General features: G+C 40.0%; 2 protein-coding genes across 5 annotated transcripts in view; both read right to left on the minus strand.

The window, feature by feature from the left end:
• Nucleotides 1-5,773: 5,773 nt before the first annotated feature.
• ahctf1 (AT-hook containing transcription factor 1) lies at nt 5,774-106,718 on the minus strand. 4 transcript variants are annotated; one of them, XM_043695441.2, is made up of 36 exons: nt 106,522-106,718; nt 90,122-90,250; nt 87,085-87,338; nt 83,601-83,781; nt 82,274-82,481; nt 81,933-82,049; nt 80,625-80,709; nt 77,340-77,490; nt 76,969-77,101; nt 75,980-76,161; nt 72,266-72,327; nt 70,197-70,325; nt 66,777-66,867; nt 61,847-61,936; nt 57,014-57,154; nt 56,628-56,732; nt 56,421-56,520; nt 56,039-56,162; nt 55,896-55,952; nt 55,578-55,724; nt 51,297-51,487; nt 50,005-50,149; nt 49,674-49,802; nt 48,273-48,417; nt 46,547-46,697; nt 43,699-43,806; nt 34,562-34,757; nt 34,034-34,231; nt 31,863-32,364; nt 31,616-31,742; nt 27,412-27,521; nt 19,245-19,420; nt 16,386-17,949; nt 7,854-7,975; nt 7,275-7,423; nt 5,774-7,095 (listed from the first exon to the last, which is right to left on the minus strand). In XM_043695441.2, the coding sequence occupies exons 2-36, from the start codon at nt 90,240-90,242 to the stop codon at nt 6,882-6,884; spliced, it is 6,705 nt and encodes a 2,234-aa protein (XP_043551376.2). In that variant the 5' UTR covers nt 90,243-90,250; nt 106,522-106,718; the 3' UTR covers nt 5,774-6,881. The 4 variants fall into 4 exon arrangements, with proteins under 4 accessions (XP_043551376.2, XP_043551374.2, XP_087847302.1 ...); XM_043695439.2 differs by having other exon boundaries at nt 27,412-27,524; nt 106,522-106,717; XM_087991176.1 differs by lacking the exon at nt 106,522-106,718 and adding an exon at nt 103,342-103,436 and having other exon boundaries at nt 27,412-27,524.
• Nucleotides 106,719-129,842: 23,124 nt separating this feature from the next.
• LOC122552653 (3-oxo-5-alpha-steroid 4-dehydrogenase 2-like) overlaps nt 129,843-144,179 on the minus strand; it is a 195,821-nt gene continuing 181,484 nt past the window's right edge. The window contains exons 3-5 of the mRNA XM_087990961.1: nt 142,257-142,358; nt 138,271-138,421; nt 129,843-131,909 (exon numbers count right to left, since the gene is read on the minus strand). Coding sequence (XP_087847087.1) covers nt 131,843-131,909; nt 138,271-138,421; nt 142,257-142,358 — 320 coding nt within the window. The 3' untranslated portion in view covers nt 129,843-131,842. The remainder of the gene's footprint in view (nt 131,910-138,270; nt 138,422-142,256; nt 142,359-144,179) is intronic.

A 144,179-nucleotide genomic window follows, 5' to 3' on the forward strand; every position in this document is an offset into this window, starting at 1 on the left:
TCAGACAACTGAAGTGTTACAGAAAGTATACCCTGGAATTTTTCCTGCCCTGGAATTTTTCCTGGCTGTGTGGTAACAAGATCACAAAGCCACAGGCTGAAGCAAGTGCAGAAATCAAGGAGTAAAGATAAGCAAGTTTAAATTCAATGATCAGAAACTGATTAAGTGGTTGGGATAAACAAGATTAGGCAGAAGACAAAGTGGATATTTTTAGTTCAAAGAAGCTAGCTGAATTACAACAATGATAAAAACTAAAGCAGTTGGATCAAAAAGCATACACAGTACAAGAATCTGAATGTATCTCAGAATGTTGCTATCTTAAAAATGAAGTCTTGATGAGGAAATGGAGACCCATCATGTATTCAGGCAGATGATAAATGAGCAGAAGTCCATTGTCATATTACTGTGGGTTATAGAAAAGAAATGTTGCAGGTAGCACATGAATTACCAGTGGGTGGTCAGGAATAAGGGAATAAGGAAAACTCAAGCCAAAATACAGAAACATTTTTGTTGGCCTGGACTGCAGAGATATGGTTGAATTTTGCCAGACATGTCATACATGTTAGGTAATAAGAAAATCTCAGGCGGTGATCAAACCAGCACCCTTAACACCAATTCCTGCATTTGACGAATCTTTTACAAGACTCTTATTTGATTGTGTAAGACCTCTGTCTAAAACAAAAAGTGGGAATCAGTATTTATTGACTATAACGGATTTGTCCACTAGATTTCTGGTGGCCATTCCATTACACAATATCATGGCTAAAAAGTTTGTAGAAGAGTTATTCAATTTTTTAAAACTAGATATGGACTACCTACAAAAACAATTACATCAAGGGTCAAATTTTACAATTTGATTCCTGATGAAGGGCTCATGCCTGATTCTCCTGCTCCTTGGGTGCTGCCTGACCTGCTGTGCTTTTCCAGCACCACACTCTAGGCTCTGATCTTCAGCTCCTGCACTCCTCACTTTCTTCAAATTTTACAAAGTTATTCAAGGAAGTTATGGATCGATTAGGAATAGAACAATTCAAATCCACCAATTACACATCCAGAATCACAAGGAGCATTAGAATGTTGGTATCAAATGTTAAAGACTATTTTGAGAGCTTATTGTCAAGACTATCCAGAGGATTGTCATAAAAAAATTTGATTTGTAATTTTTGCAATTAGGGATGAACCAGCAAATCAACTAATTTCAGTCCATTTGAATTAATATTTAGGCATGAGTTGAGGGGACCACGAAAATTAAGGAGAAATTATTCGTGAGCCAGCATCAGTGAACTGTGTCAAATTTTAGGGAAAGATACATAGAACGGATGAGTTGGCTACACAGCATGTAATGAAACAGGAAGCGGATAAGAATCAAAAACTCACAATTTTGCTAGTGGAAATAAAATGTTAATATTACTACCAATAGTAAGTGAATCTTTAAAGGCAAGGTTCAGTGTGCCTTATCAAATCAAAAGGAAATTAATTGAGGTGAATTATTTGATAAGAATCTTTGAGGAGAAAGTGAGGTCTGCAGATGCTGGAGATCAGAGATGGAAATGTGTTGCTGGAAAAGCGCAGCAGGTCAGGCAGCATCTAGGGAACAGGAGAATCGACGTTTCGGGCATTAGCCCTGAAGAAGGGCTAATGCCCGAAACGTCGATTTTCCATATTTGATAAAAACACCATATAGAAATAAATCTCAGAGTGTATCATGTGAATATGCTCAAAACGTATTTTGATAGGGAAGGAAAGCAAAACAATGTGTTACTGGTTACAATAAAAGTTGAAGAACCAAGTTCAGATGATTCTGAATAGTCATTCCTCAAATTAAATTGAATAATAAGGAAGTTCTCAAAAATTAAGTTACTGCCACTCATGGCACTCATCCACAGATTCAATCAATAAGCACATCGACCTGGACCCAATATACCGACCACTGCAGCGGACAGCTGGAACTGACAACCGGAAGCGGCAGATTCAAACCACTACAAATGCCGGAGGAAAGATCACAGAAGCGCTTCACAGGAGGCTCCCAAGCACTGAGGATGTCACCGAGACAGGAGACGAAACGTCTGCAACACAAATTCCCAGCTCGGCGAACAGAACCACAACAACGAGCACCCGAGCTACAAATCTTCTCACAAACTTTGAATGACTCATATCCTATTCCACATTTGGTAGACTGTATTGAAAAGGTAGGCCAAGCAACTTATATTTCTAAGTTCTGTTTAGGAGGATACTGGCAGGTACCTTTATCTGAAGAGTAAAGGACTTTTCAGCTTTTGTGAGACTGAATGAACCATACCAGTTTAACATCATGCTGCTTGGGACAGTATTAAGAATGTGCAGCCACATTTCAAAGACAAACCAATATGTCACGTACATAGACGATCTAATGATTTTTAATCAAACGTTGAATGAACATTTGGAGCATTTATCAGAATTGGTCGATCAACTTTGGGAGGCAGGCTTGGTGACAAACCTCGCTAAGAGGCAACTTTTTCACTCAGAGGGTGTTGCATGTGTGGAATGGGCTGCCAGAGGAAGTGGTGGAGGCTGGTACAATTGCAACATTTAAATGGCATCTGGATGGCTATATGAATAGGAAGGGTTGGAAGGGATATGGGCTGGGTGCTGGCAGGTAGGACAAGGTATGGTTGGGATATCTGGTTGGCATGGACAAGTTGGAGCGAAGGGTCTGTTGCCGTGCTTTGGATCTCTGACTCTATAAGAGTGTGCTCACAATAGGTAGAGGTTTTATATCGCCACCCCCATTGCCGTGGCCACCACCAACGGGGTGAAGTCTAGGAATTTTAGGATTGGTAGGGGTAAATGGCAAGGCTGCCCCCTCTCACCACTGTTTACGTTGGTGATAGAGCCACTGGCAGAGGCCATTGGTCAGAACGTCCACATAACCGCTCTGGAAGTGGGATCAAGGACACACAAGATTACACTGTATGCGGATGATGTCCTTCTGTTTTTAATCGAACCTGGTGACTTCCATACCCCATTTGATACAATGTATCAATTCATTTGGGACTATTTCAGGATATAAGATCAACTTTGCAAAATCGGAGGCTATGCCTTTGGGGAACCTTAAAGATGTGCCAGAAGTTGAAGGTGGCCCTAGGTTCCCTTTTAAGTGATCATGGGCAGGGTTCCGATACTTAGGCATTTTTATTACCCCCAAGTTTGATCTGTTATTTCAGACTAACTTTGCTCACTTGCGCGACAATATTAGGCGAAATTTCCAGAGATGGGAGGCTCTTCCAATTTCATGGGTGGGCCGAATACCTCTCATTAAGATGAACATTCTTCCTAGTTTGCTTTATCCCATGCGTTTGCTCCCTATAATGTTTCCCAGGTCAACGTTGCGGAGGCTTATGGGATGGTTTGGTTCCTTTGTCTGGCATAGTGGGCAGCCTCTCATCAAACTAACTAAATTGCAATTGCCTCAAGGAGGGAGAGGAGTTGATTTCCCAGACATCAGGAGGTATCAATTGAGTTCCCTGCTGTCCTTTGTCTGCGATTGGGTAAGTAACGATTCAAACTCAATATGGCTGGATACTGAGGCCGCCCAAGCAAAGTGCCCTTTTATTAATCTGTTGTTCATGGATGAGGACAGTTATGGACCACTGCCAGAACCCCATTGTCATTAGTACAGTCAAGGCATGGAGAGTGATGAGTCAGAGTGAAGGTTGACATCCAAGACTTTGCCACTTACACCTATAATTGGCATGCCAGTGTTCCGACCAGGGATGACAGACTCAGGATTCAAACTATGGGCAGGGAGAGGAGTCTCTCGTTTGGGAGACTTGTTTGAGGGGAGATTATGATGTCTTTTGAGCAACTGAGCCGCAAATACAGGTTGCCCAGGAGAGATCTTTTCCGTTTCTTTCAGGTTAGGGATTTCATCCAGAAGACTACGCTTCTCACTTAGCCCGATACAGAGAGGCTGTTGCTACGTTTCACAAGCACCCTTTTGGTTAGTGCCCTCTTGCACTTGCTAGATGGAAGGGCCTGGCAGGATATTAGTTGTATTGTAATTTGTGGGTTTTTTTTTACTGATATTAGTTATAACTTATTGATTGTATTTTTCAATAATTTTAAAAAAATTTTGCTAATAAATATATTTACAAAAAAGTTATTAGAAAATTTTCCATACCATCGATGAAGAGGGAAGCATTACAATTCCTGGGACTGAGTGGTTTTGATCGAAATTTCGTGCCAAGTTTTAGCAGTGTAGTTGCTGCATTGACTGACCTGAAGTGTAGGAAATTTTATTGGATAGAAAAGAGTCTCAGAGGAATTTGAGAACCGAAAAGCTGCATTGACCACTGCTCCTGTATTAGCAACACCTAACTACACAAAGACATGCAAGATGGCTTTCAATGTGAGTGATGCGTGTTGGTGAAGTACTCCTGCAAGCTGATAAGAGAATAGATCAATTTTCTGGAAAAATAAATCAACAGAAATATTCCACAATTGAGAAAGAGACCTTAAATCTGGTGTTGGTGTGCAACATTTATGTTGCCAGCAATGTATCTGAGACAATTGCACATACTGATAACCCCTATAGCTTTTGGGGAAAGAAAAAAATCAAGCAAAAAATTCCAGATGGTTTAGATTGCAGTCATTCAATTTGAAAATTATACAAATGGCAAGTTGAGAGAACATTGTAGACGCAGCGTCACAACTCTGTGAAGACAGAGGCTTTCAGCGACAGAAAAAACAGATTGATATGGACTGATAGAAGAATAAAGGATTTTTGAAAATAAAGCCATCTTTGTATGTTGATTCATTTTTTTTGGCGGGGGGGGGGGGGGGGGGGAAGAAGAAAGCTGAGACAAAACTGTGGCTTTAAGAAATTTAGTTTATTCTGCTTTTTTTTAAAAATGAAGAGGCTGTGTCAGCGGTGATGAGCAGCCTGTTCCAAGCCAATAAACAGATTGTGAGGCCTTGGAATTAAAAAAAAATGAAAAATAGAAACAGCATGAAGAAGTGGGTTCAAGGTTAACTTTGAGTAGCTGTTGGGGTTTGGAAGCTGCTGTACATCTTTCCCTGTTATAGCAAAATGCTTGAATTCTCAGAGTTTGCTCTTTATGTTCTTTCCTCCTGAACTGCAAAATTGCATGTGAGAATCAATTTTACTGAATTTGCCTTTGCCAAGGATGTGTCTATGGGATACTATTATACTGGAATAGTTGCTGCTTGTAGTTAAATAATCTATTCTAGTTGCATAACTGCTTATTATAAGCAACAGATATTTGAAGTTATTGATGTGAAATTACAATTTGGAAAATTTGAGAGGGGTGATGACTCAGTGGCATTATCACCAGAGTACTGATCCAGAGACCCGAGTAACGTCTGGGAACACATGTTAGAAACTCACCACGACAGATGGTGGAATGTGGAAGTCTGGAATTAAGATTCTAATGTTGATTATGAAACCGTTGTCAACTGTTTAGAGAGAAAAGAAAAAAATCTGGTTCACTAATGTCCTTTAGGGAAAGAAACTGCCATGCTAACCTGGTCTTGCCTACATATAACTCTAGATTCACAGCAAAGCAGTTGACACTTAACTGTCCTCAGGGCAATTAGAGTTGGGCAATAAATGTTGACCTGGCTAGTAATGCTCATATCCAATGAATGAATAAATAAACAAAAAGGGAACGAATAAGGGGGAAAAATTGAAACGGAAAAGATCAGTTAAGACAAATGCAAACTATTAAATAGGAGATCTATCTAATGACAATAAATAAAGAATAGAACAACTCCATTGTAAAGAAATTTCGGCAATCTTTTTATTTTTTTTAAAATCTGCCTGACTTACCAGTATTTGCTGAGCTCTCTCAGTTTTGTTGTATGATTTATAGCAGCACGCCAAGCATATCTTGATGAAAACCAAAAACATGATACAAGCATTGTGACAAAAGTAAATAACGCGATGCAGCATCACGTGACATAAAATTAGTATGTTACAAGGTTCAGTGTGATACCTGGGCTAGACTTCAAATGCATGTTTGGCTATCTTGTAAAGGAGCGTAAACAAAAATAGGAAAGAGGAAAAAATAATATCTTCAATAAAAAACATTTCCTACATTTTAAAAATAATTGCAGATAAAATTGTCAGCTTCTTCTCCCTTTCCAAATCATAGACATGCATTGTTGCCAATATTCATCCACTGGAAACTTTGTGCCTGCATTAAATGTGAGCAAAGATTTGAAATGACAACATCCATGGAATGAGAAAATGGCTTATTACACCAAAGCTATTTCCTGATGAAGAGTTACTGACTTCATGCCATTAGTAGAGATGTGGGATAAATGAACTATACATCAATTATAACTTATTCTCTTTTCATGAAAGCTGAGACATAAGATAGCTCAAGGTAGCCAAGCACCACTTTGAACTGAGCCTCAGATTACTGACAATCTTATCATGTCTCTAAAATGATTGTTAAAAACAAATTTTTTTAGAGATGCACAACTGCATATATGGTACCATTTACCCAATTGGCAAAATGTTCCATCACAAAAATGCAAAAACATATCAAACTGCCAAGTATACATTTTATTTATAACTTCCCTAAAATGTCAAAAATATTTACATTTAATCATTTTATATACGTTAATAAAATGTAAGATTCATTACAAAATTAAGATGAGAAACATTCGCCTAAAAACAAAAATAGCAGTTACATACTCCATACGGAGCTACAGTTCCCCTTACAGACCATTTGTTCATGAAATGTTAAAATAATTTATATAAATTATTTTCCGAAAATTGGATGAACTTCAGAAATTCGCTCAGTTCTGTATACTGTATAACTCTTATATATAAACTGCATCCAAGTATTAAATCGATAAAACAGTAAAACTTTTCACTATTTGTGTCGGTTTACTTTTCTGCGTGTGACAGGCTTTCGGAACACAGGGATCAGTTTTTTCCTCTTACAACGAAGTGTCATTTTGTGTTCTACAGGTTCAGCATCATCATTCCCTCCTCTTTTGCTGGACCGTGTCTCCAAAGGACTTGCTAAAGGAGAAAGAAATTCAAGTTCCACTTGTGGAGCCACCCCTGAAGCCTTCTTAGCTTTCCTGCCAAACAGAAACAATCATGGTGTTAAAACACACAAATTTCACATTAAGTCATTCATGTTTTCAACACATCAACAAAAATCAAGGTCAATCTTCTTCCTCAGTAATGCAGAATTGTAAATTAAAAGCATCATTTTATGCTACTTTGCAATGTTTATTTTTGAAGAATTAGATGTTACCTTGGAGTCCCTCTTACTCGGAGTCTTGTAGTTCTGCTTCTTGTATTCATCTTCTCTTCCTCCTCTTCCTCGTGTTTTTTACTTTTCTCCTCTTGCTGTGTTTTAGCCACCCTTACTTTGGGGACATTATCGTCCAAAACAGCCAACTCCTGACATTCACACAAATGAAAATTCACAACAAAATTATTACATTGCTTACCAAAATGCACAATTATTATTACACAGCCAATTACCTTCGGTATTATTAATACTAAACATGGTTAGGACATCAACCAAGACAGTTCATAAATAAAAGACAAATGTGGTTATTTAATATCTAAAGCTTAATTGTTGTACAGAGGTCAGAGCATAAACCAGGAATGAGGGAGAAAGTAAAAGCCATTCAACCCACAGTCATTTATTGACTGTGCAACCTCCCTCCAACCCCTAAAATGCTCATCTACAATTTAGGTTCAATTTAAATTTTACCCACTAGCCCCAAGAATTAAACTGAAATATTCTTATTTTTACATATCCTGTATAATAATAGTTTTCAGATAAACAATCTTTGTACTAGATCCTAAAAGATGATTTGTTTACCTGCTCTTTTACCATCTGAGAGACTGCTTTGCTGGTCCTCCTTCTGGATCTTGTTAGAGGAGTAGAAAAAGCAAATTCTGGTGGCGGCTGCACAGAAGACTCCTGTAACACTGTTTTCTGAACTATTAACAATAAAATTGGAAACAAAAACTGTTAATGAATGGTCAATTAAAAAATGACAAGTTCATTATATTCAGGAAGTGAAATTCCAAACATATTTAAACACAGTTTGTTAAAAGATTCAAAGTAATCAACAGATGCAAAAACTTCAATGTGCCATAGAAAAATCACGCACCCATTAGTAGTAAATTGAAGACGTCAGCAACCTACTCAAACACTGATTAAAGTTTTGTTTTTGCGACAGGTCTTGGATAAGTTTGGCTTGCTATTTTAAATACAAACCTGGAGGCAGGAGAAGGCCCCTTCAGCCTGCTCCATCAATCTAGATCATGACAGATCATTCACCTTAACACCATTTTCCCAATTTTCTGTCTCCATATTCCTTGACGTTATTAGTATCTAGCAATCTATTGTTCTCTGTCTCAAATATACTCACTGACAGACCTTTCACAACTCACTTGGTTAGTGAATTCCAAAGGTTCACTATCTTCTTCGTGAAGATATCCATTTAACCCCAAAAATGTTTTGCCCTTATTTTGAGATTGTGTTCGATACCCACCCAATAATCACAGTTAACATTCTTTCTGTTTTCACCCTGTCAAATCCTGTGTTACGTTCTTATTTGCATAATTGTGAAGTGAATCTAGATTCCGTTTTTCCCCAAGGCTCTAATATCATCTGTTGATGAATGTTGAAAATAAAATACACATTTTGCTGAAGCGTTTTGTGTACCCATCAGGACAATTCACAAGAAATGCCAAAATGTAAAGGGAAAATACTCTTACGATAAGAGAAGAAAGTATCGATTGGTTGCAAAGTGAATTGACTGGTAGAGGCATATCCCCCAAGCTGCTCACAAGGTACTGACGGATACCCAACTATACAATGCTTGCAAATCTGTTAACAGTGTCCAACATTATTAAATACTGTCCAATCATGGAACTATGCCTAATGAGAAGACTGACGCTGTCAACTAATTTAGGATTATCAATAAAGCTCAGTGTGGCACACTTGTGGACTAGAAACTATATTATACATACACATTGTGCCTGCTTCAAATCAATGAACAGGTGATAACCATTCTTTGGTTTATTTCTCAGAGCAATGCCTTGATTAGTGTTAACCTGTCCGTTCAAAATTTAAACACCAAAATAACTCCACTATGGAAGGATTGCCTTACGAGCATGTTAGGATTCAATTCACGGGAGTTTAGAAGAACGAGATGTTATCTCAGAAGTATATCTTAAGGGGCGTGACAGGGTAATCGCTGAAAGGATGTCCTGTAATGATTGCGTTTGGGACCAAGTGCAAAGTCTCAAGAGTTAAATGGCACTAATTTGAGACTACATTGAGGAGGAATTTCTTCTCAGAGGTTTGAGTGTCTTCAGAACTCACAGAGAGCTGGGGAGCAGAGTCCTTCTGTCTATTTAAGGTTGAGATCAATCATGATCGATAGAAAAATCAAGTTTTACAGGGAAAATGCAGGAAAGTAGACATGAAGAATGTTGAATCAGGCATGGTCTTATGAATAACAGAGCAGGCTTCAGATGCTGAATGGCCTACTCTTATTTCATATGGTCTTACACTGACCTTCTGATAATCTATTTCAAGATGGTGTGTAATTTGGAAGAGAACCAGAATAATCAAGTCTTTGGTCATCTGCCCCAGTATCACTGTGTTACAGTGTTTTAAGTTTTGCTTTATGACACTCCTGTGAAGTAAAGCAGGGCCTTATTATTATAAAAATGGTACATAAATACATGCTGTTGCTGTGTTCACTTGTGCCTACTGTGCTCATCTTTCTAGATGGTAGAAAGCTTCTGCCAAAGAACCCATAGCTAGTTGCAGCATGCGCCTTGTGGCCAATGTGTCTATAGTACATTCACACTGCTGCATATGAATGTTTAAGGTGATAGATGAGGAGCTGAATCAATAGCTTGAAGTGTCAATACGTTAGTAACAAATATTGAAACACATGATACATGAAGTAACAGATAAAGAGAGTAGGAATAATCACAAAATATGGTCGAGGTATTTAATGAATGTTTTGCTTCTGACATTAACAAAAAGGAAGATAGTGACAATGGCCTAGTTGAAAGCAAATGACCATATAGTGATAGATAAAGAAGAGATGCTGAAAAGGTTGACAGCACTCCAGATACAGAAGTCACTAGGCCCAGATGGGAGGCATCCCAGATAGCTGAGAGAGGCAAGGGAGAAAATTGCAGAACAGTCAACAGAAATTTCCAGGCCTCTGAACACAGGATTAGTCCCCAGGGACTAGAGGATTGCAAATATGACACTGTTGTTTAATAAAGGGGCAAAGGATAACCCAGGGATGACAGACCTGTTAGACTGACATCAATAGTGAGAATATTGATGCAGACCATAATATGGGATAAGATAAATATATACTTTGAGAAAAATAAGCTAAGACCAACATGCCTCTCAGATTTAACTGAGATCTTTGACAAGGTGACACAGGCAGTGGCTGAGGACAGTGCTGTGGCCGTTGACAGATGTGGACTTTCAGAAAGAATCTGATAACAGTGCCATATGGCAGGTTGGTAAGCAAATTAGAAATTTAAAAATCACACAACACCAGGTTATAGTCCAACAGGTTTAATTGGAAACACACTAGCTTTCGGAGCGACGCTCCTTCATCAGGTGATAGTGGAGGGCTCGATCGTAACATAGAATATATAGCAAAAATTTGTATAGCAGGCAAGCAGGAAAGATCCCGAATATATTCTGTGTTACGATCGAGCCCTCCACAATCACCTGATGAAGGAGCGTCGCTCCGAAAGCTAGTGTGCTTCCAATTAAACCTGTTGGACTATAACCTGGTGTTGTGTGATTTTTAACTTTGTACACCCCAGTCCAACACCGGCATCTCCGAATCAAATTAGAAATATTTTGGAATGATGGATTCTAGGTAGAATGGATTAGAAATCGGTTAATAGATAGGAAACAGTGGAATATAATTAGAATCTGATGGGGAGCAGGTGGATGATAGATTGGCATTTCTCAGACTGAGACAAGTTGAAAGTGGTGTTCCTCAGGGATCAGCACTTGGTCCTTGGCTTTTTCTAGTTTACTTAAAAAATTTGCAGAAGGGTGTTTAGGACGAAATCTCCAAATTTGCAGCTGATATTAAGCTAGGGAGAATAGTGAATTATGAGAGCGATGCGGAGCAATTCCAGAGGGACATTGTCAAGTTGGCCAAATGTGCAGATGAATTTCATTGTAGAGAAAGGTAAGGTAAAAGCAGCAAAGAAAATATAGGCTCAAATGGTACAAATTTGAAGACAGCACAAGAGCAGCTAACGTCAGGGTTCAAGTGCACAATTCTCTAAAGGCAAGTTGAAATAGTTAAGGAAACTTATAGTATCCTTGGAACTTTAAAAGGAGGCAGAGAGCATAAAGGCAAGGAAGTGATATTACACATTTACAAATTGTTGGTCAAGCCACATTTGGAGTACTGCGTTCAGTTCTGGGCAACTTAACGAAGGATGTTAAAGCCCAGGAGAGAGCACAAGGAGATTTACTAGAATGATACCAGGAAAGAGGGAATTTAGATAGAAGGAAAAATTAGAGCAATTAGATGGATTCTCCTTGGAGCAGAGAAGATTAGAAGAGGTGGCCATATTGAGGTGTTCAAAATTATGGACAATTTTGACAGAGGAAAGAAGGATATTCTGCTTCCACTAGATGGTATGGCAGTAACTAGGGGTCAAAATTTCAAGACTGTCAGAGAGCTAGGTGTGAGGTGAAGAGGAGCTTCTTTACTTAGTGCTGCTAGGATTTGGAATACACTACTTGAGAATGTGAAGAAGGCAGATTCCATGGTTCTCAAAAGAGAGCTCAATATATATTTGAAATTAATGAAATGAGTGTGTGTTACGGAGAAAGGGCTGGAGAATGGGACTAGCGAGGTAGCTCTTTTGGGAGGTAGTACAGAATGGCCTCCTTATGTACTGTAAAATTCTAATGATTCTTAAATCTGTTGTTTAACACTGATCATGCATCAGTTGCTGGATACTCTATTTCAGAAAGAATGTACAGCTCTGAAATAATATAATCAACACTGTACAAGTATTCACTAAAATACTAGACAAATGGCTGCCATCGTTACAAAGAAAATATTGAAGTATTAACTTCCAACTGAATCATAGAAGACAAAGAAGGAACTGAATTTTCAAAAGCGAGGGCTTAAGTAGTGAAAGTTTGATGTCACTGATTTGAAAGTTAGTAGGAGAGCACAACATTTTGGAATATAATTAGATTCTGATGGGGAGCAGGTGGATCAAAATGGTCATTTGTACACTTGTCCTCATTACTGACATTAAGGTTACCTGCCAGTTCTTTAGGACAATGTCAGTTTCAAAGAGAAAGTAAATACAGTCAATACCTCTGCTATTGTTTCACAATGAATCCCCTTTGATCTGCTGTCAATTGTTAAGTCTGATTAAATTAAAAATTAGTTTTTTCAATTCTTAAATGTACAGCCATTATTTCCTCCATATAGTCCACTCATGGTACACCATTAACTTTTATCAACATAGGCAAAATACTTGTAAAACAACCCTGTGTTCCTTAATGTCCATGAAAGAGTGCTTTGCTTATTCACTATTAAATACTTTCTTTAAACTTCAATTTGCAACCTGTCCTGTAACAAACAATGAACACCTACCAGCATAGTCTTCACTGACTTTCACAGGCCACTGGACCCAGCATTTTAAATTAAAAATTTCAAACCTACAACACCCCTAACCTCCTATTCCACCCCAAACTTCATAAGATAACTGCTCTCCTCTATTTCTGGCTTTGTGTATTCCCAGTTTTAATTACTCCAACATTAGAAGCCATGCCATCAGTTTGAAGGCTCTAAATTCTCTCTCTAAATCTCTGTAATTCAGATTTAAGTGCGACCCTGAAACCTGCTGTCTTGACCAAACTATCCTGAAATTCCACCTTGTCTTGGTTTATTTGTTAATACTATGAATAACCTTCAGGATGTTAAGGGTGTTTAAGAACCCATGTCATTGTAAAGAGCAGTCGACACAGATCTTGTTTGCATGAGTACCTAATTAAAATCGGAGTACCAATTTGAAAATCTCAGTCAGTATCAACAGGATTGTTGGTGACACCAATGATACATAGTGAATCATAGTGTCACAGATGTACAGCACGGAAACAGACCCTTTGATCCAACTCGTCCATGCAGACCAGATATCCTAAATAAATCTAGTTCTATTTGCCATCATTTGGTCCATATCCCTCTGAACCCTTACTATTCATATACCCATCCAGATGCCTTTTCAATGTTGTCACTGTACCAGCCTCTACCACTTCCTCTGGTAACTCATTCTGTACAAACACCACTGTCTGTATGAAAAAGTTGCCCCTCCGGTTCCTTTTTATAACTTTCCCCTTCTCACTTTAAAAATGTACGCCCTTCCCCATCTAAGGGGAAAGGCCTCGTCTAAATTACACAATCATGCTCCTCATGATTTTATGAGCCTTTTTAAGGTCACCTTTCACCTCCGACACTCCAGGGAAAATAGTCTATTCAGCCTCTCCCTATAGCTCAAATCTCCAGCCCTGGCAACATCCTTGTAAATCTTTTCTGAACCCTTTCAAGTTTCACAACATCTTTCCTATAGGAGGGAAATCAGAACTGCATGCAACTCTCCAAAAGTAATCTAACCAATGTCCCATTCTGTACTGCTGTAACATGACCTGCCAACTCCCATACTCAATGCACTGACCACTAAAGGCAAGCATACCATATGCCTTCTTCACTATCTTATCTACCTGCAACTCCACTTTCAAGGAACAATGAACCCGCACTCTAAGGTCTCTTTGTTCAGCAACATTTCCCAGGACCTTACTATTAAGTGCATTGGTCATGCCCTGATTTGCCTTTCCAATATGCAGCACCTCGCATATATCTTAATTAAACTCTATCTGCCACTCCTCGGCCTATCTGATTAAGATCCTGTTGTACTCTGAGGTAATCTTCTTCGCTGTTCACATCTCCAAATCATTTATATAAATGATGAAAATCAGTGGACCCAGCAGCGATCCTTGTGGTCACAGGTCTTCATTCTGAAAAGCAACCCTCCGCTACCTGTCTTCACACCAGTTGTGTATCCAAATGGCTAGTTCTCCCTGTATTCTATGTGACCTCATCTTGCTAATCAGTCTACTATGAGGAACTTATTGATTGACTTATTGAAGTGATATCCTAAAGATGATACCAAGGCACACTTTTGGGACTAAATGATTTTATTCCATTTTGAACATGTGCTACACTTGACACAATGGTTCATGATGAGAGTGATGGCTATTACAAGCCTTACCTTACGTATGCACACAAAGAATACTCCTATAAACACACAGACAAGGGGAATACAAAACCCAGAAATCCAATGCTACAAACAAGAGTCAGCTAGGCACTTTGAAATATAAATGTCATTGTAATTAAGATACTCCACTATGATTTCACACCATTTGCTTCAATTGGTATAGAAATTCTTAAAACTAACAATTGTACAATATGAACACAGAGGCAAACACTGTAATTACATGTGACATTCATAGTGGTCATTGGAAAGGATCAATGGCTGGAATTAACTAAATCAAAGTATAATTCAACTGACTCAAAAAATGTATCCAGGAAATTAGTGATGAATGACAAGAATAATTCCAGTTCTTTGGAACTTAAAGTTATACAAGAAAAACTGAAGTGATTAAAACCAAATTCTGCTGAGGGAAAAAAAATAGCCTGATGCAGATATTCAAAAGTAATGCAAGATTCAGATGATAAATGATCAAGCCATTTATGTGGGCCACGGACCTAGTACCAGAAGAATCAACCTTTGTCTTCAGCAATCGGCCTGTAGGAGATGCAGCTGTCCATGACAGTATTGGTAGGAGTGTTCACCACATGGTCCTGCCTTCAGCAGAGGAAAACATTCATTATATTGTGGCATGACCACTGTACTGAATCGATAAATTTTGATAAGAACTAGACAGGGAATTCCAGGAGACAAATGCTGCAGAATTTTGTTCAACCACAATCTAACTTCACAAACTGGCATATATCCTACTCTAACATTACCACCTAGTTAGGGATGAACCCTGGCTCAAAGAAGACAGTGTGTTAGGGGCAGCAGGCACATCTAAAAATAGGCAAATCTACTTGAATGCCAAGCAGAGTAAGCAGCATAAAATGTAAAAAGTACTCCAGATTATTTTCTGTTGCATCAAAAAGTTACAAAAGTGAAATTCTGCATCAAGTTGACAGTGTACACTTTATTTTTGTTAATGCTCAATCATTTCATGGACTGACAACTTTACTGGACAGTACAGCTTTTAGTGCTTATCCCTAACTGCCCTGAAGCTGGTGGTGTTGAGCTGCCGCCCTGAACTGCTGCAGTCCTTGGGGGAAATGAACACAGTGATCACAGGGAGTTCCAGAGTTTTGAGGCAGTAAAGCTTGCAGGTGGTGGTGTCCCTTTCACTGCTGCCCTAATCTTTCCAAAGTGCAGAGATATATGCGAAAGCAGTTTTACTGTGCTATGTTCACAGAGATAGTCTCAGGTCTGATACTAGTGATCCACTCTTAGATGACGGTATCATTGGATTCTACAGTACTGTGACCAAAAACACCTGTGCTAAAATTCCACAAATTTTGTTCTCAGCAGCAGGAGTGTGAAGTAGAAATCAGTAATGGGAAGTAGGGATGAATAGGTAGCAGATCTCATTAGTTTTAACCAGGTTAACAGGTGCTCACTCATGTGGAAGAACAAATGGAAGTGCAGTGAATAATAAGAAAGTTTTATTTTCCAGTTTTGCTTATCATCTGTGCTCTTGCACAAAGTACAGCCACTTGTGTATTTTATTCAAGTAAGCATGGTCACAGATAAGAAAACTATTACCAAGTTTATAGTAAATGCCTTCAAAAGGGTTAAAAATTGGTATAAAAAGAGAAAACATAATTATTGCAAATTCACTTTTCAAAAAACTCAGCAGTGATGCATTTAGCAGTTACTCAAACACGACATATTGAAATAGTAAGAATTATTGTTTTACTTCCAGCAGTTCTTTCCACCGTCCTCATCCAGCTGGGTTTAGCTATTTGTTTTTGAAATGGAGAATGCTTTATAGCAGAAATAAAAGGCATAACAAATGTTACACTTTAACGTTTCAGGCAAACAATAAAACATTCTAGATTTGTGAAAGTAGTGTAAAGTAGAATTATAGCTTTCATTTCAATTTTGGGCTATACTGTCTACTTAGTCAACTAAAACAAAATAGCCTGATCCAAATAGCTTAGCGCACACATTAAGAAAACGTTTAAAAGACATGTGAACAAACATGGTTAAAAGCCTTAGCCAAAATTACCTTTAGACTTTTTTGATGATCTTGTAAGAGGAGGAGAGAAAGTGTAAGAATCTTCTTCTGCTAAAATTATTGTCCGTGAATCCGAGCTTTTACCAGGTCTCCTTCTAGTTGGTTTGTGGGTAAAAGTTACTGTAAGCTGCTCCTCTTGCCTATCATCCCCAATATCATCTTTAACAACAAACTTTGTTTCTTTGCTTGTAACAGTCTCCCTCCTCTTTGTCTGTGAATTAGCAGGCAGGGTTATCTCAACATTTGAAGTCAGTTCAGCAATGTTTTCTAGTGCCATAAAATGGGCATCTTTGGCCCTACTTCTTGTAAGTCTGCTGGGTGTTGGTGGCACAGGCACTTGTTCATTAATCTCCAATGTTGAAAGTGGGTCATTTTGTACGGCATGAACTTCAGAAAGTTTCCTACTTTTCTTTCTCATTGAAGGACGAGTAGTAGGAGCATCAGTTTGCTGACTTAGCGGTGTTTTTAAAGGGTCATGCAAGATGGGTTCTGCATCGGCTTTAACAGCAACACTACTTCTTGTGGATCTCAAAACTGGCACAGTTTCAGTGAGATGTGAGCGCGGTGTTTTGGTGACAAGCAGACTACTTTCTATGACATTTTTTTTATGACTGTTAGTTTCCCTGGATGATCTTGAGGTAGGATGGACAGTGTCAGACTTTTGATCAGTTGGCACATCCTTTGGATCAGCAAAGTTACTTTTCAGGATCTCAACTACACCAGTGGTAGTTTTCCTTGTACTCCTCCTTGGTGTTGCAGTTATTTCAACTTTGGGTTTAACTTCCTGTATTTCCACGAACACAAGCTCCTCACTATCTGCAACACTGCCTTCGGTCATCTTATTACCTTTTCCTTTCAAGGAATTTTTAGGTGTTGCCATTTGCTTAGTCTGGATAACTTTGCCAGTCTCATCTGCTTGTGTTTTCTTTATTGTCTTGCTTTTACACGACTCACTCCTCTCAGTTATTACTGGCGCATCTACCTGAACAGGCAAAATCAGTTCAGACAATTCTACCTTTGACTGATCCACTTTAAGAACTTCTATGGAATTCTCTGGTTTGGCCACTTTAATTGGTTCAGTCACATAGGGCAATGCTTCAGCCAAGTTACGTTGATCTTCCAATGGTTCTTGAAGAACCAAAGAGTTGTGTTTTATATATGACTGTTCTTCACTTTCAAATACATTAACTTCTGGAGCATCTTTATTGCGTTCACCAAGTTTAGTTTCTGTGGATTCAAATGCAATTGCCTTTTCATTCTCAACTGAAGGAGGCTGTTGATTTTCCTTAGTGGATGTCAACAGTTCAACAGGGTCATCCCCATTATTATTTTCCAACATTAAGGTTAAGTTTTCTGGATTATCATAGTGGTCTTCAAGCTCAACAATGTCATGCTCAGCATGACTCTCAGTTTTTACAGTTCTATAGGACTGCTCTGCAAGCTCGGAGTTATGCCCTTCGATAATTACAGCTGATTCATGCTGTACTGGCTCTGTAGAATTTTCAGTCCAAGGTTCCTTACTTGAGGGCAGCACTTCAAATTCACCATCAACATCCTGCAATCAGAAGACAGGAGGTTTGAATCAGAAAACATTTCACATATCCTCTATTTAAGCACATATATTCAAACACCTGTCATGTATATCAGAACAAATACAAAAAAAATTCACAACACAGTTTGTTTAACATTCATATAAATGAATTACAATTTAAAATAAGAGAACGGCCAAAGGTAAGCATTTAATTTAACTATCATTTGCTTCCTTCTCAGTGAAAAAATATTTTCTTTAAAAAGGTATGTGTCACATCCTAAAAAGGAGGTACCACATGAGAGTTTTGTTTTCCTCAATTTTACATGTATTGATTCCCAAAGTCCCATCACAAAAAGTTTCATTTTAATATTACATTAACATTATTTTGAATCCAGTGGAGAAATATTGAGAAAGTAGGAAAATAGATCAGACAAGTGCCTGTAAACCTCAAGCGATGCAGTAAAATGTAAAATATGACATATATCACTTGGTTTGAGCAGTCAGTAAACCGTTGTTTCAAGCATACTTTTGAGGTGAAGTCACTGGGAGTTTGTTGCTATTCATCTGGATGAAAGCACAATCAGAAGGTTGCAGTGATTCACACCAAATGCCCATCAATATCATTTAATGATAAGATGACATTTAAATGGAATGAGGCTTTGCTAGTGTTGCAAGTATCCAGAAAACAGTAAAATTAATCACTGGCCAACATCAAGAGAAATTCAAGGGTAGAACTAATATCTGTCCACTAACTAATAAGTACAGACAAATGCCTACAGCTAGGAAGGGAATCATGCACAGTTATTGATATTGTAGCATCTCCAGCTTCTAATTTGAATGCGACTTGGCATAAAAAAAACTCAAATTCAAACTGAAGCAATGCCAAAACAAGAGAGATTAGTCGATTTGGAGGAGACAACGCAAGTGGCTCCTGGGTAAAGTGCACAATATAAAATAAATAACTGAAACACCTTCTAATTTGAATCAATTCAGAGTCTAGGTTATGTCAGATATTGCAATCACATTTTCCACTGAAATCACACAATTATGTCAACACTCAAAACATTTGACATACTGAAACAATAAAGGATTAGAGACGCAAAACTGTGACAATTCACGCCTTAATATGAAGGGTAAGATACATTTACAGTCACCAACAATTCCTACTGTTTCTTTATTTGGAGACAACTTTCTCCTTCATAAGGCAAACTAACGAATGACAACAATAATAATAAAAACAATAATAATAATAATAATAACAACAAATGCCATAATGTTAAAACAAAATACAGAAAAATAGTCTGACTATAAATATTCACCTGAAAATGCTGAGTGCTTACAGGAAGCAAAATTGCAAGTGGTTCATTCAGTGTACACACACCATTATCTTGCATTATTTCAACATCATTTTCCTCATTTATTGGCAATGCTGACTCATTTTCGTCTGGTTTTGACTGTGTATTGGGAATGCCTTCATCAACTACAACCACCACAGCTGGAAAAGAAACAAAATACATTCCCACATTTAAATACAAAGTAAACAAAACTAAATATCCAATAATTACCATAGCTTTTAAAACGGCTGAGACATTAATAACTGTTAAGATGACCTGTACATTTGAATATCATAAGATGCACTAGTTTGAACAGTCCTCTTTTCATTGTATTGTACATAAATCTCTGCACCCCACTCCATAAAGAACCTTCATCACTGCTGTGACAATTCCTCTAGCTCTTAAAACAGCAATATAGAAAACATTTATTTTCTCCATCTTTAAATTTCTAAATTAAGAATGCTATACTAAATATAGATATTTTTGTGTTACCTTTATTGCTTGCAAGATACAATAGCTAAATTGAGAAAATGCAGACTCCAAATGGACTGTAACCACAGTGCTTGGTGATTAAATTCCAGATATTCAATTTATTCATAGTGGGGAAGCGTTTCAAATGAAATTAGGAACTGTATGGAAAATCATGTTAAAATATTCTACATTTAGTTGACCTCAAAAGGAACAGGAGGAGTTAAGTCACTGCAATTCTGTTCTGTAATTCAATTAGACCACAGCTGATCGGTGTCTTAATTCCATAGATCCTTACTGGTTTTGAAATGCTCAATACCCTTGCCTAATAAAAACCTATCAATTTCAGCTTTGACATTTCAAGTGGTTGGTGTCAACAATGTTTGGGAATAGAGAGCCCCCGATTTCCACTGCCTTTGTGTTAAGATCTGGCATCGCTGTTGAACAGCTTTATTCTAATTTTAAGGCTCTGACCTCTTCAGGCAAACGAGATTCTTTATTATTTCAACTATATGGATCATCTTAAACCTCTCAATTGGATCATATCCATATATCAATTATATTGAAGGGAATCTTACCAGAGATGCTTTAATATTTTAACCATTTTAGCCCAGTATAACAATGGCAAATCTATACTGTAGAGCCCTGTAATCCCCAACCACAGATTAACATATCCCACCTGTGATGCAGTGTCCAGAATGGAAGGAGATAGATATTCTTGGAGTCCAGCCATACTCCTGAACAGCAGTAACATAACCTCTACCTATTTGTTGCAATGTATGTTAATATTGTAACTTCACATGCTCATCATAGTATGTAAATATCGTAGGAATGAAAGCCTCAAAATATATGCAGGCACCAGAGATCAAGAACAGGTTTGATTTTTGATCAGTTGCAGCTAACAAACAGAAATTTATCACATTTAAGGACCTCCAAATAAAGACACTGAATAAGTCACACAGTAGGAGTTTTTGTTTGAATAACTTGGGAGTGCATACTTTCCTCTTTCAAGGTCACATTCTACTTATCCAAATTCAGTTTCATAATGTGAATTAACTGACTATAATTCTGCCACACACACCAGTGTAAAGCATTGACAAGTTTCTCCATAGCCTTCCAAATTCATCACTTTCAAATATATATCCAGCTCTCTTTGGACACCTCCTATGGAATCCGTCTGCTCCATCTCCAAATCTTTTACACAGAATCAGAAAAAGCAAGGATCGCAACACCAATCCCTGATATACACCACTTTCAACTTGTCTCTGGTCTGTAAAACACCCGCCCACTAAATCTTTTAGCCAACTTTTAATTGTTACTGCCTAGGACCCATCAATCCCAAATATTTCTAATTTGTTAACCAATCTGCCATGGTGGTAACATATCAAATTCTTTATGAAAATCCAAACATACAACATCCACAGCACCACCCTCAACCACTACCTGTGTACCTTGTCGAAGAACTTAAAGTTGAGAGACCTTGATAAAGCGACGTTGTCAAGAATAAATTTATTCTAGACCAAGTGTATGTTTATTTTATCCTGTATCATGGTCTCCAACAGCTCTCCCCACTATTGATGTCAAGCTAACAGGTCTGTAGTTTCCTGGGTTATCCTTTGCCAACTCATTAATAAACAGTGTCACATGTGCAATCCTCCAATTCCCCCATGAAAGCATTTGAAATTTGTCAACACCTCCGCAATTTGCTCCCATAACTCTCTCAGCAATCTAGGATGCATCCCATTTAGGCCTGGTGACTTTTTTTTTAACCTGGACTGCTGCGAGCCTTTTTAATACCTCTTCTTTATCTATCACACGCTCAACAACCATATTTTCAAATGGGCCATTGTCACCATTTCCTAATTTGGTCAAGTTAGAAGTAAAGTACTCATTTAGTATCTCGGCCATATTCTTCGCTTCAGTAAGCGGCTTACCCTGCTCATTCCCTATGGACCACACTCTATTCTTCACTAATTTATTGTTTACTCTATTAATATATTTCAAGAACATTTTACCATTTGTTGTTGGACATCCTGCTATCCTTTTCTCATGCTTAACCTTCCTTACTTCAACCTTAACCTCTCTCCTGCATTTGCGATACTATTCCTGATTCATATCGCAATTCCTATCACAATATGAATTACACACCTTTTTCTTCCTTACCTTCCCATCCATATCCTTAGTTATCTAGGGTACTTTGGATAGTGATAAAACATCAGAAGTTTCTTGATGTTTGTCCACCCACTACCCCTTAGGGTAAGGCATCGATATGCATTTATTATAACTGAACAACCAAGCAGGTTGCAATAGCACTGAACTACAGGGTGGGCAGAAATGAGAAACATTGGGCAGAAATGAGAGTGCGAAGTTAAAACAGACCTCTAAATAAGTTGTGTGCAAGCTTTCCTGATACTCTTTGATTCCTCCTGCAGTATGTCTACCTGTTGTCTGATACCCATTACTCCAGGTCAGGTAGAAATCCCTGAACTCTCGAAGTGCCAAATAAAATGCTTGGACAACATTTAGCACATCTATGGTATACTGAAAGCACAGCAGTTTTTATGGCTTGTCAATGTGACCTTGGTTTCCAGCTATGAATGAACTTTCATCAGACTATCATAGGAATGATAAGCTTCTACTTGCAGTCACTGACATAGCATGACGAAACCTTTTATTTCACAATCACACTTGTTCAAATTTACTTTTAGAACTGACATTTACTTGTACAAGAAATCTATATCTAAAATACAATGCAGACTCTTCAACTCTCTATGGTGGTGAGCTGGGAGGTAGGAATGGTTTTGAGTAAAGCACAAATGAGGCATAACATGAACACCAGGCCTTTCCACTCTAGCAGAATTAAGTGGGAAGGTCCATTGTAAAACCTCCTGTAAGAGTAAACAGTTTTATTCTATCACCGCTGGGATGAACCCTGTGACAGGAAGGCTCATTGCCATGCAACATGCATGGCTGCTAAACTGTGTGGCCAGTGTATTACCTCCATCAGTTGGTGGGGAAGCATTTAAAAGGAAAGTAGTGCCTTGTCAAGGGGAGTCCTTGCTGCCAACGCCCACACCACCCCCCCACCCACTCTATGAACATCTCTCCCTTGTTCATGACTTAGGGCCACTGGGTTATCCTGGGACTCTGGTGTCTGTCCATTGACAGATGCCACAGCTTGAGCTGAAAATGTGTTGCTGGAAAAGCGCAGCAGGTCAGGCAGCATCCAGGGAACAGGAGAATCGACGTTTCGGGCATAAGCCCTTCTTCAGGAATCGGGCTTATGCCCGAAACGTCGATTCTCCTGTTCCCTGGATGCTGCCTGACCTGCTGCGCTTTTCCAGCAACAAATTTTCAGCTCTGATCTCCAGCATCTGCAGACCTCACTTTCTCCTCAAAGATGCCACAGCTTCCCCAGTGATGATGATGAGCATGAGCTGCTAGCCTCCGACTGACTGCCAGCTCTCACTAGGTGAGACTTCAATCCTGGATCCTTGATACTAACAGAAAGTCCACCACTGACCCCTCCATTGCCTAAATGGCTTGTGGTTCAGTGGGCCTTCCCAAAAAGGGGTAAAGTAGGTTTCATACCAGCTCTCCAGCTGCCAGGTAAGACCCCAAAGTCTCAACAGGATTCCACCCATGATTAGCAAAATGGCTAGTGAATGCCCTATTAGTAACCCACCTAGATTAGACATTGGGGCAGCACGGTGGCTCAGTGGTTAGCACTGCTACCTCATAGCATCAGGGACCCGGGTTCGATTTCAGCCTCGGGCGACTGTCTGTATGGAGTCTGCACATTCTCCCCATGTGCATGTGAGATTCCTCAGAACTTGGTTTCCTCCCACAATCCAAAGATGTGCAGGTTCGGTGAATTGGCCATGCTAAATTGCCCAATGTTCAGGGATGTGTAGGTTAGATGCATTGGTCAGGGGTAAATATGGGATAGGGAAATGGTCTGAATCAGTTACTCTGAGTCGGCGTGGACCTGTTGGGCCAAAGGGCCTGTTTCCACACTATAAGGATTCTATGATTCATACTTGCAATTTTCAAGAGCTTGTTTTACAAAAGTAATGAACTGATTAAGTAGCATGATTAGGATGATCGCCTTTTGCCAGGATCTAGAGTTTAAATTGTATATATTTTTATACCAGTTGGGAAAAAGTGGTAAAATTGTTTTTACACCATCAACAAGCACTTGTACATTGCTGCTTTGTTAAGAGAATGGTATTCTTGTTTGATTTGAACAGTTACATTGCTTCTCTAGGCCAAACACAAAAATGTGAAATATATTTTGCAGAACTAGGTTTTTCACCACACAGTGGGAGTCTGGTTTAAAATTGTAATTGCAGAGAACTGACTCACTGGAGAACTGTAGTTCTGTGAAAAATATTTCACAACTTTGCTGTCTAGAGGAGCATTGTGGCTATTCAAGTCAAACAAGAATACCATTCTCTTAACAAAAGGGTTGGTGTACACATATTTATTGATGGGATAGAAACAAATTACCATGACCTCTCTCACCCAAACTAATAGAACTCTCTACATTAAATGAATCTAGTTTATAGCCAATCTAAACTGCACAAGCTCACAGTACAGAACTGCATGTAATTAAATGCAGAAGTGCAAGTGTCTTCAGTAAATTTAAAGGTGGCTGGTGCAGGAAATCACAAGAATCACATACTAACACACAACAAATCAATCTTGCAAATTTGTTGCAACAAAAGAAACGAACCCAAGATTCTAAGCTTACCCATCAGCCATCCTTTATTTATTCCAGGGATGAAGAGACTGCTGAAGAAAACAATCAATCATTCTTCACTTGGGGGAGTCGTGAACATTTGCCTTTCAATAACGAAGGCAACCTTTTACTTAAAGGTCAAAGAGATTTAAATGTGAAGTTTTTAAATTATGAAGGGTTTTGGGTGTGTTAATGGCAAAGACCATTTTTGTTAAATGAGGAATCAATGTTTAGATTATTAACCTCAGACTATTAGCAAGAGAGAACAGTCAGAATTTAGAACTTAGAACATAGAAAAGTACAGCACAGAACAGGCCCTTTGGCCCACGGATATTATGCCGAGGTTTAATCCTAATGTAAAATATAATAACTTAACTTACGCATCTCTCAACTCACTGCTATCCATGTGCATGTCCAGCAGCCGCTTAAATGTCCCTAATGACTCTGCTTCCACCACCAACGCTGGCAATGCACTCCATGCATTCACAACTCTCTGCATAAAGAACCTTACTCTGAAGTCCCCTCCATACTTTTCTCCTAATATCTTAAAACTATGACCCCTCGTGGCCATCAATCCTGCCCTGGGGGAAGGTCTCTTGCTATTGGCCCTATCTATTCCTCTTATTATCTTAGTTAAAACTCACAACACCAGGTTATAGTCCAATAGGTTTAATTGGAAGCACACTAGCTTTCGGAGCGACGCTCCTTCATCAGGTGATTCCTCGATTAGGTCTGTTCTCTTGCTCCTTCTCTCCAGAGAGAAAAGTCCAAGCTTATTCAACCTTTCTTTATAAGGCAAGCCATCCAGTCCAGGCAGCATCCTGGGAAACCTTCATTGCGCCCTCTCCAAAGCCTCTGTATCTTTCCTATAGTAGGGTGACCAGAATTGGAAACAATATTCCAAGTGTGGTCTCAACAGGGACTTGTAGAGCTGTAGCATAACCTCGCAACTCTTAAACTCGATCCCCCTGTTAATGAAAGCCAAAACACTTTCTTAACAATCCTATCCACTTGGGTGGCAACTTTCAGGGATCTATGTACTTGCACACCAGATCCCTCTGTTCCTCCACACTGCCAAGAATCCTATCTTTATTCCTATATTCAGCATTCATGTTCGACCTTCCAAAATGCATCACTTCCTATTTATCCAGGTTGAACTCCATCTGCCATTTCTTAGCCCAGCTCTGCATTCTGTCTATGTCACGCTGCAGCCTGCAATAACCCTTGATACTATCAACAACACCTCCAACCTTTGTGTCATCTGCAAATTTACGAACTCACCCCTCAATCTCCTCATCCAAGTCATTTATAAAAACTACCAAGATCAGATGCCCAAGAACAGAGCCCTGCAGGACCCCACTCAACACTGACCTCCAGGCAAAATACTTTCCATCTACAACCACTCTCTGCCTTCTGTCCGCCAACCAATTCTGAATCCAGATAGCCAAGTCTCCCTGTATCCCATACTTCCTGACTTTATGAGCGAGCCTACCATGGTGAACCTTATCACCGTGGGCGGCACGGTGACACAGTGGTTAGCACTGCTGCCTCACAGCGTCAGAGACCCTGGTTCAATTCCTGCCTCAGGCGACTGACTGTGTGGAGTTTGCACATTCTCCCAGTGTCTGCGTGGGTTTCCTCCAGGTGCTCTGGTTTCCTCCCACAGTCACAAAGATGTGCAGGTCAGGTGAATTGGCCATGCTAAATTGCCCGTAGTGTTAGGTGAAGGGGTAAATGTAGGAGTATGGGTGGGTTGCGCTTCGGCGGGTCGGTGTTGGGCCGAAGGGCCTGTTTCCATACTGTAAGTAATCTAATCTAAAAAACATGCCTTGCTGAAGTCCATATCCACCACATCCACTGCTTGACCTTCATTGACCTGTCTTGTCACCTCCTCAAAGAACTCAATAAGATTTGAGAGGCCTGCCTCTCACAAAGCCTTGCTGACTGCCTTTAATCACGCTATGCTTTGCCAAATAGTCATAAATCCTATTCCTCAGAATATTTTCCAAAACTTTGCTGACCACAGATGTAAGACTGACAAACATTATCTGAGTCTCTGGATTATCAGTCCACCAATAATGTCACAAGGCCATTGCTTCCCCTTTATTTTTATTTAGAAGGTTACTGGGCTATTTGATGTTAACAAGTGGCCAAGGCTGATAGCATTACATTTCTTCCCAGAGAACCGTAAATAAATAGTTGAAGGGAGACAGATGGAGTTAGTTTTGAATTGCTGGAACAGGCATTTTGGATCACCTGGTCTGTTCCTGTCCTCTTAAAAAAAAAACAGATTCTGCTTTAAATTCCCTCACAATATCTGAACAAAGTAGTGGCATATATGTTTTATTTCATGCCTCTAAACAATTATTTGCCACCCCTCCACACAGGTCCTCAAAGACCAAAAAGTTATTTTTTGCCTTCTTGTGTGTACTATGAATACAACATAATAAAAGAAACAATAAAATAGATGGCTATAGAAAACCTAACATATTTGTCAACTACATAATTAGTGAATTTCAGAATTAAAATGTAGCTAAACAGCTTTGAGGAAGTGAAGCAGATGTGATGATTACGAGCCTCTCTTTTGTAAGATAAACCATGATCTTACCACAAAAGATATGTGTAGAATTTACACATATGTAACTGCACAATACTAGTTCGACACACAAGTTCAAAGACAGCAAAATCTGGCCATTCTGTTTATTAAGTGAACAGTCATCTTTGCAACAGTCATTTTTGTTCAGATGGTTGTTAAACTGACTTGGATTTCAGAGTAAATGACACTACACTCCAGTTGTTTTCAATTGTTTCTTGGTACACAAACCTGCAGGTGCTGCATTGAGAAAAATTCAAAAGAAAGGCTCACCTGCTATAGTAAGCTAGATTTTTTTTCTTAAACTAGAGATTGTAATTTTACATAGAAAAATAAAATAAATTACATACATTCAGTCTCTGTATGAACTGACTGGACCTCACTCTGGGACAACCCTTCTTTTTCCTGTGGTATAGGAGTCAGTTGCTGTTCCGCCCTCATTTCTGGAAGTGTGCCTTCACTACTGGTAAAACAACATAAAAGCAAACACAGAATCAGATCATTTGGCCCAATCTGTCAAAGCCATTATTTTATGCTCTACATAAGCCTCCTTGCACCTTATTTCATCCACCAAGAGCAGACCCTTCAATACTTCCCCGTGTACTTATCTGGCTTTCCTTAAATTAATTTTATCATTTCCTTCAAATACTGCAATAGTCTGTGTTCTAACCACTCTGGGTAAAGATGTTTTTCCATAATTCCCATTGGGATGCATTGGTGACAATGGTTTATTCATGGACCCTAGCTCTGGGCTCATCCAAAAACAAAGGCATCTTAGTTAGATCTTTCCTATTTAACCTGTTCAGAATTTTTAAAAAGCTATCAAAGTCACTCCTTCACGTTTGAACAGTGCCATTAACATAGTTAATGCTGGAAACTACAGGTATAATAGATTATATTATATTTCTGGATTATAGCCCAGAGACATAACTAGAATGTTAACATTTTAAGAGAAATCTGGGAATGGAATTTTCTTTCTGCCTCTACTGATGATTCAACATAGAACTCTTTCCAGCATGACAAGAACATCCTTTAATATTTCAATGAGGAGGTTCACTTCCCAGATTAACTGTCTGTTAAGATCTTACAGGACAAGACAGTTAGCTAATATCAAACAAGTGGATTTTATATTGTTCTTTTCCAAGATGGCAAATTAGGAGTATCGCATTTTTAAAAATTAGAGATTCTTACACGCATGAGTTTTATTTTATTCACCCAAGCTGAATTCATATTTCACGTCTCTCAGAATCTCATTACTGAATATTGTGGGTGGGTGGGAGGGGAAAACGAAGAAAAAGAGACAAACACTGTCAAGCATTACAAACTCACTTGAGCTAGAAGCAATTCAGGGAGGCACTGCGTCATGAGGTCATGTCATTAACCATTTAGGCATCTCTATTTCAGAATTGGAACAAAGATATGTACAAATCGTGGAGAAGCAAACTAAATAGTTCTGAAGGTAAGTTTGCTTGGGGAACTGGAAGGTTTGTTTTCAGACATTTCTTCACCATACTAGGTAACATAATCAGTAAACCTCCGGTGAAACGCTGGTGGTATGTTCCGCTTTCTATTTGTGTTTAGGTGGGTGATATCGTTTCCGGTTCTTTTTCTCAGGACAGTAGATAAGGTCCAAATCAAATATGTTTATTGATAGACTTCCAGTTGGAATGTCATGCTTCAAGGAATTGTCGTGCTTGTTTCTGTTTGACTTGTCCTAGGATAGATGTGTTGTCTCAGTCAAAGTGGTGTCCTTTCTCATCCGTATGTGAGGATACTAGTGAGAGGGGGGTCTTCTCTTTTTGTGGCTAGTTGGTGTTCATGTATTCTGGTGGCTAGTTTTCTACCTGTCTGTCCAATGTAGTGTTTGCTACATTGCTTGCAAGGTATTTTGTAGATGACATTTGTTTGGTTGTTGTTTGTATAGGATCTTTCAAGTTCATTAGCCGCTGTTTAAGTGTGTTGATAGGTTTGTGGGCTACCATGATGCCAACGGGATCACCAATATCAGGATTCCTAGCAGAAGCAGTAATGCAGAGACTCGAACAAACAGTTCTCCCATCCATTCAACCTAAACTTAGAGTCCGCAACATGGATGACAACTTTGTCACCACCAAATTAAACAAATTAAAGGAAACCTACAACACCATCAACCATATCCTCACTGGCATAAAATTCACAAAAAAAAAAGAGAACAACAAACTGCCATTCTTAAATGTCACAGTAGAGCAAACAATCAATGAGGAACTTCAAGCCTGTGTCTCTTGGAAAACAACACACACGGACCAAATACTTAACTACAGAAGCAACATCTTCACGTCCACAAACGAAACTGCATTAGGATACTATTTCAACGAGCCAACACGCACTGCAACAGCAAGGAACTATGAAGAGAAGAGAAATACCTATACAGCGTATTCAAGACGAACAGGTACCCAATAAACACAATCTGCCAATTTCTCAGCAATAAACCCAAACAAACAGACTCAACGCACCCAGAAACCCGAGCCACTCTCCCCTACATCAAAGACATGTCTTAAATGACTTCCAGACTACTCAAGACCTCTTGGTATTATGGTAGCCCACAAATCTACCAACACACTTAAACAACGGTTAAATGAACTTTAAAGACCCTATTCAAACAACAAGCAAAACAAATGTCATTTACAAAATACCATGCAAGGACTGTAACAAACACTACATCAGACAAACAGGCAGAAAACTAGCCACTAGGATACACGAACATCAACTAGCCACAAAAAGACATGACCCACTATCACTCGTATCCTTACATACAGATGAAGGAGCACACCACTTTGACTGGGACAATATATTCATCCTCGGACAAGCCAGAGACATGCACGATAATTCCTTGAAGCATGGCATTCCAACCAGAACTCTCAACAAACACATCGATTTGGACCCCATCTACTGTCCTCTGAGAAAAAGAACCAGAAATTATATCATCCACCCTAAGAAGCCTAAACACACAAATAGAAAGCGGGACATATCATCAGCACTTCACCAGAGGGTCACTGCTGTTGCCTCATGTGGTGATGAAATGTCTGAAAACAAACTTTCCAGCTCAGTGAGCAAACTTACATCCAGAACCTCAAACTGAGCTATAAATCTTTTCAAAAATTGCTAAAATCAAATATTAATCTATTAAACTCTTCTAGTCTGTCCCATCATTCAGTAACAGCACAAATAATTCTAATTCTTCTACATGATCTTGATAACCCCTTAGTACCCAAAGACTATATCAATAACTAACTTGAGTATACCCAAAGGACCCACAATTATCTGGACAGAGAATCCAAATGTTTAACAACTGTGAGTTAAGAAACTTCTCATCTCCATCCTACATCGGTTGACTCCTTATTCTCCCCAGTCAGGAATGCAATCTTCCAGCATTTACACTTAAGTACCTTCAGAATTTTGTGTTTCATTGTGATCAACTCATTCTTCTGAAGTGTTCTTTGATGTCTCCTCATTGGAAATTTCACATCCCAGGGTATTAGCCTAGCGAAGCTTCACTGCACTCCCTCTTGGCCATTCTTAGGTAACATTGAAACTACTCAAGATATAATCAAAGCCCAATGCACTTACAGTAAAAAAAATTCTCTTAATAAAGACCACTTGTTTTCCTAACAGCTTGCTTGTATCTGCTTCTGATTCATGTATATTGATCGCCCCAAAGTTCCTCAGAACATTATCATTTCTTAGCCATGAATCATAATAAAACAACTTTTGACTTCCTATCAAAGGGATAAATCCACACTTCTCCACTTTATGTTTCACCTACAATTTTTTTGCCAACTCTCAATCTCACTAAATTCTTTTGTAAATCTCACAGCTTATTTTCTCACTTACCTTTGTTACATAATGCATGATAATTTCATCCATGTTAGTGATATATATTATATACAGTCGAGGCCCAAGCATAGATCCTTATGATATGCTACTAGTTACTATCTATTAACATAAAAAGGCCATGTATATTTCCAACTTTTTTTCTGTTCACTAACTGAACCTCAAAATTTGCTAATATATCAATTCCAGAGAGGCAGTGTTTGTTTGATGAAGAGAGATTGATCGGTTTAGGCGTGTACATGCTGGAGATTAGAAGAATAATAGATCTAATTGAGGTACAGAAGATCATAAAGGGGATTGACAAAGTAGACAAATAGAGAATGTTACCTCCTGTAGGCGATCTAGAACAATAAGTCACAGCTTTAGGGTAAAATTGAGAGGAGAAATTACTTGTCTCAAGGGGTCATGAATCTGTGGAATTCACTCTTCCAGATTATATGGATGTTGGGATACTAAGTAAATTTAAGGAGGAGATGGACAGCAGGCAAGAAAGTGGAGTTGAGGCAGAGATGAAAACAGCCATGTTTGTATTAAATGACAGTGCATTTGAGGGGCTGAATTGCCTGCACCTGTTCCTAATTCTTATGTTCTTACATGGAGATCAATGCGGGGAGCTCTACGTTTTACATAAAAACTTATACTCCAACTTGCTGGATGTTTTTCAAATTCTAAACACAGGTTTACCTCTCATTAGCAGATTCAAGATTAAGCAAGACTGTTTCTTCATTTTTTGAGGTGAGGAACTGTGTTGTATGCTGTGGTGAATCTACTGTTGGTGACGTACTTCCATTCTTGGCATCAATGTTCAAAGCTAACAACAGAAAATATTATCTGGTTAATGGTTTTGTTTGACAAACAAATCAGCTGAAGGTAACGCTACTTCATTCCTAAGATGAAGGATTTCAGAACACTTAATAAAAAAGAAACTTACCTTCTTCACACTCAGAAGCTTTGTTAATATCTGACTCAAACAGATTTTCATTTACAGGCACATCCTCGCTTCTCATTTGTGGCATTTCAACTTGGTCACTTGCAGCATGCTCCTCCATGACACATCTCTCCACACAAGCAGGTGCGGTTAAGACTTTTCTTTCATTATTTACAAACAACACAGCTTCAGAAACTGCTTTCCCCATTTCCTTACATGTATCTCCTCTATCCAGAGACTCAGCAGCATCTACATATTCTTCCATGGACCACTCTTCTGTTCTTCCTGAACTGTTAAAGTCATCTCTGGGGAGTTGAACTTGATCATTATCCATGCCAGTTCCAGAAAAATCAACCATCGCCACTTGCTCAGACAGTACTTCATCGTCTGGAGTTAGTTCACCCATAGCCTGGTTTTCTGTAGTTGAAGGCCATGATTCAATGGATGGTGTTCGTGGAATTGGTTTCGACGATGAAGGCAGTAGCTGTAATTCATCAGCTGCAACCTAGAATCAAAGGATATTTTATAGAGGTTGCAAACTGACATAACAGGTTAATAAATAATCAATTATTCATGAATTCAGAGGTTGGAGACAACCAAGGATTAAAAAATTAGAGCTCTCCACATTTGTATCGTATTACTATTACAAGCTCCCAAAAGATACCTTATGTGTAATTGACAAAATGGTCAATTATACAGGTAACCACCTCTTATCAAGTTATACTTTTACACACTCAAAGCCACATCTGACACCGATTCACTACAAATCTCAACTAAACTAGCTAGGATAGTTTTCTTTTAATAAACTTATGTAGGTTTGCTCACTGAGGTGGAGGGTTCATTTTCAGACATTTCATCACCATACTAGATAACATCTTCAGTGAGCCTCTGGACGAAGCACTGTTGATGTTTCCTGCTTTCTATTTATATATTTGGGTTTCTTTGGGTTGGTGATGTCATTTCCTGTTCTTTTTCTCAGGGGTTGGCAAATGGGGTCCAAGTCGATGTGTTTGTTGATCGAGAAACATCATCACCAACTCAAAGAAACCCAAATATATAAATAGAAAGCAGGAAACATCAGCAGTGCTTCATCCGGAGGCTTGCTAAAGATGTTACCTAGTATAGTGATGAAACGTCTGAAAATGAATGCTCCAGATCAGCGAGCAAACTTTCCTCCAGAATTTCAACGTGAGCTACAAATCTTCTCAAAACTCACTAAACTTACTTTATAGTTACCGTGAAAATAATGTCATTGTTGTCCCAAACAAAAGACAGTTGTAGAGGAGCACAGAATGGAAAGCTGACATGGAACACAGTCAATGCATTAATCATTCCTGTAATCTGTCTAAGAATACATAATTGCCCAATCTGCTTTTCTTAGCATTGTTCTATCTGAACTGTTCATTCCTTTGCTAATCAAAGCTTGACCCGTGTCCTCTGTCTCTAACTGGTGTCAGGGCAATCAAAATCAGCTCTAACACATCTCTTCTTCCCACTGCAAACATTTCACATACTGCACACTTTCACCAAAACCCATGCCAAAAAGTCACTCAAAAAGGAATATCTTTTCATTTTCTTCAAAATTATAATTACATAGATTTTAAAAGAGCCCAGAAAAGTACAGAATTCTAAAGATGAGAACATACCAGCCCATCATTTACTGGATTGCACACTTAGCTTCATGACCTGTTCATCACTGTTACAAGCTATGCTACAGAGTTTCAGGGTATTTTTGTTACGATCTTGCTCGACGTTTTAGACAGCATGCCGAGTCACCACAAACAGACCAAGACTGCAACTTCTAAATGAGATTCATTAGCAGTATCTAAGTGTTAATTAATTAATTTGTTTATCACACAAGGCCTTGAACGTACTAGCATTTTTCAAAACTTTTTAAAAATTATAAGCACTCATGATCTGACCGAAGTCAAAGCCTGTCAAAAACTGCACAGAATATTCCCAGACATTTGTCTGGACAAAACATCTTCTGATGAACAGGGACATATAATGAACTAAGTCATCCTGCCTTAGAATCAAAGATTATTATGTATTACCATTCAGTTTATAACTCAAAGATCGAGAAAACAGCTAATCATCAAGATGCTATCATTTAGCAAAAATCATCTCCCTTTATATCTCCGTTTAATAAAGCCAAGTAATTACAAAATACATACCCCATTGGTCCACCGAATAGTTAGCTTCTCCTTCAAGAAAGAAATTTTGGTCTCTTTACCACGCAATGAAGGAGTTGAAGACCTACTCGGTGAAGGACATGGTGATGTCAAGGATGTGGGACGCAGGTTGGATCTTAAGATAGACTGAGGAGTAAAATTGGCAAAAGTAGTCTCTGAAGATGTAAATGCTCTTGCCCTCTAAACAGGAAAACAAAACAATATTTAAGTTGCAAGCATGCTCCAAGTTTAATGACTGCGCTTTTCCTGCTGAAAATAATGATACATCGGGTAACAGGAAGGATATTTATCACGGCTATGCTGAGTACAATACACTAACACCAAGTTGAAAAAGATTTGACAAGAGCAGGTGATTCAAAACTAGATTCTTTTGTTTTCTACCCCACAGGTATATTTCCAGGAAGGCATAATATTGACCACAGTATAGCTCTTTTGCTTAGGAATTACATTTTACAAAACCTTAAGTAAAATGCTCAATCCAAAAAATGTGCATTGAAATTAATTGCAAACCTTCATCACAGGTGGTGTCTGTAAAAGTTTCAGCTCCGATGCTTTAGAAATGCCTCCAAGGTGGCCAGTATTGATGGTGCATGGTTGCAATGGATTGACTGTCAACCTAGAAGGACTAGCCTTATTTTGCTTACATGGAGTAGGCTCTGTTTTCAAGGGTGAATTGGTCTTCAGTTGCTGCACAGAATCCAATATCCTAGTCAAAGAAAAAGATTCTATGGGAACTGTACTCGAAAAAATCTTATTCTTTTGCAAGGATGCAATAGTGAACCATTAGCAAGCTGATTTATGATTGAAACAAATTTATTTTAGAGAGCTAATCACACTGTCCTACGTAATTTTTAGTAAGTTGTCTAGAAACAATACTTAACTGATCTCAGATTATCATACATATTTAAATTTAACTTGTAAATGCTAAAATAAGATGTAAGTTTCATCAAGACACAATCCTAGAACTATACAAGTCCAAGAGTCAGAGTCATACAGCATGAAAACAGATTCTCCAGCCCAACTTGTCCATACCAACGAGGTTTCCTGAACAGAATTACTCTCATTTGCCTGTGCTTGGTCCGTATTCCTCTAAATCTTTCCTATCCAAGTAAATGTCCAAATGTCTTTTAAATGTTATAATTATACTTGCCTCTACCACTTCTTTGGCAGTTTGTGACATAAGTGCACCACCCTCTGTGAATAAGTTGCCCCAGAGGACCCTTTCAAGTCCTTTCCCTCTCACCTTAAACCTATGCCCTCTAGTTTTGGACTCCCAGACTCAGGGGAAAAGACATTGGCTATTCACCTTATCTCATGATTTTATAAACTTCCTGTAAGTTCACCCTTCAGCCTCCTGTGCTCTCGAGAAAAAAGTACCAGCCTATCCAGCCTCTCCTCATAAATCAAACCTTCTAATCTTGGTAACATCCTTGTAAATATTTATTGCATCCTTTCCAGTTTAAACATCCTTCCTATAGCAGGGCAACCATAATCGCATGCAGTACTCCTGAACTTTGACCATTGGTTGTTTCATCAAAACAGAGTGGGGTTTCATGCCTTGTACAAGTCAAAACATCCTTTCCTCAGAGAAGCCATAAACAAATTAATATTCCATGACCCATATACACTGTCCAAACGTGACTCAATAACCTAAGAAATATATATCCTAGAGATAAACAATGCTGTTTACAGTTAGGATACAACTAACATTCCAGACAATGGCATACAAAAAAAAGGAAATAATTAAATGAGTGAAAACCCCTTAAACTAAAACAGTTATAGGGAGGCAATTTCCCCATACCATACTGAAATCAAACTGGACTTTGTAATGCAACTGCAGATGACAGAAGGCATACCAGCGTAAAAGACATTAGTTGGAAAACTATGATATTAGGTTCTGAATCAAGTTTTACATTAAAGCTCACCCATCAAATGATCATAAACTATCACCATAACTAGTATTCGTGGAATCAAGTTGGTTGAGATTAACTATATGGCACAAACTTAGATGCAAAACTCTCTCTGTTCTATACCAAACACAGCAGTAGTACAGCGAGTTTCAGCTGGGAAAAACATTCCTGTCATCTTAAATCAGATGAAGATGCAAGGGATGCAAGAGGAAAGAAATAATGTTCAGTGCAGGACCTTTCTTAAAAAAAAGTGCCACCAGCAAGACTAGTATTTATATCCATTTCTAGCTACCCCGAGATGAAGATGGCAAAAAGCCACCTTTCTTGGATGCTACAGTGTGCTGATGGAATTACTGAAGCAGCCAAGATGAAATCTGACCCTATGGGTTGTGAAAGCTACAGGTTTGAGACATGCTTTTGAAGAATGCCTTGGCGAGTGCTAGTGGATTGTGTAGATGCACAGCAGGGTGCTGTAGTCTACCACTTAGAATACAGTTTGATCCCCCAGTCCAAATTATCTTCAAAATGGAGCAGTATTGTTTCATCAAGGAAGAGAGGTATGTGCAGATTTCCTCATTAGCATTTTACTTCATGTGGCGAGATTTCATAATGTCTGGGCTTAATGTTGAGAACTCCTAGGAACACTAGTTTCCATACTCAATACTTGTGGGTCTGCCCTATAGGTAGGACAGGCATGGTGATAGAAGTGTCACCAGGTGGCCTTTTTTTGTGGGTGGAGGGGGGGTGGAAACACAATAGTAACATTGCTGAGGTAATAAACCAGAAACTCAGACTAATGTTCTATAGACACTGGTTCAAAATCCACTGTGGTATCTGGTACAATTTAAATTCAATTAATTAAATTACTTTTTAAAAATGGCATTGAAAGCTAGTCTTAGTAATACTGGCCATGAAAAAAAATCAATCAATTGTGGTTAATTAAAAAGCCAATTGATTCACAAATGTGCTTTGCTTTAAGAAAGGAAATCGATCATCTTTCCGTGGCTGCCTCTTAGCTGCTTTCACTGGCAACTCGAAATGGAGAACAAACTTTGGCCTTGCAGGAAAACCCACAACCTATGAAAGAATGAAACTAAACTATCATCGTGGAAAAATCATATTTGATATGACTGTTGAACAGCACTTCCAACACTGACTCAAATTCGTACATAATAGTGACAAAAGACTTTGCCTTGGGGACTAGGCTAGGTATGTCATTGTCCTGATGCAATCCGATGCCTAGGTCAACCCAGAGGACTCAAGTTTTATTTTGATCTTATTTCTTTGAAGCAGTTTGATATAACAATGTGGTTTGCTAGGCTATTTCAGAAGTAAAGTGAGTCAGACTATAGGCTTTAGACCAGTTAAGGTTAACAAGTTTCCTTTCATAGAAGAGATATTAGTGAAACATATCAGTTTGTACAATAATCCATGATCATGTTGATTTATTTTAAATTCATTTGCAGGATGAAGGCATAACTGGCTAGGCCAGCATTTAATGGCTAGAGAGCAGTTCAGAATCAACCAAATTGCTGCGGGTCTGACGTCACATATAAGACAGGTAAGGATGGCAGATTTCTTCCCTAAAAGACATTAGTGAACCAGATGGTTTCTCCTGACAATCAACAATGCATTTGTCATCATTACACTCAATCCCAGATTTTTACTGAATTCAAATTCCATCCTCTGCCATGGCAGGATTCAAACCCAGGTTCCCAGAACATTTCCTGGGTCTCTGGATTAACAATCCAGCGATAATACCACTAGGCCATTGCCTTTCCTAAATGATGTCAGCATCACTGTTACCATTCTGAGAAGCTCTCAGCAACTTCTGGCACCCACACAGGCATCACCAAAAATGTAAATCCTGAAAACATTATGAATGATTTGCTACACCTTCACAGAACATTAGAAATGTGGAGCTTATTCAAGGAAAAGCTACTGTGTGTCCTAGCTAAGTATGTACCTGGCAGGCAGGAAGGAAGCTATAGAGCACGGGAGCTGTGGTTTACAAAGGAAGTGGAATCTCTGGTCAAGAGGAAGGCGGCGGCTTATGTTAGGATGAGATGTGAAGGCTCAGTTAGGGCACTTGAGGGTTACAAGCTAGCCAGGAAAGACCTAAAGAGAGAGCTCAGAAGAGCCAGGAGGAGATATGAGAAGTTGTTGGCGGATAGGATCAGGGTAAACCCTAAGGCTTTCTATAGGTATTTAAAGAATGAAAGAATAACGAGAGTAAGATTAGGGCCAATCAAGGATAGTAGTGGGAAGGTGTGTGGAGTCAGAGGAGCTAGGGGAAGCACTAAATGAATATTTTGACAGTATTCACTCTAGAAAACGACAATGTTGTCAAGGAGATTACTGAGATACAGGCTACTAGACTAGGCGTGATTGAGGTTCACAAGGAGGAGGTATTAGAAATCCTGCAGAGTGTGAAAATAGATAAGTCCCCTGGGCCGGATGAGATTTATCCGAGGATCGTCAGGGAAGCCAGGGAGATTATTGCCGAGCCTTTGGCATTGACCTTTAAATCGTCATTGTCTACAGGAATAGTGCCAGAGACTGGAGGATAGCAAATGTGGTTCCCCTGTTCAAGAAGAGGAGTACAGACAAGCCTGGTAATTATAGACCAGTGAGCCTTACTTCAGTTGTTAGTAAAGTGTTGGAAAAGATTATAAGAGATAGGATTTATGATCATCTAGAAAAGAATGATTTGATTAGGGTTACTCAGCACAGTTTTGTGAAGGGTAGGTTGTGCCTCACAAACCTGGAGTTCTTTGAGAAGGTGACCAAACAGGTAGATGAGAGTAAACTAGTTGATGTGGTGTATATGGATTTCAGCAAGGCGTTTGATAAGGTTCCCCACAGTAGGCTATTGTACAAAATGCAGAGGAATGGGATTGTGGGAGATATAGCAGTTTGGATCAGTAATTGGTTTGCTGAAAGAAGACAGAGTGGTGGCTGATGGGAAATGTTCATCCTGGAGTCCAGTTACCAGTGGTGTACCGCAAGGGTCGGTGTTGGGTCCACTGCTGTTAGTCATTTTTATAAACGACCTGGATGAGGGTGTAGAAGTTTGGGTCAGTAAATTTGCAGACGACACTAAGGTCAGTGGAGTTGTGGATAGTGACAATGGATGTTGTAGGTTCCAGAGAGACATTGATAAGCTGCAGAGATAACCTGGGATGAGAGGTGGCAAATGGAGTTTAATGCGGACAAGTGAGAGGTGATTCACTTTGGTCGGAGTAACCGGAATGCAAAGTATTGGACTAATGGTAAGATTCTTGGTAGTGTAGATGAGCAGAGAGATCTCGCTGTCAAGGTACACAGATCCTTGAAAGTTGCCACCCAGGTTGACAGGGTTGTTAAGAAGGTATACAGTGTTTTAGCTTTTATTAATAGAGGGATCGAGTTCCGGAAACTTGAGGTTATGCTACAGCTGTACAAAACTCTGGTGCGGCTGCACTTGAATATTGTGTACAGTTCTGGTCACCGCATTATAAGGAGGATGTGGAAGCTTTGGAAAGGGTGCAGAGGAGATTTACTAGGATGTTGCCTAGTATGGAGGGGAGGTCTTATGAGGACAGGCTGAGAGACTGGAGGCTGTTTTCTTTGGAGAGAAGAAGGTTGAGAGGTGACTTAATAGAGACATACAAGATAATCAGAGGGTTAGATAGGGTGGACAGGGAGAGCCTTTTTCCAAGTATGGTGACGGCGAGCACGAGGGGCCATAGCTTTAAATTGAGGGCTGATAGATACAGGACAAATGTCAGAGGTAGTTTCTTTACTCAGATAGTAAGGGTATGGAATGCTTTGCCTGCAACGGTAGTAGATTCGCCAACTTTAAGTACACTTAAGTCGTCATTGGACAAGCATATGGACGTACATGGAATAGTGTAGGTTAGATGGGCTTCAGATTGATATGACAAGCCGGCGCAACATCGAGGGCCGAAGGGCCTGTACTGCGCTGTAAAGTTCTATGTTCAATTCAGAATCACAAATTGATGTGAATTCCCACTTCTTAGACTATTACTTTCAGCCTGAAAACCCTTGAAGAGGTATTTTAAATGAGATATAGTTAGACTTTTGACATAATGCATATCATGTTCGTGCTGAACAATCTGTTTCTGCGAAACAGACTTTTTTATTTGAAGGAATATAATAGGAGTAGGTCATTTTGCTGCTTGAGCCTATTTGCCATTAAACAAGACCATGTCTGATCAGAGGCCTTACAGATTTTGTCACACACCTTTATTACCTTTATATAACAAAATTTCACCAATGTGAGGTTAAAGGTTCCTACCAACAATTTGTTATAGTATTCACATTTTTTTCTTCCATCAGTGTCCTTAAATAAAAGATATGCACAGTTTTCCAAAACAAAACAGTTTCAGAGTTAGAGAAAACCTTGGAATATTATAGTTTGTGTATTTGCAACTTTTCACTTAATCCCTTCAAAAACCTGGGAGGAAATCTATCTGGTTCCTGGGAGTTTGTCATTCTTTACTACCATCATGCTTTTCAGTAGTTATTTTTATTTTGCCTCTGTTTCAAGCTTTGCTTTCTTCCAATTTTCACCATATTCATCTCTTGCCTTCCTACTTATACTGACATTTAGCACGTATGCCTTTTCCAATTCTCAAGAGTAACAAAAAGATGGGGTACTGGGCTAATGGTCGGATACCTGGTAGTGTGGATGAGCAGAGGGATCTTGGTGTCCATGTACACAGATCCTTGAAAGTTGCCACCCAGGTAAATAGTGCGGTGAAAAAGGCATATGGCGTACTGGCTTTTATTGGTAGAGGAATTGAGTTCCGGAGTCCTGAGATCATGTTGCAGTTGTATAAGACTCTGGTGTGGCCGCATCTGGAGTACTGTGTGCAGTTTTGGTCGCCATACTATAGGAAGGATGTGGAGGCACTGGAACGGGTGCAGAGGAGGTTTACCAGGATGTTGTCTGGTATGGTAGAAAGATCGTATGAGGAAGGGCTGAGACACTTGGGGGTGTTTTCATTGGAGAAAAGGTTTAGGGGTGACTTGATAGAGGTGTACAAGATGATTAGGGGTTTAGATAGGGTTGACCGTGAGAACCTTTTTCCACGTATGGAGTCAGCTATTACGAGGGGGCATAGCTTTAAATTAAGGGGTGGTAGGTATAGGACATGTGTTCGGGGTAGATTCTTTACTCAGCGAGTCGTGAGTTCATGGAATGCCCTGCCAGTAGCAGTGGTGGACTCTCCCTCTTTATGGGCATTTAAGCGGGCATTAGATAGGCATATGGAGGATAGTGGGCTAGTGTAGGTTAGGTGGGCTTGGATCGGCACAACATTGAGGGCCAAAGGGCCTGTACTGCGCTGTATTCTTCTATGTTCTATGTTCATTGTCAAAGCAACATTATTAATTTTCAAGAGCCCCACATATTATGAATACTCTTTTTTCCTAATTGTAAAGATGTTTGGTATTGATTTCCACATTCCTTGTAAGTTTCTTTCTGTATTCTCTTTTCATGTTTTGTAACTCTTACCAATTCTATTCATCTTTCCCATTTGCCCTGCATGCGTTTCCTTTTGCTTTTTTATTGGGTTTACTTCATCTCTTACTTCTCCACTTGTCCTTTGTTGCCTTTTTTGGCAAACAGAACTCTTGCTCCTTAATCTAGTCCTACATCACATTAAATTCTAATTTGAACACTGAACACAAACCTTCTGTCTTTCCATACATTTATAGTTTTGCCCAGTTTATTACAGAAAATTCTGTCCCATAGCACAGCAATCAGTCTTATCTAAAATTAAGCTGATTTACATTTTTCCCTTTCAAACATTGCACTAAAGCCTATTGTTCAAATGGAATTGGGCTTTAATCATGTCTAGTTCAGCAATGGCTTTTAGATACAATGTGGGACATTCACTTATTGGTTTGTGGACAAACATTCTGCAGAAAGATTTTCTGGAGACACTCAAAGAAAACTCATTAACCATTCTTACATGTTGGTCTGCTTGTTTCAATCTACATAAAACTTAAAACGAAACATTAAAATCACTCCATCTTTGCTATATGCTTGTCTACTAATTTCTGCACTTAAACCATCTAAAATATCTCAGATTTTTTTTCACATCTCCCACTATGGTCTTAAGACCTTTTCTATTTCTTAATTCTATTCATAAAGTCTCTACTGCCTGTTTGCTTCTTACACCATTTAAGTGATTGCATCTTTAATCACCAAGGCTGGTTCTCCCCTTCTGCCAATTTCCCTATGTTTTATATCTTGATAAAGTTTTTTTTTAAGATTACTTACAATGTGGAAGCAGGCTCTTCAGTCCAACAAGTCCACACAGACCCTCCGAACAGCAACCAACCAAGACCCATTCCCCGACATTTACCCCTTCACCTAACACTATGGGCAATTTAGCATGGCCAATTCACATTTTTGTGAATGCACATCTTTGTGATTGTGGGAGGAAACCAGAGCACCCAGAGGAAACCCACGCAGACACTAGGAGAATGTGCAAACTCCACACAGACAGTTGCCTGAGGCGGGAATTGAACCCGGGTCACTGGCGCAATTTCCAATCTTGAATATCTAACAGCCATGACTACTATAGCATACTCTCCAAGCTACAGTTGAATCTTCAGTTCATTCCATTTGTTTCTTATATTTTGTAGATTTGTATAAAGCACAAATCACACCCAATCTGTCTTACTGATTTAATTTTTGGACTAATATTTCATTCTTGGAGTAATTTCTTTACATCTTTTAGCTCTCTTTGCCTAAAGCACAATCTGACTATTACACTATTCTGCCCCAATAAACAATTATCTAGATGAACCTTTTCACCCAAGGCCTACAATCACGTCCTAGCTTAAGTCCTTTTGACTGCTCCATTTATCCTCTCCACTACAGCTGTAGCCACAGCCTAGTTCATGTCCCATACTAACTGTAGTTTTATTTTTTTACTGACCCAATATGGCACCAGTGTCCCATGAATCAGAATCCGTTCTCCCCACACAAGCATACAGCAAGGATGGAGTGACTTTGAATGTGTCATTTTAAGTTTTATGTAGATTGAAACAAGCAGATCAGCAAGTGTAAGAATGGTAATGAGTGTTTTGAGTGTTCCCAGAAAAGCTTTCTGTAGCATTTTTGTCCACAAGCCAACAAGTGTCCCACATTGTATCTAGAAGCCAATGATAAACCAGACATGAATAAAGTCTATCACAAGTTCTCCTCCTTTAAACTTATTTCAGTGATTATCACCACACTAATTTGTGGAAGTCAAATTTCTCCATTCTGTGACATTAATTTATGACGGTTTATGATGCTTTGACTAATGCTTCAGTTCTAGGTCTATGTCCCTATTTTGATTTCACTTCCTGTAACATAAGTAAATGACAAATTGTCCTCATTACTTCCTGGTTAGCAGTCTGTGTTAACCTTTCAATGGGATTGGATACTTGGCAACATCACTCTCCTATCATTGGTGCCAGCATGAAATTAATGCTAAGAGTTGGGAAATCTGCACCACTCAGCACGTATATCTTCATGGGCATTGAGCTGTGCTCAAGGTAAGTGACTAACAGAGTCACTTTGTACAGTCCACCAGATCCACGTCAATAACTACAGAGGTCTGCACATGGCTCAAAACTCACTGTTAATATGAATCCTCCTGAGAAATTTCAAATATAGGAAAGAATACACAATAATAAAGAAACAGTGCAAATAAACTTATTAAATAAAGCTACCTGGAAAGTCTTCTGGATTGCATGTTGATTGGCGTCCCAACAAATGCATTAGACACTTCAGCAGATTTGAGGGTTGGACTAACTGAACTCAGTTCGTTATTCCTCGGACTGAAGTTTTAAGAATAATAAGTCTTAGTAAAACAATCAAAGTGGCATGTTTTCCCTTTACTTACAAAAATTATTTTCATCTTTATGCATGTACAGGTTAAAACAGAAAGAATATACTCCTAGAAAAGTTACCAAGCAGGTAGACCGAAATTAGACAACATAAGTTCAGAATAGAAACAAAAAAAAAAGTAACATTTACAATGCACATGTTTTCAGTTCACAAAACAGGTAACTTAAAATCCTGCTTAAGTTTACAAGATCTCCACCCAATGCTTAAGAGGTGACATTTGAGCTTATTTGCTTACAAAGTAGACTTTCAGAAAATAAATACTACATTTTAAAACATTAATTAGCACAATGCAGCTTTTCTTCACCCACTTTTCAATGGTAGCTTCCAAATCACAAAAAGAAACCCAGAGCAATTTTTAAGGATGACTCACTTTCTGTGTACTACTGTGATTCATATCCTTTCCTGTGGCAATGAATATTTGAATTATGCCAAATCTTCGAAGGGTAAAGGTGGATAAATCTCCAGGACCTGATCAGGTGTACCTTAAAACTCTGTGGGAAGCTACAGAAGTGATTGCTGGGCCTCTTGCTGAGATATTAGTATCATTGATGGTTACAGGTGAGGTGCTGAAAGACTGAAGGTTGGCCAACGTGGTGCCACTGTTTAAGGGTGGTAAGGACAAGCCAGGGAACTATAGACCAGTGAGCCTGACGTCGGTGGTGGGCAAGTTGTTGGAGGGAATCCTGAGGACAGGATGTACATTTATTTGGAAAGGCAAGGACTGATTAAGGATAGTCAACATGGCTTTGAGTGTGGGAAATCATGTCTCACAAACTTGATTGAGTTTTTTGAGGAAGTAACAAAGAGGATTGATGAGTGCTGAGCGGTAGATGTGATCCATATGGACTTCAGTAAGACGTTCGACAAGGTTCCCCATGGGAGACTAATTAGCAAGGTTAGATCTCATGAAATACAGGGAGAACTAGCCATTTGGATACACAACGGGCTCAAAGGTAGAAGACAGAGGGTGGTGGTGGTAGTAGAGGGTTTTTTTTTTTCAGACTGGAGGCCTGTGACCAGTGGAGTGCCACAAGGATCGGTGCTGGGTGCTCTACATTTTGTCATTTACATAAGTGATTTGGATGCGAACATAAGAGGTACAGTTAGTAAGTTTGCAGATGACACCAAAATTGGAGGTGTAGTGGACAGTGAAGAGGGTTACCTCAGATTACAACAGGATCTTGACCAGATGGGCCAATGGGCTGAGAAGTGGCAGATGGAGTTAATGCAGATAAATGAGAGGTGCTGCATTTTGGGAAAGCAAATCTTAGCAGGACTTATACACTTCATGGTAAGGTCCTAGGGAGTGTTGCTGAACAAAGAGACCTTGTAGTGCAAGTTCATAGCTCCTTGAAAGTGGAGTTGCAGGTAGATAGGATAGTGAAGGCGGGGTTCGGTATACTTTCTTTTGTTGGTCAGAGTATTGAGTACAGCAGTTGGGAGGTTATGTTGCGGATGTAAAGGACATTGGTTAGGCCACTGTTGGAATATTGCGTGCAATTCTGGTCTCCTTTCTATCATAAAGATGTTGTGAAACTTGAAAGAGTTCAGAAAAGATTTACATAGATGTTGTCAGGGTTGGAGGATTTGAGCTATAGAGAGAGAGGCGCTGAACAGGCTGGGGCTGTTTTCCCTGGAGCATCGGAGGCTGAGGGGTGACCTTCTAGAGGTTTACAAAATTGTGAAGGGCATGGTTAGGAAAAATAGACACAAAGTCTTTTTCTTGGGGTCGGGGAGTCCAGAAGTAGAGGGCATAGGTTTAGGGTGAGAGGGGAAAGATATGAGAGACCTACGGGGCAACATTTTCACACAGAGGGTGGTACATGTATGGAATGATCTGCCAGAGGTAGTGGTGGAGGCTGGTACAATTGCAACATTTAAGAGGCATTTGGATGGGTATATGGGTAGTAAGGGTTTGGAGGGATGTGGGCTGGGTGCTGGCAGGTGGGACTAGATTGGGTTGGGATATCTGGTTGGCATGGACAGGTTGGACTGAAGGGTCTGTTTCCATGCTGTACATCTTTATGACTCGATGACAGTTCATTACTGTTAATTGCAAACATTATCACAGCTATCTCCTCTTTTGCTGTCTTTAATTGTTCTATTCTTGACTCTTATCAGTTGATAGGGTTAGTTCAGCTAATCCGAAATGCAAATCCCATACCATTTCCACTGCTGAAGCTAAAAAGCTTGATTGGCCCTTTTTCTACCAAAGTTAGTTTTCCCATAAATTACTTTTAATTGTTTTTTAAACACCAAATCTGATTAAAAGCTTCAATTTGTTACATTTTGGAAAACAAAAGATCGCTCCTTACTCGAAGATTGATGGGCAACCAGTATCTTACTTTAAAAACTGGAAATTTTTTTCACCCCTTTCCCATGTCAGAAATTCTCACTCATCAATACTACACCAGTTATTCACTGCATTCCAGATAAAATACATACGAATTCTACAAGAATTACCCATCGTTGCACCACTTAGTGTTTGAGTTAAATCTTTTATTGGCCCAAAACTGCAGGTATCTTAACTTACCCAGTCCTACCTTTACTAACCAAATTTATTTGCCATTATATATTTTACATTTCCTACTCAACTGTACAGAAGAGAACCATCCTTAGCTATTTTCTATACACAGACAGGACTGACAACACAGCATCAGAATTTGTTACCTGTTGCAAGGAGATGGAGCAGTTCGTTGTTCACTTTTTAGCCACACTTCATTAACCTTTGAAAGCACTGTACTAATAAACGTTGCACGAGTAATCACACTTCCTGCAGTTGTTCGTCTTGCCACAGTGGATAATGGTTTGGGTCGTGTAACTGTTTTCAAAAGATCCACAAGATTTAGCAGAGTCAATACTTTACAGTTAAAACAAATATGTAGCAGCCATTGAGAAAGCAAAAAATGGAAAGATAGACCAAATAGTAGAATTTGAAAGAAGCCACCCTCAAACAATGCTTTGGTTAGATGTCACAAACATCAGGGGAGAAAATGACATAAGGACATGGATTTGAATGGCTGACTGAATTGGAATTCAATTAATCCAATTTTCAATTAATGAATTTTTAAAAATCTGGAACCAAAAGTTAGTATGAGTAATGGTGTCACAAAATCCATAAAAAGATCAAATTGTCATGAGAATGTACATAGTTCTTGAAAACCCTTTTGAGAAAGGAATCTGCTATTCTGTGGTTGACTCTGAAGTACTCTCTGAAATTGCTTATCAGGCCACACAAATGAACAGCAATTAGGGATGGGTAGCAAATGCTGGCATTCTCAGTGGTGCCCACATCACATGAAAGAACAAGAAAATACCCGCATCCAAAGGTGTCAATTCAATATGTCAGACAATGGAGATGCAAATGTTCAGTTATGACACTTATAAGATTTTGTTATGTTTTGGTTTGAAGGCTTTAAGTTACAGTAAAATGAAAGCGATTGCATGTCCTGTTCTGGCATCCTACAGCCAAGCCTCTAATTGCTAAAGATTACAGGAAGGACCGTACTGCTTTACTAGGTAGAAGGTGTAAGGCATTCACACTTGTAGACAACAGTAAAGGCAGCTGTAATGCTGGTGAACAGACAGAATCTCCTTGATTAGATGAGCCAATAGGCTGAGGAGTGGCAAATGGGAGTTTGATTTAGATAAATGTTAGGCATTACATTTTGGTATGGCAAACCAGAACAGGACTTATACAGTTAATGGTAAGGCCCTGGGAAATGTTGCTGAACAAAGACTCCTAGAGATACAGGTACATAGTTCCATGCAAGTGGAGTTGCAAGTAGACAGGTGAAAGTGGCATTTGGCATGCTTGCCTTCATTGGTCAGAACATTAAGTAAAGGAGTTGGGACCTCATGTTGCAGCTGTGCAGGATTTGGGGAGGCCATTTTTACATTATTGCATTCAATTCTGGTCTCCCTGCTATAGTAAAGAGGTTGTTAAACTTGAAACAGTTCAGAAAAGATTCGCAAGTATGCTGCTGAGACTGAAGAATCTGAGGCTGAATGGCCTGGGGCCTTTTTCCCTCTGAGTGTCAGAGGCTGAAGGATGACTTAATAAAGGTTTATAAAAATCATGAGGAGCATGGATAGGGTGAATAGTCACTGTCTTTTCCTAGGGTCAGGGGATCCGAAACTAGAGGACATAGATTTAAGGCGAGAGGGGAAAGATTTAAAAAAGGGATTCGAGGGGTAACTTTTTCATGCTGAGGGTGGTGCATTGTTAACACTGCTTGAATAACAAGTTCCAAAATGTCCTGATTCCACAGACTTTCTGGATGCTTGAATAAAGATGCATTTCTTCGGTGGTAATGGCCTAGTGAAAACAAAGTCTTTCGACTGCTTTAAACAACATGGGTTTCAAAACGTCAAAATTTCAAAAGTATGATCACACCTTCACGTAAAATTGCTAAATTATGGTAAGGTTTTGCACGTTCATTTGCTAGCCTTCTCTGAACCCTTGGAAGAACTTTGCCATACTGTTCCAGAATGGAATTCCTTGCAGCTGTTCTTTCTCGAATTTGAGGATCACGATCATTCTGAAAAAAAAGTTTTAAGAAATATTTTATTTCCCTCATTTCCCTGCTTTACCTCAGCTTTCTTTTTCCAGAGCTAGTTCCTTTTCATGCCACGGAATCAACACTAGATTGTGTGAAACGACAGGTATAATGCAACATAATGGAGATATATTGTGCAACATGAGTTGATTGGGAGGCAATGGACTGTTAATCCAGAGACTCCGGTTTGAACCTGCAATGCAGCTGGTGATATTTGAATTCAACAAAAATCTGGAATTAAGAGTCTAATGATCACCTCTTGTCAATTGTTATGAAAAAAACCCCATCTGGTTCACTATTGTCTTTTAGGGAAGGAGACTACTATCTTTACCTAGACTACAGGTTACTCCAGACCCACAGCAATTTGGTCAACATTTAACTGCCCTCTGGGATGTCGATTCCCTTATCCCATGAAAAAAAAAAATCCGACCTAACCAGAGCCAAATTTAAACACCGTTAGATTTACTCTCATTTTAGCAATTTGTCTAAACTCTGCAGTTTCAAATTCCAACAAACAGTTTGACAAGTACGTCTTCCCAAATCTGACTTAAAAAGAAGCAAAGATAAGCACACATTAAGCTAACTTGAAAGCAATTAATGTCATAGACAAATTGGCCATGTCAATTACAGACTTGGCCAAATGGAGGGTAGCTTGGCAGTTAAGGTAAAATTTCATTTGGGGGTTATTGGAGAGACTTCACCATATTGCTTACAAAAGTTACAAATTCGGTTTAATTCTGGTACTTCCTCAATTTCAGGCAACTGTTACTCCAGTGATCAATCTGACTATTTTATTTTTATGGCAGATGATTCACTGTTCTATAGTGTGACCCAGGGGCACAAAGAGTTTGTGAACTTGGCGTGTCTTCACAGAAAACCGCATTTAGATGGCATTTTTGATGGGTAATTAACATTTCTTGCTAGTTACAAACAAGAAGGCCTAAAACATCAATGAATAGAAGTTTTGAAAGGCAATGGTAAAATTTGTAATCATGCTTCATGTTTTAACATTAAATTTAATAATAATGTGAGCTACCAGAGCACCTTTAGAAAGCAAACTGCTATTTACACTCAGCTATACAAAAATGGGGTTGGAAGCAGACATTTCATACATATCAGACGGATTTGTTTTTCCTCAACCCTGGGGACTTGCTCTGGCAAATTTAGAGACTGAATTAATAAACTCAGTTTCCAATTATTAAAACAATTTTCAATTAATAAAACCGCTTTCAACCTACCAAATTCATTTTCAGTGACTGATTGAGCTGCAAGGCTGGCACATAGTTGGCTCTTTGAAGATGATGAACTAAAAGAAATTCTTGGTTTTGAAGATTGCCACTCTTCTTCAAAAACTTCTCCAAACACTCCTGCAAATACATAGTATATCAAAGTATATAAAATACTGCAAAATTGTGATTAAAATGCTTTTATAACAAACTTGATTTATCAGCGAATAGTTTCCTACTAAACTGACAACTCAATGATAATGTTTTTTCAAATTACAGCTAAAAATTAACCTTCCCTCCCATCTGCAGGTGACTTTAAAAATGCGATTTATGGATACTTTACCTGTTCAGTAGCAGTGAAAGGGAGTTTAAGTAATTCTTCCATCAGTCCATTCTCTTGACATAGCTCATACATGTGCTTCAGCAAATCTTCTACATTTATTCTGTTTGCATTTAGTCGAAGTAGATGCCAGGCCTCCACCATGCACCTTTATATTTTAGAACAAGCATTGAGCTTTATTTTTAATATTAATTTTAGACAATGATTGAACATTTAACATGTGCAACCTACCTTCAAGAAGCTTTAGGGCAAAACACAACATGGAAATCTTTGAAAGACCAGTTATTAAAATAGAGAATAGAAGATAGAGGATAGAGAACTGATAAAATGGCTAACCTAAAAGGCCTTCATTTCTCAACAGGAGTAGGATATTCAACCCAGTCTGCTATTTAATTAGATCATGAATGATCTGCATCTTAATTCCATGGTTCCATAACCTTCATACTGCTGCCCAATTAAAAATCTAGCAGTTTTAATTTTGAAATTTTCAACTGCCCTATGCGGAACACTTTCATGGTGGTGAGTTCCTCAATATGTCCACTACCTTTTCAGTAAAGGAATATTTTGTGATATCACACTTAAATGGCCTAGCTCTAATTTTAAATGTTATGTTATAGCTCTATGTTTGGGAGCTTTTAAAAGAAATTTCTTTATGCGATATGGACATTATTGGCAAACATTTATTGCACATCCCTACTTAAGAATCTACCACATTGCTATGACTCCAGAATCACAGGTAGGCCAGGTAAGGATGACAGATTTTTTTCCTCAAATGACTTTAACGAATCAGATGGATTTTTAGAACTGGCAGTTGTTACATGGTCACCATTATGACTTTTTTTTTTAAAAAGAAAAAGTTCCAGATTTAATTGAAATTATATTTTACCAACTACCATATTGGGATTCAAACTCCAGATCCCCAGAACATTGGCGTGGGGTTCTAGATTGTTAGTTCACCATGACTACACCAGCACCTTCCTGTTCTCAGTGATGTAGTTGCTTTGCTACTACTTGAAGCACATAACAAATCACGTCTGGTGTGACGAAGTGAAACGCAACTTATATTAAGAGGTATAGTACATGTCATTCTGCTTAACAGGCCTGAGATGTTCCCTTTTCTTCCCAGAACACACACACAAAAAGTGGTTTATGCTTAGAAAACGGCTGTTAGAACTACCATCTTATTGGAACTGCATATATAACTGAATGCAATCTCGTAACTGAATGAATAAAAGGAATATTACACTAGCAACAAAATGAATTACTAAAAATAACGTGATGAAGAAATGAGTTACCTGTTAAATAGCAGTACAGTAAGGTGAAGTTTAACCTCACTGCTACTGGCCATTGAAGGTTTCATTGCCTGCATGTACCGAAGGGCTTTTCTATGTTCTCCTTGGCACATCAAGGCTTGTAAGATTCGGACATGCTGCCATGAGGACAGTGACCTGCTAGTTGCTGGATGCAAAATACGATCTAAGGCATTCTTTGGAACAAGGAAAGAAGAAACAGATCAAATGCAAGATTTTTCAACTGCAGCTCAACTACCATATCATACTTATTCAGGTTCATCAAACATTACTCCATTGATTGGCATGGTAATTACAGTTATATGATATACTGAATTATCTTAAATACCTATGCATACTTTGATCATTAACATGTGTCAATCATAGCATTTTTAGTATAGTAACAGGTCATTCATCCCATTTTCAGTGTTAATACTCCACATTATCCTCCTTCTACCTGCTTCAGCCAAATCAACTAATAGCCAAATTGTTTGCATATCTTGAAACATAAATTTAAAGAGAATTATTGTCTGAGAAATATCTATAGAAAACTTTAGTAAACAAATTCTGTTACCCTTGTACTCCAGACAAGGAGACAGGTAACCTGGCAGTAAATTTACTCAAATTCTAATTAGGGTCTCAGAATCATATTGAACTTAAGGGTCTGTTTCTGTGTTGTCTATGATTCTAATAATGTTAATAAAATTTGGACAGGGAACTGAGAGACCTGGGAAATGCTATTGGTTCATTAACTACACAAAAATTACCTCCCCGCTATGGTACTCCGTAAGAGCTCAGGATCCAGTCCCAGGATTGATGATCAGCTGAGGACAGACATAATTGAATCTCACAGAGGACAAATTATGTGGAGTATGCAAAGGGCTCCACCTTTCAGACATCGCCTGGTGCCCAAAGAAGAATCATACCATGCAGTACTTGATCATTTCAGTATGTACCTGGTTCCATACGAACCAACCCTGTTTCAGGTGATCATTCCCTCTGGTTTATATGCTATTCATTATTTTTTAAATTATGTCTTCAAGATTTCGCTTTGAGGGCTTCCTCAAATATATTGCCTCTATCCTTATTTCGTATATATGAGCATTCTAAAATTTTGCCTTTTGCTTCTGGTCTTGCCCAGATCTGGCATGTGTTCTGAAACAAGGTTACACCCGAAACATTGACTTCTGCACCTCCTGATACTGCCTGGCTTGCTGTATTCTTCCAGCCTCCTGCCTGTGTACTTTGGATTCCAGTATCTGCAGTTTTTGTCTCTAACCAGGTGTGACATGAATAGATCCAGGATGTGATAGCCACCTTCATTTTTTCCAATGAAAAACGGTTGTAGAAGTCCACCTTTACAGCTATAGAACAATACAAGCAAAATTGTGCAGATGCTGGAAATCTGAAATAAAGACAAGAATGCTGGAAAAGCTCATGTGGGAGCATCTATGGAGAGAGAACGAGACACTGTTTCAAGTGCAAAATGACTCTTCTTCAGATCTTGCTTGCCATTTTAATAACCACCTTGTTTCCATGCTAACATTTCTGCCCTGCGTATGCTGCAATGTTCCAATGATTTTACATTTCCCCAATCTCTCCACTGCATCTGTTGCACATGCCTTCCACCAGGATGCCTCTGACAAGACCTCTTTTTCCATATCAAAGGTGCCCCTCCCACTGTGGTTGACAGCACCCTAAACCCCAACTGAACAGTTTCTCGCACTAAAAAAAAACCAAAAGAACTGCAGATGAGATAAATAAGAAGCAAATACAAAAATTGCTGGAAATGCTCTGTGGGTCTGGCAGTATCTATTAAGAGAAATCGGAGATAACCATTTGGGTCAGTTGAGAAAGGATCACTCGACCCAAAATGTTAACTCCGCTCTTGCTGACAGATTCTGCCAGACTTGCTGAGCTTTTACAGCAACTTCCGTTTTCATTTCTCACACTTCGATCCTCACTCCTTATTCTTCTCTTTTCTGGAAGGACCAACATCCCTCTGTCTTCATTTCGCATCACACTAGTTGACACATTCAAAGGATCATTTCTGCCATGTCCAGTAGAATATATCAACATATCTTCCTCTCTCGTCCAGTCAGTATTCCACAAGGACCATTTTTTCAATGAAACCTTGGTCCAGTCCTTTGTTCCTCCTAATATTTCCTCATTCCCCTGTATACCTTTCCATGCAATCACAGAAAGTATAATACCTGCTCATTCACCTCCTCCTTCTCTCTGTCCAAGGTCCTAAACATACCTTCCAGGTGAAGCAGTATTTTATTGTACTTCCTTAAATATAATCTAGATGTGAAATAGACTAGAATAGTAATTTATTGTCTCTTGTGCATTAAAAAAAAGTGAAATGTGTTTAAAATCACCATACCACGATGCCTATGTTAAAAATAGAAGGCATAGACAAGAAAATTTTTTAAAAACAAATTACGACAAAGTCTATCTTAGTTCAATTCCTAGCCCTTGGCTCCAGGAAAGAGTATCGGTGCAAGATCACCATCTATGTCAAGATAATCACCTTTGCAGCTGTCAATGCATTACTTCACTTCTTACTAATTCTCTTCCAATACAGCAGTATCCTTGTTGTGGGCAAGTTAACCAAAACTACATGTAACTTTACAATTGATGGCTGTAGCAGTGATCTTATATAAAGTGGTATACAATGTGGATGGCTGTTCACCCACACTATATAACATATTCCATTCTGCACATCTTCGTTGAAATGACTTAAAAATCAAATAAAAAGGCAAGATGGTAGATTGCAGGTTCTTACTCGATTGGCGAAAGTACCTCCTTCATGCGCATCTGTGTTAGGACTTAACTGGGAAGAGTGCAGATATTTAAACCCCACTATTCCACAAGTTGTCACACATGTGTAAACACAAAATTTAAACCACCAGGATGATCAATTTGTTCACTAACTACTATTCGGGACAAAAAGTATTTCACACTAAATTTCAACATTTACTAGAAAAGAACTCTTTGTTAACAAACTTACTTTTTAAACAAATATCAGCAAAAAGAAAGGACTATTAGTGTACTACAATGTGACTTTAAAATACCAAATACAACAACTCACATGCGTGAATAATAGACTTTAACAAAAATATTATCATCAAAACATGTAGCACTGGGGGAAACAAAATTCTGAAGATCAATAGTTCAGATCGGCAGGATGTAGTTAACTCTCAGTTCTTTTGACTTTAGTAAGGATTTCATGCTGTTGTCTGTAGTGTGATGGTTCTTCAATCGGGTGGATAAAGGTCTTTTCCTGTAAAGAATTATTTCTACTCCCACTGATAGAAGGGTGTTTTCTGCTTTCTAGTTTTGGATGGTTCAGATTGCATACTTTCCAGTTTGTAGTAAATTGGTTTGGCCAATGCAAGGGCTGTCATCAGGCAGCTGCATTGTGACTCAAATTCCTAGTGCCTCTCTTGATTCAACAGAACAATCTCACTGCTCCAAAAGTGACATTTTTAACGGTGCAGGGCAATGTTACCACTTGCTTTTTAAGTTGCAAAACCTTCCTTTTATGGTGAGTTGTATCACCGTATTCCAGTTTCATTACCCACAACTGAAAGATATATGTAGCACCTTACACTTGTGAAGATCATAAATAACTACATTAGTTACTTCTTTAAAGAATTCCAGCTGAGGCAGATTCGTTGCTAGATCTGTGCTGACTATTCCTATTGGATAAGCTTTTTCTCAGTTATAGTAATTTGGCACCCGATTATAATCCATGCCTCTATATATAAACACGACAACTGATCATCCATCCATCCTTCTTCCAGAGACAATTATGCTGCAAAAATATTTGATTGAGGAATGATTTCATTATGAATTTTAAAGATACTCGGCATCTCGTCTCAATTTAATGTAACTTTTTTGATCTTCTAACACATAGCTTACTGATATCGCCTTGTGTAGCAGATGTCTGGATCTTAAAAAAAATTAGTCTTTAATTTAATCATCTTCATTTATAATGGCCAATGGAAAACATATTCAAAGCATTTAATTCCTGCATTTCTGGAATCACAATGAAAATATAAGTAAAAATTTCCTGTATAGTTCAGAATTCTCAGCCATGTTACACATCTTTGGACACACTACCGTGGTTAGCATGGACGTCACAAGTTTCAGTTATTACATACAATTAACTGAACAAATAAGAACTTGAGTTAATTAAGTAACTCAACATTTCAATAGAAGTGACAACAACTTGCTTCAACTAAGGGTAAAGTGAAGTTTATTTCTAATGTGAGTACTTACCTCATGGTCACTATGATCCAAAAGCCAAAATCCCTGAATAAGGTTTACTAGGCCCACAGGTACAGCAAAAGCAGGTGGAAAAGATTCAATTGAAGACTCATTCTTATTAGGAACAGAAGAAAGAACATCCAGCAGTAGATAAATAGCCTGTAAATCAGAGGTTAAGGCTCCAAAACAAAGTGCAGCAATCCAAATTATAACTAAATTATCTATATAATTAAAATCTCAACAGTAGGTCAGATATTTGCAAACACTAACTCATCAATGCCAGAAAGGCGGTGAACACCAAAAACAACCTTCTATACAACTAAAGGATACGATGGCATGCTTTGTTGTTTCATCCACACTTTCTAACAAATATACATCAAGAAGAGCCTGTTGTTAAGAAAAATAAATATATTAGTTTAACAGCTGCAAAATTTTCATTTCACTAAATTTGCCATTCAAGAATCACATCTTACATGAAGAGTTGAGGGTGGATATTTTCCTGTTCCTCCTTCATCCCTCTTCCACAGCTGTGCTATGTGGTCCCCAGTTTCAGACACCATTCCATCAATCAATAGGCAGTCTGAACACCATTTGCCTCTGGGTAAAACAAACATTTAAAAGTGCAACATGAAATAAGTCAAGTTATTTTGTGACCATTGACCAATTGTTTAAAAAAAAAAATTGATTCTTACTCTAAAAACTATTTTCTACAGAAAATATAGATTCAAGATACGGATTTAAAAACCAGAAATTATAAAGCAAGTTATAAACAGAGTTGTGCTGTACACTAAGCTAGCAGGTTTGAGAATCACATTACGTATTTAATTTCCAAAATACAATTCATTAAGAACATACTTTGATAGACGCTCCAACTTATGTCGTCTGTTAGTGTAATAATTTTGTATAATGGGGTAGTTGTAGATGGGCCTGGATAACTGTAGCACATCAATATCATCTAAAGAAAAAGTAAAAAACATCAATAATATAAAACTCACTGAAGTGCAGCATAAAAAGGTTATCCCAGCTTAGTTGATAAGCATTTTTAAAATATGTTGCTGTTACCTGAACCCTCTGGGAGTAGGCCAGCACGACAGAACCACAACACAACCTGAGTGTATTGAGAAAGGAGTGTACCTACAATGCGCTTGTTCATTAAGTCAACCAATCCTGTGGGAAGAAAATATTATTATGCTAATAAAAAGGATTTCCAGGATTATTTTATATTCAAACAATATTTAGCAGGAGATTTTTCTGGAAAGAAGGCCTCAAAATGTTTATTTGTAGGTGACTGTCATATACCTCTATCACATGTTTGGTGCTTTTTTTGTTAATATAATTTAAGAAACACAACTAGCAACATTTAAAAATATTGTTGCACACACAAAATAAAATAGCAGATTAGTAACCATTTACATAAAACAGTGCAACTGTAATTCATATACACACACCTCGCTCAGTCAGTTCCTGGGCCTCAGTAAGGAAACAGCTAACAATGGTGGTGAGGTTGCTAAGTAACATCTGGCAGTGCTGCAGAGACTGGAGTGTGTGTGGGTCAATGAAGTGACATGATCCATCAAAAAGTGGAACACCTAGTGGTTAAAGGACAATGTGAAACACACTCAAGTTAAGCAGGTGTCAACCTTAACAAAACAATTTTTCACAGCGGTTAACTCTCATATGTGTACACTTCTACAAACATCTGCTTTGAAATGAGAAATGTGCCTGAAACAATTTTTTTTAAACAACAGAGCACGTAATTAATTTAGGGTGACCCATTTATCTCATGCCTATAATAATACGCATGCAAGTTCATAATGTCAGTTCCATTAATCAGAGGAAGCTACTGAGCAAACATTAGTTCTGCTCGGCAAGCAGATGAGAAGTACCCAATCCTGTCATCCAACCTCCCTTCAAGACATGGATTAATTCTGGGCTGATTTACATATCTCCAAGATATAGGTTGATTAAAAGTCTGCAAGGATTAAGGGAACAAATTACTAGCAAACTGTTTCAGCCAGAAAATAGTAATATAGCAGGACCATACAACAAAGATTTCTTTTGGGAAGTTACTTCCAGATTCAAAAATGTAACTGAATTAAAGGGAAAAAAAAGTCTTTAAATAAAAATCATTAATTGTTAATGTTTAAGATACTGTTTTAATAAAAATAGTTAGGTTCAACAACAGAGCATTTACCTGTGCTTTAGTGTAACACAACTTAGCAGGTCAAACACACATTTCAAAATATATAATTTCACCCAGCTGCAGCAGCACACTATAGGATCAGTGCTTAATTATAAATAGTAGAGTACATCTCATTGACAGCACACACCATCTCATCCAAGCAATTTAACTAGCTCCAGTATTGTATGCTCCCAACACGAGAATCTAATCATCTCCCTTTGATATTCAACCGTATTACAATTATTTAATTCCCCATCAACTTCGATGGTGTTACCTTCACCAGAATCTTATGTAGGCCAATCACAAATATGTCAAAAGTTGGGAATGCTCATTCCCAAAGCCTGTCCACAACCTACAAAGCAGAAGTCAGGAATATGCTGCAAGATTTTCTAAATATCTAGGAGTGCAGATCCAACAACACAACAGGCTTGACATCATCAGGACCAACTAACTTGATTGGAACCTCTTCCTCCAATGGCACATAATGACAGTCATGTGTACCATCTACAAGAATTACTGGAGCAAATCAAAAGTTCATTCAATGGAACTTTCCACACATATAACTCCACACATTTATTTCCAATTATGCACCATTCATACTCAACTATAATGTCACATCTTCACGATCATTGGGAATTCTGGAAGTCTCTCCTCAACAGCACTGTCAGTCTATCTACACCACAATGGCTTCAATGGTTCAGAGGAGTGACTCAAAGGCATCTTCAAAAGTAATTAAGGATAGCAATAAATACTGGCATGGTCAGAAATGCCCTTGACATAACAAATAAAAATAATTCCACTGGCTCCAAGTGATGACAATGACAGAGTCAACCAAAAAGCAACATAAATTAAAAAAGGGTAAAGCTATTTACCAACACCAAACCAACACATTTTTTTTCCAAAGCAGCCAATTCAGGTACTGGAAGCTACTATAAACGCAGTCAAACACTTGGCCCAGGGTGGGAATAAAATCTATTGGTTTTGTGGGGTCAGCATGGCCTTCCACAAAGCCTGCACTACATAAAGACAAAAATAACAACACAAGTTGAAGAAAAAAGTCGCACTTACCTATCAATGCTTCAAATGTAGATAACATATAAAACTGAAGAGTTATGTACAATGAACAAAGAAAATTTACAGCCCAGGAACAGGACCTTCAGCCCTCCAAGCCTGAGCTGATCCAAATCTACTGTCTAAACCTGTCGCCCAATTCCTAAGCATCTGTATCCCTCTGCTCCCCACCCACTCGTGCATCTGTCCAGATGCACCTTAAAATGAATCTACCGGGCCTGCCTCTGTTACCTCTGCTGGCAACGTGTTCCAGACACCTACCACCCTCTGTGTAAAGTACTGCCGCGTATAACCCCCATAAACTTTTCACCTCTCACCTTGAAAGCGTGACCTCTCATTATTGAATCCTTCACCACCCTGGGAAAAAGCTTATCGCCATCTTCCCGGTTTATACCCTTCATGATTTTGTAAACCTCAATCAGGTCCCCCCTCAATCTCTTTTTTTCTAATGAACACAAACCTAATCTACTCAACCTCTCTTCATAGCTAGCACCATCCACACCAGGCAACATCCTCGTAAGCCTTCTCTGCATCCTCTCCAAAGCATCCACATAGTTTTGGTAATGTGGCGACCAGAACTGTACACAGTACTCTAAATGCAGCCGAACCAATGTCTTGTACAATTTTAACATGATTTGCCAGCTCTTATACTCAATACCCCGTCCGATGAAGGCAAGCATACTATATGCCTTCTTGACCACTCTACCCACCTGTGCAGCAACCTTCAGGGTACAGTGGACCTGCACTCCTATACCTCTCTGCTCATCAACTTTTCTCAAGGCTCTTCCATTCATTCTATAATTCACTCTAGAATTAGACTTGCCTAAATGCATCCCCTCACATTTGTCTGGATTGAACTCCATCTGCCACTCTCCCGCCCAACTATCTGGTCTATATTCTCCTGAATATGTACAAGCACAGAAAAACATGGTTGGATGCAGCTTTGAAGTGGTGACCAAGAAGGATGGTTTGAAAGATGGGATTTTGTAAGGGAATTCCACACAATGGAACAGTACAGCCAGAAACTACCACCAATGTGTAGAGTCATGATGCAAAGAATGTCAGAATCCAAGGTATCAAACATGGCGAATGCTAGGCTAGAAAAGCTACAAACAAAAGTTGAATGAGGCTGTGATGGCAAAGAACACAAATCTTCACTTCAGTGGAAAAAGGAAGCCAATGAAGAACAAAGAAAAGACCAACAGGTGAACAAGGAAGACTGTTTGCAGTAGGGGCTTATGATGATTGTTAAAATGGAAAACTGGTAAGGAATATCTAAAATAATTGTCCCAATGAAGCCAAAGGAGTAGACATGTATTTCAGTGGTAGTCGGGATCAGTTATCTTTCTAAGAAAAATAACTACTCTGGACCTAAGAATAAGAAATAAACAATGAGTTAGGATGTGCTATTTTGACAATGAACCAGCACGAGACAATGTTTATAATGCTCCTAATTCAAAAAGGATACTTTGATTCTCATGAGGAGTGGAGTTGCTCAGGGGAGAAGAGGAAATAATAAAAATGTGCTCAATGAGGTGCAACATGCCAACCCTGGTAAATAGACCAAAGACAATAGGTGCAGGAGTAGGCCATTCTGCCCTTCGAGCCCACCACCATTCAATATGATCATGGCTGATCATCCTTAAATCAGTATCCTGTTCCTGCCTTATCTCCATAACCCTTGATTCCACAATCCTTGAGAGCTCTATTCAACTCTTTCTTAAATGAATCCAGAGACTGGGCCTCCACTGCCCTCTGGGCCAGAGCATTCCACACAGCCACCACTCTCTGGGTGAAGAAGTTTCTCCTCATCTCTGTCCTAAATGGTCTACCCCGTATTTTTAAGCTGTGTCCTCTGGTTCGGCACTCACCCATCAGTGGAAACATGTTTCCTGCCTCCAGAATGTCCAATCCTTTAATAATCTTATATGTCTCAATCAGATCCCCTCTCAGTCTTCTAAACTCAAGGGTATACAAGCCCAGTAATTCCAGTCTTTCAGTGTAAGGTAATCCTGCCATTCCAGGAATTGACCAGGTGAACCAACGCTGCACTCCCTCAATAGCCAGAATGTCTTTCCTCAAATTTGGAGGCCAGAACTGCACACAGTACTCCAGGTGTGGTCTCACCAGGGCCCTGTACAGCTGCAGAAGAACCTCTTTGCTTCTATACTCAATCCCTCTTGTTATGAAGGCCAGAATGCCTTCACTACCGGCTGTACCTGCATGCTTACCTGCATTGACTGGTGTACAAGAACACCCAGATCTCTCTGTACAGCCCCTTTACCTAAATTGATTCCATTTAGGTAGTAATCTGCCTTCCTGTTCTTGTCACCAAAGTGGATAACCATACATTTATCCACATTAAACTGCATCTGCCATGCATCTGACCACTCACCTAACTTGTCCAGGTCACCGTGTAATCTCCTAACATCCTCATCACATTTCACCCTGCCACCCAGCTTAGTATCATCAGCAAATTTGCTAATGTTATTGCTAATAACATCAAGATATTGCTAATATCTTGTCCAATTTGTCACCGACTGTCAACACTCAGCACTTCAATGTCAGACATAAATCACAAATGCAATTCCTTCTGTACTAGCTCTCAGATATCAAAAATGCTTTCTGCTTCGTCATTGCCACTCACTTATCTCAGCAAGTTTCAAACCCATTTTCTTAGCGAACATAACCTTGAAATGAAGAAAATGACCATCTTAGTAGTAGACACCAAATATCAATGACAGAAATGATTAGCTGTTCATGCACATGCCTGCAGAAACATTCGCATCGCAAACTAAAAAGTATGCAGTGCAGCTGAGAAACAAACCTGTTTTGCATGAAACTGCAACTGCAGGTTAGTCATCACTTTTTGAGAGAGAAAAAAAGCCAAGGAAAAAGGGTATGGTATTTTCTACCACCTCAGTCTCTCTCCAACCACAGACAATGTGAAGAAAATATAGCCTTAGACTACATATTACAAAAGCCAAGAGAATTGCTGAAAAAACACATTCACAAGTTTCAGACTTACAGATGCCATCAAGTTCCCCTTTGGTTTGAGTGATTTTTTTCCATGTCCATTCAAGCACAAAGCGTAGACTGGCAGCTGATCTAGGTTGTTCTTATTGTAAAGAAAAAAAAAAGAATAAAAAACACATTACTTTCTACAGTTAAACAACAGATCAAAACATATTTTCTGAATTACTTAAGGCAAAATGTTAAAATTTCTTTGCAAGTAGTTTACAGTTTCCAGCAGAGATTTATTCTACAGTTTGTTCTAATTATGGAAGTAGTAGACAAAATATCATAGCTAAAGAAAAAAAAATACATGACTCAGACGTCCTTTTATTCCTTCATGAAGTCCAGCAAAAAGGTAAAAAAATGAGTTTTTGTGGGATTTAATCAACTTTTTTTGTTTAAAAAAAGCAGAACCTCAATCCTTCACAAAGCTACAAAATGTTTCATCACCTTTTTTTTTGGTCACCTTTGAATAGATACCATAGGACCTGCTTAAAGATAACTCAAATTTGTTCTCAGATTTAGTGACTAGGTGTCTGGAAGTGTTTACATTGATGAAAGCAAAGAATGTCAACTCCTGGCAGCCTGCATGTCTTGACACACAAATTGTATAGATGCGGTTAGAAAAACTATTGTACAGTGTGTTGGGTCTCTTTTAAACATCTAAATACCCAGCTATATAGCTTAATATGGCTGAGCCGATCAGAAACAAAAACTAGGAATCAAGGCACCCAGTATTGGCTGTATAAAAGAAGAAACAACAGAACTCGGGAGTATCTTAGTGTAATAAAAAGCCAGTTTCAAAATGGTCAGGGGTAGCTGAAGAGGAATCCAGGAGAAAAATAACCAAGAGACCAGAAGAAACTAAAAGGCCAATGGTCACAGGAACCAGGAAGAAAGGAGATTTCGTCTGAGTGATTAGCCTAACACACCAAGAGGTGACCACTAGCTGAGAACCTGAAGAGGAGGCTTCAGGTAGTGAATTGATGCTGCATTTTGGTTCTATGTAAACAGGTCTGAAAGGGGCTTTGCACCAACTGAAAAGGGGCTGGACATTTGCCAGGGAACTGTCCACAAGAGGAGACTGAACCATTAGCAGCTAAGCAGTCTTTAGGCACTCCACATCAGAGCGATATTGCAAAGAACAAACAGTGGAGCCTTCCAGAATGAACAGTAAAATCACTCTGGAAGAAGATTAAGTATCACATTGTAATTACTGTCATCTGAATGGTTTGATAATAAATCACATCTACATGTCTAGAGTATTATGCATGACCACAGTTTGCCAATTAATTAGTTTGCCTCATACTCTAACATCCAAAAATCAGCATAAGACAGATATTGAAAGCTATTTCTTTTTTGGCTTGGTGTAGCAAAGCTTACATTTGGTTGTTCAAACCAACGGAATCATGTAACTTTATTTATCAGTAAGGATTTGAGATTCCTAATCTTCATTAATTTTAAACCAAAAAGAGAGTTACTGATCCCTTAATAGACCATAACCAAACTTGGGGGCTATTCCAGGATCGTAACAAACATTATCATCACGAGGATGTGGTGGTCTCGCAGTATTGTTACTTGACTAGCGAGCCAGACTAATGTTCTGGTGTCATAGTTTGAATACCATCATGGCAGAGAATAAAATCTGAATGGTGTCATGACACACTGGGATAATGCACTGAAAAATCAAACATCAGAGTAGTCACAAATCTGAAAAATTAATTAAAATCACTGAATTACCCAATTTAGCCTGTTTAACTTAGGTTAGAAGAAACATGCATACCAAGTTTTCTCCACTAACAAGAAAATTTATTTATAATCAGTGTTTAAAATCGATACCAATAAAAGAGGCAAGTTGAATGACTAATCTGTAAATCTTACTTAGAACTCCAATACACAAATAGACAAGCCAGCAGAGACAGAGTATAACATAGCAAAATTCGATGATACTAAAATAGTTGGGAGCGCTGACTGTGAAGAGTAGATACAGCTTACAGATGGATATTGGTAGGCTAATGGATATTGGCATTTGAATGGGCCAGAATGTGGCAGATGGAGTTTAATGTGGATAAGTGTGAGGTTGTCCATTTTGGCCAGAAAATTAAAAGGGCAAATTCTTATTTAAATGCAAAGCAGATTCAAAATGAATCAGTGCAAAGGCATCTTGGGCGTCTTTGTGCATGAATTGCAAAAGTGCGTATGTAGATGTAGCATATAATAAGAAAAGCAAATGTAATTCTAGCATTTGTTGCAAAAGCATTGGATTATATATTTAAAAAAGCAATTATACAAGGCGTTGGTAATACCACACCTGGAGTACTGTATCCAGTTTTGTCTCCCTACTTGAGGAAGGATGTGGTGGCAGTTCAGAAGAGAAGAGGTTCACCAGATTGATTCCAGGGATAAAAGCACTCTTGTAGAAGGAGCGGTTGAATAGCTTGAGCTTGTACTTGCTGTAGTTCAGAAGAATGAAGGGGGTAGGAGAAATCTGACTGAAGTATATAAAACGCTAAAGGGAATTGATAAAGTGGATGATGAACAAATACTCGAGACTGTCTCACATGGGAGAGCAAGAGGACATTGAGTGAGAAGAGGTAGGTTGAAAACTGAGATGAGGAGAAATTACTGCAGAGGGTTGTCAAACTGTGGAACTCACTACCCCAGAGGTGAAAGCAGGATCAATCAATCAACAGATTTAATAAATAAATAGATATGTTTCTAATGAAATGTGGGGAAAAGGGTTATGGGGAACAGGCAGGAGAGATAAGTTGAGCCTGGTAAAGATCAGTCATAAATCATGTTAAATGGCAGAAGGGATTTGAAGAGCTGAATTGCCTGCTCTCGCTCCTAATTCCTATGTTCCTATGATGAGAAATAACAAATATTGGGTATGGGGAAAGAGGAGGGAAAAAAAATCAGAAGCAGACTTCTGATACCAGCCTAGATCATAGGTACCAAGGATTTCTTTTATCCCCTTCAGATTCTTTCTAATCACTTGATGTAGTGGATATAGCTCAGTCTTTCACCAAATGGTTGTAAGTTTTTGCCTTTTCAGGACCTCTGAAGGTGGATTTCCCTCTTTTCATTTGAACAGGAAATTTATAGAGACAAATACTTAAGAAAAGTGGGGCCTGGTTCAAATGAAGAATGCAGGACAGCATGCCAGGAGAAGCACCACACAGAGGTAAAAACATGGTGTCAACCTGTTCCAACACTACTTGCCCAGCAGTAAACAACAACCACACAATCCTACAATCAACACATCAGATCAAAACTCTGCAGCCCTGCGAGATCCAGTCATGGAGGATAAGGCTCCACATCCTGAATCATGGGAGCATTCAACAAAAAGAAAAGGCTTAAGCATCCGAAAGCACCTTCAACCAGAACAGCTGAATAAACTGTTCCAAATCAGCTTCCAGGTGGAGATTCCTAGCAATGTCGATATCATTCTTCAGCCAATTAAGTTCACATTACGTGATAGCAAAGATCAGCTGAAGTCACTGGATACTGCAAAATTAAAGGCATGGTGTTCTGACAACATGCTGGCAGGCAGTAGCAAAGCTGTTCTTGTATGTTACCACACAATGTGTATCTACCCAATGCAGACAATTGCCAGAGTATGGCTTGTTTTTACTCCAATGTATTTTCAGATCATCAAAGGATTGATGGAAGGTGTCATCAGCTGTGGCTGACAACTGCTTACTGACAAACACACACTGTTGCTTCAATTCCTGCACCCCTCAACCAATCCAACTTGACGGCAATCTGTGCTCTTAGATCCAACCCTGATTTTGTTATTAAGCCTTCTGGTAAGGGTGGTGCTGTTGTAGTCTGGCGTACTGATCTCTGCATTTCAGAGGCTGAGCGCCAGGTCTCAGATACCTCCTTCCTATCACCCGCTGGACCATGACTCCATCATGGAACATCAAGCCACTGTATCAACTATGATCATTGACCTCATTTCATCTGGTGATCCCCAGATCTGCTGAGCTTTTGCAGCAAGTTCTGTTTTTGTCACTGACAAGGAGTTTGGGATTCACCAGGCCCAATCAGCCCTGACCTCATTAAAGCCTTGTCCATGCTTGAACATGAACTCAAGAGGGGAACTGTTGATAGCACCTTCCATTACTTTGCTGATGATTGGCGAAAGTGACAGATGGGATGTGGACAAGAAAGCCCCATCCCTCAGAAAGATCATCTATGGCTAACAATCTTTGTTGGGCAAGTCAAAAAAAGGTACATTCTGATCAAGGATTTTCCCCTGTAATATCCCCCCCATAGCCAATATATCTATCACACATGTGTGAATAAACTAAGTTGGCATTTGGGATAAGATAATAGAAAACAATGGATACTTGTGAGTCTGTACACTTGGAAGTCACCATTTTCAGAAGAGGTTGGGAAAAATAGTTATGTCTTTAGTTCATGATACTCCACAATTGAACCTTGCAGCATGCTTTGAATAATCTCTGGACTCCTCTTGCCTGTTTCAGACTTTACATACTGGTCCTTTTCACAGTTTTGAAGCGAAAAGGAGTAGTAAACCATTTAGTCCCTCAAAGCTTTCAGTTGAGTTCAATTGAAACCTTTCAACTTTCCATTAGTCACTTTTGTGAAGTAAAATGAGGGCAATACTATATGCTTACATATTTTTCAGTCCATATAAAATTGCCGAGGCCTCTGTAAACATACAGCTTCAATGGGGTCAATTACTTTTAAAACTAATCCAGAATTCCAAAATTATGAAGATCAGAATAGCACACTAATTTTTGGAACTTATGTTGAAAAGGTAGAGATTTAAAAACCATTTTATTGACTTGATATATTCTGTTCTATCACAATTTCAAAATTAAATTGCAAAACCAATGCAAACTGTAAAATGAACAAGAGTGTAACCAGGTTGAAACAGGATTATTTTCAACAGGTTTTAACTTCAGGCTTACCTTCTGCTGTCCATTGTCTGATGCATCCAGTTATTAATCCTAAGGAACTAGATTCTACAGCTGCTGACAAAATTGCTTCAAGTTTCTCCTCCTTAGAAAAACAAAAAGCGTTATAATTAAGTTAACATTCCAGATATCTCCCCATAGCTTTGAAAGTCTATTTCCACAGGGACATCTACAAAGTCACTATAAAATAAAAATGAATCTCAAGTATAAAGTAACCTGGCAAAATAAGCATCAAATTGAATGCATCATACACTGGCAAAGATGCACTGTCCATTGTATGGATTAACCACAAAATTCACAAATACTTTTTATATGCAACTCAGAAAAGACATATAACCTGCATGTCAGAGCCTAGTTTGCACATTTTAAAATTAATTAATGAGACATACACTGAGTAAATCATTATCGGCTAAGTGGGCTATAAAGTTAAACAGAGGCAGATGCTGGAAATCTGAAACAAAAACAGAAATTGTTGGAAAATCACAACAGGTCTGGCAGCATCTGTGGAGAAAAATCAGAGTTGATTGTATCTAGGAAAAGAGTAGTTTTTATACAGAGATGGGGTGGGTGGAGTAAATAATAGATGGGAGATAGAGCCCAAAGAGAAAGAAAACAGTTGGAGAAAGAAGTGGTTTAATATCAATCTGGGAAAAATGAATAGCTGCTAATGGGAACAATAGTGGCTAACAATGGGTAGTTTGTGATAACAGCCAGTATAACAGGGTGAAGGAAAGCATGAGGAAACGTGCTCAAGCCATAAAATTGTTGAAGGCTGCATAGTTCGCAAGCAGAAAATCAGGTGTTGTTCTTTCACCTCACACTAATTTCACTGTAGCAAACCTGAGACAAAGATATTGGCCAAAGAATGTGGTGATGTGTTGAAGTGGCAAGCAACTGCACATTCAGGATCTTTGCTGCAGACAGAATGTAGGGATTCTGCAAAGCGTTCACCCAGTCTGCGCCTTGTTTCCCCCAATGTAGAGGAAACCACATTGTGAGCAGAGAATACAGTAGACTAGGCTGAGTGAAATGCAGGTTAAGTGCTGCTTCACATGGGGCCTTGGACACTGTAGACAGGAAGCAAACAGGCAGGGGTTACACCTTCTGCGATTGTAGGGGAAGATGCCATGGGTTGTGAGAATGGGTTGGAGGTGGGAGGAGTGGATCAGGGTGTCCCAGATGGGAATGGTCCTTGCGGAAGGCTGACAAGGAAGAGTAGGAGAATGTGATTTGATGGCACCCCGCTGGAAGTGATGGAAATGGTGACTAATGAACCTCTGGATGTGGATGCTGGTGGGATGGTAGGTGAGGGCAAGGGGGACCATATCGACGTTTTGGGAGGGAAGATAGAGGGTAAGGAAGTAATTGTGGGAAATGGGTTGAACCCAGTTGAGGGCTCTACCAACCATGGTGCTGGGAATCTTTGATTGAGGAAGGTGGAGACCCCCTTATTGAAGATGGCATCATCAGAACAGGTGTGGTAGAGACGGAGAAACTAGGAGAATAATTTGGAATCTTACAGGAAGCAGGGTATGGGGATGCATAGTCAAAAGGATAAAAGGAAGTCATATGTGAACTTTGTCACCTCCACTTCATTGCTGCAAAACTCCACTGAAATATACTGATTAGCACAACCTCAAAAGAAATGAACTTCTGACATCTCATCAAAACTTAAGAGATGATAAATTCAGTTGGGAGAACAAACTGGCCCAGAATTATTTGATCATTGCTGCTTATGTGCTAACGCCATAGTCATCTGACAGAATTGAAAAAACCCAGCTAATTCATGGACTTGTTCAGAGGAAAGGACAGCAACCAAATACCCACCAACATGCTTTGTGATTCAATATACTAACTTCTGTTGATTGCTCCCTACCTTCAGATCTTAGAGCTCTGATGCAGTCAGAACTCTTAGATATTTAGAAGTTTACATAAGAACCAGATTCCATTAAAAGCAAATGCTTAAAAGGTTTCCTGCCAAATGGTGACTAAAGCAGAGCATTTTTGTTGTTAAAATATTATATCCTGTCCCCTCTATCAATAAAATAGTGATTATTTGTGAAAGGCACAATAATTATCTTTCCATGCGGTGTGCATTTTACAAAGATGTGAAAGAATATATCAGTTTGATAGCTATAAGATGCAAATTTCATTTGACTGCAAGCTTAAAAGATTTTTAAGATTTAAGATTTCAAGATTTCAATACCACACAATGAGGATCTGTCTGTCAAAAACTAAAATAAAATCCACACTGCAGATCCTGGAAATATGAAAAAACAAGATGCAGGAAATTACACAGCAAGTCAGGCAGCGCGTGTCGGGAGAGAATCAGAGTTATTGCTACAAACTGAATTGGACTCATTTACAGAAAGTGGCACATCACATTTGACTTAAATGAGAATTATTCTTCTCTCCTCAGATGTTGCCAGGCTGCATTGCAAGTATATATGCATGGTTGAAAGTGTGTTGCTGGAAAAGCACAGCAGGTCAGGCAGCATCCAAGAAGCAAGAAAATTGACATTTCGGGCCTGAGCCCTTCATCAGGATGCTGCCTCACCTGTGCGTTTTCAGCAACCCACACTCAACTCTGATCTCCAGCATCCGCAGACCTCACTGTCTTCTATATAATTGCATACTTTCTTTGCATAGAAACTTTCAATCTTGAAGAAATTGATAGGCAAAAGGAAGGCAATTTAAACTTTGGAATTCAGAAGTCACCAGGTTACGAAGGTAGTTATGTACCACAGGTTGTTTCATTGGTATTTTCAAAGTTAGAAGGGAGAGAGCCATAGAAGTGTTTAGCTGGAGACCACAATACAGTAACACTTGAGGAAAAAATTGCTGTGTGTCTTTGTTAAAGATGAAATCTGTGCATTTAATTCCTCAAAGTTTGACAAACATCTAGTAAACAAAAGGAAATTCCAGAAGTATTCACAAAATTAACAGATCAAGGTATAGGTTTGGAAATTGAAAATAAATAACAAAATCTCTATCTGGATCATCCAAGAGGACAGCGGTACCATGAATTTAGTTTGCCAGCAGCCAATCAGGAGAGTTACGTGAATTTTCTTGCAGAAGCAGTTGGTCAGCTTGGAAGACCATAAAAAGTAGTACTGTATCTGCTAGTAACCGAAACATGAATGGAGGCCATTAGGAATTGGAATGCTCCTTATCTGAGTTACCTTCAAATACAGCCAGTCCCTGGAATGAAGAAGTACAGAGTTCCTGGAGAATGATCACTATCAGTTTTGCCTGGTAATACCAGTGGCTGAGCACTTAATCCAAACAACAGAACAGATAAAACAAAACGAAACCCACAGAAATTCAGCATACAATAATTGCAAACATGATACGATGAGTCAAGGCACTCAATATTCATCAGAAGATATTACAATACTTTCATTCTCAACTTACTTGTGAGAGACAAGAAGGCTGTATATCTGCAAGCCTTGGAGAGAGAAGGCCAGCCATCAGACAACGACTATAACCATCAGGTATAGCTTCACTAAGAAAAGGACCAGCCTTCTTCAAGTAATTCAATGTCTAGACAACAAAACTAGATATCAGTAATGTAGTGATAAACAATTCTTCAAAGTTCTCAGCATATTAAAATTTATGATAAAAATCACACCAAGCAAGAGTTCTTAAGACTGATTTCCCCACATTATACTGTCAAATTTTTGTATACTCACTTGTTCCTTATCCCTTAGTATCCTCTTTCCCTCTTGAAAACTTATTTTGCTATCTACATCGGTGTAATAGGTAAAGTAAGCTTCCACACATTGATTCAGTACCTTCATCCAATAAATGAAATGGCTTGCAAATAAATAGTTCAGGTCTCAGCACTGATCCCTGTATTGTACTCAACTGGTTGCAGCTTTTCAAACCAGAAGATGATCCATTTATCCCTATTTTCTGCTGCCTATTCAGCAATCTAGAATCAGCATCCCACAAGAAAACGTCAAATAGTGGTGCAGCAAATGATGTCACTGAATTGTAGATTTACTGAAGTGATCGTACAGTGAAATAAGGCCTGGATCCAGTTGAGAAGATTATAAAACTAAAGGTCAGTTCCCTGGGCTACAAGTGTTAAGAATGACCAGTGCGTCGACTAAGAAGTTAGAGGTCAAATTAACTGCACTCAAACAGTGTAAATTCATTACACCAGTTCAAATGATGACCAGGGTAATTGAATGTCATCAAAATGTAGCATCACAGACCAAAGTACTGTTGTCAAGTTTAACAATTTTTTTTAAAAAGATAGGATTATAGTCAAATTAACAAAAGATATTTTCATCAAGTCCAAAAGGATTTCGGTCACAGGATGTTACTCCCATTTTTCTCCCTACGTTTACACGTTTTCTTCCACCCTCCTCAGGCACTTAGTCTCTCATTGTTTGTTTCCTCCTACATCAGTCAGTTTAAGTAGTGCTCTGGGTCAAGTTCACTCTGAAACTTAAGGTTTAATTATTTCACAATGATAAAGTTGCAATTACATTGTTCTCTAAGTTTATAATTACCTCAGTTAAGTGAAGCGTTTTCTCTAAAACTTAGGTGACCTGATCAAAATCTTCAAAATATTAATAGGAAACGATGGGCAAAATAAACTACTTCCAATTTTTGGAAATTCTTGAACTAGGATGCATTGTCTAAAAATTAGGACCAGACCATTCAGGATGTTAGAAAGCACTCCTACGCACAGAGGATGGAGGTTTGGAACACTCTTCCACAAATGACAGTTGATGCTAGCTCAGCTGTCAATTTTAATGAGTTTTGAGAAGATTTATTGCTCAGGTTGAGGTTCTGGATGCAAGTTTGTTCACTGAGCTGGCAGGTTCATTTTCAGACATTTCATCACCATACTAGGTAACATCAGCGAGCCTCCGGTGAAGTAATGGTGTTAGTGACCCACTTTCTATTTGTGTGTTTAGGTTTCCTTGAGTTGGTGATGTCACTAGCAGCAGTGATGTCACTTGCAGCTCATTTTCTCACAGGGTGGTAAATGGGGTCCAAGTCAATGTGTTTGTTGATAGAGTTCCAGGTGGAATACCATGCTTCTAGGAATTCTTGTGCCAATCTCTGTTTGGCTTGTCCTAGGATGGATATGTTATCCCAGTCGAAGAGGTGTATGTAAGGTTAGTACTGAGAATGGGTCATGTCTTTTTCTTGAACTAGGACGCATTGTCTAAAAATTAGGGCCAGACCATTCAGGATGTTAGGAAGCACTCCTACGCACAGAGGATGGAAGTTTGGAACTAGTTTATGTTCTTGTATCCTGGAGGCTAGCTGTGAATTTTAAATCTGAGATAGTTTTTTTTAAATTAAACACAGGTATTAAGGGGATGTCGGCAAAAGGTGGGTATGTAGAGTTAGGCTACAGATCAGCCACAATCTCACTGAAGGGCAGAATAGGCTCAAGGGGATGAATGGTCAACACGTGATCCTGTGACATTTAAATATCTACAGGTCATGTAAAATCTCACCTCTTTCTGAAACCCAGAGCATGTTATGTGCACAAGGCCCGAATTTATCAAGCAAGTTGCATCTGGAAAAAAAAAGCAAATATTTTTTTTGTATTCCGAAAGTAAGTTCAAGCACAGTCTCCAGCTTAATCTCCAAGTAAAAACAAAATTTCAACCATTTAAACAAAACAAATGAGTTGAAATCCTGCAACATGCAATTTCCATTTGCACTATTCACACTTTCAGACTCAACATTTCACTCCTTAAGAAAAGCAATCACAAAAACGAACAAAGCTTATGCTACCAGTGTCGACTGAAATATGTGGGGAACAACGTAAAAGCATAGGGGAGAGAATCAATTGACACTCTCAAATCTGAGCTAAATAAACCATAAACGTTGCATTTATAAATTACCTTTAAATGTGGTAAAATGTCCCAATGTAACAAAAGTGTGTCAGATTGAATTTAACACCAAGCTACATAGAAATATTAAAAGATTATCAAAGTCCTGGTCAAAAAGTTTGATTTTAAGAAAAATCTTAAAAATGGGAGGTTGCGATACTTCTTTGCCTTGAGCAGATTTGTTCTCTGCTGTTTCTCTTGTGGAGATGCTGCCACTGTGATGTCAGAATGTCTGCTTCAGAAACAATGGGTGAACAGCTTTGAGCTCCCCGAGTTTTTTTAGAAAAAGATGCATGAGTCAGTCTTACACAAACTCAGGGTTGCGGTTTTGCTTTCAGTTAGGGTTTGGAGTTGACTACTGAAGCTGATAGAAACAGCTCCCAATTTGCTGGAACAAAATGCTTGAGTTCTCTTTGCTGTTAGATTGTTTATATCAGTGTTTCTTTTTCCTGGACAGGAGGAGGTAATGTGAGAAAAATTTGTTTTGCTGAATTTGCCTTTGCCAAAGGTGTATTGATGGGATGCTGCTGCATTGGAACAGTTAACAATTGGTTGTTAAATAATATATTATTTTATTAAGTACTTCAATAGAGCTAAAGTTATGCCAATTCTTCTTTCTTCTACTTGTACCTTAACTATGTTGTAAGAATAAAATGCACTTTGCCTAAAGTCGAGCAATGAACCAATCAAATCACATCTGGAATACAGTGCCTTACACTTGCCTTTAAATAAAATTTTAAAAGTTAGGGTCTAGGTTATCTCCTTGATATATTTTGAGGGAGTTTGGTCCGGTCCATAACAAAGTAAAGCAGTTTAAAGACAAAATTACAAAGCTTAAGGCTTAAGCAATTGTAAATGGAAGATATAATTGTGTATTAATTTCTATTTTACTAGCAGTAAACTATAAACAAATGAGATTCAGTGTATACCTTCTGCAGAGATGAGAGCAGCCAAAAGAAGGATGAGCCATCTGAGAGGCTGAAAGGCCAGTTTCCTTATGGTTTAAATCAGGAAATTAAGGAATGGAAAGGAAAATGAAATGTTGGCCTTTATTTCAAAGAGAATGGAGTATAAAAATTGGCAAGTCTCATTAAACACTTTTCAGACTAGAACTGTGAACAGTTTGGGACTCCTTATCTAAGGAAAGATATTCTGACATCGCAGGCAAACCAGGGCAGATTTACTAGGTCAATGCCACGTGTCGGAGGATTTTCTTATGAGATGAGGTGAGGTTAGGTCTTCCCTCATTGGAGTTTATAATAATAGAGGGGCAATTTCATTGAAATACACGAGATGGAGAGCTCCCTTTCTCTTCTGGGAGAGTTTAGGCACTAGAGGGCTATTCTCAAAGTAAGGAGTTATATATTTAAGACAGATGGCAAGAATTTATTTTCTCAGAGTAGCAAATCTGTGGAATTATTTTTCGTAGAGACCGGTGGAGATTCGGTTATTATAAAATATTCAAAGCTAAGATAAACAGATTTTTAATCAGCAAGGGAATCAAGAGTTACGAGGAGAGACAGAAACTTGGATTTGAGGATAATCAGATTAACCATTATCTCATTGAATGGCACAGTACACTTGATCGGCCAAATGGCTTACTTTTGCTCTCAGCCTCATGGTCTTACAGTGGCCTGTCTGAACAAAGATTTAATACTTATTTTTCTGACAAGTAATCAGGTAATTACAGCACCATCTGTAGTAAATGTAAATACATTCAGGCAAATTCAGATAGGAATTATTGGGCAGCATTATTAGGGTAGGAACATTAGTTATTTTGCTTACTTTCCATTACATTAAGACAGAATACCAATGCATTTCTATCAAATTTCTAAAGTGACATTGGCATTTCAACATTCCAAACAGTTAGTGTGTATTGCAGGATGAGACCCAAACTAACAACACTGCTGAATTGTAAAGGCAGAGCTTCACAGTTTAAATACCATACGTTATGATATTTGAACTCATCACTATTCACACCGACAATTAGGGATGCGAAACTAACATTGGCCCACAATCCATAGAAAACACACATCTATAAAACTTCTGAAAATTAACATGACCCCAGGTAATGACAAAAACAAAACATAGTAAAATCTGAAAAAAAAAAAAGTATGGCTGCATATAGAACACGAGAAAATATTACGTCTACGCACATGAAAGCATAAAAGTACTTTACTAAAACATTTTATGCATTTTGGGTTCTGGCACATTTGCTATTGACAGAAGTCTCAGTAAAGCCCCTCTCTTACATTTTGTAATTAATTCTTCTTCCCATCAGCATATAGAATTCAATATTCCCTCCCAACCAACACTTACCCTAAATGTTCACCTCTTTTCTTTCCCACCACTTTAGTCACTTGCCCCTCTTCACAATCTCAATTCACTCACCCAACAACCTAGCCTTTCCAACAGCCTTACATCAACACCAAGACAAGCTGAGGCCCAATGACCAGAAACTGGCACCAAATCACTATAAATCAACTCTCACGCTGGTTCTGCTCTCCCTCATGGCCCACACTGACAAGCTCTGGTGGGAACTCAGGAAGATCGCATTATCAAACGTCAGCCCACAGGATCCCCTTAAAAGGGAGGTGGAGTCCTGGGCTGGGCTCTGACCTCCATCTAGCCCAGTCTTGAAAAATGCTTCCCATCGAACTATTGTGTGTGATGGGAATAGATTAGACTTATCACTCAGTAGATATTGCAACTTTTCCAATCACAGATTCTGTCTTTCCTGCCTCTTGATGCTCCAAACAGATTGTCTCTGGATAGCAGAAAAAGGTAGAGTCAGAATCCACGATTAGAAAAGCTGGAGCATTCAACGTGGGAGAGGGAGAATCTGCATTTGAAGTAATAGCTCCTGACAGACTGTCTCTCTTGCCTGTGCTGCTCTTAAATTCCTACTCTCATTGACAAGGGTTGAACATAGATTTAAAATTGCACGTTTCCAAGATGCAAATGTTGAAAATGCATCCCTCTTTAGCTCCTATTTTAACTTATTTGGTTGGCTCTTTAATTAGATATGCTTCCATGGGTATAGATGATTCACAATTAAATTTGTTAAGTGTCCAAAACACCATCGTGGAACTTGAAAATCCATTTCAACAGTCTATTTGATCATGAGGGGCCAGGAGTTTCCCCATTACCCCCAGCTAAAATCAACTCAAAAACTGAAATCAGACACTGGCCTTTATTAAATTAGGCAGACGCTTGGTGCTCACAAATGGGCTATATTTCATCCCGTGAAGGCGACTGATCAATTTTTACCTTCACTGCCATTTACTTTCAAAAACATTGCATTCAATGATAACACTTTTTGACTACACTCACCAAAATTGTAGGTGCTAGGGTTAAAGAACTGTTCTGGTGGTGGATAAGATGGAGGAACTCCACGGCTAAGGCTTCTTTCATGTACCAAGATATCCAGCAGGTAATACGGAAAGGTCATGCACACAACAGCATCCAGAGACCATAATGCAAAATAGGGGCAGTTATGAAGTTGCTCTCCTGCTCTGTAAAGCAGAAACCATGAAATGAAAACAATCAAATTTAGCAACAAACAGTACCTGTTCTAGTGAAAATGACATCTACCTGAAACATTAACTATTCTTTCAACAGATGCAGTCTTACTTGCTATGTATTTCCAAAATGTTTAATTTTATTTCAGGTTTCCAGAATCTGCAGTGGTTTACTTTTGTACAATCTGTAGGTATTTTTCTGCATTTTGAAACACACTTTCAGGCAAAATATAGATGCAACAACTTAACTGTTCCATCATGTCCTGTACAAAAACTCAAGATTGCTGAAGGAGGTACTAATCTTCTGGAAGCTGGATCACTTACTAGAATAGACAGAATACTATCCTCTGAACTGATCTTTTTTTAGTGCATCAGATCTTTGAACAGTCAGTATGCATATGTCAGTTTTCTAACTAGCATAATTTCTGCACTTTGATCTCATGCAGACAAACTTACTTTATCACACTTGTGCATGCTCAATGTTAATAACAGATTTTCTCAGTATAGCTTGGGGTATTTTGTGGAAACATGAGATGCTTACAATTTCTGTGCTCCAACTGAGGGATATTAATATGAGGAAATGGAACACTCCTTCCTTCAAGACGTTCACTACTGAGTTAACAGCCAGATGCACTAAGAGCTAACTCTACTTTTACAAATCAGTATCAGAACAATACCCCCATTTGCAATAAATTCCTCACACCCGCCAAATTAGCCAGCCAATTCAGTGCTTTATGGATGTCCAATAGTAATTTTAATATTAGTTATGAAGAGAAAAATAAGGAAATTCAAAAGTCTAACCTTAGTGAATCAGGCATCTGTGCATGATACCAACGATTGATATCAAATATGCCCAGATAGGTGGAGGGTTTCCGTTGTCCATATGTATTCACCTGCCAACTGAAAATTGATACACTGGTGTCTGGTGAGCTGCCTGTAAGCAACAGGACATCACTAAGTATTTTACAAATAAAACTGCCTAAACTACAATTTATTAAATTATTTTGGTCCTTATCAATGCAAGATGTGTTTTAAACTTTGCATCCTCATAACAATGTTGAAAATCCAGTTCATCACAGCACAAAAACAAAGTGAACAACAGTTCCAACTTCCTAAACTTTGAGATAGAAAATTCCACACATTTTCTGAATAAAGCAGTACTGTAAACTCACCTTCACTCACACTTTCTTCTCTATCTCCATGATTCTTAAATTTCTCTATAGTTTGGCAGCCCAGCAGCCGAGCATTGGTATTTCTCGTCCTTGACGAAAATGCTTCGTAGGTCAGATCTTGAGTGTAACGCTCTTCACAATATTCCAAGCCCTATAAAACAATAGAAATAGCAGTTAGACTCCAAATACAAATTGGAACCTGGGATTTATTCTGCTTAGATATAACATTATCTCCAACTTGACAAGAGTGATCCAAGGCTAGAAGTCTACAAATCACAGCACACAATGTGTGCTGCTTGGCTAAACAGAGTGCTTTGGAGTTGGGTGAAAATGGAGTTAGTTGAGACAGGAGGTAAGCAAGGCTGAAAAACTGAGTGCAGTACAGTGCTCAGTCTCAGTTTGGGCAGTGCAGAAAATGACATGGTCCCCATGGTGACAACCAACTGGTAATGATAACTGCAGAGTTTTTTTGTAGTTTTAAAAATATAATATTAGTTGAAATAGGGATTTTTCAATTATAATAGAAATGTTTGAAATAAAGGAAGGTTCCCAGCTTAAATAAAATTTCTTATTTGGGAGTAACTAGCTTAATCTAGAGAGAAATCACGACAGAAGACCTCATACCCGTGATGTGTTCCTCTTGCACAACATGGGAAATAAAAACTATGTTTCCAGAACTACCTGTGGAAATAATTATGTCCAGCTGCAGCTTCTGGCTAACCACTTTTCAGAGCTGGAGCTACGGGTGAACGCACTTATCTGCGATGTGGAGAATGTCATGGATAGCATGCTAAGCGAGGTGATCACAAGTGAGGATTACACAGGGAAGAAAGTAATGAGTAACCATCAAAGCAAAGGGCTCAGGAACAAAGTGCAGAAGACCCCTGTGATCATTCTACGCTTAAACAGTTATATCACTTTGGATCCTTTTGGGTCAGGATGGCCTCGCAGAGAAAAGCAGCATCAGCCAAATCAATCAGACTATGGGTGGCTATATTGCACAGAAGGGGAGGTGAACAAGCAGCATGGTTATAGTGATAGGGGATTCAATAGTACAGGGAAAGGACAGATACTTCTGTGGCTGCAGACAGGAATCCAGGATGGAATGTTGCCTTCCTAGTACCAGGATCAGGGATGTCATGGAGCAGCTGCAGGTTCATTCTGGAGGGGGTGAACAGCCAGTGGGTTGTTAATACCTAGGTGTACCACAACATAAGTAAACAAAGGAATCAGAAACTGAAAGCTGAATATAGGATGTTAGACAATAAATTAACATACAGAACCTCAAATGTAGTAATTTCAGGATTACTCCCAGTGTCATGTGCTAGTGAGAGAGCAGGAATATATGAAGGTGTGGCTTCCAAAAATGTAACCAGGGAGGAGTTTAGATTCTAAGGCATTACAACAGTTTCAGAGGTAGGTGGAATCTATACAAACCTGACAGGCTGAAATGGATACAGCTGGGACAAAAGTCTCCATAGGGCTTTTGCTAATTCTATTGGTGATTTTAAACTAGTACGGCAGGTAGATGGGTACCGAAGTGTAGGCTTAGATGGGTTATATTCATATCAGGAAATTGGTGGTAGAATGTTAGTGATGCAATGAGCGACTCGAAAGACAAAGGAAATGAGGATTAAAAAGCTTCCAAAGGAAATTGACTCAATGAGTATTACAAACAAGACAGGTGAACTAAGGGCACAGACAGACACATGAATGGAAAGCTGTTTCAAATGGCGTTCTGTAAGATTCGGTGTCAGGATCCCTGCTGCTTGACTTATATGTGAATGATTTGGACTTGAATGTGGACAGCACAATTGGGAAATTTAAAGACAACACAAAATTTGGCTGTGTAATGTAGAGGATAGTTGTAAAACTCCAAAACAATATGGATGAGTTGGCGATATGGGCAGGAAGGTGGCAGATGGAAATCAACTCTGGTAAGTATGTGGTAATGTATTTAGGGCGGTCAAACATAAAAGGGAATACGCAATAAATGGAAATATACTGAGTTGGGTATATGAAGTGAGTAATTTTGTGTGCAAATCTTCAGATTCCTGAAAGGTGGCAGTAAAGTTAGATAAAAGGTTGTAAAGAAGTTATAATATATAGAATGCACTGCTTCATTAGCAGAGCTATAGAATACAGAAGTAGGGATATAAAGGTGAACTGTGTAAGACACTGGGGCAGCCACAACTGGAGCTGTGCACAGTTCTGGTCACCATATTACAAGATAGACATATATTGCTCTGAAGACATTGCAGAGAAGGTTTACAAGAATGTTGCCAGGGCTGGAGAATTGAGCTGAGAAGAAATTGGAGAGGTTAAGGTTGTTTTCCTTGCAACAGAGCAGTACAAGGGACACTATGATTGAGGTATACAAAATTATGAGGGGAGACAGAATAGCCAGGAGGAACCCTTTTTCTCCTTGACAATCAGTTCAAAACCTAGGGGTCATAGATGCAAGCTAAGTGGCAGAAGGATTAGAGGGGAAGTGAACAAAAACGTTTTACACTGTCGATGGAGATGTCTGGAATTCTGGGTGTCTGAGTTGGTGAAGGAGGAAGAGACTTTAAACTCTTTCATGTACACCTGGATCTGCACCTTAACTACAGGTTATGGGCCACGTGGAGGAAGGTGGGATTAGAAAGGGCATTTGGGTATCTTTGGGTCAGCATGGACAAAATAGGCCAAATGGCCCCCCTTCTGTCCTGTAAGACAGATATGAAAAGTGCTTAGGAACCACACAGGCCGATAGGAACACTGCATCATATCGAAAGGTCCATGTATTAACAACACAATAGAGAAATCACTAGCTGGATTATTTGGGGCTTGACAGGACAGATGTGGAGAGGCTCTTCCTCTTGTGAAAGGATCTAGGCCCAGAGAGGATAATCTCAGAGTAAGGGGTTGTCCATTTAAGATGAAATTGAGAGAGTACTTTTTCCTCGGAGGGCAATGAATCTGTGGAATTCTTTTCCATAGATGGCTGCAGAGGGTCATTTAGTGAGACACAGATTTTCATCAGCAAGCGAATCAAAGATATGGGACTAAGGCAGGGAAGAGCAGTTGAGGGTTATCTGATCAGCCATGATCTCTGGATGGCACAGCAGACTTGATTCGACTGTTTGAATTCATAAAATTGTAAATACCTCTTAAAAACATTAACATGCAAACTTTTAAAATTTTGCCCCAAACTATAATGAAAAACTACAATTTGTTCAATACTAACTTAAGTTACCTCTTTGCATACATTGAATACATGGTTCCATAGGAAGGAAATGTTACCTCATAGAGGATTTGTCCTGAAGATAAACACTTGCGATCACCAAACGCCAACTGAAGTAAGTGCAGGCTAACCACATCCCCTTCACTATAAACAAAGTCAAACAAGTAGTAAATTAACACTGAAGCGGCTAACTTTGTTAGTGTTTTATTACCATAAGAACCATTTTGCAGCGTGCCGACAGAGACTTAAACTACATATTTATGGTGTCCTTTAAAGTGACCAGAATATAAAATGGATACATAAAAAGTAAAGTGCTCCAGGAATACAAAGCACTGGAGAAATTATGTTGTGCAGTATATTAGATGCTAGCCTTTAACTCAATGAATTCCAATATTACACAGTCAAATGAACAACTTTTACACCACTCATCTATTTCTGATAAAATTTGTCTCTTGAACTCATTCCTAATGGGCATGGTCCCTTAGCAATGAATTTCCCCTAGCACAATGAATTTCCACAAATTGTCTCCTTCCTATCGGAAAGATGTTGTGAAACTTGAAAGGGTTCAGAAAAGATTTACAAGGATGTTCCCAGTGTTGGAGGATTTGAGCTACAGGGAGAGGCTGAACAGGCTGGGGCTGTTTTCCCTGGAGTGTCAGAGGCTGAGGGGTGACCTTATAGAGGTTTACAAAATTATGAGGGGCATGGATAGGGTAAATAGGAAAAGTCTTTTCCCTGGGGTCAGGGAACTAGAGGGCATAGGTTTAGGGTGAGAGGGGAAGGATATAAAAGAGACCTACGGGGACACTTTTTCAAGCAGAGGGTGGTACGTGTATGGAATGAGCTGCCAGAGGAAGAAGTGGTGGAGGCTGGTACAATTGCAACATTTAAGAGGCATTTGGATGGGTATATGAATAGGAAGGATTTGGAGGGATATGGGCTGGGTGCTGGCAGGTGGGACTAGATTGGGTTGGGAAATCTGGTCGGCATGGACGAGTTGGACCGAAGGGTCTGTATCCATGCTGTACATCTCTAAGGCTCTATGACTACTGGCACAGGATTTACAGCATAAAAACAGAACACAGCAACGCAACTATGCCACTGTTTATGCCCCACTGGAGTCCCTTTCTGTCTCTCCTCATTTGGATGGAGAACTGTAGAAAAGGTCTCTGGAACATTAGGGATTACTTTCGTGCCACATTGTAACTTTAAGATGGACCTGTGTTGGGTCCGATTCAGGAATGGTTAATCTGTATGTTTGAAACCCAAAGTATAAATTTTACAAAAGACATCAAATTTGCTCAACAACTATATAGCAACATTTTTAGAAATAATTTTTGTTTAAACATATAATTATGGATACTCACCCATCCTGTGCAGACTGTACAGCCCAAAGGTAACAGCAGTTCCGAGGGTCATTCTCAGGCTCCTGAAAAGTGAATGCGTAGACAGGTACTTTTCCTCCTTCCAACTGTGAGTAGTATCTGTATCAAGGGAAAAGGATTTCATCAAATCGACTATTTTCAACAGTCCACGAGAACGTGTCAGTAATTGTTACTAATGCGTGGACGTTCTTCTTCAGAATCACTGTTCTATTTATACTTGAAAAAGTAAACATGGCAAATTTTAGGGAATCAGAATCAATAAAGACACCCAAGAAGTTTCAATCAGCATTAAGTGTACAAAACCTAAACTTTCTAACACTCACTCTTTTTTCAAAGTCTTCAGGTTCCAGAGTTGAACATAACCATTAGCAAACCCAACTACCAATTGGTTTGTTCTTGGCACATAGCTCATTGCGGAGGCTGCTATTGCTGATGGACTTTGCAACTGAAAGCACAGGTGTCGCCCTTCCCTCATCACAGTTTCTCTCATTCGAGGAATTTCAGCAGGGGATCTATTGATCACTTCAAGATCTGAAGAAAGAAAAAGTTAGAATACAGCAAGTGTAAAATATCTCAAGTTAATTTTTTAAACACAGCCAAGGCTCAGTGAAAAATCTGAGTGAACGAACAGCTGATCACAATGAGCCCACATTCAACTTCTTTTCAAAAGAGGATCTATATCATAATGTTTTAAGTTGTGGAACCAAGATTAATACTTGATGACAACTATTTTTCTATTTAAATATTAGTATACATAAGCTTATGCCACAAAAGTCAGTTGTTTGACCATGACTGCCTTAGCAAGAATCAATCAGCACGAAGACTGCGTTTCTTGGCTTTCATATTCATGGCAGACCTCAGCACTATGCAGGGTGTAATCTCTTCTCATTGGTTTCGGTTTGTCAGGCACACAACACTTGGTGTACAGGATTAATGCCTAGGGCTTCCCTGCCAAGAGATTGTGAAAGCACAAGATCATATTTAGCAACCTGATTGCTCATAATCCTCCTAGACTTCCATATACTTTTTCAAAACTTGCAGAAGCAGGTTGTGTACTGGAGGCCAACAAAACATTTGGTGAGAAAAGAGGACAGTTGGAAAAATTAGCTTCCAGAACTTAGCCCAACCAATTAAACCTTGTAACGCTGCCAGTTTCCATTCATTTTCACCAAGATGCAGGACAGGGAAGCAAGGCAGAGATATAATGGATACAATGTCAAGATGTCCCTAAGAATGGATACAAAAAAAACCCAACAAACCAGGAATGAAAACATGAAATGCTTACATTGTCATACTAAACTGTGGTGGGTTTAACAATTCAGTTCACTCATCCAATATCAAAGAGCTGGAGAATAACTTGGAGAGTTTCAGATTAAAGATATTTCCTCTCCATAGGTTAGCTGCATCACTGTCTTCAAGAAAACAATTAACATTGTTTTCATAGGTGCTTGGTTATCTCTGAGCATGGCGGTGGAGATAATTTGGAAAGGGCAAAGAAATGAAACAATAAGTATTTGGTGAACCTTTGTATATTATTGTAGTACCAACTAGGTGAATGGACTAATGGCAAGGGAAGTTAATGCAAATTTCACAGATAACAACTGATATTATTATTTTCATTCTCAGTCACAGTTAAGCAGACAAATTTACCTGCTGGTTCTTGTTCACTTTGACAGCATGAGAAGTCATCCAAGCAGAGGTCAATGAGCAGAACATGTCCTGTATCGGTTACAACAGCTACTATGCCAAAAAACCACCGTAGACTCTGATTCAAGCGCTGTGTACTGGCAGTGGCACCTCCATGATTAACTATTGGTTCAATAGCAGTCACCTGAGATTTAAAAAGAAAAAATGATGAATTTTGCACAATTTTAAAAATGCAATATAATAGATCTAAAAATCTTGACGTTGAATGAAAACTAGAAACAAACAAATTGATATATGCTAATTTATGCTAATTTCAATGCTGTGTTTCAACATCATGCACCTCATAGCAATGCCCTCTGTTTCTTTTCAGCTACTTCATATTTGGCCCTTCAAGTCATTTTTAGGGTGGACTTGGAGAAGGAGAACAGGAAAGCTACAGTGAAGAAATGTGGCAGATGGTATTTGCTTGCAGGTCCATCATGGGGTTGCAACATTAAAGTTAATAAATCCAACTTGTACAACAACAACAACAACAACAACAAAAAAAAAATCAAACAAAAGCTCCAAAAAAATTAAAAACATTTATTTCATAGCTGAAGAGTCCAGTTTATGCCACAGCATATCTAGATAAATCGGGAAGGAGAACACAGTGTAATATCACTACGGAGTTTGATGCTGGGTACTGGTCACGTCTTCCCTGAACACTCTAATGGTACTGTTACCAGGAATAATGAGTATTTTTTTCCAAAAGAACTCTATGCAAATACAGTAGAAACTAAATTCCTGTTGCAATTGTGAAATGGTGCTATTCACAACTTCACCACAAAATGTGAAAATTTGATTAAATAACCAATTTTAACCAACTACCAAATTCAGGTTACAATAATATGCTCAGATTTTTAATATTAATAAGCAAATTACTACTTATTGTAATTGAACTGTTCTTAACCAATGCCAAAAAACACAAACACAAATTGCTAACTTATATCTCTATACTTAAATTCTACTTAAAAAAAAAAATTATGGAACCACAGGCAAGACACACAAAGATGGGCGGAGAGGGAACAAAGAAAAGTCAGTGATGGACAGTTCAGGCACTAGTCCAGATTATGCATAATTGGATGCTTTCCTTCAGTTCGTTACGACTCTGAGGGCACAAGATTATGAATATATCAATTCACTAGTTGAAAAATCACTCTTTCGATTTAAGAGGTTTTTTTTTCTTTATTTCTTTCAACTGCAAAATTTGCAGAGACAGCCATTTACTGAAAATGGCAAGCAAAAACAGCTATCAGATCTTCTGTTATATCTCTACACAGGAGGAGGGAGAGAAATTCAGGTGCTTTCTCTTTACAGACTTGATGTTTCTCCTGCATCGACCAAACAAAGCTATAGCTATTTAACCAAATAATTACTATCCTGAACACTCCCGAAAAAAAATACAATATCAAAAAAATTGTCCTCTGGGTAAAACTGCACCTAACACACCCATAGAGTTGATGAGTTGACTGCAACATTTTAGATACAATTTAGAATGAATTCCAGTAAACCACTTAGAGTCAGAGTCATAGAAGGGACAGCATAGAACCAGACCCTTTGGTCCAACTCATCCATGCTGACCAGATTCCTAAATAAATCTAGTCCCATTTGCCAGCAATTGGCCCATACCCCTCTAAATCCTTCCTATTCATGTATCCAGATGCCTTTTAAATATTGTAATTGTACCAGCCTCCACCACCTCCTTTGGCAGCTTGTTCCAGACATGGGCTACCCTCCGCATGAAAAGGTTGCACCTTAGGTCGCTTTTAAATTTTTCTCCTCTCACCTTAAACGTGTGCTCACCAGTTCTGGACTCCCGTTATACCAGGGAAAAGACCATGGCTGTTCACCATTTCCATGCCCATGATTTTATCAATCTTTATAAGGTCATCTCTCAGCCCCTGATGCTCCAAGGAAGATATCCCCAGCCTTTTCAGCCTCTCCTTATGGCTCAAACCCTCCAACCCTGGCAACATCCATTTAAATCTTTTCTTGACCCTTGCAAGTTTCACAACATCCTTCTTACAACAGGGAGACCAGAAGTGCATGCAGTATTCCAAAAGTGGCCTAACCAATGTCCTGTACAGCTGCAACATGACCTCCCAATTCCTAGATCACTGCACTGACCAACAAAGGCAAGCTTACCAAACACCTTCACTATCCTACCTACCTGCAACTCCATTATGAAAGAACTATGAACTCGCACTTCTTATAACTGAAAGGTCTTTCCCAATTTGGTTTAAAGCAGTATCTTTTCCCATTTTCATAAATTCGCAATTCAAATAAAACGGGTTCTTTCATTCAAATATTACAGAAAAAAAACTGAGAAGGTACGAGAACAGAATAATAAAATTAGAAAGTGAATAGATTAACTATCTTTATAGCAAACATCTTTTGAACAACCAGATTTTGACTAATGTCAAGATGCGACCTTTTAAAAAGATCAAATCTTATTTGAAACATATCCATCAGAACATATATTCCTCAGCTTGTGGGTTTAAAAATTTATACTGTAAGAAATATTGAAATCGCATCTTAACAGTACTAATTAAAAATGGAACTCAAGTCTGACCAGAAATTAAGTTGAACGACACTTGCTTCCTGACTAAATGCTGGTAACATGGGACACTTCGAAAGCCACTAAGTTTCAGGTATGGAATATGAACAGGGTTTTATTATTTACTTCAATAGTCAAAATGTAGATGGACAAGATAGGTAAGGGAGAGAGAGATGCAGAATCTCAAACCAGAGTTGTTGAAGGAAATGTCTAAAATTGGGAAGATAATTAGGAAAATAATTGAAAGTAGGTGGTACATCCATGCACCTGTTAACCTTGTTCTTCAAGGCAGAAGTGAAGAGTTTGGAAGGTACAGTAAAAGAAGTTTGCTGAACTGATGCAGTACATCTTTATTGTATGAACAATACCATTGAAGAAACTGAATGTTTTGGGCGCTTACAGTGCCAATCAAGTAGGTTGCCTTATCCAAGATGACATTAAGCTCAACTTTGCCTTATTCAGACAGTGGAGAGCATAGCATGCACAAGACTTGTACCTTTTAGATGATACAATTAAAGGATGCCACTTGCTACAGATTACCTGTAAGGTAAACTGGAATACATGTGCAATGTTAAAGATTGTCTACTTTGCATGCAAAGTCTGATGTAAAGAAAGTAATAACATAAAAGTTCAAATCAATTTGGAATGAAACAGGCAATGCAATAGTCCTGACTCATATGGAGAAGGACGGGACTTTTCCTTGCAACTAAAGGGTTATTAGTAACTATTGCTTAGCATCCAAATGGCATCAATGCAAAAATTAACATTTTTTTCTTAAATGGCAATGGCATAATTCATTAAGGCTAAAGACTCTCATTAGGCATAATTCTAATTAATGTATTCAGTTGTAAAGGGAATAAGGATTGCGGTAAAAGACATATTAAAACATACCTTGCCAGGGAGAAACACTGATTTAACAACTCTGGACACTGCAAGGTCGTAAAGGCAGAGGATGCTACCTTCAGATTCTTTTAATCCTATTAATAATCCGGTTCTTTTCAACCAGCAGAATTCTTTTACAGCCAGAATAGTTGGGGGTTGTTCTCCAACTCCACGGAATCTATAAGCTGAAAGTCGTTCACCTGTGATTGAGTTAAGCAGCTCTAAATGAGCGCCACAAGCTAGCCAGGCCAATCCATTTCTACCTGAAAGAGAAACACAAGCGAATCAACACATTTATTCTGACAAATAAAAATTTCCTTTAAAACCTTAAGTGAAACATTTTGATCTTTGAAAAAGAGCATATAAATTCAGAAAACTAAAATTGTAAATGTCTTTTAGGAAAGGAAACTAAAATGTACCAGATCTGCCCTATCAGACTTCAGACACAGAGTTGCTAATGAGATATTCTTTTAGCAACAAAGGAGATATCAAATGTATTGTCAATTAAACGCTTTGAGACAGTTGCACAGAAATCGGCTAACAGGTGAATCAGTAACTAAAATGCTGGAACTTCATCTTGTATCGTATGCCCCAGTTACACAATCTCTCCCTGTATTCACACTCACTGACTTAAAAGAGGTAGAACGAAGTGTGGTGCTGACCAAGTCTAAGCTGTTGTAACACATTTATTAATTCTCTCGACAACCCAGTCAAAATGTTTTCTCTAAAGCAAAGCTAGAACTTTGGAATTCATCATAATTATTCAATGCCACATGCTCCATTTGCAATCCTTGTGCCAAATGCCTCTGATCAGAACTGTGCAAAACATTTGACCTCACCAATGAGCTTCGTTGAAAGGCATGTTTGCACATTGACAATTGGTTTTAGGTGAATCAAATCAGAATATATCTTGCTATAGTATGCCTGAAGATCACATAAGATCACTAAGCTCCATTCCCCCAAGATCTGGTACAAATCTTAAAACTGAGATTGAATCAAACAGAATGAGCACAAATCAATATTCTTCCTCAGTCTTCTCAGAAAAGTTCAAAAGACAGGCCTGAACACCAGACAGAAGCTCAACCTGAGCTACAAATCTTTTCAAAACTTGCTAATGTATCCTGGTGGCTAGTTTCCTGCTGGTTTGTCCAAAGTAATGTTTGTTGCAGTGCTTGGAGGGTATTTTGTATATTACGTTTGTTCTGCTGACTGTGGGTATGGGGTCCTTTAACTTCATTAGCAGCTGTTATAGTAAGATAGTAGGAGAAAGTGAGGACTGCAGAAGCTGTAGACCAGAGTCGAAGAGTGTGGCGCTGGAAAAGCTTAGCCAGTCAAGCAGCATCTGAGGAGCAGGAGACTTGACGTTTCGAGCATAAGCTCTTCATCAGGAATGTGGGGGGGGTTGGGGGCAGAGAGACAAATGGAGGGGTGGGGTGGTAGCTAGGAATGCGATAGTTAGGTGAAAGTGGGGGGAGATGGTGAAAGGTCGGAGCAGAGGGTGGAGCGAATAGGTGGGAAGGAAGATGGACAGGTAGGACAGTTCAAGAGGGCGGTGTCGAATTGGACAGCAGGATCTGGGATAAGGTAGGGGGAGGGGAGAGGAGGAAACTGGTGAAATCAACATTGATTCTACTTGGTTGGAAGGTCCCAAGGCAGAAAATGCGGCGTTCTTCCTCCAATTGTTGAGTGTCTAGGAATTGATGACGGAGGAGGCCCAGGAGCAAACACGGGAGGGGGAGTTGAAGTGGTTGGCCACAGGGCGGTGGGTTCGTTAGTGCATGTCCCAGAGGTGTTCCCCGAAACATTCTGCAAGTTGGTGTCCTGTCTCCCCAATGTAGCGGAGACCACATCCAAAGCAATGGACACAGCAGAGGAGGTGTTTGGATGCGCAGGAAAATCTCTGCTGAATGTGGAAGGATCCTTTGGGGCCTTGGATGGAGGTGAGGGAGGTGTGCGGGCGCAAGTTTTACATCTCTTGTGGCGGCAAAGGAAGGTGCCAGGAGTGGGTTGATGGGGGTGTGGACTCAACAAGAAAGTTGCAGAGGGAATGGTCTCTGCAGAATGGGGAAGGAAATATATCTCTGGTCTGACTGTAGGTGGTGCAAATGGTGGAGAATGGTGCTTTTTAAATCAGGAGGGGTGGAAGGTGAGGACCAGGGGATTTCTATCTTTGTAGTAGGTTTGTGGGCTACCATGATGCCTAGGGGACAGAGTAGTCTGGTGGTCATCTCTGAAATGTTTTTGATGTATAGTGACTAGAGTTCCCAGGAGTGTTGAGTTTTCCTCTTTTGGTCCGTTGTGCAGGAATTTGCAGACTGCACTTATCGGATATCCGTTGTCCCCGAATACGCTGTATACTTGTTTCCCCTTGGCTTCTTGTGTGCATATTTTTACCATGACCAAAGTACTTTTGACATATTTATATATTCTAAACATTTCAACAACCTCACTACAATGGGTTAAGTTGGTTATATCTTGTGATTCCCAAGTCATCCTTGCATTTTTACCAGTTCAAATCAAATACAGGATCTTTGAATGTTTGCTGCAGCAACATAGTTACTTGACTGAAGTCGAGCCAACATGGAAGCTTTAAAGTTACTGTGCAGCCACTTGGCTTTGAGGGAAATGCTAATACCTGCAAGCTACTAGGCAGCGCAAGTATCAATAAAATGATGCAACAAAAAAAATAAAAACTTTGCTCAATTCCTAGAAAGGAGTACCAAAAAAAGATGCTACCACTGAACACTGTTAAGAACACAATCATTGTCAAGGATCCATCAATAACTTGAAACAAAAGTATCCAGCAATGCTTGATAAAGGAAGGATGAGAAGAAACATCAAAATATATACAGTGTCACATTTTCCAGAAACACACTGCAAACTTTACAGTCAAAGCACACGGATATTCAGTGACATCTACTAAATCAGAAGGCGAGAGGGAAAGAAAAGAATGAATATTCAAAATTTAACGTTTAAGAAAATGTAAATGAAAAAGTTGATAGAAGTCAAACAAATAACGTTTTAATTAAACTTTGTAATGCCTTACTTGCAGCAATTTTCCCATACAGGCCCTCATCTTGTGTTGATTCATCATCACCAAGAGCTTCTATGGTCACTTCTGGAAACTGCAGTAGACCACTGGTGACTTGGGCTGTTAGTTCACACATACTTCACTCTGAAATAGAATAAGCCAAACCTTAAAGGGATGCTACAAATCAAATACAATACTAAATTAATAGCAGAATTAGGTTACTCAATGACTGATCTAATCACTCCACATTCCCAAGTAATATTGGTAATATTTTACCCTTTCATCAAGAATGTACCTGTAACATCTTAAGACACTGGCCTAATTTATCCTCCTTTCAGCCCATCGAATCTGCTCCACCATTCAAATCATAGCTGATAAATTTCTCAACCCCATTCTTCTGCTTTCTCTACATAAGCCCTTGATATTCAAGAACCTCAGTCTTAAATTTACTCAATGACCATGGCTACACTTTCTGGCTGAAGAAGTTTCTTCTTATCTCTGTTCTAAAAAGGTCTTCCCTTTACTCCAAGGTTCCTTGGGTCCTAGTCTCTCATCCCAATGGAAACATCTTCCCAACATCATCTCTGTCCAGGCAATTTTGTATTCTGTATGTTTCAATTAGATCACTTCTCATCCTTCTAAACTCCATTGTGTATAAACCCAAAGTCCTCAAACTTTCCTATGTTAAGCTTTCCATTCCTGACACCATTCTCGTGAACCTCCTTCCTGAGTTATGGGGCCAAAATTGCGTGCAATACTCCAAATGTGGTCTGACCAGTGCATTATTGAGTCTTAGAAGTACATCTCTCCTTTTATATTCGGGTTCTCTCAAAATAAATGCCATCATTGCATTTGCCTTTCTAACTACTGACTCAACCTGCAAGTTCTTTGAGAGAATCCTGGACTAGAACTCCCAAGTCTCTCTGCACTTTAAGACTTCTGAACTTTCTCCCATTTAGAAAATTGTCCATGCCTCTATTCTTCCTACCAAAGTGCATGGCCTCACACTTTCCTACATTGTACTCCATCGGCCACTTCTTTGCCCACTCTCCTAACCTGTCCAAATCCTTCTGCAGCCTCCGCACCTCCTCAGTGCAATCTGTCCCTCTACTCATCATTGTATTATTTGCAAACTTAGCCAGAATGCCCTCTATTCATTCATCTAAATCATTAATGTATGAAGTGAAAAGTGGTGGTCCCAATACTGTGCCTTGCAGAACACTACTGAGAAGGACCCTTTTATCCCCACTGTCTGCTTTCTACCAGACAGCCAAACTTCTATCCATTTTAGTACATTGACACCATGGGCCCTTATCTTACTTAGTAGTCTAAGCGTGTTGCTGGGAAAGCACAGCAGGTCAGGTGGCATCTGAAGAGCAGAAGAATCGACATTTTGGGCATAAGGCTTTATTCCTGATGAAGGGCTTTTGCCCGAAATGTCATCCTCGGATGCTGCCTGAACTGCTGTGGTCTTCCAGTACCACTAATCCAGAATTTTGGGCATAAGCCCTTCATCAGGAATGAGGCTGGTGGGCTGGGGGCTGAGAGATAAATGGAAGGGAGGGGTGGGGAAGGTAGCTGAGAAAGAGGAGTGATGGACAGGTCAGGATGATGGTGCCAGGTTGAAGGCTTGGGACTGGGATAATGTCAGGCGGAGGGGGGGTGTAAATGAGGAAGCTGTTGAAATCCACATTTATCCCATGTGGTTGCAGGGGTCCAAGGTGGAAGATGAGACATTTTTCTTCCAGGCATCAGGTGGTAATGGTTTGCTGGTGGAGGCGGCCCAGTTCCTACACATCCTTATAGGAGTTGAAGTGTTTAATCTGGGTGGTGGGTGTTCCAGAGATGTTCTCTGAAACAATCCACAAGAAGGTGTCCTGTCTCCCTGATGTAGAGGAGACCACACTGGATGCAACGGAGGCAGTAGTTGACATTGGTAGAGGTGTAGGTAAATTTCTGATGGATGTGGAAGGATCCCTTGTGGCCTTGAGGGGAGTGGTATGGACGCAGGTATTCCACACTTCAGATGGTGGTCGGGAAAGGCCAGGAGCGGGATGTGGGCTGGTGGGGAGGGTTGTGTGGGCCTGATGAGGAAGTCGTGGAGGGAATGGTCTGTCCGGAATACTGGCAGGGTTTGGGGCAGGGGGATATTTTTGATGGGGGGGGTCCATTTGGAGGTGGTGGAGGATGATGTGATGTATGCAGAGATTAGTGGGATGGAAGGGGAGGAACAAGGAGGTTCTGTCCTTGTTGGGAGGGGTGGGGTTCAAGGGCGGATGTGCAGTGGAGGGCAACCTCCAACTACCGCATCATCCTGTGCCACCACCTACAAATGGACCCTACCACTAAATATATATTTTCCTCCCCACCCCATCAGCATTCTGGAGAGATCATTCCCTATGTGACTCCCTTGTCGGGTCCACGGCCCCCCACCAGCCCACACCCCACTCCTGGGGCCTTTCCCTGCCACCACAGGAAGTGCAAAACCTGTGCCAACACCATTCCGCTCACCTCTGCCCAAGACCTCAAGAAGAGGAGATAGGGATATTGCTGTATCAACGTAGACATGTACATAATGGCGATCAAATATTAGGGTCTGAGAATATCAAGGATTTACAATTCTTGCTATTTATCGAATTGTTATGGAGTGATTGAAATGTTTTGGTTTATTGGTACTAGATTTATGCTCCAACACACATCCTCCCAGAACTACCTCATATTCCCCCATGCTGTTGTCTTCCACTCTCATTGTTTCTTTTTACAGTGTGTTTTGTTATTTACAGACTTGCAAAGATCGATGGGTTTTTTTTTACTGTGTTAATAACAGTATTTAGACATCAATACATCATAAACTATTTAAATGCTGCAAACAAAATGTTTTAATCCAAAACTTGGGTACTGCTATCACCAGAGGTGTATGGTAACGTGGTAATTATGGGAAAAGGATATTAAGTGTACTTGTCACATGAAATGCCTCTAGTAAGCATTTTCCATCTTAGGCTGGCGTATGCACTAAATCTATGCTTTGAACACTGGGATCTCAAATAGCACTACTTCAGGAAGTCAACGAGATAGGTGCTCATAACTCCTAATATCCAATTGTACCTACAATTTGTGGAATAATTGATAGGAACACTGATCCTTTGCAGAGTATGCAAGGCTCCCGCACATCAGTTACTACAGGTAAATTCACAGGGCAGCTAATTTAAACACTAAGTGTAACTTGACACCTGTTTGCATAAAATAACACACACTAAATTAGAGGAAACCTTCAAGACCATCATTAACATCCTTACTAGGCTAAAGTTCACAAAACAGGAATAAACTGCCATTCCTCGATGTCACAGTAGAGTGAAGAGTCAATGGGGACCTTCAAACCAGCTTCTACAGGAAAACAAACACATACAGACCAAATACTGAACTACAGAAGCAACCATTCCAACATCCATAAACAGAGCTGCATTAGAACATTTCAATAAGCCACCACATATTGCAGCACAGAAGAACTACGTAGAGCAGAGGAAAATTACCCAAACAGCATATTCAAAAAGAACGGGTAACCAATGAACACAGTACGCCGATTTCTCAGCAAAAACTCAACCAAGCAGACAAAAAGTGCCCAGAAAATCTAGCCACTCTCCCCTACATCTTGGAAATGATTCGCCGACTACTCAGATGTCTTGGCATCATGGTAGCCCACAAACCCACCAACACACTAAAACAACAGCTAATGAACTTAAAAGATACTATACAGACAAGCAAAATGAATGCCATTTACAAAGTATCTTACAACTGCAACAAACACGACACTGGACAAACAGGCAGAAAACTAGCCACCAGGATACACAAATATCAACTAGCCACAAAAGGACATCACCCATTCTCACTAGTATCCTTACATGCAGATGATGAAGGACACCACTTTGACACATCCATCCTAGGACAAGCCAAACCAAGACACGCACAAGAATTCCTAGAAGCATGGCAATCCAACCTGAACTCTATCAACAAATACATCGATGTGGACCCCATCTACCGCGATCTGAGGAAAAGAACAGGAAATGACATCACCAACGTAAATAGCAAGTGGGACATAACACCAGCGCTTCACCAGAGGCTCACTGATGATGTTACCTAGCATGGTGATGAAATGTCTGAAATGAACTTTCCAACTCAGCAAGCAAATTTACATCCATAAAGCACAAACTTGGAGATTTCTGTTATAAATTATTAATAAAAGAATATGTTGCATCGCAACGGAAACTTTATGTTTTGAATTTGTAGAACCTGTCCCTGTTCGACATGGGTAGAACAGGGACAGGATTGGCTGTTGCAGGTTCCAGGGTTTAAATGTTTTAGTAGGGTCAGAGGTGAGAGTAAAAGAGGGGGAGGTGTGGCATTGCTTGTCAAAGATCGTATTACAGCGGTGGAAAGGACGATGGATGAAGACTCGCCATCTGAGGTAGTTTGGGCTGAGGTTAGGAATAGGAAAGGTGAGGTCACTCTGTTCGGAGTTTTTTTACAGTCCTAGAAACGTAGAAGAAAGGATTGCGAGGATGATTCAGGAGAAGAGTGAAAGTAATAGGGTGGTTGTTATGGGGGACTTTAACTTTCCTGATATTGATTGGGAAAGCTAGTTAGTTAGATGGGTCGGTGTTTGTCCAATGTGTGCAGGAGGGTTTCCTGACACAATATGTAGATAGGCCAACAAGAGGTGAGGCCATACTGGATTTGGTTCTGGGTAACGAACCAGGCCAGGTGTTAGAATTAGAGGTAGGTGAGCACTTTGGGGACAGTGACCACAATTCGGTGACTTTTACTCTAGTGATGGAGAGGGACAAGTGTGCACTGAAGGGCAAGAGTTATAGCTGGGGGAAGGGAAATTATGATGCGGTGAGGCATGACTTAGGATGCTTGGCTTGGAAAAGTAGGCTTCAAGGCAAGGGCGTAATTGATATGTGGAGCTTGTTCAAGGAGCAACTATTGCGTGTCCTTGATAAGTATGTACCTGTCAGGCAGGGAGGAAAGGGTCATGTGAGGGAGCCGTGGTGTAATAAGGAATTGGAATCCCTTGTTAAATGGAAGAGGGCAGCCTATGTAAAGATGAGGCATGAAGGTTCAATTGGGGCAATTGAGTGTTATAAGGTAGCCAGGAAGGTCCTGAAGAGACAGCTAAGAGCAGCAAGGAGGGGACATGAAAGGTCCTTAGTTGGTAGGATTAGGGAAAACCCCAAGGCTTTCTATAGGTATGTCAGGAATAAAAGAATGACTAGGGTAGGAATAGGTCCAGTCAAGGATGGTAGTGGGAAGTTGCGTGTGGAGGCTGAAGAGATTGGGGAGACACTGAATGAATACTTTTCGTCAGTATTCACTCAGGAACAGGACATTGTTGCCGATGTGAATACTGAGTCACAATTAAGTAGAATGAATGGCTTTGAGGTATGTAGGGAAGAGGTGTTGGAAATTCTGGAAAGGGTGAAAATAGATAAGTCCCCTGGGCCTGATGGCATTTATCCTAGGATTCTCTGGGAAGGGAGGAGATTGCAGAGCCATTGGCCTTGATTTTTATGTCCTCGTTGTCTACAGGAGTAGTGCCAGAAGACTGGAGGCTAGCAAATGTGGTTCCCTTGTTCAAGAAGGGGAGTAGGGATAACCCTAGTAACTATAGGCCGGTGAGTCTCACTTCTGTTGTGGGCAAAGTCTTAGAGAGAATTGTAAGGGATAGGATTTATGAACATCTGGATAGGAATAATGTGATCAAGGATAGTCAGCATGGTTTTGTGAAGGGTAGGTCGTGCCTCACAAACCTTATTGAATTCTTTGAGAAGGTGACTAAGGAGGTGGACGAGGGGAAAGCGGTAGATGTGGTGCATATGGATTTTAGTAAGGCGTTTGATAAGGTTCCCCATGGTAGGCTACTTCAAAAAATACGGAGGTATGGCATTGAGGGTGAGTTGGAGGTTTGGATTAGGAATTGGCTGGCTGGAAGACGACAGAGGGTAGTAGTTGATGGTAAAGGTTCATCTTGGAGTGCCGTTACTAGCGGTGTTCCGCAAGGATCTGTTTTGGGACCATTGCTGTTTGCCATTTTTATAAATGTCCTGGAGGAGGGGCTAGAAGGTTGGGTGAGCAAGTTTGCGGATGATACGAAAGTCGGAGGAGTTGTTGACAGTGAGGAAACATGTGGCAGGTTACAGCGGGATATAGATAAGCTGCAGAACTGGGCAGAAAGGTGGCAAATGGAGTTCAATGTGGCTAAGTGTGAGGTGATTCACTTTGGTAAGAGTAACAAAAAGATGGGGTACTGGGCTAATAGTCGGATACTTGGTAGTGTGGATGAGCAGAGGGATCTAGGTGTCCATGTACACAAATCTTTGAAAGTTGCCACCCAGGTAGATAGTGCGGTGAAGAAGGCATATGGCGTACTGGTTTTTATTGGTAGAGGAATTGAGTTCCGGAGTCCTGAGATCATGTTGCAGTTGTATAAGACTCTGGTGCGGCCGCATCTGGAGTATTGTGTGCAGTTTTGGTCGCCATACTATAGGAAGGATGTGGACGCACTGAAACGGGTGCAGAGGAGGTTTACCAGGATGTTGCCTGGTATGGTAGGAAGATCGTACGAGGAAAGGCTGAGGCACCTGGGGTTGTTTTCATGGGAGAAAAGAAGGTTTAGGGGTGACTTGATAGAGGTGTACAAGATGATTAGGGGTTTAGATAGGGTTGACCATGAGAACCTTTTTCCACGTATGGAGTCAGTTATTACGAGGGGGCATAGCTTTAAATTAAGGGGTGGTAGGTATAGGACAGATGTTAGGGGTAGGTTCTTTACTCAGCGAGTCGTGAGTTCATGGAATGCCCTGCCAGTAGCAGTGGTGAACTCTCCCTCTTTATGGGCATTTAAGCAGGCATTGGGTAGGCATATGGAGGATAGTGGGCTAGTGTAGGTTAGGTGGGCTTGGATCGGCGCAACAGAGGGCCTGTACTGCGCTGTATTCTTCTATGTTCTATAACCGTCACAGCACTGAACAGAGCCATTTGTCTGGTCTTTACTGGTTATCTGATGGAGCAATGCTTCCTTTGCCATTCTCTTACCTGTTCCTCATAGCCTTGAAGTTTTTTTTTCTGATAATGGTTAAGTTACCTTCTGAACTTCCCTTCACTACACTCCTAGGCAACACATTCTGAATAGTAACTATTTGCTGTACAAAAATGTTCTTTCCCCATGGCACCATTACTTTTGCCAAGGATCTAGAAAAGTACTCTAACAATTGATCTCAAAACAGAATATAATGTCCAGTTAAAATCTGAAAGCCTTGGGTCAGAATCATGATATTTTCTTGTAGGTATACTTTTGTTTGACTGGAGAGAATGTGAAGGAAAGGAGGGATATTGAAGGGAGAAAAGAAGAATGAATTTATAAAACTAACCCTAGAACATACATATGGCTTCTGCAATTTTACAAATCATGAATGTGATAATCATAAACATAGTATTCTTTACTTTCTGTTCTATTACAAATAAAATTTGTTACAGGCTTTACCTATGTATTGTCAACGCAGATTAGTGTTATTGTCAGAACTTCCTGCAGAAGCATGTTTTTTTGTTTGAAGTAATTTTACGATGTATCCAAGTATGAACAGAATATACATATTATCAATGTGATACAAACAAACATATGCATAGTTTCTGTTTGGAGTAGTGAACAAAGCGCATAAGTAATGCACTTGTTTCAATTTTTTTGAAAGACACTGGCAAAACAGGGGCTGATAGAATCTGAATATTAACTACAGTTAAACCAGGATTATTTGTTTCAGCACACAATACTGTATTCCTGCAGCAATGTTTTAGGTTTTTTTTTGCTGGCACGAATGCCCTAGAAAGACAGCTAAGAACAAGGAGAAAACCGCACACTAATTGCTGTGGATAAATGCATGTTTCTGATCTTCATAGGTGCCTTATTCACATTCAACATGATTCAGCTTGGCACATCAATAAATTAAATTAGAATTCATAATTTGTAATAGTTTGACATCCAGTTAAATCTAGCCAGGAAAAACAATGAGAGATTAGACAACTTAATACAATAAGAATTTGATGGTGCTAAGAGGTGTTCTCCCACCCAATGTCTAAAGCAACAGTTAACGGTCAGTCATCTTCTTCAGCAGGATGGAGAATGACTTTAAACTACTTCTACATAGCTATGGAGAAGGAGAGGATTAGGCAAAATGGGAGGATATTTAATTGGGGAAGAGGAAACTATGTTGCGATTAAACATGAGTTAGGAAGCATGGATTGGGAGCAATTGTTCCATGGTAAAGGCACTATAGACATGTGGAGACTGTTTAAGGAACAGTTGTTGCAAGTGATAAATAAATGTGTCCCTCTGAGACAGGCAATAAGTGGTAAGATAAAGGAACCTTGGATGACGAGAGCGGTGGAGCTTCTCGTCAAAAGGAAAAAGGTAGCTTACGTAAGGTAGAGGAAGCTAGGGTCAAGCTCAGCTCTAGAGGATTACAAGCAGGTGAGAAGGAGCTCAAAAATGGTCTGAGGAGAGCCAGGAGGGGGCACGAGAAAGGCTTGGCAGAACAGATTAGGGAGAACACAAAGGCATTTTACACTTATGTGAGGAATAAGAGAATGGTCAAAGAAAGAGTAGGCCCGATCAGGGATAGCATAGGGAATTTGTGTGCGGAGTCTGAGGTGGTAGGGGAAGCCCTAAATGAGTTTTTTGCTTCTGTCTTTACGAAAGAAACAAACTTTGTAGTGAATGAAACCTTTGAAGAGCAGGTTTAGATTAGATTAGATTACTTTACAGTGTGGAAACAGGCCCTTCGGCCCAACAAGTCCACACCGACCCGCCGAAGCGTAACCCACCCATACCCCTACATTTACCCCTTACCTAACACTACGGGCAATTTAGCATGGCCAATTCACCTGACCTGCACATCTTTGGACTGTGGGAGGAAACCGGAGCACCCGGAGGAAACCCACGCAGACACGGGGAGAACGTGCAAACTCCACACAGTCAGTCGCCTGAGGCGGGAATTGAACCCTATCTCTGGCGCTGCGAGGCAGCAGTGCTAACCACTATGCCACCGTGCCGCCCACAAGGTGTGCATGCTGGAATGGATAGAGATAGAGGAAGTTGATGTGCTGAACATTTTGTCAAACATTAAGATTGACAAGTCGCCAGGCCCAGACCAGATTTGTCCTCGGCTGCTTTGGGAAATGAGAAATGCAATTGCTTCACCACTTGCGAAGATCTTTGCATCCTCGCTCTCCACTGGAGTCCTACCAGAGGACTGGAGAGAGGCAAATGTAATTCCTCTCTTCAAGAAAGGAAATAGAGAAATCCCCGGCAATTACAGACCAGTAAGTCTCACGTCTGTCGTCTGCAAGGATTCTGAGGGATAGGATTTATGACCATCTGGAAGAGCATGGCTTGATTAAATGCAGTCAACACAGCTTTGTGAGGGGCAGGTCATTCCTCACAAACCTTATCGAGTTATTTGAGGATGTGACTGGAAAGGTTGATGAGGGTCGAGCTGTGGATGTGGTGTATATGGACTTCAGCAAGGCATTTGATAAGGTTTCCCATGGTAGGCTCGTTCAGAAGGTCAGGAGGAATGGGATACAGGGGAACTTAGCTGTCTGGATACAGAATTGGCTGGCCAACAGAAGACAGCGAGTGGTAGAAGAAGGAAAATATTCTGCCTGGAAGTCTGTGGTGACTGGTGTTCTACAGGGCTCTGTCCTTGGGCCTCTATGGTTTGTAATTTTTATTAATGACTCGGATGAGGGGATTGAAGGATGGGTCAGCAAGTTTGCAGATGACACAAAGGTTGGGGGTGTCGTTGACAGTATAGAGGGCTGTTGTAGGCTGCAGCGGGACATTGACAGGATGCAGAGATAGGCTGAGAGGTGGCAGATGGAGTTCAACCTGGATAAATGCGAGGTGATGCATTTTGGAAGGTCGAATTTGAAAGCTGAGTACAGGATTAAAGATAGGATTCTTGGTAGTGTGGAGGAACAGAGGGATCTTGGTGTGCAGGTACATAGATCCCTTAAAATGGCCACCCAAGTGGACAGGGTTGTTAAGAAAGCATATGGTGTTTTGGCTTTCATTAACAGGGGGATTGAGTTTAAGAGTCATGAGATCTTGTTGCAGCTCTATAAAACTTTGGTTAGACCGCACTTGGAATACTGCGTCCAGTTCTGGTCGCCCTATTCTAGAAAAGATGTGGATGCTTTGGAGAGGGTTCAGAGGAGGTTTACCAGGATGCTGCCTGGACTGGAGGGCTTATCTTATGAAGAGAGGTTGACTGCGCTCGGACTTTTTTCATTGGAGAAAAGGAGGAGGAGAGGGGACCTAATTGAGGTATACAAGATAATGAGAGGCATAGATAGAGTCGATCGCCAGAGACTAATTTCCCAGGGCAGAAATGACTAACATGAGGGGTCATAGTTTTAAGCTGGTTGGAGGAAAGTATAGAGGGGATGTCAAAGGCGGGTTCTTTACACAGAGTTGAGAGAGCATGGAATGCGTTGCCAGCAGCAGTTTGGAAGCAAGGTCTCATCTCACCTTCAGGAGTCACTCAGGGTAGTGTCTTCAGCTGCTTCCTCAATGAACTTGCCATCACAAGGGCAAAATAGAAATGTTCACCAATGATGCACAATGTTCAGCACCATTAGCAACTCCTCAGATACTGAAGCAGTCCATGTTGAAGTGCAACAAGATCTGGGCGATATCCAGGCCCCACTAAAAGTGACAGAAACTCAACTGAACGCATCATATGAATGCAGTGACTAAAAATGCACAGAGGCGAGGAATTCTGTGAAAATTAACTCACATCCTGACGATCCACAGCTTGTCCACCACTGACAAGGTACAGGTCAGGAGTGTAATGAAATACTCTCCAATTGCCAGGTATGGCTACCGTTCCAACAACACAAGAAGCTTAACACCATCCAGGACAAGTCCACTTCATTAGCACATCTACAAACATCAACTCCCCCCTCCACCAAAGCATAGTAGAACAGTGTGTTCTACAAGATGCACTGCAGAAATTCACCAAGGTTCCTTCGACAGCACCTTCCAAACTACTTCTATCAAAAAGGACAATGATAGCAGATAATAAGGAACAGCACTACCTGCACGTTCTACTCAAGGCCACTCAATTCGACTTTGAAGGAACAGTGACATGCTTCTATGTTGCTGTGTCAAAATCCTGGAATTCCCTCAATGACATGCGAGTCAAACTACAGTACGCTAACCACAGCAGTTAAAGGCAACAGCTTACCACCATCTTCTCAAGGACAACTAGAGACGGGCAATAAATATTGGTCAGTCAGTGATGTCAACAAGCTAATTGAAACTTAAAGACCAATGCATATGCCCAAAGTCTCTTAAGTGTTTGATGTACTCCCAAACCGGCCTTCACCATTTTCGTCAGTCACAAGTCAAATCAGGGTCTCCCATGAGTCAGTGGGTATGGTTGACTGCCTTTTTGCCTTCTGAGGGAAGCAGAATTTCAAGGCCAGAACTGCAAGCTGGAAATTAAGGTTCAGTTTACTGGAGCAAGTGTGTCCAGCATTCCTATATGCTGGGTGCAGGTTTGCTTGCTGAGCTGGAAGGTCCTTTGGAAACTTACTGATTATGTTACCTAGTATGGTGATGAAACGTCTGAAAACGTACCTTCCAGCTCATCCAGAAGCTCAACCTGAGCTACAAATCTTCTCAAAACTAACTCCATATGCTTCAGAGTCTACTGCAGACATCTCAAAGCGCTATCAATAGTACCTCTGCAAAAGACAGACAACGGACAGAAGTATCGTCTCAACATGCAAACTTGCCCAACATTGAGGTATTAACGACTCTGCTAGAGGACATATCTTTCACATACCTGACAACCATACATGGGTATACTGCACTAAAAATACTATCAATTGCAATATACAGAGGAAATTAATGTTTCTGGCCATAGAGTAGCACACAGACTGCTCTAACTGTGGTACTGGATAAGTATCCTTAAAATTCAGAAACTTGCTAGAAATGCATGCATATACTATATATATTATAATATACAGAATTAAGGCTGCAGATCAGAAGCTGACACAAAGTAACCAACTAAATGGAAAAAGCTATAACTTCAAAAAGATACAACCAATGTGTTCCAGAGTGGCCCCTGGCCTTATAAGAGCATTATCTTAGCTGTTTAAACTCAAAAATGTAACTGAACTCATCTTATTAGATGTCAGATCAAAACAAAATTGCAAAAGGTTTCAAATCATGTTATTTTGCAGTTTTGATGTGAGCACCAGTATTAAAAAAAATTCTCAATGCAATGTCATACGTTACCACATATCAGTCTGTTTGGAAAAAACATTTAATTATACGTTAGGTGGCAGAATAAACTACTTCAGCAAACGAATGCAAGAAAATCAAACTGTTTTCAAGCGACAAACGGAATACTTTCTCTACTCCTTTCTACTGCCATTCAAGCTGTGTTGATGGCTTATGTTTGAAGAATACCCACTGCAGAAGATCAGTTTGGAAAGTTTGGGAATTTTTCAAAAGTTCAACCTCGGCATAATCAAATGTGCACTTTGTACACAGCTTTTCTTTCCCACTTGGATACTAAGGTGAGCTATCATACATTTCCAGGACACACTTTCCATTTCAAATCATCAGCATATAAAAAAAAATTTTTTTTATGCTCATAACCTTGTTCTCTCATTCTCACACAACAGTATTACATTTCACACACATACACAAAGCAAGAAACGTAGCTGGTCAGAACACAAAATTGACAGCACTGTGGAGTATTGTGCAAGTTGTTTGTTTCTTATTTAAGGAAGAGTGGAAATTTATCAGAAGCAGTTCACAGGTTTATTAGAGTAACACATGAAATTAGTCGGTTGTCTTGAGGGAAGGTTGGATTGGCTGGGTAAATCTGCTGGGGTTCAACTCAAATCATACAAAGATCTTGCAGGATCACAATAGAGTGAATGTGGAGAAGATGTTTCCCCTTGTGACAGAATCTAGAACTGTTTTAAAATCACTGTTTTAAAATTAGAGGTCACCGATGAGGTGAAATTTTCACTTACAGATGGTCATTAGAAATTGTAATTCCCTTTTTCAAAAGGCACATAGAATCTTTGAGCATTCTGAAGTCAGAGCTAGATAAATTCTTGATGAGTAATATTTGAAATAGTGGAGCAATCGGGTCAGTTACCTTAATGAATGGTGGTGCAAAGTCGAGGGGCCAAGTGCTCCATGTCTCTAAGTATATTTCAACAGGATCAAAACCAGAATAAAGGTTTCTTCCTTCAAAAAGAAGAGTTTGTAATCAATGTAAAAATGCCTCAATTATGACCAGGACTTCTCTGACAATATCTAGAAAGTACATTTATATAATTGAGGCAAACTTTCCGGCTTTGCACCGCTTTCTTGAACTTCTCCCATCTGACCATCTTCCGTCTCAACTATCCTCTCAACCCCATCATCCCCATCATCCCCCACCTGCACCCACCCCACCTTCCTGATGAATGGCTTTTGCCGAAACATCGATTTTCCTGCTCCTCGGATGTTGCCTGACCTGTTGTGCTTTTCCAGCACTGCATTCTCCACTCTAATCTCCAGCATCTGCAGTCCTCACTTTCCCTCACCTGCATTGACCTATCGCCTTCCTAGCTATTTTGCCCCTCATTCCCACCCCCTCCTATTTATCTCAGTCCCTTTGCCAACTGCTCCTCCCACTGACGTTCCCGATGAAGAGCTTATGCCCAAAACATCAACTCTCCTGTTACTCGGATGCTGCTATGCTTTTCTAGCGCCACTTTTTGACATTTTGGGGTTGAAGTGTTCGAGGCGGAAGATGAGGCGTTCTTCCTCCAGGCGTCTGGTGGTGAGGGAGCGGCGGTGAAGGAGGCCCAGGACCCCCATGTCCTCGGCAGAGTGAGAGGGGGAATTGAAATGTTGGACCACAGGGCGGTGTGGTTGATTGGTGCGGGTTTCCTGGAGATGTTCCCTAAAGCGCTCTGCTAGGAGGCTTCCAGTCTCCCCAATGTAGAGGAGACCGCATCGGGAGCAACAGATACAATAAATGATATTAGTGGATGTGCAGGTAAAACTTTGATGGATGTGGAAGGCTCCTTTAGGGCCTTGGATAGAGGTGAGGGAGGAGGTGTGGGCACAGGTTTTGCAGTTACTGCGGTGGCAGGGGAAAGTGCCAAGATGGGAGGGTGGGTTGTAGGGGGGCGTGGACGTGACCAGGTAGTCACGGAGGGAACGGTCTTTGCGGAAGGCAGAAAGGGGTGGGGAGGGAAATATATCCCTGGTGGTGGGGTCTGTTTGGAGGTAGCGGAAATGTTGGTGGATGATTTGGTTTATGCGAAGGTTGGTAGGATGGAAGGTGAGCACCAGGGGTGTTCTGTCCTTGTTACGGTTGGAGGGGTGGGGTCTGAGGGCGGATGTGCAGGATGGAGACGAGATGCATTGGTGCCGGTGTATTACGGAAGATTGACTGTTCTACATAGCCAACAAAGAGACAGGCATAGTTGGGGCCCATACGTGTGCCCATGGCTACCCCTTTGATCTGGAGGAAGTGGGAGGATTCGAAGGAGAAATTGTTAAGGGTGAGGACCAGTTCGCCAAACGAATGAGTGTGTCGGTGGAAGGATACTGTTGGGGACGTCGGGGGAAGAAAAAACGGAGGGCTTGGAGGCCCTGGTCATGGCGGATGAAGGTGTAGAAGGATTGGATATCCATGGTGAAGATGAGGTGTTGGGGGCAGGGGAAACAGAAGTCTTGGAGGGCGTGGGTGGTGTCTCGAACGTATGTGGGGAGTTCCTGGACGAGGGGGGATAGGACAGTGTCAAAGTAGGTAGAGATCAGTTCAGTGGGGCAGGAGCATGCTGAGACAATGGGTCGGCCAGGGTGGTCAGGCTTGTGGATCTTGGGAAGGAGGTAGAACCGGGCAATGCGGGGTTCTCGCACTATGAGGTTGGAAGCTGTGGGTGGGAGATCTCCTGAGGTGATGAGGTTCTGTATGGTCTGGGAGGTGATGGTTTGGTGATGGGGGGATGGGGTCATGGTCGAGGGGGCAGTAGGAAGAGGTGTCCTCGAGTTGGCGTTTGGCTTCAGCGGTGTAGAGGTCAGTGCGCCAGACTACCACTGCACCTCCTTTATCTGCTGGCTTGATGGTGAGGTTGGGATTGGAGCAGAGGGATTGGAGGGCTGCGTGCTGCGAGGGTGAGGGGTTGGAGTGGGGTTGACAGGTTGAGGCGGTTAATGTCCCGGCAGCAGTTGGAAATGACGAGGTTGAGGGCAGGTAATAGGCCAGCGCGAGGTGTCCAGGTGGATGCAGTGTGTTGGAGGTGGGCGAAGGGGTCCTCGGAAGGTGGGCGGGATTCCTGATTGTGAACAATCTCACGGGAGTACTAACTGCAGAGAGTCGCTGATTTGCTGTCTGTGGGATTTTACTGTCCACACCTTTATTTGCCTGCACAGTGATCAAAAATCTATTTAAAACAAGGCGTCAAAACACAATAAAAAAAAAGCGAAATTCCTTCTCAATACACAAATCATGTTCTGACAATTTCAATGCGATATATGTTGACAACGATCTTTGCCGTCAAACTTCTCCACGCAAGACGGAATATTAAAATTGTTCCGCTACAAAGAACAAAATACAAGCTCGACAGGATTCGAACACTGCTGTTAGTTCCCTACAGTCGACCGACATTCGGAGACCAGTTCACGGCACAGATTTGTTCTACGCGGAGGACATGCAGCTCCGTGTGGATCCACTCAAAAGCCCCCGACACCGTTCAACTGACGCTTCCAACACAACGTGGGTCTGGTCTTTATTCAAAAGCACAACGTGCAGATTTCGTCTACAGCAGGACAAATCCCAGTACAGCATTCACAAATAAAGTGGCGGAGGCGGGAACAGGCTATGCTCCACTCCCTGTGGACTTTACCACCATGGTGTGATTTACATGTGTTAATAAATGGGGATCATTGCACTCGGACTATCTGACACATGCTGACTATTCAAAGCGAGATGAACGGGAAGAAGGCAATTGCTTCTTTCTCTTTTATATCGATTCGATTAAAATAACTTCGAGAGAGCAGGTCTCCTCTGGGATTCTGCACGCCCTGCAGACCCCAACTCAAATCCTTACGTTTTTCAGGTCCTGTTCAAAACCCTGGACATGCTCACGGGGAAGAGCCGGGCGTGCGGCGGGGCCTACAAAGCAGTGACTCACTCGCCCTCCAGTCTGGCCCAACGCGATCGAAGGTGGGCCTCAGTCGCAGGCCCACCATCCCCCGCCAGATCCGGGGGTTGGAGTGGGGTGGCTAGGTGATGAGAGCGGATCCGGACAGGGGTCTCTACACCACGGCGCCTTACCTGCGATCAGATGCGGCAGCCAACACCGCCTCCGGGATGATCCTGTCATTAAATCCAAGGCGCGATGGCCCTTCCACCGCCCTCTCCCTTCCTCGGCTGATTCTTTTACCAGCGCGGCGACTGCTGTCTTTCTGCGCCGAGCCTCTCCTCGTCCCTCAGCCCCAATCCCGGTTTCTTTACCCCCTCTCTCTCGCTCCCGCTCCTTTTACTTTAACGTCAGCGCCATTTCCCAGCTGGGGCTGCGCACTCCCCTCCCTCCCACCCCCGCCCCTACTCTCGTCTGACGTCAAACTCTCGCGGGAGCCGCTGACCGGGAGGTGGAATTCCCGCCCGCATTCAAAATACAGCGGTTAGGCACCGCCCCGCTTAACTTTATTTAAAACCTGCAGAGTCGACGCCTGGAGGACAGGGACAGTAGTAAGTAGTCATTATTTGAGGTCTTCATGAAGGCAAGAGAGTAAAATGGTATCTGATGAGGATATGTTTTTGCAGCTAACTCGTGTTTGATTGGTATTTTATCAGAGGTTTTTTTTTCCCCTCTACGTATATACTCATTGCCAGAATGGACAATGAACCTTTGTTGCCCTGAAGAGAGTGCTGTTTGTTTTCTTAACCCCATTTTACCTTTGAGAGATTCGAGTCAACCAGCGCGCTACAGTGCTGAGTTATTCGGATGGTTTTTCGCTCACTCAGAAACTTGAGTTCCGTGTCATCCTTGACTCCTGTTCTGAAGCATGTGAGGAAAAGATTCTTTCGTTAAGCACCTGGAAAACTAAAAGGTTTTTTTTTTCTAAGCAGTTCTCAACATCTCACTTCCTCCCACGGATGTTGAGATCCTGGAAAACATGGACTTTTTCACATATCTCGGGAACCTATTCTTAGCAAGGAAAAACATAACAATAATTCATCATTGCCGCTGATGTGTAGTCGAGCCTTCAGCAGTTGGATAAAGATAACGTGAGGACCACATCTAAAGTGCAAAACCAAACCATAGTTTACTGGGCAGCAGTGATCCCTGTATTCCGATATATTCTGGAGACTTGGAAAATATACAATGTATAGTTCAAAGCATGTGAGGACTATCATCTGCAATGCCTTCACAAGAGCCTCCAGATTATGTGGCAACAGTGAGATACTACAGCAGCAGCCTCTCCCGAGGCAAAGCTCTGAGACACTGAGCATCTCTGATGGATGGAAAATATTACCAGATTCTCAAAACAACTGATCTGTTCAAACTCTGTCATGGCAGGAGAATCCCAAAAGAACAGAAACACATTATTTATGTCCTCAAAGCACCCCATGAAATATTAAACATACCCCATGAAAGTTTTTGACTTATGACCAATCAAAATAAATAAGTTTCATTCAGAAGGCATTGAACATATCCAAAGACTGGAGTGTCCATTGGTGAGTGTGCACAGATCTCGAAAGCATCTCCTCTGCCAACCTTTCAAGCACCATCTGCCCCACATGACTGAGTCTATTTATCATGAAATTGATTTTGCAACAATCTCCAAATTCACAAATCAAAGTTTAACAATTCATTCTTGATGTTAGGGGAAATAGGCTGGACAGGAAAGCTCGGCATTTGGGACAATCCCAATAGTTTCACCATTATAGATACAAATTTCTTATTTCCAGATTTACCTGACTAACCAAAACTAAATTCCCCAGTTTATGTGATAGAATTTGAACGCCTAGCTACTCAGTTTGGTCTCTGGATTACTAATTCAGCAACATAACCACTTTCCTCCATCCTAACTGATGTAACTGAGTGGCTTGCTCGGTCACTTCAATGTATGTTTTATGAGCCAATCATGTTGGTGTGGGACTTTGAGTCATGTATAACCCAGAGTTGCTGCGAACAGAGTATTTCTTTCCCTGAAGAAAATTTTATTGAGCCGTTTAGATTTTTAAACCATAATCTGATGCTTCACAGTCAGCAGCAAAATGCTGTGGCATGAGAATTAACTAATAAGCAAAGTAAATGCTATGTCAGGCAGTCTCTGTGGAGAGGGAAACAATTAATGATCTGATAAATTGGTAAGGACGTTAACTCCTTCCAAATACTACCTGACCTCAGTATTTCCAGCAGTTTCTTATTTAAATTTATATTACTTAAAATCCACCTCTACTTCTAGACATTTCTTTTACAAAATCCAAATTCTCAAATTACCATTTAAGATTTTAACTCACCTTCTCTGGAATACTAATTTGCTGGTTAGAACCACACTGCTTGCCAACCAATTAATTGCTTTTTGAAAAGTCCTGGTTGTTGTTTGTGAGGACAGAACAGCAGTTAATTTTCACACCATGATTGCACAACAAAAGAGGTGAATAAAAATGCAAGTTCTAATTGTCACAGTAGCTTTTAAAGCAAGATATTTTCTAAGGTGCTTCACAGAAAACACATGCTAATATGGCAACTTGAGTTTCTGACCAGCTCACTTTAAAAAATAGAGGTGTTTCTAAAGAAAGAAAGAGTAGTGAATAGGTTTTAGCACTGAAGTCCTGAAAGCCTTGCTACTGATGGTGTGGATGAAAGGAAGGAGATTACCCAAAAGTGAGTGGATACTTGAAGGAGGTTACAGTGGTAGGATGGAATGACGGAGGAATTTAAATAAGAAGATTTTAAATTTGCAACATTGAGTCGAACCAAAGTAGGTAAATTGAGGACTGGTGTCATGGTGACTAGTGTCTGGTGTCATGCAAGCAAGACTTTGCAAAAGACAACCTACACAAAGCAATTACAGATTACGGGGGATGGTTAGGAAAACACTGGAGAAGAAGCTTGGTTGCTAACAGCACATTCAACCTGATTGATTGGAGAGGACAAAGGAATGGGTAACAAAGAAATGAATTTTATAGCCAGGTCAATGGCAATTATTGATTGTTGCACCAGAGGAATTTAAGATCTATTGAAGAATGAATGTCTAATGGTATAGAAGGAATAAAGATAGAGTTAGTTGTCTGATTCAATGTGAAGTTTGATCCTGTTTGTAGATGATGTCACAGAGGGACTGTATGTAAATTAGGAAGCTAGGTATATGAATATATATATTTGAGTGTCTTTAGAAGTGAGGGTTTGGGTTGGCAAGAGAGACAATGTGCTGGCTCCATTTAGATAGGTAGCAGGTTAAAGGAAAAATGGATAGGAAGAAATTACAGAAAGTGGGGAGTAGTTTAAAATTTGTTGATGAAATCTATAAATTACAAGTGCTTTTATAAACTACAAGACATCAAACAACTGGGATAAGTGACCGTTAATTTAGTTTGAAGGTAAAAGTGGAAACATAGTTTTTGTCGGCAGAGAATGTGATTATAGTGACAGTTTAAAGGAAAGAAGTGATTGTTCCTTGGAGAAAGAATATTTGCGTTTTAGTTGAAATTGTAGCCACAAAGGGAGGGTGGAGAGGGATTGAGGGAATAGAAATTGAGAACACATGGGGAGAGGAAATAAAAAATGGAGAAAAGACTGAGGTCTTTGTGTGTGCAAGGTCTCTCAAACAGCAAACTATCAAAATTGCCAGGTGATCTGTTTTGGATGAACACTGACCAGAGTACCATAATTGTCTATTCCCATTTTAACTTCATCCTGAAACAATGCAGTGATAGCTTGAATAACAAGCCGAAATGGACCTTCAATTTGCAACAACAATGTGAATACAAAAATCACCCTTGGTGAAATAAAATGTCCAGACCTTTAATAAACTAGAATTTGACACCAAGTCATATAACAGGATTTTAATGAACATCTTAAAGAGGAAAGGGTGCTAGAGAGACAGAAAGGTTTAGAATCTGAGGTGAGCAAAAGAAGTTTTTACTAAGTATAAGACTTTTTTAAAATTCATAGATTCTGACTTCACAGACATCCATTCATTTGTAAGGGGGAAAAACTTACTATTCCTTTCCTATCACTCCCTAGATGATTTGATTATATATATTCTTTGATCAGCAGTAAAATCATTGCATGTATTAAATGTTACATAGAGTAAGCAGTACGTTCAATTGTATACTATCATGTAATGTAGCTATAATGTTAGCAGGCAATTAAATAGGTCAGTTTTTCTATCTCGTCTATAAAACAATCTAATTAAAATTATAAGATGATTAGGGGTTTTTACAAGATGATTAGGGGTTTAGATAGGGTTGACCATGAGAACCTTTTTCCATGTATGGAGTCAGCTATTACGAGGGGGCATAGCTTTAAATTAATGGGTGGTATGTATAGGACAGATGTTAGGGGTAGATTCTTTACTCAGCGAGTCGTGAGTTCATGGAATGCCCTGCCAGTAGCAGTGGTGGACTCTTCCTCTTTATGGGCATTTAAGCAGGCATTGGATAGGCATATGGAGGAGAGTGGGCTAGTGTAGGTTAGGTGGGCTTGGATCAGCGCAACATCGAGGGCCAAAGGGCTTGTACTGCGCTGTATTTTTCTATGTTCTATAATGTAAACAGAAAATGCTGCAGACACTCAGTATGCCAGTTAGGATTTGGAAAAAGAGAAATGGAGTTGACAGCAGAAGCATAAAAAGTCTGGCAAAGCAGAGATCATGCTTTCAAGGTGAGAGGTGGAAAGTTTAAGGGGGATACACGCGACAAGTACTTCACACAGAGGTTGGTGGGCGTTTGGAATACATTGCCAGCAGAGGTGGTAGAGGCAGACACGGTAGATTCATTTAAGATGCGTCTGGACAGATGCATGAGTCGGTGGGGAGCAGGGGGATACAAATGCTTAGGAATTGACCGACAGATTTAGACAGTACACTTGGATCGGCTCAGGCTTGAAGGGCCTGTTCCTGGGCTGTAAATTTTCTTTGTTCTTCCGTGACCAAGGAATGTGGTAGAAGGGCATAAATAGACAAGAGATGGAAAGAGGATACTCACGCGTAGAACACAGCTGTGTGTAGATGCTGTCTTCTGTTCACTTGAAGTGGCAGATTTCAAGAGCTTTGCCCTGTTATAGGTATTTCATTGTCCATATTTGGTTGCATTTGTGACCTTTACAGTTCATCTAAGTCATCAAGCTTTAGGTCATTGAGTTTAAATTTATTAGGATATGATTTGCTCTCTGAGCTGGTAGATTTGTTTTTAGACATTTCAACACCATGTTAGGTAACATCATCAGTAAGCCTCCAATGAAGCACTGGGGTTCTGCCCCACTTGTTATTTATTTGTCTTGGTCTGTTGTGGTGGATAATATCACTTCTGATTCTTTTCCTGAGAAGTTGGTAAATAGACTCCAAATCGATTTGTTTGTTAAAGGAGTTCTGGTTTGAATGCCAGGCCTCTAGAAAGTCCCCTGTGTGTCTTTGTTTAGCCTGTCCCACGATGAATGTATTGTCCCAGTCGAACTGGTGTCCCTCTTCATCTGTGTGTATGGATACTAGCGATAGTTGGTCATGTCTTTTGGTGGCTAATCGGTGCTTGTGTATCCTGGTAGCTAGTTTCCTGCCCATTTGTCCAATGTAATATTTGTTGCGGTCTTTGCAGGGTATTTTTTGGGATATCTTATGAATTCAAAGTATTTGCGCAGTCACAGTCAAAGAGCATATTGTCCTTACCAAGATTTTGTTCCATTGTCTGATGCACCTTGGACAATTTATTACATTAAAAGTGTTAAAGTATAATTTGTTGTAGTGTTTGCAATTAGGTAGCAATCCCAAAAATTTGGTAATGAGCTTATCACACATTACTTTAAAGTCCATTAAATATGACTTAATCAAATGTGGCAGGAAATAGATGCATGACTAAATCTCACCAATTTCAAGCCAAATCCTTCGCTGCTGCTGAATCAAAATTTTAGATCTCCCTTTCTAATGGCATTGTGGGTTTATCTACACCGAATTGACTGCAGCTATTCAAGAGACTGCTGACTGCCACATTCTAAGGGCAACAAAGATGGGCAATAAATGCTAACTCAGCCAGAGATGCCTACTTCCCATGAATCATAAATTAGAATCCCTACAGTGCAGATAGAGGCCATTTGGGCCATCAAGTCTACACCGAACATTGTGAAGAGCATGCCACCCAGACTCTCAGTATCCCCATAACCCTTCATTTCCCATGACTAATTCACCTAGCCTGCACAACCCTGGACACTACAGGGCAATTTAGCATGGCCAATCCACCTAACCTGCACATCTTTGGATGGTGGGAGGAAACCAGAGCACTTGGTGGAAGCCCACAGGGAGAATCTGCAAACTCCATAAAGCCAGTCACCTGGGTACCTGGCGCTGTGAGGTAGTGGTGCTAACCACTACCGTCCAATCAATAACAAAAATTTGTTTTGGTCCACTGCTCTTTAAATAGAATTACAACCTATACAAGGTTAACATAGAAAGGAGATCATTCAGTCCATTGTGTAAATTTACTAGAATAATGCAAAATTGCACGTTGCATTTCTTCTATAATTCAATATCTTTAACTGCTTCAAATGGTTATCTGCTTTTTCTTAAAAATGCATCGTGTCAAAGCATCCAAATCTTTGTTACAGTAGTTCCTCTACTCTACTTTTGTAGTGATTATTTTAATTTCATGACTGTAGTAATTGTAACAAGGTCAGCCAGATGGACATCATAGAATATGATTTCTCTGATTGGGGCTGTTAATCTGGTCCTGGTTGACATAAAAGGGTGAATGTCAGAGATATTGGGACTCCGAATGCCTGACTCAGTGTGCAGCAGTGCTAAGATCAAAGGCTAAGTATTTGGAAATAAAAGGTGATTAGTGATGGGATGCCAACCTCTGAGGAGTTATTTCAATGACATTCTGTAATTGTCTCTCTAACTATGTTGACTATGTTCAAAATTTTAGGGTCCTCTGTTAAACCTCCCCAATGTCTCCCTTCCAATTGAGATTGACTTGGCTCTCTGTTCATCATTAGCTTCTCATTTCTGGTATTACCCTGTAAAGAGACAAGCTCATTAAAATCCATTCGAACAGATAAGTCCCTTATTTTGACATTTCACCTCAGATTGTGCAGCTTTCCTCCCAGTACCACAATGCTCTGATATTGTTATAACCACTTAAATTCATGATAGAATAGTTACAATGCAGAAGGAATCCATTTTGCCCATCATATCTGATAACTCAGTGCAAGAGTCTGAAGCAGCCACCCCCCATAAAAACACTATCCCTTACTCCCAATTCCTCTGTTTCTATCGCATTTGCTCCCATTCTAGAGCATCCCACATGGCCTCCTACTTTAAGGACCACAATTTCCTCTCCCACGTTGTCAAAAATGCTCTCCAGCGCATCTCCTCAACTTCCTGCACCTCTGCCCTTGAATGCCACCCTTCCAAGCGCAACAAGGAGAGAACCTCCCTGGTCCTCACCTTCCAACCCACCAATCTCCAGATACAATGCATCTTCCTCTGCAGTCAGACCCCACAACCAATGATATATTTCCCTCCCCACACCTATCAGCATTCCACAGATACCATTCCCTCTGCAACTCCCTCATTAGGTCCACGCCCCCCATTAACCCACCCTCCACTCTCAGCTCCTTCCCTTGCCACCTCAAGAGCTGTAAAACCTGCACCCACACCTCCCCCTCACCTCCATCCAAGGCCCCAGAGGATCCTTCCACATCTGGCAGAGATTTTCTTGCACATCATTTTCTGTATCCGTTGCTTTCGATGTGGTCTCCTCTACACTGGGGAGACAGGTTGCCAACTCGTGGAACATTTCGGAGAACATCTTTGGGCCACTAGCACCAAACAACCCTACCGCCCTGTGGCCAACCACTTCAACTCCTCCTTCCACTCTGCCAAGGACATGCAAGTCTCCTCATCACCAAATTCTAGCCACCCCAGCTGGAGGAAGAATGCCTCATCTTCTGCCTTGGGACCCTCCAACCACACTGCATCAATGCTGATTTCACCAATTTCCTCATCTCCTTTCCCTCTGTCTCACTCCAGATCCAACCCTCCAACTTGGCACTACCCTCTTGAACTCTCCCACCTGTCCATATTCCTTCTCACCTATCCACTCCACCATTTGTTCCGACCTATCACAATCACCCCACACCTGCACCCACCTATCGCCTTCCAAGCTACCTTCCCGCCCCACCCCCCACCCCCATTTATTTCTCTGCCCCCTTGCACCACACACACACACCACCGTGATTAAGGTCTTATGCCCGGAACGTCAACTCCCTCCTCGAATGCTGCCTGACCTGCTGTGTTTTTCCAGCACCACACCTTTCAACTCTGATTAGAGATAGTCACCATGGCTGTGTGTGGGGGAAATGGTGTCTCACTAACTTGATTGAGTTTTTTTAAAGAAGTGACAAAGAAGATTGATGAATGCAGAGTAGTAGATGTTGTCTACATGGACTTCAGCAAGGCGTTTGACAAGGTTCTGCGTGATAGACTGGTTGGCAAATTTTGTTCACGTGGACTCTAAGGGAGCTAGCCAATTGTATACAAAGTTGCCTTGAAGGTCAGAGACAGAGGGTGGTGGTTCAGGGTTGTTTCTCAGACTGGAGGCCTGTGATCATTGGTATATCATAAGGTCCACTGCTTTTTTAAATTTATATAAAGATTTTGATGTGAACTTAGGAGGTATGGTTAGTAAGTTGGCAGATGACATGAAAATTTGTGGTGTAGTGGACAGTGAAGATGGTTATTTTTATAAATGACTTAGCACAGCCAGAAAATTCCTAGAGGCATGGCACTCATCCACAGATTCAATCAATAAGCACATCGACCTGGATCCAATATACTGGCCACTGCAAAGCACAGCTGGAACTGACAACCGGAAGCGGCAGATTCAAACCACTACAAATGCCGGAGGAAAGATCACAGAAGCGCTTCACAGGAGGCTCCCAAGCACTGAGGATGTCACCTAGACAGGGGACGAAACGTCTGCAACACAAATTCCCAGCTCGGCGAACAGAACCACAACAACGAGCACCCGAGCTACAAATCTTTTCACGAACTTTGAATGTAGATGAGGGTAGGGCAGTTGACATGGTATACGTGGAATTCAGTAAAGCCTTTAATAAGGCTCAACATGGTAAGCTGTTGGAGAAAATGCAGAGGCAGGAATTGAGGGTGATTCAGCAGTTTGGATTAGAAAGTGGCTTTCTGAAAGAAGGCAGCGAGTGGTGGTTGATGGAAAATATTCAGCCTGGAGTCTGGTTACGAGTGGTGTGCCACAAGGATCTGTTTTGGGACACTGCTGTTTGTCATTTTTATAAATGACTTAGACGCAGGCATAGGTGGATGGATTAGTAAATTTGCAGGTGACGCTAAAGTCGGTGGAGTAGTGGACAGTTTGGAAGAATGTTACAGGTTGCAGGGGGACTTGGATAAACTGCAGAATTGGGCTGAGAGGTGACAAATGGAGTTCAATGCAGCTAAATGTGAGGTGATGCACTTTGGGAAGAATAACAGGAAGGTAGAGTATTGGGTCAATGGAAAAATTCTTGATAGTGTGGATGTGCAGAGGGATTTTGGAGTCCACATACATAGATCCCTGAAAGTTGCCGCCCAGCTGGATAGTGCTGTTAAGAAGGTATACAGTGTGTTAGGTTTCATTCGTGGAGGGATTGCGTTCTGGAGTCGCAATATCATGCTGCAACTATACAAAATGCTAGTGTGTCCACTTGGAATATTGTGTATAGTTCTGGTCGCCATATTTCAGGAAGGATGTGTGTGAGAAACAAAGCCCACACACTTCAATAATTGCAGTCCGAGACAAAATCTGAATCAGCAGTGTCCTTTATTTTACACTTGCAAGAGGGTGTGATGTCCAGTGCCTATAAGGCAGAGGACATACACACCCCAAATTCAATTCATACACAATATTTATATAATTTGGTTTCTTTTATTTTACATTGCTCCTCCCCTGTTTACATCCTCCACTTCCCTAAGACTTGCCCCCATCACCCCTGTTTATCTCTTGCCTTATCCAGCCTTGTCTGTGACAAAATGCTTAATTCCGGCCTCACAAGGCCGTTTGACCTCATCCCGCTGTAGGTCATTGTTAGGCATATTCTTTCTTCATCATTATCTACCCCCTCCATCTGTGCCTTTCCCGAGGCCGTTCTGATCCCTATGACCCTTTTAATTGGGGTTTGTTCCTGTGTCTCTGTAAAAGTGGGAAACAGATGTTTATACCTACTGTTTGTACAGGCATATCTAGTTTAACTTCCTCCCCTCACAGCATCTTATTTATTCGCCTGTAATATCTACCATTGTTTTGCAGTCACGTTTCATTCTGGCATACAATTTTAGCTAATACAAAAACAGTTATATATTTCCTCCACATCGTTTCCATTCTTGTTGACTCAGCTCTTGGCTGAAACAATTACACACTGGTGTGAGTTCATTTACTTTTATATAATCAATTATAATTGCAGAATTGCAGAAGTAACATTAATTTACCTATATCCCACAATTTCCCCTTTTTCTTTAATTTACCATTTGTTATCTTCTGCATTTTTCTTTTAAGCATCGCCCCCGAAATTCACAAGCATCATATCGGAGATTTCATCCATCTTGGTCTCATTCATCTTCTCATTATTTAGTCGATAAAATTCTTCTGCCTGATTTCCTTTTAGGGGCATCTGTTTCATTAATGCTGTCTCAAGCAGTCTTTGGGTGAGCCCTCATATACAGGGTATGATACAACAGCCAATGGCCACCAATACCCCGACTACTACTATCAGGGAAGTAAGGATGGAAACTACCACCCCCTTCTACCTTCCAAACCAGGATTCAAGCCATCCCGTGAGAGATGTGTCCTCTCCTGAATTCTCAGCCAGTTCCTCTGCTAAGGTAGTCAATCCCCTTAAGGCCCGAGTAATTGAACCATCAGGTGCAGTGTTATTAGGATTAAAGGTACAAAGCTTCCTCCTAACATCACACACACCCTTTTTCTGCTAAAATCATATCAAGGGCCATTCTGTTCTCCCATACCATCCTACTTGTCGCATCAAGCCGGCCTGATATTCTTTTAACTGCATCTCTTGTATAATTTATAAATCGCTGTTGATTATAGAAAATGTAATTTATCCAATCTACATTTTTATTAATTGTTACCCACCAAAAGAGAGCTGACTCAAAGCCTGTTGCAATCTGGTTACGAGCCTTGAATTCATCAGGTACCTCCCCCGAGGGACTCCTACCGAATCGAGATAAATCCTGTCATCGAAAGAAGTGTCTAACAGTAATCTCTTACCCCTACCCTTTTTCCCTGCTATCTTTTCCTTCTCAAATGCCAGGGTAAATGGAATTGCCAATTGTACAATTGCACATATCCCTCTCCAATCCGGAGGTAGCGTGGGTCTCAATATTTTGCCTCCACAGTACCACCACAGATCCGCTCGGGGAACCTTTCGTGCTGAGTAGTTCCCTCCTTTCTCCGTTTCGGTGACATTCTTAATCTCTGTACATAATTTCAGCTCCCCCAAATCTCTAGACCGACTTGTATCTCGTCTACGCAGACACGACGTGTGATTTCCAACTGCGGCGGAAAATGTGGGGTGACTTTTGCATCTTTCTTCAAGGGAGGGAACATCAGAGATAGGGAGGTACAATTCCTATCATTCCATGCAGTCTCATCCTGATACAGGGCTATCATACATTTCATGCCCTTCCTGTCTCGCTTCCACCCGAGCGGAAAGGAAACCACCTGGGTTACTGGCCTACCTGAGGCACATGCATAGCAATTGCTCTTGTTCAGACTTTTTACAGTACACTTTACCCATTCAACCCAGGCATTTGCATCCCTGTACCCAGTTTCTATTTTGATAGTCTGTTTCAAGTCCTTTACCTCTATAATTTTTACTACTTTAGGATCAGCGGGAGGGGTGAAAGGTTGTATCTCATTATCCAGTAGTTCTACCCGTTTTCCCTGTCCTACACTAATTCGAAAACAACAGCCCAAGAAATCCTTCCCATTTGCTTTCATTTCTATCCCAAATGTTTCATTTAATTGTATCTCATAGGTGCCCCCGCCCCCCCCAGAATTGCTTCGTGCCAATGTGGATTTCCTTATTGTTAGGTATATTGGGTTACACTTTTTATCGGGACAATCACAAGCTGGTCAGAAGGGGGTCCGGTGTACTGTGACGAGACCATTATACCAAGTACCATCCCCAAGGCCATCCCCATAGGACTTGAGATGTATCTCAGAGCTGCGGTACTGTCTCTGATTATCTACATCCCCACAATTTACTAAGCTGCATGCATCAGCGTCTATTACTTGTAGATTATCAGACTCAGGAACTGTTAATAATACATATGAAAATGATATTTGACAAAATTCCAATACTAAGAGGGCTAGCATCATAACTCTAAGCTTTCCCAGTATTCTAAACATCATGCTGAAGCACAAAAAGACTTAATATACAATTTTACAGAAATAATCCCGCGCTCGCGTCGCCACTGTATAATCAGTTACTCAAAGTCTCTTTAGTCTGAGTTTCAGCGGGTCTTGCGTTGATTCGGCTATCCAGACTTCTTCCTCCACTGGAAGGTCCACTGCCCCTTTGATCCGAGTGTAGTGAGTCCAGCCTTTCTCCACCGTCCTTATTGCCGTTTCGGTAGTCAAAAGAGCCTGTACGGCCCTTCCCAGTCCGGCTGCAATTTAGTCTCTGTCCATGATTTTACTAAGATCCAATCGCCCGGCCGGATGAGATGAACGGTGAATTCAAGGGGTGGAGTCGGTGCCAATAAACCCTGTTTCCTGAGGAAAGACAGAGAGGAGGACAAGCCCAGGATATACTTCTTTAAGAACAAATCTTTAGTTTCGGGAATTGGCAATTCTCCATTCGTTCCCAGATAAGGTAATCCAAATAAGATTTCATAGGGGGATGGTCCTAAACCTTTCTTCCGCCAAGGGACAAGCCCAAAAGGCTTTAAATCTATGACACTAAACCATTTGTGGTCATGGGGGAATCTTACTTAATAATGTATAGGGGTTTGGCACCACTGGGTGCCTGATCTGTACTATTCGATTTAATGTTCTCAAATCCTGCACCAATCGATAAGTTCCATCAGATTTCCGCACTGGTAGAATTGGGGTATTATAAGGAGACATACATGGCTCCAACAGTCCATCTCTAATCAGTCCCTCAATTACTGGCTGCAGTCCTCGTTTACCTTCTATGGAAATGGGATATTGTCGCTCACTGACAATGTCCCCTTTCCTTTTTAAATTTACTTCAAGGTGAGGGATCTGTAGTCCTCCACGTTTCCCTTCCCTAGCCCATACAATAGGGTCTATCTCTCTCTCCATATCCTCTGTCAACATTGCCATTTGTACAACTAATTCTTTTTCCTGAATTCCAATCTCCAGTCCTAAGAGGATAATTAAGTCTCTCCCTAGTAAGTTACTTCCTATATCAGGGATATAGAGCAGTTCCCATGTGACCCTATCCTTAGGACCTTCTATCATCATAGGTTCAAATACTGGAACAGTAAATCCCTCCCCTTTCACCCCAGAAACAGTAATTGACCGTGTCGACATTTCTACTTTCTTTGGTTTAAAATTCAGCAATGATCGTGCTACCACCGTATCTACTAGGAAGACTACCTCTTCCCTATAGGGTCCCACCTTCAAGTTTATCAAGGGTTCCTGGTGGGTCCCCGAGGGCAGGAACCCCTGACACCCCTATTCTTCATCAAAATTCATAAGCGGAATTGCTCTTTCTTCCCTTTGTAGATCAGGACACTCCCGCCTAAAATGCTCTATCTTTCCACAATAATAGCATCCTTCCTGTGGAGACCTCCATCTCTGCCCCTGTCGCTCAAATCCTCTATCAAATGCTCCCCCTTGTCCTTTCCCTCTCCCCTTTCCTCTCTGTCCTACATGCTGCCACCTGTCGCTCCGGTTGCTCAATATTGGTTCCATTCTTTTCTTAACTACCTCATCAACCGTAGCTACCATCATTTTCACCTTCTGTTTTTGTCTCTCATCCTCTCTCTTTACAAACACTTTCTGTGCCTCTCTTAACAATTCATCTAATGGTTTTTCACTCCACCCTTCTATCTTCTGTATCTTTCTCTGTATGTCTGGCCATGCCTTTGTCACAAAATGTACTTTCAAAAGACCCTGTGCCACTGGGTCCTCAGGGTTCATTCCAGAATATTTCCGCATTGAGTCCCTTAATCTTTGCAAGAAAGCTGAGGGAGTCTCATCTTTCTCCTGTCTAACTTCAAAGGCTTTAGTCAGATACTGAGACTTCGGAACTGCCTCTCTTATTCCTTTTAGAATCAGGTCTTTCAATTCCCTCATTTCTTCTCTATGCTCCGGGTTTTGGTTTTCCCACTGGGGATCTCTGAGGGGAAACTTCGTCTCTCCCTGTCCAGCATCCCCATCTCCAATCGGGTGTTCCCTGTCCCATATTTTAATGGCTGCTCCCCATATAAGTCCCCTTTCCTCCCAGTAAATAGCATATTCAAAATAGACATTAACTCAGCCCACGTATACAGACTGGGCCCCAAAAATTGATCAATTTGTTCAGACAACTCTACTGGATCCTCAACCAGGACCTTCATTTCCTTTTTAAATGTTCTAACCTCCCCACTGGTGAGGGGGGCACTCACAAACCCAATCTCTTTGTCCCCTATTGGTACCTCCCAAAGGGGATAAGTCATTACGTTCTTCCCCTTTTTCTTTTTTAAATAAATATTACAATATTTCTAGCTCCCCATAATTTCAAACACCAATTCATCAATTCATGCTTAACTAACTTTAAAGCCTGTTCCAAACTTGTAAATATATTTATATATTTACGTTCATTTATTCAGTATTTAATATTTAAAATGTAAAATGCATACAGTTCCCAATTTTGAAATCCACTGTAATCACCCAGTTTTAGTCCCTTAATTTAAATCCAAAATTAGTTTTCTTATGTAGTCCTGACTAATCATTGCTCAATTACAATACTATAGGTCGTGAAATAATCAGAGCAGCCTTAAAAGAATTTGTCTATTCAAGTTTTAAAAAAAACTTCTAATTCATGAACAATAGCCGAATCCAAGGTCACAGATATTAACCATAGGAGTTTTGTTTTTACTACAATCTAATGTTGAACTGAAACTTCAACTGTCCTCCATAAATCGCTTTTATGTAAAGATAAAAGAGATTAGTTAGAAACTGATAGTAAGGCAGTCATGACCTGTAAAAAGAACAGGAGTTATTATTCTTTTTTTCATAATCTCTATAGAATCCTTAACCTTAAAAGAAATCATGTTAAGTTTCCATAATAAAAATCAGATTCAAAACAGTCCTGGAACTCAAGCGCCAGGGAATAAAACGCAAACATTCAATCATCAACAAACAAATGTGCATTCAAACCAAATCACAAAGGGTTAAACTTTCTACCAGCTGTACAGCTTTTTTCATTCTCTCTCTCTCACTCATTGACATATAAATTCAGATATTTACAAACCCAGACTTCGTCTGACCTGTACTTTGGCCAGAAGACGGCGGGACAAAGAATGGATTCCTTAGTCCATACAAAGCAACAATATTTAATCATCTTTTTCCCTTGTACAAGTATTATTTTGCCAATTCCACAACATCCTGCCCAACGGACTTTCTGGAGGTATGTTGTAAGGGACCCCGCCTCCATTTCCATTGCCTTGTTCGTCTTTTGTTTTCCCGGAGGCTTTTTCCTTACCCACGACACAATCCATATTGAGTTCCTTCGTTAGTCCCTTATTAACTACTAAAACTCAATTCCGGCCACCAAGGCAATACTTAAAAGTCAAGTTTCTTACCTTGGTCTGTTCACAGAGTTGCCTGGCCCCTTTTCGCCGTATTTTCTATCGACGTCCTCTCACTGTCTGATTCAGATGTCTCTCCTGTGGGATTCGTACCAGTCGCCCAAGGGAACGGACCAAACCGGGACACGAGACTGCTTCTCAATGGGGAACGGGACGTGTCTTCCCAGTGTCCAGGGCCAGCCACTCCCCCCGGCAATGGAAGAACATCCCGGACAGCCCCCAATTGTGAGAAACAATGCCCACACACTTCAATAATTGCAGTCCGAGACAAAATCTGAATCAGCAGTGTCCTTTATTTTACACTTGCAAGAGGGTGTGATGTCCAGTGCCTATAAGGCAGAGGACATACACACCCCAAATTCAATTCATACACAATATTTATATAATTTGGTTTCTTTTATTTTACATTGCTCCTCCCCTGTTTACATCCTCCACTTCCCTAAGACTTGCCCCCATCACCCCTGTTTATCTCTTGCCTTATCCAGCCTTGTCTGTGACAAAATGCTTAATTCCGGCCTCACAAGGCCGTTTGACCTCATCCCGCTGTAGGTCATTGTTAGGCATATTCTTTCTTCATCATTATCTACCCCCTCCATCTGTGCCTTTCCCGAGGCCGTTCTGATCCCTATGACCCTTTTAATTGGGGTTTGTTCCTGTGTCTCTGTAAAAGTGGGAAACAGATGTTTATACCTACTGTTTGTACAGGCATATCTAGTTTAACTTCCTCCCCTCACAGCATCTTATTTATTCGCCTGTAATATCTACCATTGTTTTGCAGTCACGTTTCATTCTGGCATACAATTTTAGCTAATACAAAAACAGTTATATATTTCCTCCACATCGTTTCCATTCTTGTTGACTCAGCTCTTGGCTGAAACAATTACACACTGGTGTGAGTTCATTTACTTTTATATAATCAATTAGAATTGCAGAATTGCAGAAGTAACATTAATTTACCTATATCCCACAACGTGGAAGCACTGGAAAATGTGCAGAGGAGATTTACTAGGATGTTGCCTAGTCTTGAGGGAAGGTCTTATGAGGAAAGGCTGAGAGACTTGGGTCTGTTCTTATTGGAAAGAAGAAGGCTAAGAGGGGATTTGATAAGAGACATACAAGATGATCAGAGGGTTAGATAGGGTAGGCAGTGAAAGTCTTTTTTCTCGGATGATGACGTCAGCTTGTACGAGGGGGCATAACTACAAATTGAGGTTTGATAGATTTAAGACAGATGTCAGAGGTAGGTTCATTACGCATAGAGTGGTAAGGCCATGGAATGCCCTACCTGCCAATGTAGTCAACTCAGCTACGTTAGGAAGATTTAAACAATCCTTGGATAAGCACATGGATGATGATGGGATAGTACCGAGATGAGAATAGTTCACAGGTTGGCACAGCATTGAGGACCGAAGGGCCTGTTCTGCGGTGTATGGTTCTATGTTCCATTTTATCTGCTTTCTTTGTTAATAAGCTTTCTTTTTTCCTTTTGTCATTAAACTTCACACAAGGCCATAATTACTTCTTGTCAGTCTTTATGGTGGAGAACACGAATAATATCCCAAACATTCAAGATGGTGAGGGAGCAGAGCTGAGTATGGTGGCTATCACCAAGGAGAAGCTGCTAGAAAAACTGAATGGCCTGAAAGTGAATAAATCACCTGGATCAGATGGATGTCACACCAGAGTTCTAATGGAGAAAGCTGAAGAAGTTAGTGGTGATCTTTCAGGAATTGCTAGGATCAGGAAGGGTCCCAGAGGACTGCAAATCACTAATGTTTGAAAAGGGAGTAAGGCAAAAGATGGGAAATTACAGACTGATTAGCCTAACGTCGGTCATGTGTAAGATCCTGGAATTATGAAGGATGAGATTTCTGATTACTTGGAAGTGTATGGTAAAATAGGACAAAGTCAGCATTGTTTCATCAAGAGGAGGTCATGCTGACAAATCTGTTAGAATTCTTTGAGCAGGTTAGACCAAGGAGAGCAATGAATGTTTTCTACATGGACTTTAAGAAGGCCTTTGACAAGGTGCTGCACAGGAGGCTGCTGAGTAAGCTAAGGGCAGATGGTGTCAGAGGCAAAGTGCTAGAATGGATAAAAGCTTGATTGTCTGGCAGAAAACAGAGTAAAGATAAAAGGGTCCTTCTCAGGGTGGCAGCCAGTGACAAGTGGTGTTCTGCAAGACTTAGTGTTGGGACCACTAGTTTTCACTTTATACATTAATGATCCACATCAAGAAACTGAGGGCATTATGGATAGGTTTGCAGATGATACAATGATAGGTAGAGAGACAGGTAGCATTGAGGAGGTGGGGAGGCTGCAGAAGGATTTGGACAGGTGAGGAGAGTGGGCAAAGAAGTGGCAGATGGAGTACAACATGGAAAGTGTGAGGTCATGCACCTTGGTAGGAAGAATAGAGGCATAGACTATATTCTAAATGGGAAGAAGATTCAGAAGTCTGAAGTGCAAAGAGACTTGGGAGTTCTAGACCAGGATTCTCTCAAGGTAAATTTGCAGGTTGAGTCAGCAGTTAGGAAGGCAAATGCAATGATGGCATTTATTTTGAGAGGATTTGAATATAAAAGGAGGGGTGTACTTTTGAGGCTCTATAATGCGCTGGTCAGACCACATTTGAAGTATTGTGTGCAGCTTTGGGTGCCATATCTCAAGAGGGGGATGGACTGACCCTGGTGCGTGTTCAGAGGAGGTTCACGAGAATGGTCACAGGAATGAAAAGCTTAACATATGAGGAACATTTGAGGACTCTGGGTTTTCCTCAATGGAGTTTAGAAGGATAAGGGGAAATCTAATTGAAACATACAGAATACTGAATGGCTGAATAGAGTAGATGTTGGAAGGTGTGTCCATTGGTAGGAGAGACTAGGACCCGAGGACACAGCCGTAGAGTAAAGGGAAGACAGAGATAAGGAGAAATGTCTTCAGCCAGAGAGTGGTGAATCCATGGAATTCATTGCCTATGAAGGCCAGGTCATTGAGTAAATTTAAGACTTAGATAGGTTCTGAGTATCAAGACGATGAAGGGTTATGGGGAGCAAATGGGAGAAAGGAGTTGAGTAATGTATCAGCCATGATTGAGTCTGCTCTGCCATTCAATGGGCTGAATGATCTAATTTCTGCTCCTATGTCTTATGGTCTTAAGTAACTGGGAAGAGAGCACATCCAGAGTGAAGCACAGTCTGAGTGTGTGTTTCAGGACACAGTAAGATTAGCTTACCTACTGTGGTCCACATAGGTAGGAACAATATAAGCAAAACAAGGAACGAGGTTCTGCTGAGAGAATATGAGCCACTCGGTGCTAAATTAATAATTTCCGGATTACTGCCTGAGCCACAAGCTAATTCGCAAATCATCAAGAAGACTGAAGAGGAAAATGTTCAACAGTTTGTGGGAGAAATAGGTTTGAATTCGTGGAGCATTGACACCAGTTTTGGTGAAAAGAGGAAGCTGGTCTCATGGGACAGGCTCCACCTGAATCATGCGGGGACCAGAGTCCTGATGAATCACATAATTAGGACTGTAGATAGGGTTTTAAACTAAATAGTGGGGAAAGGGTTCAGTTGTATGGAGAATTAGGAAATCAAGTTAAGGAGAAGGTAAGAGTGCAGGTTAGTGATGAGATTAATTATTACCAAAAAATAAAGCAGTCAGAATGAATGACTGTAGTATTGCACGAAGTATTGCACCTACAAAAATAGGAAAATTTGAGAATAGAATAAACTTAAAGGCTTTGTATCTAATACACAAAGTACTTGGAATAAAATTAATGAGTCAACAGCGCCAATAGAGACAAAAAGTTTTCATTGGGTAATGATTATGGAGATGTTATTGCAGGGAGACGAGGTTTGGGAATTGAATATCCAAACATATATACTGTTTTGAAAATGTAGGCAGGAAGGGGGTAAAGGAATAGATCAATGTTGTATTGAGAAATGATATCTGCACTGGAGATCAACACATAGAATTAGTATGTAGAAATAAGAAATAGCAAAGGAATGAAGTCCCTGGTAGGTGTAATCTGCAGTCTTACTTTATGGGCACAGGATAAACCAGGAAATACTGGGGCTTGCAAGAGGGGTATAGCAATAATCATGAGTGATTTTAATATGCATAAAGGCTGGATTAATAAAATTGACAAAAGTAGCCTGAAGGGACAGTTCACTGGATGTATTTGAGATTGTTTCTTGGAGCAATATGTTTTAGAATTAGCCAGCCCCAAGGCTACTCTAGATTTGGTATTGTGTAATAGAGAGGGATTAATCAATGATCTCATAGTAAAGTATCTTCTAGGGAAGAGGGATCATTAGCATGCTAGAATTTCAAATTCAGTTAGACTGTGAAACTGGGATCCCATTCTCACATTCTGTAATAAACAAAGGTTTAAGGTTAAACTAAAGATTTCTAGGCATGAGGTTAGATTTGGTCTGAGTGGATTGGGCCGGAAGACTAAAAGGTGGGACAGTGTAGATGTTGGAGATGCGCAATTGCTCCCACCTAAAATATATTCCAGAAAGGAAGAAAGATTATATGAGAGGAAAACTGATACTTAACTAAACAAGGAAGTTAAAGATATTATCAAGACAAAAACTAAGGCATACTATATTGCAAAAGCTGGAAACTTTTATATTGGTAAACTTTTAAATATCAAAAGGTTTACTGAAAAAGTTTTTAAAAAAGCAAAACTAAATTATGAAAGCATTAGTGCAAAATATAAAAATGGATGCAAAAGCTTCTGAAAGTTTATACAAAGGGAAGATGATAGCTAAAGTGAATATTGGTCTCTTGGAGGGTGAGACTGCAGAGTTAACAATGGAAAACACCGATATGGCAGAGTCATTAAATCAATATTTTACTTCAGTTGTCATGTTGGAGGACATTAGTACCACCTCAATTGTAACAGGTCATGCAGAACTTCTCGAAAGGTAGGAACTTAGAACAATCATCATCACTGGGGAGAAAAAATCTGAGCAAACTATTGGGATTGAAGGCAAACAAGTCTCTAGGATCTGACGGCCTATATTCTATGGTCTTAAAGGAAGCGACAGCAGACATAGTGGATCCATGGTTATAATATTCTGTGGATTGGAAAAATACTAATATAAAATGCTTATTCAAAATGTGAGGGAGACAAAGTAGAAAACTATAGACAAGTTAATTTCATGTATTGTTGAGAAATAGTTAGAATCCATTATTAAGAAAGTAATAGCAGGACATTTGGAAAAGCAAAATGCAATCCATCAGTGTCAGCGTAGTTTTATAAAAGGTAAATCATATTTGACTAATTTGCTAAAGTTAGTCAAAGATGTAATATGCAAAAGGGATAATGGCTAACCTGTAGTGTAGTATATCTGGACTTCCAGATAGCATTTGATGAGGTGCTGTGCAAAAGTTCAGTATGTAAGATCACATGGGGTTGGGGATAATTTATTAGCTTGGACAGAGGATTGGCTAACCTGGAAAGCAGAGAGTAAGGACAAATAGGCGCAGGAATAGAAAGTACTATCACCACATTTGTCAATGACACTAAAAAGGTGGGAATTTAAATTGCAATCACGAAGTAAAAAATTTACAAATTGATGTCGATAGGTTAGGTGAACGAGCCAAAATTTGGCAGATGGAGTTTAACATGGATAAGTGTGAGGTCATCCATTTTGATCAGAGGAATAGAAAGGCAACTTATTAACTCAATATAGAGAAGCTTCTGTGCTTCAGTGCACGGGGATCTGGGTGTCCTCGTACATGAATTGCAGAAAACTAGTACGCAGGTATAGCAGGTACAAGGAAGGCAAATGGAATTTTGGCATTTATTGCTAAACAAATACAGTCTAAAAGTAAGGAAGTGCTGCTGCGCTTGTATAAGGATTGGTGAGAGAGACCGCATCGGGAATGCTGTGTGCAATTATCACTGCTTTACTGGAGGTGGGATGTAGTTCCATTGGAGGCTGTTTAGAGGAGGTTCATTAGATTGATTCTAGAGATGAAGGGCTTGTCTTGTGAACGGAGATTGAGCAGTTTAGGCCTATAATCTCTGCAGGATTGAAAGGAGATCCAATTGAGGTATGCAAGATAACAAAATGGAGTTGACAAAATAGCTGTTCAGAGAATTTTCCTCCATCTGGGGCAATTGAGAACAAGAGGTAATAGTTTTCAGATAAGGGTGGAATATTTAAAACATATATAAGGAGAAATTACTTCTCTCAAATAGTCGTCAATTTATGGAATTCACTACCCCCAAAAATGTGGTAGATGCTCATTCATTGAGTTAATTTATGGAAGAAATAGATTTTTTCATTAGTAATGGGTTGAAGGGTTATGGAGAGCAGGCAGGAATGTGGAGGTGACGTAGAGTGGAGATCGGTCATGATTATATTGAATGGCAGTGCAGGTTTGAGTTTCTGAGTTTCCTACTCCTAGTTCTCATGTTCTTTAAACTGTTTTACTGTTGAGACAAAATCTGTAGCATTACATGCTTATGTTAAAACCATAAGAAAATATGACCTGTCAAGGCAGGTTTTAATCTGGAGTCTGACTGATCCAATAAAAACACCTATGGGATCATAATGGCACTACCATCTAATCTGCTCACCATCATGACTTGGGAATTATATTATTCCTTCACTGTTGCTGGGTAAGAATTCTGTAATTGTCTTCTATAACAGTACTGTGGGTACACTGACCCCTCCATGAACTGCAGTATTTCAAGGCAGCTCATCACTGTCAAAAAGGGCAATTAGGATAGGTTAAGAAATGTCTGCATCCTGCACTTGATTTTAAAATCACCATGAGTGCTTATGTCATTTTTTCCATACCTTGGGGGAACTGTACACAATATTCCAAGTGTGGCCTGACTATGGACTTACAACAATTTGTCATAACTCCACTTTTGAATTTAATATTCTTAGAAATAAATCTGAGTGCTTTAAAATTGTTTTGCTGGCTTACTTGCTTGGATTTGTTTACCTGGATCCCTCACATTCCCCCATTTATTTTCTAAATGGTGTAAATGATGTTTCCATTTGTCCCCTTACAAAGTGCATAACCTCACATCTGGTAAATGTTAACTACCTAGTCTGCAAGTTTTCTCGTACCCCTTTATGTTCTGGCACATTCTTCCTTTCTTGTCGATCTTCGGTCACTTGCAAATTTTGATATTAAGCAACTTATGCCCAAGTCTAAATCATTCATGTAAATATGAACAGTAGTGCAGGCACAAGTTCTTGTAAAAGAATATTTTCCACCTTCCTTCAATACAAGATATTACACTTAACTCCTACTCTTGTTTTAGTCAATTTCAGTAACTATTCAGCAATTTGATCATTAATTTTGCATGCTCTAATCTTTGTTATTATGAGCCTACCATGTGATACAATCCACAAATGGAATCTAACTTTACTCTTGTAAACTTGGGCTAACGATTTAAAAAAAGGCAGCTTTGGTAACCAAATACATAACTATTATCTGAACATAAGAGTTGTGTTGAGTGAGGTTAACATTTATCCTTTCTACTTTGTTTTCCATTTTTTTGCTTTATTCTAAAAGTCACAAAAAGATCAGAGGTGAAGTCAATAGTTTAATTTATTTGCAAGGAATAAAATCAACAAGCAATATCATTGCAAAAAATGACATCATTTCATTTGCACATTACTTAAACTGCTCTGTAACAAAAAGCACATTCTGGAAAATGATCTAATTTCAAGAACATGAGGACTGGTTTAAGAAGTAGTCTTTGTCTTATTATTACTTACTGTAAAACCTGGATATCCAGTCTTTTGATGTTAGAGTTAGACATTTCACTAATTATTAGCTGCAGTCAAATTGTGCCTAATATTCCTTAGTCAGGTGTTTCAGCAGTTTATTGTAATCACTTTTTTTAAGCGAAGAACTGCAGCAATAAAAACAAAAAAGGATTGGACACAATTTGATTTGTTTGGCCAAGTGAGAGCTTTTAAGATAGATTCTCATCAATCCCCTGGGAGATTTCTCACAATCTCACCAAACTTGCCTCATTAGCCACTTAGGAGAAAGTGAGGACTGCAGATGCTTTAGATCAGAGTCGAAGAGTGTGGTGCTGGAAAAGCACAGCCGGTCAGGGAGCATTCCAGAAGCAGGAGAATTGACATTTCAGGCACAAGCCTTTCCTCCTCTGATTATAAGCCCGCTCCTCGGATGCTACCTAACTGGCTGTGCTTTTCCAGCACAACACTCATCTCATTTACTACTTACCCTGCCTCTACCCTATTGCATCTACACATCCAATTCTCTGCTGTTCCCAGAATAAATTGCCACTCAGCAGATACCTACTGACAGATTGGCATCTCTTGTGCATGTGTCATCTTTTAAAGCCTGTTGTGAACCTGAACAAACCCTTTTTGTCCTAAGCTGCCCAGCATAGTTTCTGACATCTGCCTTGGATTTGGCAGACAGGGGGAAAGTTGGAACCCAGCATTGCAAATAGGGACCTGGAGGTCCTGCTGCACATGGTGGTGCAAATGTGGGACTTCCTCTTCCCCAGTGGAGGTTATGACACCAGACCATGTCCAAGGTTGCAAACTGGGTTGGAATAGCCTTAACCATCTGGAAGGATAGCCAGCACTTTGGAAGAAAGTCATTGCACTTCTCCACTCTGCAAACAAGTGCACCTATCTGCTCTCCGATACTTCACACTCACTCATTCCAGCTGTATCTGCTTCCAACCACCTCACAAACTATTATGCCCTTTGTTTTTGAAGCCTAAAAGAATAGCATGCAAAATGTAAGATAGATAATAACTGAATATGATTTTATCAAAAGCCTTGCTACAAAATTTTTGTCCAAAGAGAAAAGCTCTATTAAATAGTCCCTCAACCTGAACAGTTTATTTATATGTTGTGGATATATGTTCGCTTAGCTGGGAATTCGTATTGCAGATGTTTCATCCCCTTTCTAAGTGACCTCTTCAGTGCTATGCAGCATCCTATGAAGCACTGCTGTACTGTGTTGGTTGGAATTTATTTGGTTTTGTTCCTGCTGCTTCCGGTTGCCATTGGCAGTGTTTGGTATATTGGGTCTAGGCCAATGTGTTTATTGATGGAGTCTGTGGATGAGTGCCAGAGGATCTCAGAGGACAGCGAGAGAATTCCTCGAAGCTTGACACTCATCCATCACTAAACACATTGACCTAGACCCAATATACCATCCACTGCAATGAACAACTGGAACTGGCAACCAGAAGCATTGGGAATAAAACCAAATAAATTCCAACCAACACAACAGCACTTCACAGGAGGCTCCACAACACTGAGGATGTCACCTAGAGAGGAGGCAAAACATGTGCAAACCAAATTCCCAGCTTGGCGAACATAGCCATAACAACTACAACTGGAACCCAAGCTACAAATCTTTACACAAACCTTGAGTTCATTTATAATGTTAAGTTAGGTCATTAGTAAATACATTGCTGAAAATCTTATTTCTAGCAAAGCTCTTAATAATCAAAATATGGTTTTGAATTAAGTAGATTAATTTTTGCAATCTGCAATAGAATAACTGAAGTCTGTTTGAGCTTTAAAATTGTTGCTTCAAAATAAAAAGGGAATTAAAATCTTCCTAGATTTTGGATAGTCCTGGAACTTCTCCACATAAAACCTGGGGAGAGAAAAATAAAAGAAGTTGACCAGCAAACTTTCACAATGAAATATTCTACAATATACTGAACACACTTTTGCACAATGTTGAAATGATATAATTCATTCAGGGAGGCAATGTGGCTCTTCTAGTCAAAGTTTAGAAAGGGAATCAAATCTGTGCGCAACAAAGCCCCACAAAAAGCATGTGATAGCCACCAGACAGTTCGTTGAGAATTTGTTTTTAAATGGCTACCTTGGAATCAAGGATCTTTGTTTATTTTCCTCCTCCCTAACCCAGTGGTACTGGTGCAAGTATTTACTATTCCCATTGACAACAGCTAAAAATCAGCTAAATGCATTATAAAATATAGATAAGATGTAGTAACCAATAAGTAGTACTGGCCAGCTATTTTTCTGACTAATATGCTTCAGCAACAATAATCAATTTTTAATTTTCACAAGTTAGCAACAAATGATCTAGTGGTGTATGTCATAAAAACTAAAAATACCAGAATTCTTTTGTGCCAAGTAAACGCACTATTTCAGTTACTGCAAATTAAGGTGGTGTACTTATCAATGCTGAGCTCTAGAAACTTAGAATCCTGTGAGTGAAAAGTTGAAGATTATACTGAAGGTCAGAGACGAGGACTACAATTATCTGGATTATTAATAGTCTTTTTATCTTAGACCACAAAATATAGGCGCATAATTAGGCCATTTGACTTATCACGGAGTGAAGGCAGGGAACCTCCAGGGTGGAGAGATAAATGGGAGGGGTTGGGGAGAACGTAGCAAAGAGTACAATAGGTGGAATGGGGTGGGGATGAAGGTGATAGGTTAGAGAGGAGGGTGAGGGAGGGTAGCAAAGAGTAGCGGGTCTGTTTCAGTACATGGTTGAAGAGCTTCAGGGCACAGGAGATGACCTGGGGGTTGCAGTGAGAGAGAGACTCACTGAGACGTCTGCTCCACTATATGATCATGGTTGATATGATTTTCAACCCCCTTCTCCTGCCTTGTCCCCATAACCCTTGATCCCTTTAGTACATCAAAAACACTGTCTTAAATACATTCAATGACTTGGCCTTCACGGCCTTCTGCGGCAATGGAGTTCCATAGTAAACCACCCTCTGGCTGATGAGATTCATCCTCGTCTCAGTTCTAAAGGTCCGTCCCTTCACTGAGGCTGTGCCCTCAGGTCTTCATCTCTCCTACTGGTGGAAATACCTTCTCCACATTCACTCTATCCAGGACTCTTAGTATTCTGTAAGTTTCAGTAAGATACCCTCATGATTAGATTAGATTCCCTACAATGTGGAAACAGGCCTTCAGCCCAACAAGTTCACACTGACCCTCCGAAGAGTAACCCACCCAGACCATTTCCCTCTGACTAATGCGCCTAACGCTATGGGCAATTTAGCATGGCCAATTCACCTAACCTGCACATCTTTGGACTGTGGGAGGAAACCAGAGCACCCGGAGGAAACCCATACAGATACTGGGAGAATGTGCAAACTCCACACAGACAGTTGCCCGAGGCTGGAATAAAACCTGGGACCTTGGTACTGTGAGGCTGCAGTGCTAACCACTGAGCCACCGTGCCGCCCAATCATTGTCCTTCTAATCTCTGAGTACAGACTCAGGTTCCTCAACCACTCCTCATATAATCCTTCATCCCAGGATCATTCTTGTAAACCACCTCTGAACTCCTTCCAACACGAGCACATCCTTTCTTAGATACAGGGTCCAGAACAACTCAATATTCTAAATGTAGTTTGACTAGAGACTTAAATACTGTTTCCCATGCTAACATTTGTCTCAAGCCTGCTGCCCAATCATTGTAATTAACCAGCGTGTAATATCATGTTTACACAGATTAAAATTGGGTCTCCAAGGACTTATCTTGATATTCCTACTAACATGCTACCCCTCAGTGGCATTATGATGTTAGTTTCCACATGTGACGTAGGTCTTTGAAAGTGGAGTCCCAGGTAGCCAGGATAGCGAAGGCGGCATTTGGTATACTTGCCTTTATTGGTCAGTGTTTTGAGTATATGAGTTGGGAGGTCATGTTGCAGCTATATAGGACATTGGTTAAGCCACTTTTGGAATACTTATTCAATTCTGGCCTCCGTGCTACCGGAAAGATGTTGCTAAACTTCCACAGAATCCCTACAGTGTGGAAACAGATCATTCAGCCCACCAAGTTCACTGAAGAGCAACGCACCCAGAACCATTCGTATAACCCTACATTTCCCATGGCTAATGCACCTAACCTACACAACCCTGAACATTGTGGGCAATTTAACATGCACATCTTTGGACTGTGGGGGGAAACCGGAGCACCTGGTGGAAACCGAAGCAGACAAGCGGTGGATGTGCAAACTTCACACAAACAGTCGCCCGAGGGTGGAGACAAACCTAGGTTCCTGGCACTGTGAGGAAGCAGTGCTAAGCATTGAGCCATTGTGCTGTTCCAAATTGCTGCAGGAGGAATGAAAGGGAAGAGGGTCTGGACCGGACACGAAAAGAAAAATAACTTGAAAGTGTTCAGAAAATATTTACAAGGATGTTGCTAGGATTGGAGGGTTTGAGCTATAGGCAGAGGCTGAATAAACTGAGGCTATTTTCTCTGGCATGTCAGGGCTGAAGGGTGACATTACAGTGGTTTGAAAAATCATGACAGGCATAGGGTGAATAGCCAAAGTCTTTTACCCAGAGTGGAGGAGTCCAAATCTCAAGGGTATAGCTTTAAGGGGAAGGGGAAAGATTTAAAAGGGACCCAAGGGGCAACCTTTTCACACTTGGTGCTTGTATGGAAATGAGCTGCCAGAGGAAGGGTGGAGGCTGGGACAATTGCAATATTTAAAAGGCATCTGGATGAGTGTATGAATAGGAAGGGTTTAGAGGGACATGGGCCAAATATTGGCAAATTGGTCTAGATTAGTTTAGGACATCTGGTCAGCATGGATGTGTTGGACTCTACCTCACCAATACAGTCTCTGTCAGCCTGTGTCTCATTTTCATCAAACTGCTTATCCGATTTTCAGAGGGAGCAGAAATTTCTTCCAACTAAAATGTCGGAAAAACCAAAGTGATTAGCTTCAGTCCAGGTACTAACTGAACTGTATGCTATCAACTCCATTAATCTTGCTGGAAGCCATCTGAGGTGACCCAGACTTCACAATTCTATTGTCATACTGGACCAAAAAGGAGTCCACATATCCACACCATTAAGACACCTACTTTTAGTTGAGCATTGTCTCGCCCCCAATCTCCGCTGCTCTGCTGCTGAAATCTGTATCCATGCTTTTGCTACCTCTGTTACAACGTTCTTCTGGCCAGCCTCCCAGTTTTACCCTCGAGATTTAAGGTTATCCAAGACCATATCACTAACCTTCATTAGCTTTGAGTGTATCAGTAGGTAATGCAGTTTTAAGATTCTCATTCTGGTTTTAACATCGTTCTATGATTTTACTCCTACTTTTCTCTAATCTCCTCCAGGCCTACAATCCTTCAAGATAGTTATTAATCTTTTAAAAATGTGATGGCCTTTTGAACATCACTCATTTTAAGCATACCAGTGCTGGTGGAAATATCTTCACCTGAGGCCCTAAGATTTGAACATTCCTCCTACAACCACACTTTTCTCCTTTTATGTGGTCTTTAAAACCTGCATATTTGACCAAGGCTTTGGTCATCTTCAGTTATCTCCTATTAGGCTTAGTGCCAACTTTTGATTGCTCATGCTCCATGAAGGGCCTAAGAATGTTTTATATAAAAGACACAGATATTCTTGCATTGAGCGCATAACTAAAGAGCATGGAGAAGCAAAAGAAAGTGGAATGATTACTGGAGTGGAGTGATCTGAACCGTAATCCTGAATACTATTAGAAACACTTAATGTACTTATGCAAATTTCTCAACATTCTAAGAAAACAATATTGAAGAAATTAGAGATGTATCAATTTCCATAGAAGAAACAATACATTGATTTACCACATTCAGTAAAATACATTTTAAAAACTGACCTGCTGTGACTGCAGCCTAACTGGTGTTCCCATAAATGAAAGGGCCACTGGTATGTCAGATTTTCCAGAAAATTAGTCTGCAGCTGTAAACAACCCAATCTCAACTTCAGGTGTGCAAACTTTTGGGTTTCCTGAATATGGCATAACCCCTACCCCAATACTGGAGATTCAGGAAACACTTTAGCACTCAAGAAACAGATACTTCATGACTAAATTTTTACAACGTTAACACATTTGAGAATTAATCACAAACTGGAAGAAAATTGCCTGACTGATGTCTGCTGATTTTTGCACTCCACACTTGCTACTTAGACAGTCACACAGCACAAAAACAAACTCTTTTGGTCCAACCAGTCTTTACCAACCATAATCCTAAACAAAACCAGTCCTACGTTCCTGCGCTTGGCCCATATCCCTCCAAACGTTTCTTATTCATGTACATATCCAAATGTCTTTCAAAAGTTGTAACTGTACCTACATCCACCACTTCTGCTGGAAATTTATTCCACACACACAAACCACACTGTAAAAAAAAGGTTGTCCTTCATGCCCTTTTAAAAGTCTTTCTCCTCTCATCTTAAAAATATGCTCCCTAGTCTTGAAATCCCTCACCATTGGGAAAAAAACCCACCTGCCACTCATCTTATCTATACCCATCCTGAATTTATAAATCTCTATAAGGTCACCCCTCAATGATCAAGTGAACAAGTTCCCAGCCTATCCAGCCTCTCCTAAAATTCAAACTTTCATTCCCAGCATTATCCTGGTAAATCTTTCCTGACTTCTTTTCAGCTTGATAGTATCCTTCCTGTAACTGGGCAACTAGAACTGAACACAATATTCCAGAAGAGGCCTCACCAACATCTTATACAACCTCAATGTGACATGTCAACTCCAATACTCAAAGAACTAAACAATGAAGGCAATTGTGCTAAACACCTTCTTAACGACTTTGTGTACATGTGACACACGCTTCAAAGAATTATGTACCTCGGGTCAAGGCCTTACTTTTAATTGTACAAGTTTGTTTTACCAAAATGCAATACTTCACATTTATCCAAATTAAACTCTATTTGCCACTCCTCGGCTCTTCAATAACCTCCTTCACTCCACAGCACCAATTTTGGTGTCATCTGCAATCTTACTAATCATGCCTTCTACATTCTCATCTAAATCATTTATATAAATGACAAAAGCAGACCAGCACCAATCCCTGTGGAACACCGCTGGTAACAGGATTTCAGTCCAAAAACAATCCTCCACCACCACCACCTTCTGTCTCCTGCCATTATACCTTCTTTTCTTTTTTCCCCTCACCTTGTTGACTTGCTCCTCCCAATTGCACTTGAACTATTCATTGCATATGGTCACCAATCTGACCACTCTCTATAAAGATTTTTCATCTGCATTCCTTCATACGATTTATTAATGATCATCCTATGTTCATAGATTCTATTTTTATTCCCCTAGAAAAGTAAAATGTACTCAAAGCTTTCCATCTATTGAACACCTTCATAATTTAAAAGACCTCTATAAGGTCACCTGTCAGTCACCCCGTATCAATAGGAAAGGAAAGAGCGAACAGCCTGTTCAGTCAGAGACACGTGCATTTCAAATGCAGGCAACATTGATTTTGCCAATGGATGCAGAAGTCATATTTACAAATAGGCAAATCATTAAAAGGGAGGAGGCAAACAAAAATGATACCATGTTCAAACTAGAGTAACTCTCAATGATGAAAAAAAATCTGTTCTGATTTTTCTGTAACAGCTTATCAATGTTAAAACATGTCTTGACACACCATACTCTGCAAATTGATTAAAGGCAAGTAAAGATGGACTTTTAATTTTAGATCCAAACTTAATTTGATTTAGGCTGGAAACTTTTAAAATCTGCAAGTGCACAAAAATGTTTGGTTAAAATAATTGTTATTTATTACTGTACATGAAACATTTCAAAAATATAGAATGCCACTACACTAATATTGTTTAAATAAAAATAACATACACTGCCAGGGTAGATTTTCTGTTCTTGATCCAGGACAAATACAACACCTGATATGGCAAGATAAATTAGGCAGGGTGTAATGAATTTTCCCCAAGATAGACAATCACTTTTAATAGATACATTAAGCTTTCTTCTCCACTCATTTGCCTTATTTGTTTTTGTCTCCAGTCCTAAGTTCACTTGCCTAGGAAATCCGTAAACACTCATGCACCAGAACAGCACAAATTGTACTTAATTTTATTGAACCTGTATGATCAAGACCATGTTCAAAAGAAGAAACTTGACTTAAGGAAAATTAAAAATCAGTATTAACAAAAAGGTTGCATTTTAACTTGTCAATTGTACCTGTGATGATAAATAGCACGAGATCCTAAGGATAGGGTTGTGAAAATGGCAAAAGCAAAGGCTGGGAAGGTCCAAGTGGCAATGGAATAACCAAACCACTCCACAATTTCACCAAAGTAGTTTGCTGCAGAAACATATTCAAATAATCCTCCTAAAAACAAAACAAAATAGTTATTGTTGTATTATTGCAGAGAACACAGACAGTGTACTTGTAAGACAGCTAAATGACAGCACAGGATGTGATGCTCCAATATAGAAAGAGTACCCCCCCTCCCCCTTGTCATCTTTAGGAGCATTTTGTAGTCAGCCAAGTGTCATGTTATAATCATGTAATTTAGCTGTAATATCAGTAAGCATAGGACCAGGCTATGTGCACATCTAAAATCTTATAATTGCCTTGAAGTTTATTAGCAACATTCTTTACATCAGCCTCAACAAAAATCAGGTCTTCATGGTATATTTCGGGCTAGTATACAGCGACAACACTCAGATTATATCACACTGATAAGATACCACACCAGTTATAATGTTTTCTTCGAAACAGAAACTATTAAGTATAACGTCCCGTGTTACACCATCACTGAAAATTGCAGTCTATTGCTAATGGTACAAATCAATTCATAGCATCAAAATTCAGAGTCAGCTGTTTTCATTATTTTCTGTAGTGAGAAAAGTGTCTTCCTTTATCTGGTATGAAGTACTGAAAGCGATAAATCTATACACACACAATATGCGTATATATACTTTGAACATACTGATGTGAAACCAAGTAGATTGATACAACAATAAGGTATTGATTATCACTTCATTAGCTACTGATCAATAGGCCTGAGTCACAGCTACAGGCTAATTGAAAATCTCAGTGTATCATTTGAAAGGGAAAAAAGGTGAGTACTATAATATTTTCTCTAAGATAAAACAAAAAAGAACTGTAGATGCTGAAAGTCTGAAACAAAAACAGAAATTTTTGGAGAAACTCGGGTCTGGCCACATCTATGGACAGAAAGCAGAGTTAATGTTACAAATCCAGTGACCCTTCTTCAGATCTGCCGAATCTCTCCAGCAAAGTTTCTCTTTTTCTCTTTTCCCTCATATTCTTTGTTAAACCAGCAACAGGTTTAAAATTAGCATGAGGCATTCCTGGGCCAAATAAAACGTAGGCAACAGCTGCACTAATTTCTGGCAAATGAAATTGTGGTGAAATCAACCCCTACCTTTAATGTGTTGAATAAATTTCTCAACCACTACATTAATGTAAAAAAAAGGAGTAATTCTGTTGAAATACAAAAGGAATTTTGTATAAATGGGTTGATCAGCGTAATTTAATCAATTTGAGGGTTCCTTCTGTTGCACACAATTGAGGTTTTTCTACTTCATGTCGTAGCAACCCTTTAAAATGTTGTTAATTTTAGTGCCAAATTATAAGTGATTTTGCAATAGGAACTGAATGAATTCAGGCCACTCAAATTGATTTCCTGTAGGTTGCTTATGGACTGATCTGTAATAGGTAAAAGTTACTTTGAAAACCAAGATGCTTTATAAAAGCAAAGGTGGTAGATTATAAGTAATAACCTTACATTAAGTGTAAAACGCTGGGTTTTATCTGTCAACTGGTCTGCATTTATCTTGGAGATTGTTTAAAATACCGAAAGCTTTTGTTTTATTTTCCCAATTCAACTCGTTTAAATCTCAATTTTCTGAATCAGCAGGCAGTAGTGTTTGAGTTAATTTGGATCTGAATATACAGTTTCATTACAGATAGAATTGCCCAATGTTGGTAAAATTTTATTAGTCATTGATCACATTAGGTGGCTGAAATTATTGAGAGAAACCAACTATAGATATCCAAAACACAAGCTTTATCCATGAACACCAGCAATATCAAATAATTCATTCAACATCCAACATAATAATGAATTCACAATGAAATGACAGGTATTCCGCTCATGAATTTCTTTTACAGAAAAAAGTAACCAAGTCAGAGTCATAGAGCTGTACAGCATGGAAATAGACCCTTCAGTCCAACTCATTCATGCCAACCAAATGTCCTAAATAAATCTAGTCTATTTGCCAACATTTGGCCTATATCCCTCTAAACCCTTCCTATTCACATACCTATCCAGATGCTTTGTTCCAGTCTCCACCACTTCCTCTGGCAGCTCATTCCATACACGCACCACCCTTTTCATGAAAACATTGCTTTTGATGTCCCTTTTAAATCTTTCCCTTCTCACCTTAAACCTATGCCCTCTAGTTTTGGATTCTCTCACCCTGGGGAAAAGACCTGTCTATTTACTTGATCCATGCCCCTCATGATTTTATAAACCTCTGTAAGGTCACTCCTCAGCCTCTGATGCTCCAAGGAAAACAGCCCCTTTCTATTCTGGCTGTCCCGACAGCCTAAACTCTCCAACCTTGCATTATCCTTGCAAATCTTTTCTGAACCCTTTCAAGTCTCACAACATCCTTCCTATAGCAGGGAGACCAAAATTCAATGTAGTATTCCAAAAGTGGCCTAACCAATGTCCTGTACAGCCGCAATGTGACCTCCCAACTCTTGTGCTCAGTACTCTGACCAATAAAGGAAAGCAAACCGAACGCCACATTCACTATCCTATTTACCTGCAACTCCACTTTCAAGCAACTATGAACCTGCACTGCAAAGTCTCTTCGTTCAGCTAGTGGACTAATGAAATTTTACCAACATTGGCCAATTCTATCTGTAATGAAACTGTATATCCAGATCCAAATCAAACACTACTGCCTTCTGATTCAGAAAATTGAGATTTAAACGAGTTGAATTGGGAAAATAAAAAAAAAGCTTTTGGTAATTTAAACAACCTTACCACTAAGTGTAGAAGTTCTGCCCTTATTTGCCTTTCCAAAATGCAGCACTTCACATTTATCTAAATTAAACTCCACCTGTCATTCCTCAGCCCATTGGCCCATCTGATCAAGATCCCATCATATTCTGAGGTAACTTTCACTGTCCACTACACCTCCAATTTTGAAATAAACTTATTAACCATACTTCCTATGTTCACATCAAAATCATTTATTAAATGACAAAAAGCAGTGGACCCAACACAGATACTTGTGGCAGACAACTGGTCACAGGCCTCCAGCCCGAAAGACAACCTCCAGTCACCACCCTCTGTCTTCTACCTTCGAGCCAGTTCTGTGCCCAAATGGCTAGTTCTCCCTGTATTTCATGTGATCCAATCTTGCTAATCAGTCTACCATGAGAAACCTTGGTGAATGCCTTACTGAAGTCTATACAATGTCCACCGCTCTGCCCTCATCAATCCTCTTCATTAGTTCAAAAAAATGCTTTCAAATCAGTGAGACATGATTTCCCATGCACAAAGCCATTTTGACTATCCCTAATCAGTCCTTGCCTTTCCAAATACATGTAAGTCCTATCCCTCAGGATTCCCTCCAACAACTTGCCTACCACTGATGTCAGGCTCACTGGTCTATAGTTTCCTGGCTTTGCCTTACCATCTTTTTTAAGTAGTGGCATCACATTAGCCAACCTCTAGTCTCCTGGCAGCTCATCTGTGACTATCGATGATACAAATATCTCAGCAAGGGGCCCAGCAATCACATGCCTAGCTTCCCACAGAGTTCAAGGGCACATGTGATCATGTCCTGGGGATTTATCCACTTGGATAACAGTAGATAATAACAAGTGAGAATAGTTGAATTTGGCAGTGAATATTTTTTTAAAAATTCAAAATTAATTACAGGCACTTCCTCAGCATTTGCTTATGGGATTTAGCTACCATGTAAGGCCATGTACTGTGACTATCCTCATGGAGGCTTCAAAAAAAAACAGGAAAACAAATATTTGCTTAGTAAATCATTACTTTATTATGTGGATGACAGAAAAGTATGCACTTGATGGATGCTAAATGCAATACTCAAGTACTGGTGTATGGCAAGATAAAAAATGAGTGGGGGTTTAGGGAAGAGACTAATGTTACCTTTAGGAATCTTGTAACTTGTGTCTCCAGGTTTTCTCAACTTCCGTAACAAATGATCACTATGGATATTGAAAGCCATTCCTAGTAAGAATAGCATCATCCCTACAAGACCAAAAAAATTTCTTTGAATACAACAGCAAGAACACAAACTGAACTTTGATCAATGTAGTGTACTCCACTATAGATGTTAAGATGATACAGATCAAAAGTCTAACAAATGTTTAATATTGCAGTATGGCATCTTGTTTTTATCTGCTCTTTTCAACTTAGTCCAGCCTAGTCCCATCATTTTTTCTAAAAATTGAGTGGAGAGAGCCCAAAATCAGTGATATGAATGTTCTGTGATTTACCCATGTACAGCAGGTAAACCGTGAATAAGAACCAAAGAAAAAATGGACAAGACTCAAACAATGCTACAGCATCTGAGAGAAACAGACTTAAAATTTCAGGAAAACTCCCTTTCATCAGATGAATCTTGAATACTCTTCCCTTTTCATCTCAAATCACTTTCAAGGTGCAAGAAGCCAAAATGTAGAAAAAGGAACAGCAATTTTTACAATGTGGGAAAAATGTTAATTATTTGAGTTATGATTTGAGTTATGATTGACATGTAGATGTGGCAGGAACAGTTAACTGTCAACCTTATTTAGCAGTTTAAAGTCAGATCTGGTAGGCGGACACAGATTGACCAAACTGTTGCAATTGAGAACATAGCACGAATTGCTGTTTCCAGAATTCTTTCATCTTTGAAAAAAGGTACAATTTATGGGCATATTGTTTTTACCTACAAAGAACAAATTTCTGCACTTGAATACATGTAGCTTATATCATGTGCAAATGAATCATACTGCAAGCCTGGCTGACCTTAGATTGGCTTAGTTCAAAATATGAAAAGCCAAAGAGTAATGGCCATAGCTATCAAAATATCTAACTCCAATGCCTAAATCTGAAGTACAAATGATGTATTTTCAGGTTCACAGAAGAATGCCTATCAATCAATAGAAGGGAGCAGATTCTTTGATTCTTTTAAACATCTCCTAATTGTCCCCTTCTCTGAAGTAAGCTTATTTAATTTCCGGTTCGTTATAGCACTTCAATAGAAGTGCATGTCAATGCTTGCACAAGATTGCTCAATTTTATGGTCAATATTCTGAATGTAGGTTGGTTGCTGAGCTGGAAGGTTCATTTTCAGATATTTCATCACCATACGAGATAACATCTTCAGTGAGCCTCTAGACGAAGCACTGCTGGTGTTTCCTGCTTTCTATTTATATGTTTAGGTTTCCTTGGGTTGGTGATGTCATTTCCTGTGGTTCCAACCGGAACTCTATCAACAAGCACATTGACTTGGACCCCATTTACCACCTTCTGAGAAAAGGAACAAAATGACATCACCATAGGAAATGACATCCCCACAGGAAATGACATCACCAACCCAAGGAAACCAAAACCTATAAATAGAAAGCAGGAAACACCAGCAGTGCTTTGTCCAGAGGCTCACTGAAGATGTTACCTAGTATAGTGACGAAACGTCTGAAAATTGACCTTCCAGCTCAGCAAGCAAACCTACATCCATAATCTCAACCTGAGCTACAAATCTTCTCAAAACTTGCTAAATGGTCAATATTATTGGAAATTGGGGGATGTCAAAAACTACACTTTCCTACTATTTACTGTCTAACATGAGATTTTATTCAATAGCTAATGTAGCAGTAATTAGTTTCCCAAAGTTCTAGCGTATGAGAACAAAAATAAGCATTATAATAAATAGTCTGCAGGACAGAGGTACTTGATGACTCACTGCCTTATAACACAGCTACTCTACAATACAACTATTAGAACATTGAGTGGTAGAAAGTGAGGACTGCAGATGCTGAAGATCAGAATCGAGAGTGTGGTGCTGGAAAAGTACAGCAGGTCAGG

Source organism: Chiloscyllium plagiosum, unplaced genomic scaffold (assembly GCF_037043375.1).
Source record: "Chiloscyllium plagiosum isolate Xiang-an unplaced genomic scaffold, Cpla_swu_hap1 HiC_scaffold_10, whole genome shotgun sequence".
NCBI lineage: Eukaryota > Metazoa > Chordata > Chondrichthyes > Orectolobiformes > Hemiscylliidae > Chiloscyllium > Chiloscyllium plagiosum.

Coding starts and splice junctions, on each gene's coding strand:
- ahctf1 (XM_043695439.2), bottom strand. CDS start 90,242: ATGTGTGAACTAACAGCCCAAGTCACCAGTGGTCTACTGCAGTTTCCA. Junction 56,733..57,013: donor CCAGGAACTGACTGAGCGAG/GTGTGTGTATAT, acceptor TTCTTCCCACAG/GATTGGTTGACTTAATGAAC. Junction 7,096..7,274: donor CGAGTAAGAGGGACTCCAAG/GTAACATCTAAT, acceptor TCTGTTTGGCAG/GAAAGCTAAGAAGGCTTCAG.